The 144,179-nt window shown below is 37.9% G+C and overlaps 7 protein-coding genes, 2 non-coding genes and 1 pseudogene across 13 annotated transcripts in view; 8 read left to right on the top strand and 2 right to left on the bottom strand.

Annotated features, from left to right (window-relative positions):
• Nucleotides 1-434, top strand: part of LOC110123727 (olfactory receptor 5K3-like) — a 930-nt gene extending 496 nt beyond the window's left edge. The window contains exon 1 of the mRNA XM_020871888.2: nucleotides 1-434. This exon is cut by the window's left edge and continues 496 nt beyond it. Within this exon, the coding sequence (XP_020727547.2) occupies nucleotides 1-434 (434 nt within the window).
• A 5,387-nt stretch (nucleotides 435-5,821) lies between these two features.
• Nucleotides 5,822-6,744, top strand: LOC110123728 (olfactory receptor 5K3-like; annotated as a pseudogene).
• Nucleotides 6,745-18,435: 11,691 nt separating this feature from the next.
• On the top strand, nucleotides 18,436-19,401 carry LOC110123725 (olfactory receptor 5K1-like). Its single transcript, XM_020871887.2, has one exon. The coding sequence runs from the start codon at nucleotides 18,436-18,438 to the stop codon at nucleotides 19,399-19,401; it is 966 nt and encodes a 321-aa protein (XP_020727546.2).
• Nucleotides 19,402-25,310: 5,909 nt separating this feature from the next.
• On the top strand, nucleotides 25,311-26,279 carry LOC139031093 (olfactory receptor 5K1-like). The gene has a single exon (XM_070455211.1). It carries the CDS (start codon nucleotides 25,311-25,313, stop codon nucleotides 26,277-26,279), a length of 969 nt encoding a protein of 322 aa, XP_070311312.1.
• A 10,181-nt stretch (nucleotides 26,280-36,460) lies between these two features.
• On the top strand, nucleotides 36,461-37,387 carry LOC110144044 (olfactory receptor 5K3-like). The gene has a single exon (XM_020903862.2). It carries the CDS (start codon nucleotides 36,461-36,463, stop codon nucleotides 37,385-37,387), a length of 927 nt encoding a protein of 308 aa, XP_020759521.2.
• A 45,565-nt stretch (nucleotides 37,388-82,952) lies between these two features.
• LOC110144043 (olfactory receptor 5K1) lies at nucleotides 82,953-83,944 on the top strand. Its single transcript, XM_020903861.2, has one exon. It carries the CDS (start codon nucleotides 82,976-82,978, stop codon nucleotides 83,942-83,944), a length of 969 nt encoding a protein of 322 aa, XP_020759520.2. The 5' UTR covers nucleotides 82,953-82,975.
• Nucleotides 83,945-91,792: 7,848 nt separating this feature from the next.
• Nucleotides 91,793-91,864, top strand: TRNAC-GCA (transfer RNA cysteine (anticodon GCA)). Its single transcript has one exon. It is a non-coding gene; the product is annotated as a tRNA-Cys (tRNA).
• Nucleotides 91,865-108,260: 16,396 nt separating this feature from the next.
• CLDND1 (claudin domain containing 1) lies at nucleotides 108,261-115,641 on the bottom strand. Of its 5 annotated transcripts, none has more exons than XM_020903887.2 (6): nucleotides 115,532-115,641; nucleotides 114,364-114,414; nucleotides 113,831-114,140; nucleotides 111,329-111,439; nucleotides 109,811-109,948; nucleotides 108,261-109,669 (listed from the first exon to the last, which is right to left on the bottom strand). In XM_020903887.2, exons 3-6 carry the CDS (start codon nucleotides 114,120-114,122, stop codon nucleotides 109,449-109,451), a joined length of 762 nt encoding a protein of 253 aa, XP_020759546.1. In that variant the 5' UTR covers nucleotides 114,123-114,140; nucleotides 114,364-114,414; nucleotides 115,532-115,641; the 3' UTR covers nucleotides 108,261-109,448. The 5 variants fall into 5 exon arrangements, with proteins under 5 accessions (XP_020759546.1, XP_020759545.1, XP_020759543.1 ...); XM_020903886.2 differs by having other exon boundaries at nucleotides 114,364-114,429; nucleotides 115,532-115,620; XM_020903884.2 differs by having other exon boundaries at nucleotides 114,364-114,407; nucleotides 115,532-115,550.
• Nucleotides 115,642-124,440: 8,799 nt separating this feature from the next.
• Nucleotides 124,441-126,630, top strand: GPR15 (G protein-coupled receptor 15). Its single transcript, XM_020903860.2, has one exon. The coding sequence runs from the start codon at nucleotides 124,568-124,570 to the stop codon at nucleotides 125,654-125,656; it is 1,089 nt and encodes a 362-aa protein (XP_020759519.1). The 5' UTR covers nucleotides 124,441-124,567; the 3' UTR covers nucleotides 125,657-126,630.
• Nucleotides 126,631-137,607: 10,977 nt separating this feature from the next.
• Nucleotides 137,608-137,771, bottom strand: LOC139031128 (U1 spliceosomal RNA). The gene has a single exon (XR_011483540.1). It is a non-coding gene; the product is annotated as a U1 spliceosomal RNA (small nuclear RNA).
• Nucleotides 137,772-144,179: the final 6,408 nt, after the last annotated feature.

Below are 144,179 nucleotides of genomic sequence, written 5' to 3'. Positions count from 1 at the left end.
TGACTTTCTGCAGGTCTCATCAAATCAATCACTTTTTTTGTGATGTCCTTCCATTATACAGACTCTCCTGTGTGAACCCTTATATCAACAAACTGATGATATTTATTGTTTCAGGGTCACTTTCAGTCTTCACTATTACCATAGTCATAATCTCTTACCTTTTTATCCTTTTCACAATTTTAAAAATGAAATACAAAGAGGGAAAAGGCAAAGCCCTATCTACATGTGCATCCCATTTTCTCTCTGTCTCTATTTTCTATGGTTCCCTTCTCTTCATGTACATTCGACCAGATTCAGTTAACAAAGAGAATAAAGATATTATACCCATTGCTATTTTTTATACTTCAGTGATTCCTTTATTAAACCCTTTTATTTATAGTCTAAGAAATAGGGAAGTAATTAATATTATGAAGAAAATTATGAAGATTTCATAACATTCTACAACAAATCTCATTCCATGTGAACAAAAGTGATTGTTAAGATAAACTTCTTCAAAACAGAGTTACTATAGGATTTCCCAGAACTCAGACAGCTGAAGAGGTCCCTTTTTCCTCGTCCTTACCATCTCCTGATCACTGTATTTGCTTGCAGTAGTACAGCGCATCTTTCAAACAGTGTACATCTTTCTGGAATAGAACCTGCCATATGGATCCGCTATGATTCTGGCATCACACCCAAAGGGAGAACCATTTCGAAAGACAAATGTCCCCTCAATGGATTTTAATTTCATTAAAGCTTTTTCAAAATCAAGAAATACTGAGAAAATGGAAAATGGATACCTCACAAATAACATTAAATTATTAACAGGATGGCATAACAGTCAAATAAACAAGGTCAAAAGAAAATATGGTAAAATATATTCACAAATCTTAGCTACTAGGTTTCATCAGAAGTAAACTAAATAATCATCACTGAGGTCACAATTGTGTCACGGTATATTATTTAAACTAGAAGCTGTATTTCAGAGTATAGTAAGTTACAATTTTCGACAAATTCAGCAAATGCCAGGAATTGAGGTCAATACATATAAAGGGCACCTTCATTTGGCAAATTTCTAGAATCCCAAGGCATAATCTTACAAACTTCCCCATAGCCAAGTTCTCAAATATTAGTGCCCTCTTAAGCATATGACAGAAGAAAAAACATATATCAACTTCACTTTCAATTATTTAGTTTGTTCAAAAGATTATGTTTAAGTATGAAATCTCACAGAATGTATATTGATTAATAAAAATTTTTTCTCTTTAGACTGAGTCAATTTAAACTCAAGTTCTCTGAAATACAGTATATGTACTTTGGTATACTATCAATCTGTACTTGAAGATGATGCTATTTATATTGACATCACTATGAATTTGACATCTTCATGTAGTTTCATTGATCATAATATATGACAGTGAAATTTCTGAATATATTCTTAAATAAAGTTTTTTTCTCTCTGATATTATTGCCTTTCTTGTTATTAGGAATACCACCAATCTGGACTGATTCCAGGGTAAATTACTGTATATGCATATCATTAACAAAAAGTTGGAGGTGCTTATTAGACATAAAGGAGGCAGAAAATAGTAAAAACTTAAATATCTAAACAATGATATTATTGACACTAACATGTAAATATGGAAGAAAAAATAATTTACTGAAAATGTGCTTGAAGCTACATTAGACCTTTCATATATATTACCTTTAGTTCAATTCATAAAATGTGACTTTTCATGCTTTTCATCAGTAAAAATCTCATACTTTGCAATATTAAAGAGCTTGTCCAAGTTCATCCAGTTCATCAAATTCTGCCAGAATTTGAATCAGCACTACCTATTCCCTACATGATTAGGAATTCAGAAAATGGAGATCCTTGCAGCCTAGGGTATTTAGCTCTTAAGTTGCATCAGAAGTAAAAATGCACCTTAAAAATGGGGGAAAAATGATTTTTGGAGGAAAATTAGAAATAGTTATGACTGATGTCAATGTTTATGGAAAACAGAGTGGCTCTGGGAATGAGGATGAGGGAGGTGAACCATGGGATGGAATCAAAAAGTGAACAAAACAATCAGAGAGAGCTATGGGTTAATGTGGGGAAAACAGGGAAGGTGCATCAGTTACTGAGAATTTTAAAGGCCACCCTAAAGAATCTGACTTAATCGTAGAGGCTGAAGTTCCCTTGGAGCAGAGCAATATGATTGTATATTTCAGAAACCTGATCTTGCAGCTAATCAGAAAGAGACTTAAAGCAAGAAGGATAATGTCAATAATTCATGTATTAGATGAGAAGAACTGAAACTGGAGAATAAATGAAGTGGAATGCACAGATAGAAACATTTTAATGAAAATAAATAGTAAACTGTAACTGTTGATAATAAAACAAAAGCCTATCTTCTCCCTGTGAATATCAAACATGATGTAACTGATTCCATATCACCAATACTTAATAAGGTACCTGACACATTTGGACTTCAATAAATATTTCACTGAGGTCAAGTTTTTCTGGCAGAGTTTTTAGGCCTCCTTCTGAGCCCTCCTTCAATATATTTTTATATAATTGTGAAAATTAATGTAATAGGCTTATTATTTTTATTTTTGAATGAATTAGTAAATTTTAATTGCTTAGTTTTAATTTCTAACATTATAATATGGGTAGATATAATCCATATAAACAAAGTTCTTTACAGTCATAAGATACTTTATAAGCAAAAGAAATCTACATACCCAAAATTATAAGAAGCCATGATAGTCTCTATTTTAATGATTATTTTTAGTTTTCAGGCTTGTATGCATTGATTTAGTTTCCCTTTCCTAAGGATACCAAAATTTGATCTATGAACCTCTGCATCACTCCCCAACCCTAAGCAATACTGGAACACCAGAGATCTGTTAAGAGAAGAATACGTGACTGATTGGGGGCTAATGAGACCAAAAAAAAAAAAAAAAAAGTTCCTTTCTAGAACTATCTGGGAAATATGTATCATTTATTTGAAAATATGTTCACAAAAAAGATAGTGTCTCTCCCTCGAGTCATGGTATGTGACTACCATGGTATCATAATATCTGGCACAATCTATGTGTATTTTTACTCACAGTCTTCAGGCATGTGACTTTACAGGATGGACCTGGTGGGCTTTGGCTAAGGATGGCACAACTAGATGTGTTTCTCCAGTAGTCATGTATAGATGACTATGGTTTTACCATTGGTCATGTATGGATGTAAGAGTTGGACTATAAAGAAAGCTGAGCACTGAAGAATTGATGCTTTTGAACTGTGGTGTTGGAGAAGACTCTTGAGAGTCCCTTGGACTGCAAGGAGATCCAACTAGTCCATCCTAAAGGAAATCAGTCCTGAATATTCATTGGAAGGATTGATGCTGAAGCTGAAACTCCCATACTTTGGCCATCTGATACAAACAGCTGACTCATTTGAAAAGACCCTGATGCTGGGAAAGATTGAAGGCAGGAGAAGGGGATGACATGACTGAGCAATGGAACTGAGTACCAATTCAACTATTATTCACATCTGTCTTTTTTTAACTTTTAATGTTATATTGGAGTACAGTTGATAAACATTCTTGTATTAGTTTCAGTAAAATAAAGTGATTCAGTTATACGTATCAGTACAGTTCAGTTGCTCAGTCATGTCCGACTCTGAGACCCCATGAATCACAGCACGCCAGGCCTCCCTGTCCATCACCAACTCTGGGAGCCTCCCCAAACCCATGTCCGTCGAGTCAGTGATGCCATCCAGCCATCTCATTCTCTGTTGTCCCCTTCTCCTGCTCCTAATCCTTCCCAGCATTAGGGTCTTTTCCAATGAGTCAACTCTTCGCATGAGGTAGCCAAATATTGGAGTTTCAGCTTCAGCATCAGTCCTTCCAATGAACACCCAGGACTGATCTCCTTTAGGATGGACTGGTTGGATCTCCTTGCAGTCCAAGGGACTCTCAAGAGTCTTCTCCAACACCACAGTTCAAAAACATCAATTTTTCGGCACTCAGCTTTCTTCACAGTCCAACTCTCACATCCATACATGACTACAGGAAAAACCATAGCCTTGACTAGATGGACCTTTGTTGGCAAAGTAATGTCTCTGCTTTTCAATATGCTATCTAGGTTGGTCATAAGTTTCCTTTCAAGGAGTAAGCACCTTTTAATTTCATGGCTGCAATCACCATCTACAATGATTTTGGAGTCCAAAAAAAATGAAGTCTGACACGGTTTCCACTGTTTCCCCATCTATTTGCCATGAAGTGATGGGACCAGATGCCATGATCTTAGTTTTCTGAATGTTGAGCTTTAAGCCAACTTTTTCACTCTCCTTCTTCACTTTCATCAAGAGGCTTTTTAGTTCCTCCTCATTTTCTGCCATAAGGGTGGTGTTGTCTGCACATCTGAGGTTATTGATATTTCTCCCAGCAATCTTCATTCCAGCTTGTGCTTCTTCCAGCCCAGCGTTTCTCATGATGTACTCTGCATATAAGCTAAATAAGCAGGGTGACAATATACAGCTTGATGTACTCCTTTTCCTATTTGGAACCAGTCTGTTGTTCCATGTCCAGTTCTAACTGTTGCTTCCTGGACTGCATACCGGTTTCTCAAGAGGCAGATCAGATAGTCTGGTATTCCCATCTCTTTCAGAATTTTCCACAGTTTACTGTGATCCACACAGTCAAAGGCTTTGGCATAGTCAATAAAGCAGAAATAGATGTTTTTCTGGAACTCTCTTGCTTTTTTGATGATCCAGCGGATGTTGGCAATTTGATCTCTGGTTCCTCTGCCTTTTCTAAAACCAGCTTGAACATCTGGAAGTTCACGGTTCTGCTGAAGCCTGGCTTGGAGAATTTTGAGCATTACTTTACTAGCATGAGATGAGTGCAATTGTGAGGTTGTCTGAGCATTCTTTGGCATTGTCTTTCTTTGGAATTGGAATGAAAACTGACCTTTTCCAGTCCTGTGGCCACTGCTGAGTTTTCCAAATTTGCTGACATACTGAGTGCAGCACTTTCACAGCATCATCTTTCAGGATTTGAAATAGCTCAACTGGAGTTCCATCACCTCCACTAGCTTTGTTCGTAGTGATACTTTCTAAGGCCCACTTGACTTCACATTCCAGGATGTCTGGCTCTAGGTGAGTGATCACACTATCATGATTATCTGGGTCATGAAGATCTTCTTTGTATAGTTCTTCTGTGTATTCTTGCCACTTCTTCTTAATATCTTCTGCTTCTGTTAGGTCCATGCCATTTCTGTCCTTTATTGAGCCCATCTTTGCATGAAATGTTCCCTTGGTATCTCTAATTTTCTTGCAGAGATCTCTAGTCTTTCCCATTCTATTGTTTTCCTCTATTTCTTTGCATTGATCGCTGAGGAAGGCTTTCTTATTTCTCCTTGCTATTCTTTGGAACTCTGCAATCAAATGGGTATATCTTTCCTTTTCTCCTTTGGTTTTTGCTTCTCTTCTTTTCACAGCTATTTGTATGGCCTCCTCAGACAAAATATTTGGGGACTACCAAATCAAATATAAGTGCCCTAACTATGTATACTATTCTTCATAAATTCATAAAGACAAGCTTTTTTTCACAATGAGCATCTTCCTTATAATTAAAAAAATATTCTTGGGAATTTTGAATTTCACAGACAAAATCATAAAAGCTGATATTACTCAAAAAAGAATGTAGCCTACAATTACGTGTTCTTGTATCTCAGAGTAAACACAGGAAGCCAGAGAAGAACTCCACTCCTTATAAAAAGAAAAATTTTAAGGGAAAATTATTTTCATGCTAATTTCAAATCTTGTATCTCCACAACTCCTCTGTCAGGAGAAAAGGTGGATATGACTGAGGATAACCACTCCTTGACAACAGACTTTACCCTAACAGGATTTACAAATCATACAGAGCTGAAGACCCTTATGTTTCTGGTGTTCCTTATCCTGTATCTGATTACTATGGTGGGAAATCTTGGCCTTGTGGTATTGATAGTCACAAAGCATCGTCTTCACATACCAATGTACATCCTTCTGGGTAACCTCGCTCTGATGGACTCCTTTTGTTCCAGTGCCATTACCCCAAAAATGCTACAGAACTTCTTTTCTAAAGACAGACTGATTTCCCTTTATGAATGCATGACACAATTTTATTTTCTCTGCCTTGCTGAAACTGCAGATTGCTTTCTCCTGGCAGCAATGGCCTATGATCGCTATGTGGCCATCTGCAAACCACTGCAGTACCACACCATGATGTCAAAGAAACTCTGCATTCAGATGACTGCAGGGGCATATGCAGCTGGAAACATTCATCCCACGATTCATGTAGGGTTTCTGTTTAGACTAACTTTCTGTAGGTCTCATCAAATCAATCACTTTTTCTGTGATGTCCTTCCATTATACAGCCTCTCCTGTGTGGATCCTTTTATCAATCAATTGATGGTACTCATCTTTGCAGGGTCAGTTTTAGTCTTCACTATTACCATAGTAATAATCTCTTACCTTTTCATTCTTTTCACAATTTTCAAGATGAAATCCAAAGAGGGAAAAGGCAAAGCCTTATCTACATGTGCGTCCCACTTTCTCTCTGTCTCAATATTCTATGGTTCCCTTCTTTTCATGTATGTTTGATGAAACTCAGGTAATAAAGATGATAAAAATATACCTGTTGCTACTTTTTATACTCTAGTGATTCCCTTGTTAAACCAATCTATAGTCTAAGAAATAAGGAAGTTATAAAGGTTATAAAAAATATGGAGAAGAATTTATAACATTATGAAAGAAATATTGTCAAATATGGACAACTGATTGTAATGTCATTAAACTTTTTTCAAAATCAAGGAATATTGAGAAAATGGAAATGGCAATGTCAGTTATAACACTAAATTACTAACACATGATGATTTATCAGTCAAAAAAACAAGTTTAAAAGAAGAAAATGTGGTAAATAAATTTCAAAATCTAAGCTACCAGAGGTTTCATCAGGAATGAACTAATTACCCTTGAGGTCACAATTATATGAAACTAAGTTTCAGAGTATAGTAAGTTACAATTTTCTACAAGTGCTAAGAATTGAAGTCAATACACATATGGTCACCTCCATATAATATTTCTGGCAAATTTTAGGAATCCCAAGGCAAAATTTGCAAATTCTCCCATATCCCAAGTTCTCAATTATTAAACTCTTCTTAACAAAAACCATGTGACAGAAGTAGTCTTTACATTTCATTTGATTCTCAATTTTGAGTTTGTTCAACAGGCTTTGTTTGAATATGAAATCATACAGAGTATATATTTGCTAGTCAAGAACATTTTCCTATTATTACTCAATTTTCTCTCAGTTCTCTGAAATACAGTATCTATAAATTTGTGATTTATAAATCAGTACTTGAAGATGATGCTATGTATATTGACATCACTATGGATTTGATATTTCCATACAGTTTGATTGGCTGACCATCATATATGACAATTCAATACATAAATATATTCTTAAATAAATTTTTTCTTTCTGATATTATTACTTTTCTTGCTTGTTATTAGGAAAGCCACTGACTTAGACTGATTCCAAGGTAAATTGCTGACACATGAATAGAATTAACAACAAACACCAGGTTCTGATCAAGCAAAAATGAGGCAGAAAGTCATAAAAATTTAAATATCAAAACAATAATGTAATTATTAAATTTAATAAATTTAATTTTAAATATAACAATTTAAGTTTATTAAATATATTATTAAATTTACTAATTTAAATGTAAGACTAGCTACTATAAAATCTTAGAGGAAAACACAGAAAGAAAACTCTTTGACATAAACTGCAACAAGATCTTTTTCAATCCATTACCTCCAGTAAGAGACATAAAAACAAAACTAAATGGGACCTAATTTAACTCAGAAGAAGTTGCACAGCAAATGAAACCATAAACAAAATCAAAGCACAACCCACAGAATAGAATCAGTTCAGTTCAGTTCAGTCGCTCAGTCGTGTCTGACTCTTTGCGACCCCATGAATCGCAGCACGCCAGGCCTCCCTGTCCATCACCAACTCCCGGAGTTTTCTCAAACCCATGTCCATCGAGTCGGTGATGCCATCCAACCATCTCATCCTCTGTCGCCCCCTTCTTCTCCTGCCCCCAATCCCTCCCAGCATCAGGGTCTTCTCCAATGAGTCAACTCTTCGCCTGAGGTGGCCAAAGTATTGGAGTTTCAGCTTCAGCATCAGTCCTTCCAATGAACAACCAGGACTGATCTCCTTGAGGATGGAATGGTTGGATCTCCTTGCAGTCCAAGGGACTCTCAAGAGTCTTCTCCAACACCACAGTTCAGAAACATCAATTTTTCGGCACTCAGCTTTCTTCACAGTCCAACTCTCACATCTATACATGATCACTGGAAAAACCATAGCCTTGACCAGATGGACTTTTGTTTGCAAAGTAATGTCTCTGCCTTTAAATATGCTATCTAGGTTGGTCATAACTTTCCTTCCAAGGAGTAAGCGTCTTTTAATTTCATGGCTGCAATCACCATCTGCAGTGATTTTGGAGCCCAAAATAATAAAGTCTGACACTGTTTCTACTGTCTCCCTATGGAGAATAAAATATTTGCAAATGATGAGACGGACAATGGATTAACCTCCAAAATTTACAAACACGTCATATAGCTCAATATTAAAGAAAACAAACACCCAATTAAACATTGGGCAGAAGACCTAGATAGGCATTTCTCCAAAGAAGAGATACAAACGACCAAGAGACACATGAAAAGATGATCAATATTGCTAATTATTAGAGAAATGCAAATCAAAACTACAATGAGGTATCACTACACACCAGTCAGCATGGCCATCATCCAAAAGTCTACAAACAATAAATGCTGGAGAGTGTGTTTCAAAAGGGGAACCCTCCTTCACTATTGGTGGAAATGTGAATTGGTACATTCATTATGGAAAACAGTACAGAGGTTCCTTAAAAAACTAAAAATAGAGCTATCCCACTACTGAGCATATATCCAGAGAAAAACATGAACCCCAGTGTTGACTGCAGCACTATTTACAATGGCCAAGACATGGAAACAACCTAAATGTGCACCCACAGAAGAATGGATAAACAAGATATGGAACACATATACCACAGGGATATAATTCAGCCATAAAAAAAGAATGAAATAAGGCCATTTGCAGCAACATGGATGGACCTGGAGATTATCATATTAAGTGAAGTAAGTCAGACAGAGAAAGATAAATATCATATGATATCACTTATATGAGGAATCTTTTTTTTAATGATATAAATGAATTTATTTACAAAACAGAAACTTAGAAGACAAACTTATTGTTACCAAAGGGAAAATGTTGAGGAATGGATAAATTGAGAGTTTGAGGTTGACATGTACATTCTACTATTTTAAAATAGTTAACCTACAAGGACCTACTGTACAGAACATGGGACTCTGCTCAATATTCTGTAGGAACCTAAACAGGACCCTTCATGGATCACTGCCTTATTGTGGTGAAGGGCCTTCTATAACTCAATGAAGTTATCAGCCATGCTGCACAGGGCCACCCAAGAGGGACGAGCTACAGTAGAGAGTTCTGAGAAAACATGGTACACTGGAGGAGGGCATGACAAACCACTACAGTATTCTTGGAGCAAGAACGCCATGAACAGTATAAAAAGGCAGAGATATGACATCAAAAGATGAGACCCCTGGGTTGGAATATGCTACTGAGGAAGAACAAAGGGTAATTACTAATAGCTTCGAAAAGAATGAAGTGGCTGGTCCAAAGCAGAAATGATACTTAGTTGTGGATGTGTCTGGTGGTGAAAGTAAAATCCGATGTTGTATACAACAATACAGCATAGGAACCTGGAAAGTTACATCTGTGAATCAAGGTAAAGTGGATGTGGTCAAGCAGGAAATGGCAAGAGTGAACATCAATATCTTAGGAATCATTGAACTAAAATGGACAGGAATGGGCGAATTTAATTCAGATGACTGTTATATCTACTACTGTGGGCAAGGATCCCTTAGAAGAGATGAAGCAACGATAACCCTATATGCAAAACAGAAAAAGAGACACAGATGTATAGAACAGACTTTTGGACTCTGTGGGAGAAGGCGAGGGTGGGATGTTTCAAGAGAACAGCATCGAAACATGTATATTATCTAGGGTGAAACAGATCACCAGCACAGGTTGGATGCATGAGACAAGTGCTCCGGCCTGGTGCACTGGGAAGACCCAGAGGGGTCGGGTGGAGAGGGATGTGGGAGGGGGGATCGGGATGGGGAATACATGTATATCCATGGCTGATTCATGTCAATGTATGACAAAAACCACTACAATATTGTGAAGTAATTAGCCTCCAACTAATAAAAAAAAATAAATTAAAAAAAATTAAATTAAATCATACAATAAAAAAAAAAGAAGAGATGAAGCAGCCTTCATAGTCAACAAGAGTCTGAAATGCAGTACTTGGGTGCAATCTCAGAAACAACATTATGATCTCAGTTGGTTTGCAAGGCAAACCATTCAACATTACAGTAATCCAAGTCCATGCCCCAAACACTAATGCCAAATAAGATGAAGTTGATCAGTTCTATGAAGAAACACCAGACCTTCTAGAACTAACACCAAAAAAAAACAAAAAAGATGTCCTTTTCAGCAAAGGGAATTGGAATGCAAAAGTAGGAAGTCAGGAAAAACCTGGAAAAATAGGAAAGTTTGACCTTGGAGTACAAACTCAAGCAGGGCAAAGGCTAATACAGTTTTGACAAGAGAACACACTGGTCATAGAAAACACCCTTTTACAACAATTCAAGAGATGACTCTACACATGGACATCACCAAATGTTCAATACCAAAATTAGAATGATTACATTATTGCAGTCAAAGATGGAGAAGCTCTATAGTATACAGTCAGCAAAAAATGAGACCAGGAGTTCACTGTGATTTAGATCATCAGCTCCTTATAGCAAAACTCAGACTAAAAAAAAAAAGTGAAGAAAGCCACTAGACCATCCGGGTATGACCTAAATGAAAACTCTTATGATTATACAGTGGAAGCGACAAATAGATTCAAAGGATTAGATCTGGTAGACAGAGTGCCTGAAGAACTATGGACTGAACAAACACTGAACAGGAGGCAGCGAATAAAACTATCCCAAAGAGAAATGCAAGAAGGCAAAGTGGTTGACAGAGTAGGCTTTACAAATAGCTGAGGAAAGAAGAGAAGCCAAAAGCAAGGGAGAAAGGAGCAGATACATCCAACTGAATGCAGAGTTACAGAGAATAGCAAGGAGAGATAAGAAGGCCTTCTTCAATGAACAATGCAAAGAAATAGAGGAAAACAACAGAGTGGGAAACACTAAAGATCTCTTCAAAACTGGAGATATAAAAGGGATAGATCATGCATGGATGGGCATGATAAAGGACAGAAATGGTAATCACTTAACAGAGGGAGAAGAGATTAAGAAGAGATGGCAAGAATATACAGAACTGCACAAAAAAGGTCTTCATGACCCAGATAATCACAATGGTGTGGTCTTCACCACCAAGAGACAGACATCCTGGAAAGTGAAGCAAGTGGGCCTTAGGAAGTATTACTACCAATAAAGATAGTGGATGTGATGGAATTACAGCTGAGCTATTTAAAATATAAAATACTAAAGGTGATGGTGTTAAAGTGCTGCACTTAATATGTCAGCAAATTTGGAAAATGCAGCAATGGCCACAGAACTGGAAACAGTCAGTTTTTATCCCAATTCCAAAGAAGGGCAGTGCCAAAGAATGTCCAAACTACCAGACAATTTCAATCGCTTCCCATGCTAGTAGTTAATGCTCAAAATCCTCCATGTTAGACCTCAGAAGTACTTGAATTGAAAATTTCCAGATGTACAAGCTGGGTTTAGAAAAGGCAGAGGAATCAGAGATCAAATTGCCAACATTCATTGAATCATAGAGAAAGCCAGGAAATTCCAGAAAAGCATCGACTTCTGTTTCACTAACTACACAAAAGTCTTTGACTGTGTGATCACAACAAACTGTGGAAAATTCTTAAAGAGATGGAAATACCAGACCATCTTACCTGTCTCCTGAGAAACCTGTACGCAGGTCAAAAAGCAACAGTCAGAACCTTACATGGAACCACTGACTTGTTCAAAACTGGGAAAGAAGTATGACTAGCTGTATATTGTCACCCTGTTTATTTAACTTATATGCAGAGCACATCATGAGAAATGCCAGGCTGGATGAATCACAAGCTGGATTCAAGACTGCTAAGTATCAACAACCTCAGATATGAAGATGATACCACTCTAATGGCAGAAAGTGAAGAGGAACTAAAGAGACACTTGATGAGGATGAAGGAGGAGAGTGAAAAAGCTCACTTAAAACTAAACTAAAAAAACTTAAAAACTAAGAAAAAGTTTTTTAAAAAACTTAAAAAAACTAGGATCATAGCATCTGGTCCCATCACTTCATGTCAAATAGAAGGGGGAAAAGTGGAAGCAATGACAGATTTTCTCTTCTTAGGCTCCAATATCACTATGGATGGTGATGGCAGTCATGAAATTAGAAGATGCTTGCTTCTTGGAAGGAAAGCTGTGACAAACCTAGACAGCATGTTAAAAAGCAAAGATATCACTTTGCTGACATAGGTCCATACAGTCAAAACTATGATCTTTCCAGTAGTCATGTACATGTACAGATGTAAGAGCTGGACCATAAAGAAAGCTGAACACAAAAGAATTGGTGCTTTTGAATCGTGGTGCTGGAGAAGCCTTTAGAGTCCCTTGGACAGTAAGAAGAGCAAACCAGTCAATCCCCAGGAAAATCAACCCTGAATACCCACTTCAAAGACTGATGCTGAAGCTGAGGCTCCAGTACTTTGGCCACCTGATACAATAGGCAATTCACTGTGAAAGACCCTGATGCCGGGACAGATTGAGGGCAGGAGGAGAAGGGGGTGACAGAGGATGAGATGGTTGGACAGTTCAATGGACATGAACTTGGGTGAACTCTAGGAGATGGTGAAGGACAGGGAGGTCTGGCGTGCTACAATCCATGGGGTCCCAAAGAGTTGAACACAACTTAGCACCTGAACAACAACAACAACCTAAACAGGAAAAGTATTTGAAAAAGATAAGATAAAAATATGTATAACTGAATAAATTTGCTGTAACCTGAAACTAACACAACATTATGAATCAACTATACTCCAGTAGAAAGTAAAACTAAAAAATAAAACAGCAATACATAAAAAGCAACAAAAATAAAATTGGTTATAAATTAAAACCAAAAAAAAGTCTTGTTGTTCTCCTATAGAGAAGTCATCAGAAGATGGAACATAGTTGAAATATATAAGTAAATGAGATAATCCGGGGAAAACTCCAGAATGAAAAAGAAGTTGGTCAAGTACAGAACCAAGGGGAACACAAGCATTGTAAAAACAGAGAGAAACACAACCCAGCATTTAAATTGAGATGGAACACTCAGGAAGACAGAAGCAGTGAGTTTTATCAAAGAACCAAACATGAAGATTTTCAATAATACCAAACACCACAGCATGTTTAGGCAGATAACTAGATGCTCGTCGGAGCAGCCATTTAGCATTGGTTTTGATCTTACTGAAAGAGAGGGTTCAGGGAATTAGCAGAGAAGGACCCAAACAGAACAATTTCCAGTCTATTTTCCCATCCACTATATAGCACCTGTAAGTTCTCCTATATCATGCATGCATAAACTTCTGCCAACATTATTTACTATCCACTTTCTAATTAGGTCTTGCTACTTCCAGCTTCCAGAATTTACCACTTGCTTCCAATCTGCTGCTGCTTTCCCACCTGCACTTCACGTATTATAATCCTACTTCTCCACCAAGGTTCACCTGATATGATACTTCCAGTGAAAAATCTTTCTTTTTTCCTTCAAGTCTGTATTCATTTTATTCTCCATATTTTCACACTGCATATTTGTACTTTTTTATATCACAGCTTGAGTTGTCTACTAGTTAACAACATAACTCTTCTTCTCCCCACTAGATTATGAGCTTCTTGTCAGGAGCCATTTCTAAAATCTAGGAACTCCCAATCCTGTGCTCATTCTACATATAGTCACTTCCAATACCCTGTATACTGTAAATGCTTGATTTAAGGCTAAACAGAACTGAAATTTGAAAGATCAATGCAGCTTGTATTAAGAATCTAGCTCATTTTGTCAGAAACCCAAAAGATGTAGGACATGACCAGTGAATTATGAATATTCAGCCACTACTTCTACAATCAAGACACATACAATTCATATCTGATAAGTCACATGCATTATAAAAGCATGTTATTATCACAGAAACTAGGAAAAAGGAAACTTTTTAATTTAGAAGGAGGACTAGAAAAATCCTCAAGAAAGAGATCTCATTTGAGATCAAGAATGAGTAAGACTGGGGTGATAGAGATTGAGAAGAACATATTTTAGATGAGGAAACATAAGCAGGTTAATTAATTAATGAAGCAGGTGCACAGAGGAAGAGTGAAGGACTGCACATGGCCAAGAGCCACGAGGTGAGCAGAAGAAAGCAAAGTGAAAGGCATAATACAGAGAGACCGTGCTGCATCAGGGCTGACAAAATAAGGGGAAATTATTTGTTTAAAAACAAATCAACAACCATGTCAAATACATGAGCAAGGAGGCATTATCTTTTTGTCATCAATGGATAAATATTTATTGAGGGCATCAAAGTATCACATATTATTCAAGTCTTAGGAATAAAGGGATGAACATAACAGAGATATCTCTTCCTTCTTAAGTTCATAGAGGTTGGGGGAAGAGTGATGATTACAGATATACTAACAAATATATAGCATCCTGAAGAGTAATTATTAGAATTAAGGGGGAATCCCTGGTGGCTTAGACAGTAAAAAATCTGCCTACAGATTTCAAACCCCTACAGGATTTGATCCTGGGTCTGGAAGATCCCCTGAAGAAGGGAACGGCAACCCACTCCAGTATTCTTGCCTGGAGAATTCAATGGACAGAGGAGCCTGGCAGGCCACAGCCCATGGGATTGCAGAGTCAGACTCGAGCAACTAACACTTTCACTACATTGTTTTGAAAGATAGCTCAGATGGTAAAGCATCTGCCTGCAATGCTGAAGACCTGGGTATGATCCACGGGGTGGGAAGATCCCCTGGAAAAGGAAATGGCAACCCACTCCAGTATTCTGGCCTGGAGAATTCCACAGACAGAGGAGCCTTGTGGGCTTCGTCCAGGGGGTCGCAAAGAGCTGGACACAACTGAGCAACTAACACACAGCATAATAAAGATAAATGTAGCTGCTGTAGACTTAAAAGAAAAAAAGAACAATCTCAGTAAATCATAGTGAGAATATACAATATTAAAAACATCAAAGTTTCCAAAACTGTTTTTGTGGACATGGGGCCAAATTCAACTCACAGGGGGAAGAAGTTGATACTGGCTGAATCTTCTACACCTCCAAATTCAATCTTCTTTCATAAAACATATTAATCTTATAAACATATTAATTCCTTCAGTAGGAGGTGAAACCAACTGACTCTTCTGCACATTTTACATTTTACCCAAAGGATGCAAAGAATCATAAAAGTTATGTCAGTTAAGTAAGATTCAGCAAGATGATCTCAAATTACCTTACTGACTTTAATGAAGGTCTTTTGAAGTGAAGTGTAGTGAAAGTCGCTCAGTCATGTCTGACTCTATGCAACTGCATGGACTATACAGTCCATGGAATTCTCCAGGCCAGAACCTGGAGTGGGTAGCCTTTCCCTTCTCCAGCGGATCTTCCCAACCCAGGGATCAAACCCAGGTCTCCCGCATAGCAGGCATATTCTTTACCAGATGAGCCACCAGGGAAGCCATTTACTTTGATCTAGTTTCTTCATGCAGGCTGCCACCAAGTCATGTCTGATTCTTTGGTACCCCATGGAATATAGCCCACCAGGCTCCACTGTCCATGGACTTTTCCAGGCAAAAATATTGGAGTGGGTTGCCATTTCCTCCTCCAGAGATCTTCCTGAACCATGGGTCACCTTTAATTAAAGTTAGGTGGTGTATGTCATAGTGACATAATCTCCCCATAGAAATATAGTGAAGTCATGGCAAAGAAATCCCTTTAGCATTTGATGGAACATTTAAATTTGCATTGTATGGAAAATAATTACTGACACTGGCCAATTAGTAGCCTTCCAGTAATTTATTCTTTTAATCTCAAATGCTTTAGAGGTTTATATTCTGAAATTCTAGTAGACCTAAACCATAAAGCAAACTAGGAGGTTTTACAAAACACTTCTCAGTGAAATCAAGGTAAGAGGAATATTCTAGTTCACTTTTACTTTTAATATTAAGGTCAAGTAATATTTATTTTCTGAATTATTGAGCATTTTTGTTGAAGTTAGATTTCACCTATTTAGTTATCATTCTAGCTATTCTCAAAACTGACTATGGAAACTAGGATGAGAAAATTTATTGCAATTTATGCTGACCTCTCTGGTTATATGGTAGAACTTCAAAACACACAGGTAAGGACAGAATATAATTCTATTATATCATTCAGGACTGCATGCAGAAAGTTTTTTCTATCTTAGCTGTACAATAAAGTATCATATGTTTAATATTTTAAAACAAAAATTAAAGGAAACTACCCACCGGTGTTAGGAGTTTGGAATTGAAATAAACCATTTTGACCAAAGACTTTATATAACCGAAACTCAGTCAAGATGTTCTTATAGATCACTAAATAATAACAGAACATAGCCTTTAAAAGAAAAACAAAATCTGTTCTCATAAACCATATTAAGAGTTAAAGGATTTTCTCTCTTCCTAACTGCTAGAAAACTAAAATATAAAGGCATGGCTTACTTTCATTTATTAGCATTAATATACTGTGACATACTTCAGGAAATCTTACATAAATTTCCCAGGAAGGAGTAAAATAGTAGATACACTAATTCAGGTAAAAGAGACACACATTTTTTTAAACAATGAATTTCAATAATATTCTTTGTAAACTGCTCTTCAAAATTAAATCTCAATTTTCAGACACCAAATAGTTGATTAAGGATGTTTGGTAGGATACTGAAAACAAGTTCACCCATCCCAGGTCACTGAACTGGAGGTAGGACTGGAATCAATCAGGTTCTTTTCCCATAGCTCTCCATAGCTATTACAGAAGTATAAGTCACAGGAAACCTCAAAATATCCAGTGTATGACTCAGGGAGCTCAACCCAGTATGCTGTAATAACCTAGAGGGATGCTGCAACAACCTAGTGGGAGATGGGAGGGAGGTTCAAGAGGGAGGGGACATGTGTGCACCTATGGCTGATGCATGTTGATGTACGGCAGAAATCAACACAATATTGTAAAGCAGTTATCCTCCAATTAAAAACAAATAAATGTAAAGACAAGAAATTGTGCATGCACACATGAAACAAAAACAATGCTAGATTTTACATAAGCAATTCTAGTTTGTGTTGGGTATATAAGACACTGTCGATCATTCAACATATGGAGATTGGTATACAGTCTGGGGCACTGAGTAAATTTAAGTATCATTACATAAAAATTATGCTTTATATACAGGAGGAAAGGATTTAGATATCTTGGATACTTCAAAAGAATAACGGATTTAGCGTGACACTGGGAAAAGGCACCAACGAAGTGATAATCTATGGGTATTTCTCTTCTTAGCTTTCCTAGGTAATTTTATTTAAAGAGGAACAGGCCTCTCCTTAATCCTTAGTGATTTTCATAAAAGTCCTAAGATATAAATTAAGCATATCTGTGTATACATTTTAAACATACCCTCTACTGGGAGGGCACATGAAAAATATTGCTGAATTTAAAATATATATATAATGCATACACACACACACACACACACAAACATATATATATATATATAAAATGACTAGATATTTATTTTAAGGACCTCTAATATAAAAACTGAAGTACATTATTTGGGAATACTGAGTCAAATATGAGTGTCCTACATATGTATTGGAGAAGGAAATGGCAACCCACTTCAGTATTCTTGCCTCTTCCATGGATAGAGGAACCTGGCGGGCTACAGTCTACAGTTGATGGGGTCACAAAGAGCCGGACACAACTGAGCACACATACACACACACAGATAAATATATTACTCTTCATAAATTCATAAAGACAAGCCTTTTCCATTGTAAACATTTTCCATAGAATTACCAAAATATTCTTGGGAAATCTGAGTTTCAGAGTCAAGATCATAAAAGCTGACATTTACATAGAAATGAATGTCCCATAGAGGAATGTGTCCCTGTTTCCCAGAGGAAATAGGGGCAACCTGAGGAAGAGCTCCAATCTTTATAAAAAGAGAATTTTGAAGGGTAAATTATTGACATTATAATTTCAAGTCTTCTTATTGCCCTAATTCCTATGTCAACAGAAAAGGTGGATATGACTGAAGATAACCACTCCTTGACAACAGAGTTTATCCTGACAGGATTTGCAGATCATCCAGAGCTGAAGATCCTTCTGTTCCTGGTGTTCTTTACCATCTATCTGATCACCATGGTGGGGAATCTTGGTTTGGTGGCACTGATCGTTACAGAGCATCGTCTTCACACACCAATGTACATCTTTCTGGGTAACCTCGCTCTGATGGACTCCTTTTGTTCCAGTGCCATTACCCCAAAAATGCTACAGAACTTCTTTTCTAAAGACAGACTGATTTCCCTTTATGAATGCATGGCACAATTTTATTTTCTCTGCCTTGCTGAAACTGCAGATTGCTTTCTCCTGGCAGCAATGGCCTATGATCGCTATGTGGCCATCTGCAAACCACTGCAGTACCACACCATGATGTCAAAGAAACTCTGCATTCAGATGACTGCAGGGGCATATGCAGCTGGAAACATTCATCCCACGATTCATGTAGGGTTTCTGTTTAGACTAACTTTCTGTAGGTCTCATCAAATCAATCACTTTTTCTGTGATGTCCTTCCATTATACAGACTCTCCTGTGTGGATCCTTTTATCAATCAATTGATGGTACTCATCTTTGCAGGGTCAGTTTTAGTCTTCACTATTACCATAGTAATAATCTCTTACCTTTTCATTCTTTTCACAATTTTCAAGATGAAATCCAAAGAGGGAAAAGGCAAAGCCTTATCTACATGTGCATCCCATTTTCTCTCTGTCTCAATATTCTACGGTTCCCTTCTTTTCATGTATGTTCGGCCAAATTCAGGTAACAAAGATGATAAAGATATACCTGTTGCTATTTTTTATACTCTAATAATTCCCTTGTTAAACCCATTTATTTATAGTCTAAGAAATAAGGAAGTAATAAACACTACAAAAAAAATATGGAGAAGAATTTATGACATGAGGAAACAAATATTGTCCAATATGCACAACTGATTTTAAACGTCATCAAACTTTTCAAAATGTAATGTCATTAAACTTTTTTCAAAGTCAATAATATTGAGAAAGTAGAAAATAGCCATGTCATATATAACATTAAATTACTAACACATGATGATGTATTATTTAAATACAGAAGGTAAACGAAGAGAATGTGGTAAATATATTTTAAAATCTAAGCTACAAGCTTTCATCAGGAATGAACTAAGTACCCCTGAGGTAATAAATATGTGAGACTATGTTTCAGAGTATAATAAGTCACAATTTTCAGCAAATTCTACAAATGCTAAGAATTGAAGTCAGTACATATAAGGTCACCTTCATTTAATATTTTTGGCAAATTTCAGGAATTCCAAGGTGTAACTTTGAAACTACCCATATCCTAAGTTCTCAGTTATTAACTAGCCTGTTCTTAAGAAAACTGTGTGACAGAAGTAATCTTTATATTTCATTTAATTCTGAATTTTGGGTCTGTTCAACAGGTTTTATTTGAATATGAAATCACACAGAACATATATTTGCTAATCAATTTCCTCTTTATTATTAGTCAATTTTCTCTAAGCTTTCTGAAACAAAGTATTATAAATTTGTGATTCCAAAATCTATACTTGAATATGATGCTATTTATACTGACATCACTATGGATTTGATATTTCTAAATAGCTTGGTTGATCATCATGTATGACAATCCAACACATAAATATATTCTCAAATAAAGTTTTTCTCACTAATATTATTGTCTTGCTTGTTATTTGGAATACCACCAACTTAGACCAATTCCAAGATAAATTATTATACATTCATGGTGTTAACAAAAAGCATCAGGTTCTGATAAACCAAAAATGAGGCAGAAAATAATAAAAAACTAAATATTAAAACAATAATGAAATTATTAAATGTATTAAATATAATTTTAATTAAAAAATTTAAAGTTATTAAATGCACTGATTATTAAATTATTAATTATTAAATTTAGTAATTTAAAATGTAAGACAATATACTCTATAATGTTTAGAGTATGCTACTAAATAGCATTTAAGCTCTTTGATTTGGCATTCTGACCACATCTTTTTTAGAATGCTTCCTATAATTTCTCCACCACTGTATTCTATTCCCACCAGGCATTTTGAATGTTAGATAATCTGGCCTAATCTAAACCAGAGAGTACCAGAATACTGGAGTGGATTGCTATTCCCTTCTTTAGGGGTTCTTTCCGACCAAGAGTCCAAACCCATATCCCCTGTGTCTCCTGCTTGGCAGGCCAATTCTTCACCACTGAGCCACCTTAAAGTAAGTCATTTGTACAGTCCATTTGAGCCACCTTAAAGTAAGCCTAAAAACTGTCATAAATTTGTAAGAAAATTAAAATAACAAATGTGAGCTACATGATCCTTTGCACAGTCTACATCAATGTTTCACTAAGCTCACATTGATTATGGGCAAGAGGTGAACTAACAGCAACACTCATCATTACTCCACAATTCCTTTGGGTGAGTCTTGTCCCAGGAAATCTTAAGAAGCTCTCGTTACAGGAAAGTTTCCCTACATCAGCACAGAATATTTTGAGGAAAAAAATATTTCCAAAAGCTACTTCTAGCTTTGCAAGAAAAATTGTAAAGTTATTTTTTAATTACTATCACTAAAAAAATTTAAAGATTACTTCTAGTCACTAAGGTATAAGATTGAAGACATTATGAATGTAGTTTCAAAGGAATATTCTAGAAATTGTATATTGGCTTTAAAAAGAGGTGGGAAAGGTGCTACTTTAAGACCTCTGCTCACACAACCTTTCCTCTGAGTCAGTAAACCCTGTTTCAATTCCCACTTCCTCTATGAAGCCTTTCCTGAACAAGCCAGTGGGAATTTTTTCTTCCCACCTACAACTTTACATTCAGATTGGTAATAAGGGTAAATGGTATAAAGTCATATAAATTGAAATCAAACATGGCCTTTAATATTTGCTTAGAAATGGGCATTTGCCCTACTCTTTAGGTCTCAAAGGATACAATTAATTATTCCAACTTAGTATTCTTGTAAAGTTTAGGAAATTAAATCTCTCAGGCAAAACTCTGATGTCAATGCCAAGTAAATCCCTTTAGAATTATTTAAAATATTTGAGCCATTCTCTACCAATGACATAAATATTATTGTTGATTTGTTGGTAGAAATATTCTAAACAATCAAGAGGACAGAATTTTATTTCTGGATCTACATTAAGAACCATCATCAGGCAACCAAATAGCCTTTCTTAAGCTCTTATTGGGGAAATCCAGGTGAGAATATACTTAATTTGGGGGGTAGAAATATTAACCTCCAGAAACATTTAAGTTCTTTAAGGTTTTCTCCTTACAATTTTTATTGGAAAATGTTTAAAGTTCCTTGAAATCTTTTGCCTACCCTAAAGATCCACTGAATAAGAAATGGACGAATGACTATAATTTATCTGCATCGTTTCTGAATTTAAGAGAAGCCTAAATTTACCCAAAAATAAATAAGTAAAAGCATACTTTTCTAGTAATTACAGAAAACATTAGCAACATTTTTGGAACTTCTTTTAAAAATGTGGTTTGCCATATAACTTACAACTTAACAGGAAAAATGTAACGTTAACCTCTACAAGGAAATGGTGTTTAAAATTTTGTGTGTCAGACATTCCCTATGTATTAAATAGATAATATAAGGAAGGAATATATATTTAAATCATGCTTTTAAACTGATATAATTTTAAGGAGTTTTTAGTTTATCTTTTAATTTTTAAAGAAATAAAATATCAATGTATTTTAAAATATCATTTCTGTCTGATTAATTATCATCAACTGGAGAAAATGAAGGAAGATGATGTTATGTACTTCAAGTTGGCAAGTATAAGCCATTTAATGAACTTACTCAAATTACATAGATTTATAGTTTTTGGTTTTTTAGACTTCAGGTTATCAAGAGTAAGGCATTTAATGAAAAATATTAATTCAAATTATATATATTTCAAATATTCATTTCTAATATTGTTTCTAAAGCAATCAGTCACAAATAGTCTGAATTTAAAAGTCAGTAAACAGCTTCAGGAAGCCAAAAGAAGAGATCTTCTCTCTAAAATATAGAATATATTTATGGTGAATGACTATTCAGCAAATTATCAGTGTGGAAATGTCCAGGAGAGTCAACTAATCTTCTAAGAAAGTAGACATCACAGAGCAGGCATTTAGTAAATAACAAATCTATGAACTGACTAAAACAAATGAAGGTAGATTGAAATAAAGCATTCACCAATAGATTAGAACTCTTAAGCTATACAGAAAAATATAAGGGATAATTGAAGTTTCAAGACACTGAAATTTAATAAATACGAGCATTGTAGAATCTCAGAATACTGTGAAAACATTCGATGTTAGTAGAGCTTGACACTGAAGCGTTAGTGCTTTAATAAAGGTAAGTGGTTTCAGGAATGCATTACCACAAGACATGAATATATTCCTAAATGATCTGAACTGTGTGTAAGGCTGTCGGCAAATTCTTATCATTTAAACCATGAATTTTATTATCATTGGAATGGAGCAGACACTTCCTCAACCCATCCACCGTGATTTAGCCACTACAGAATTATAAAGTGCAGAAAACATTAGTTGGATTCCCAATAATTATTATGGGGCTATCAAGATTTAAAATATATATCTAAGAGCGTGTCATTTTATTTATTTAATTAAAAAATATGCTTTCTGATTATAAAAGTAATATTTATTGTAGAGAATTTGAAATAGAAGGAAAAAACAAAAAAGATCTATAATTTCCACAGGGAAAGCTAGTGTGAAAAATTTTATGTGTTTCTGCCTGCCCTTTTCATTCATCTGTGAATATTTGGAAAACTAGAATTATTATATGCATAAAACTTTGTATTCTATTTTTCACATGATGTTTTATTATGTCTGTTTTATCATTACTTTAAATATTCTAAATAAATATTGTTTTAAAGTATCACACAATATACCATTGTATGGATTATTCACATTAACTTAATTATACTGACCAGATGCTTACAATTAGAATTCTCCACTATTATAAATAATGCTCTGGTGGGCATAATTATAAATAAATCTCTGTGTGAGGTTCTAAATATTTCTTTCTTCTAGATTCATGATTACTGGTCACAGATCTGAACATTAGTTTCCTTCAACTATAAACAAATTATTTTCCAATAATTTTACCAAGTTTATACTTTTGCCAGAAATACAGTTAGGTTCCCATTTTACTGTATTTTAAACAATATATAGTATCATTTTAAAAATATTGTTATTTTGATAGGCAAAATAATTTTGCCCTTGTAATTATTTTAAATTATGTTGTTCTGATTAGTCAAACATTTTCAGTCTGTTAAAAGTTTTATTTCTTTTGATATTTTTCTGTTTCTGTCTTTTCTCTATTTTCTAGTGATTATTCCTATTGATTGGGCTTCCCCTGTGGCTCAACTTGTAAAGAATCTGCCTGCAGTGCAAGAGACCTGGGTTCGATCCCAGGGTTGGAAAGATCTCCAGGAGAAGGGAAAGGCTACCCACTCCAGTATTCTAGCCTGGAGAATTCCATGGACTGTAGAGTCCATGAGTCGCAAAGAGTCAGACATGTCTGAGCGACTTTCACTCACTTCATATTCCCGTTGACTGATAGAAGCTTTTTATGGAATAAAACTATAGAAACGGTTTCCCATTTATTGAAACAATTTCCTAGTCTGTGTCTGACATTTGATGTTACTCGTGATGTTTTTCACAGATAGCTATATAATTGAATTTATCAATTTCTAACCCTTAGGAATGCTTCCGTTTTTTATAAAACTTATCATTTTAACTATACTTAAGTATCTATAGTTCAGAGGCATTAAGTTTATATTGTTGTGCATCTATCATCACCATCCAACTCCAGAACATTTTCATCTACCCAAACTGAAACTCTGTACCCATTAAACAATAATTCCCCATGGCTTCCCTACCCAGACAACCTTTAATTTCTCTAAGTGGCATCACACAATCTTTGTCCTTTTGTGCCTAGCTTATTTCACTTGCTGTAATGTTATCAAATTTCATCCATGTTTTAACATGAATCAGAATTTCATTCCTTTTTAAGGCTGAATAATATTCTACTTTTTGTCTATACCACATTTTGTTAACCACTCATCAAGCACGGGACAGTTGGGTTGTTTGCACCTGTGGCTATCCTGAATAAAATTCTATGAACATGAGAGTACAAAAATGGTCTTTCAAACAACAATGTTAATCCATGCAGATACAGTCACTGAAATAATATGAGAATACTGACAGCAACTGAAAGGGAAGTAAAAGTCTTTGTCACTCAGTCATGTCTAACTCTTTGGGACCCCATGGATTGTATGTAGCCTGCCAGGAGCCTCTGTCCATGAAGTTCTCCAGACAATAATACTGGAGTGGGTAGCCATTCCCTTGTCCAGGGGATCTTCCCGACCCAGGGATGGAACCCAGGTCTTCAGCATTGAGGGCTGATTCTTTACCAGCTAAGCCACCAGGGAAGCCCAATTAATACCTATTGCTGACACCTAAATTACTCACCTTTACCTAAACCACACAGAGAACATTTTGGTACTGAATCTTCCTCTCAAGACCTCAAAAGCCATCTTTGTCCATCTAATTGGACATTTTTCTTGAAAATATGCTGGGAAAATGTTAAATAACAAGCTTAAAAGGTAAGAGCTCCTGGAGATTGATACTCCCCCAGATAAAGTTATGCATCCAAAACACCTAACTTGTGAAAGCATTGTGGAAGAAGCTCCTTGCCCTTTTTGGGGAGCAAAACCCCTTGAGAGTTCAAGAATTGAATTGGGCATACTATAGAATACGACCTCATTTCTCCACAAATTTTTTTTTCCCCCCTCAACAGAGGAGTCAGGAATGGCTAAAGAAAATCATACCATAAAAAATGAGTTTATCCTCACAGGATTTACAGATCACCCAGAGATGAAGACCCTTCTGTTTGTGGTGTTTTTTACCATCTTTCTGATCACCATGGTTGGCAACCTTGGCCTGATGATACTGATTTCAAAAGAGCATCGTCTACACACACCAATGTACATCTTTCTGGGAAACCTCGCTCTTGCGGATTCTTGCTGTGCCTGTGCTGTGACTCCTAAGATGTTAAGGAACTTCTTTTCTAAAAACAGAATGATTTCCCTCTATGAATGCATGGCACAATTTTATTTTCTTTGCACTGTTGAGACTGCAGATTGCTTTCTCCTGGCAGCAATGGCCTATGATCGCTATGTGGCCATCTGCAAACCACTGCAGTACCACACCATGATGTCAAAGAAACTCTGCATTCAGATGACCACAGGGGCCTACATAGCTGGGAACCTGCATTCCATGATTCATGTAGGCCTTCTATTTAGGTTAACTTTCTGTGGAGCAAATCACATCAACCACTTTTACTGTGATATTCTTCCTTTATACAGGCTCTCCTGTGTTGACCCTTACGTCAATGAACTGGTACTATTTATCTTTTCAGGTTCAATTCAAGTCTTCACAATAGGTAGTGTCTTAATATCTTACCTCTACATTCTCTTAACCATTTTCAAAATGAAATCCAAAAAGGGAAGGGTCAAAGCTTTTTCTACCTGTGCGTCCCACTTCTTGTCACTTTCATTATTCTACGGATCCATTTTTTTCATGTACATTAGACCAAATTTGCTTGAAGAAGGGGATAAAGATATACCAGCTGCTATTTTGTTTACAGAAGTCATTCCTTTACTAAATCCTTTTATTTATAGCCTAAGAAATAAGGAAGTAATAAATGTCTTGAGAAAAATTCTGAAGAAAGAAAAATCTCAGAAAAGTTTAAAACAAATGACATCTACTATAGCTTAATTGTTTAAATGCAGAAAAAAATTCCAAGTGAAATTCAGTTCAGTTCAGTTGCTTGGTCGTGTCCGACGCTTTGTGACTCCATGAACCACAGAACGCCAGGCCTCACTGTCCATCACCAGCTCCCGGAGTTTACCCAAACTCATGTCCATTGAATTGGTGATGCCATCCAACCATGTCATCCGTTGTCATCCCCTGCTCCTCCTGCCCTCAATCTTTCCCAGCATCAGGGTCTTTTCAAATGAGTCAGCTCTTCGCATCAGGTGGCCAAAGTATTGGAGTTTCAGCCTCAACATCATTCCTTCCAATGAACACCCAGGACTGATCTCCTTCAGGATGGACTGGTTGGATCTCCTTGCAGTCCAAGGGGCTCTCAAGAGTCTTCTCCAACACCCCAGTTCAAAAGCATCAATTCTTCAGCACTCAGCTTTCTTTATAGTCCAATGCTCACATCTATACATGACCACTGGAAAAACCATAGCCTTGTCTAGATGGACCATTTTTGACCAAGTAATGTCTCTGTTTTTTAATATGCTGTCTAGGTTGGTCATAACACTCCTTCCAAGGAGTAAGCGTCTTTTAATTTCATGGCTGCAATCACCATCTGCAGTGATTTTGGAGCCCCCCAAAATAAATTCAGCCACTGTTTTCACTGTTTCCCCATCTATTTGCTGTCACGTGATGGGACCGGATGCCATGATCTTAGTTTTCTCACCGTTGAGCTTTAAGCCAACTTTTTCACTCTCCTCTTTCACTTTCATCAAGAGGCTTTTCAGTTCCTCTTCACTCTCTGCCATAAGGGCGATGTCATCTGCATATCTGAGGTTATTGATATTTCTCCTGGAATCTTGATTCCAGCTTGTGCTTCTTCCAGCCCAGCATTTCTCATGATGTACTCTGCATATAAGTCAAATAAGCAGAGTGAGAATATACAGCCTTGACACACTCCTTTTCCTATTTGGAACCAGTCTGTTGTTCCATGTCCAGTTCTAATTGTTGCTTCCTGACCTGCATACAGGTTTCTCAAGAGGCAGGTCAGGTGGTCTGGTATTTCCATCTCTTTCAGAATTTTCTACAGTTTATTGTGATCCACACAGTCGAAAGCTTTGGCATAGTCAATAAAGCAGAAATAGATGTTTTTCTGGAACTCTCTTGCTTTTTCGATGATCCATCAGATGTTGACAGTTTGATCTCTGGTTCCTCTGTCTTTTCTAAAACCAGCTTGAACAGCTTGAAGTTCACGGTTAATGTACTGCTGAAGCCTGGCTTGGAGAATTTTGAGCATTACTTTACTAGCGTGTGAGATGAGTGCAATTGTGCAGTAGTTTGAGCATTCTTCGGCATTGTCTTTCTTTGGAATTAGAATGAAAACTGACCTTTTCCAGTCCTGTGGCCACTACTGAGTTTTCCAAATTTGCTGACATATTGAGTGCAGCACTTTCATAGCATCATCTTTTAGGATTTGAAATAGCTCAACGGGAGTTCCATCACCTCCACTAGCTTTGTTTGTAGTGATATTTCCTAAGGCCCATTTGACTTCACATTCCAGGATGTCTGGCTCTAGGTGAGTGATCACACCATTGTGATTATCTGGCTCTGAAGATCTTTTTTGTTCAGTTCTTCTATGTATTCTTGCCACCTCTTCTTCATATCTTCTGCTTCTGTCAGGTCCATACCATTTTTGTCCTTTATCGAGCCCATCTTTGCATGAAATGTTCCCTTGGTATCTCTACTTTTCTTGAAGAGATCTCTAGTCTTTCCCATTCTATTGTTTTCCTCTATTTCTTTGCACTGATCACTGAGGAAGGCTTTCTTATCTCTCCTTGCTATTCTTTGGAACTCTGCATTCAAATGGGTATATCTTTACTTTTCTCCTTTGCTTTTCACTTCTCTTCTTTTCACAGCTTTTTGTGATGCCTACTCAGACAGCCATTTTGCCTGTTTGCATTTCTTTTTCCTGGGGATGGTCTTGATCCCTGTCTCCTGTACAATGACACGAACCTCCGTCCATAGTTCATCAGGCACTCTGTCTATCAGATATAGTCCCTTAAATCTGTATGTCACTTCCACTGTATAATTATAAGGGATTTGATTTATGTCATACCTGCATGGTCTAGTGGTTTTCCCCACTTTCTTCAACTTAAGTCTGAATTTGGCAATAAGTAATTCATGATCTGAGCCACAGTCAGCTGCCTGTCTTGCTTTTGCTGACTGTATAGAGCTTCTCAATCTTTGGCTGCAAAGAATATATCAATCTGATTTGAGTGTTGGCCATCTGATGATGGTCCATGTGTAGTTTTCTCTTGTGTTGTTGGAAGAGGGTGTTTGCTATGACCAATCCCTTCTCTTAGCAAATCTCTATTAGCCTTTGCCCTGCTTCATTCTGTACTCCAAGGCCAAATATGCCTGTTACTCCAGAAGTTTGGGTAAACTCTGGGAGTTGGTGATGGACAGGGAGGCCTAGCGTACTGCGATTCATGGGGTCGCAAACAGCTGGACACGACTGAGTGACTGAACTGAACTGAACCAGGTGTTTCTTGACTTCCTACTTTTGCATTCCAGTCCCCTATAATGAAAAGGACATCTTTTTTGGGTGTTAGTTCTAAAAGGTCTCGGAGGTCTTCACAGAACCGTTCAGCCTCTTCAGCGTTACTGGTCGGGGCATAGGCTTGGATTACCGTGATATTGAATGGTTTGCCTTGGAAACAAAGATCATTCTCTCATTTTTGAGATTGCATCCAAGGACTGCATTTTGGACTCTTTTGTTGACTATGATGGCTACTCCATTTCTTCTAAGGGAATCCTGCCCATAGTAGTAGATATAATGGTCATCTGAGTTAAATTCACCCATTTCAGTCCATCTTAGTTCACTGATTCCTAGAATGTCGACATTCACTCTTGCCATCTCCTGTTTAACCACTTCCAGTTTGCCTTGACTCATGGACCTAACATTCCAGGTTCCTATGCAATATTGCTCCTTATAGCATAGGAGCTTGCTTATATCACCAGTCACATCCACAACTGGGTGTTGTTTTTGCTTTGGTTCCATCCCTTCATTCTTTCTGGAGTTATTTCTCCACTGATCTCCAGTAGCATATTGGGCACCTACCGACCTCGGGAGTTCATCTTTCAGTGTCCTATCTTTTTGCCTTTTCATACTGTTCAAGTGAAAGTACACAGAGAAAATGTACAAATTTCGTGTAAAATATTAAAATATATCATAACACAATCAACTTACACAGAAATAGGTAAGCTAGGAATGTCTTAATTCAAAACAACAAAACTCAAAACCAAATTTTGAATTAATTCAAGAAATAACACAAGACTTCGCTGGTGGTCCAGTGGTTAGGACTCCACCTTCCAAGGAAGGTGTGTGGGTTCGATTCCTGGTTGGGGAACTAAGATTCCATATGCCTTGCAGCCAAACAAACAAACAGAAAACAGAATCAATATTGTAACAAATTCAATAAAGCCCTTAAAAAATGGTCCACATTAAAAAAAAATCTTAAAAAAAAAAACAAACACAGTACATTGCCAAGATCATGGATTGTTTTAACATCAAGGATTATTAGTACCCAAAAGAAAAACAGCAATTATATCACAATAAAACTGAAAGAAAAAAAAGTTTTTAAATTTTCAGAAAGAAAAAAGGAAGAATAATAACAAAATTAGCAGTTACAAATATAAAGGGTAGATCTATTAATCCTTAACAGCAAGTGTACATTAATAATTTGGCGTTTGAGTACTACAGTTAAGCTAAAAGGGTTTAAGGACATGTGAAGCTTCAACCCATGAAATCACTTACAACCATTTGTGACAAAGTTGAGGCAAGTGAGTTTTGAGGAATCACTTTTAATAGCACGGTGTAGTTAGAATAGAGGTACTTAGGAAATAAAGGTGTGATATAAAAGTGAATACTAAATTTCCAAGTTGACTTTCCTATCAAGTTGTGTAATGAAACATGGAATGTCAATTTTCAAGGGTAGTTATCTTTACAGACATTTATTTACCTCCATATATATATATATGCATAATGATGCTATCACATAAAGTTCCAGGCAAGCAATCAAACCTCATTTAGGATTTGAAGAGTGTGTTGCCAGTGAGTTAGAATAAATTTTTCTGTCCACCTTCCTGAGACCTGAGGAAGGGGTTCAACAATGGGGACACTTACTACACAATATGGAAACATGAAGAAAAATATGCTTCTTGAACTGTAGCTGGGGCTTATCTGAAACTTTTTTTCTTTTCCTGCTGTAAAACCTGAAGTTCTGGAAGGTAGGTAGAACTTCATGACCTTCGTGTGACATAATGAAAGAATTTCTTTCCAGTTATTTATTCAACATAGATCTATAGAGAACCTGCTAGGCAGAAGCCCTGCTTTAGGTGCTAGGATAATTAGTTCCCAAAATGCCAGGTTTTCCATCTTTTTAAATAACAGAACATTGCCATAACTTTAATGACTAACTTCTTCCAAGAAGGACTCTTATCAAGTAAAAGAAATTCCCCCTTCCACCTTTTCTCCTGATGCTCTGAGGTCACATCTAAATTACCAGGTCAGGTTGTAGCTATGGCCCAGCCTAGCTAGCCACCCAAGACTGACTTCACATGGAAAATCAACATGTTGAGTGTATTTCGAGAAAGTGGCAGGCATGCAAGTACAGTATACTAATTCCCTAACTCATGAATACAAAACTATAACCACCTAGTTTATATTCGTAATTTCCATAAAAATCTAATTCAGCTCATCCCATGTAAGCAAAGACTTCAAGATTGAAAATGGAGACATTTCAAGATTTCCTTTGTTGTTTCAATCTTCCTACCCATTTTAGCTCCTGCAAAATTGCTCTGAAGTCGGCATTACTTGCTGATGCAGATATGTTTTAACAGTGAAGCGACTCACTACCTGGTTTCAAATACTGGTTCATAACTGAAGCTGATGAAGCTTCAGGGAGGCAGAACAGATGCTTATAGTCCATTCACCTCTATAAATCATACTAAATATTAGAACTTTATGTCTTCAGATTACTATCATAAATCTCAGGTTACATTTTTAATCTGTCAACGGCATTTTTCACAGAACTAGAACAAGTAATTTCACAATTTGTATGGAAATACAAAAAACCTCGAATAGCCGAAGTAATCTTGAGAAAGAAGAATGGAACTGGAGGAATCAACCTGCCTGACTTCAGGCTCTACTACAAACCACAGTCATCAAGACAGTATGGTACTGGCACAAAGGCAGAAATATAGATCAATGGAACAGAATAGAAAGCCCAGAGATAAATCCACGAACCTATGGACACCTTATCTTCGAAAAAGAAGGCAAGAATATACAATGGAAAAAAGACAACCTCTTTAACAAGTGGTACTGGGAAAACTGGTCAACCACTTGTAAAAGAATGAAACTAGAACCCTTTCGAACACCATACACAAAAATAAACTCAAAATGGATTAAAGATCTAAACATAAGACCAGAAACTATAAAACTCCTAGAGGAGAACATAGGCAAAACACTCTCCGACATAAATCACAGCAGGATCCTCTATGACCCACCTCCCAGAATATTGGAAATAAAAGCAAAAATAAACAAATGGGAACTAATGAAACTTAAAAGCTTTTGCACAACAAAGGAAACTATAAGCAAGGTGAAAAGACAGCCCTCAGATTGGGAGAAAATAATAGCAAATGAAGCAACAGACAAAGGATTAATCTCAAAAATATACAAGCAACTCCTCCAGCTCAATTCTAGAAAAATAAATGACCCAATCAAAAAATGGGCCAAAGAACTAAACAGACATTTCTCCAAAGAAGACACACAGATGGCTAACAAACACATGAAAAGATGCTCAACATCACTGATTATCAGAGAAATGCAAATCAAAACCACAATGAGGTACCATTACACGCCAGTCAGGATGGCTGCTATCCAAAAGTCTACAAGCTATAAATGCTGGAGAGGGTGTGGAGAAAAGGGAACCCTCTTACACTGTTGGTGGGAATGCAAACTAGTACAGCCGCTATGGAGAACAGTGTGGAGACTTCTTAAAAAACTGGAAATAGAACTGCCATATGACCCAGCAATCCCACTTCTGGGCATACACACCGAGGAAACCAGATCTGAAAGAGACACGTGCACCCCAATGTTCATCGCAGCACTGTTTATAATAGCCAGGACATGGAAGCAACCTAGATGCCCATCAGCAGATGAATGGATGAGGAAGCTGTGGTACATACACCATGGAATATTACTCAGCCATTAAAAAGAATTCATTTGAATCAGTTCTAATGAGATGGATGAAACTGGCAGCCCATTATACAGGGTGAAGTAAGCCAGAAAGATAAAGACCAATACAGTATACTAACACATATATATGGAATTTAGAAAGATGGTAACGATAACCCTATATGCAAAACTGAAAAAGAGACACAGATGTATAGAACAGACTTTGGGACTCTGTGGGAGAAGGCGAGGGTGGGATGTTTCGAGAGAACAGCATCGAAATGTGTATATTATCTAAGGTGAAACAGATCACCAGCACAGGTTGGATGCATGAGATAAGTGCTCGGGCCTGGTGCACTGGGAAGACCCAGAGGAATCGGGTGGAGAGGGAGGTGGGAGGGGGGATTGGGATGGGGAATACATGTAAATCCATGGCTGATTCATGTCAATGTATGACAAAAACCACTACAATACTGTAAAGTAATTAGCCTCCAACTAACACAAATAAATGGAAAAAAAGAAAAAAAATAAATAAAATATGTTTTTGAAAAAAAAATAAATAATAAGCCACAGATCTAAAAAACATAAAGAAAGAAAGAAATGAACATAAGAGAGACACCTCTTCCCTCTTAAGCTCATAGAGGTTGGGGGAAGAGTGACTGATTACAGATGTACTAACAAATATACAGCATGCTGAAGAGTGATTATTAGAATTAAGGGGGAATCAGCATAACAAAGACAAACACAGCTGCTGTAAATTTAAAAGAAAAGAGAATAGTCTCAGTAATTCATATGTAGTAATAGATAATATTAATAACATCAAAGTTTCCAAAATGGGTTTTGGAGGACATGGAGCCAAAGTCAACTCACAGAGGGAAGAAGTTGATACCCTGGCTGAATTTTCTATACCTCCAAATCCAATCATCTTTCATAAACTATGTTAATCCCATAAACATATTAATTCCTCCAGTAGGAGGTGAAACCAACCTGACTCTTCTGACCATTTTACATTTTACACAAAGAATGCAAAGAATCATAAAAATTGGGTCAATTAAATAACATTCAGAAAGATGATCTCAAATTACCTTACTGGCTTTATTTTTTTTTTCATTTATTTTTATTAGTTGGAGGCTAATTACAACATTGTAGTGGTTTTTGTGCTGCGATGAACACTGGGGTGCACGTGTCTCTTTCAGATCTGGTTTCCTTGGTGTGTATGCCCAGGAGTGGGATTGCTGGGTCATATGGCAGTTCTAATTCCAGTTTTTAAAGAAATCTCCACACTGTTGTCTATAGCAGCTGTACTAGTTTGCATTCCCACCAACAGTGTATGAGGGTTCCTATCTAACTGACTTTAATGAAGGTCTTTTACTTTAAATTTTTCATTCATGCCCAGTGGCTAAACTGTGTCTGATTCTTTGCAACTCCATGGATTGCAGGCCACCAGGCTCCTCTGTCCATGGAATTTTCTAGACAAGAATACTGAAGTGGGTAGACATTTCCTCCTCCAGGGGATCTTCCAGAATCACAGGTCATCTTTAATTAAAGTTAGGTAGTGGATGTCATAGTGACCTAATCTCCCCATAGAAATACAGTGAGGTCATTGCAAGGAAATCCCTTTAGCATTTGATGGAAGATTTAAATTTGTATGGAAAATAACTATTGACACTGGCCTATTAGTAGCCTTCCAGTTGTTTATTCTTTTATCCCAAAATGCATTAGAGGTTATATTCTGAAATTCTAGTAGACCTAAACCATAAAGCAAACAACGAGGTGTTACAAAACACTTCTCAGTGAAATTAAGGTAAGAGGAATAGTCTAGTTCACTTTTACTTTTAATATTAATGTCAATTAATATTTTTTTTCTGAATCATTGAGCATTTTTTGTTGTTGCTAGATTTCAACTATTTAGTTATTCTAGCTATTCTCAAAACTGAAGACTATGGGAACTAGGATGAGAAAATTAACTGCAATTTATGCTGACCTCTGTTTATAATGTAGAACTTCAAAATATACAGGTAAGGACAGAATATAATTCTGTTATATCATTCAGGAATGCACATAGAAAGTTGTTCCTATCTTGGCTGTTTAATATTTTTAAACTAAAAAAAAAAATAAAGAAAACTTTCAGCCAGTGCCTGGAGTTTGGAATTCAAATAAACCATTTTGACCGAAGAATTTATATAATTGAAACTCAGTCAAATGTTCTTGTAGATCACTAAATAATAATAGAATATAGCCTTTAAAAGAAACACAAGATTTGTTCTCATAAATCACATTAAGATTTTAAGGATTTTCTCTCTTCCTAAGTGTTAAAAATCTAAAGTATAAAGGCATGGCTTGCTTTTATTTATTAGCTTTTACATACTGTGACATACTTCAGAAAATCTTACATAATTTTCCCAGGAAGTAGTAAAATAGTAGACACACTAATTCAGGTAAAAGATTTTTTTAAACAATGAATTTCAATACTATCCTTTGTAAACTAATCTTCATAATTAAATTTCAATTTGCAGACATCAAATAGTTCATTGAGGATGTTTGCTAGGATACTAAAAACAAGTTCACCCATCCCAGGTCACTGAACTGGACGTAGGACTGGAATCAATCATGCTTTTTTCCATAGCTCTCCACAGCTCTTATAGAAGTATAAGTCACAGGAAACCTCAAGATATCTAGCATATGACACAGAGAGCTCAACCAGTACTCTGTAACAACCTAGAGGGGTGGGACAGGGTGGGAGATGGGAGGGAGGTTCAAGAGGAAGGGGACATATGTGCACCTATGGCTGATGCATGTTGATGTACGGCAGAAACCAACACAATATTGTAAAGCAGTTATTCTGCAATTAAACATAAAGAAATTTAAACATAAGAAATTGTGCGTGCACACATGAAACAAAAGCAACGCTGGGTTTTACAAAAGAAATTCTAGTTTGTATTGGGTATACAAGACACTCTTGATCATTCAACAACTGGAGACTGGTATACAGTCTGGGACACTGAGTAAACTTCATTAAGTATCATATATAAAAATTATGCTTAACATAAAAGAGGAAAGGATTTATATATTTGGGTACCTTCAAAGAGAATAATGGATTTAGCATGACACTGGGAAAACAGATAAAAGAGGTGACAATCTATGGGTATTTCTTTTCTTAGCTTTCCAAGGTAGTTTTCTTTAAGAGGAACAGGTCTCTCCTTAACCCTTAGTTATTTTCATGCAATTCCTAAGATACAAATTTAACATATCTGAGTACACATTTTAAACACAACCTCTACTGAGAGGGTGCATGAAAAATATTGCTCAATTTCATATATACATATTAACTATATATTAATACATAAGTTAATATATGTTAATATATATATATACACACACACACATACATACATACACACATACACACACACACATATATATAAAGTGATGATATTTATTTTAAGGATCTCTAATATAAAAACTGACGTACCTTATTTGGGATTGCTGAATCAAACATGAGTGTCCTGGATGTGTACTGGAAAAAGAAATGGCAACCCACTCCAGTACTCTTGCCTGGAAAATTCCATGAACAGAGGAGACTGCTGGGCTACAGTCTACAGTGAATGGGGTCGCAAAGAGTCAGACACAACTGAGGACACATACACACACACTGATACGTATAGTATTCTTCATAAGTTCTTAAAGACAAGCCTTTTCCATTGTAAGCATCCTCCCTAGAATTATCAAAATATTCTTGGGAAATCTGAGTTTCAGAGTCAAGATCATAAAAGCTGACATTTCAGAGAAGTGAATGTCTCATACAGGTATGTGTCCCTGTTTCCCAGAGGAAATAGGGAAGAGCTCTATCCTTTATAAAAAAAAAAGAAAGAAAGAAAGAAAGAATTTTCAAGGGAAAATTATTGACATTATAATTTCAAATCTTATTTCTACAATTCCTATGTCAACAGAAAAGGTGGATATGACTGAGGATAACCAATCTTTGACAACAGAGTTTATCCTGATAGGATTTACAGATCATCCAGAGCTGAAGACCCTTCTGTTTCAGGTGTTCTTTACCATCTATCTGATCACCATGGTGGGGAATCTTGGCCTGGTGGCATTGATAGTTACAGAGCATCGTCTTCACACATCAATGTACATCTTTCTGGGTAACCTCGCGCTGATGGATTCTTGTTGTTCTTGTGCCATTACCCCAAAGATCCTGCAGAACCTCTTTTCCAAAGACAGAATGATCTCCCTCCATGAATGCATGGCACAATTTTATTTTCTCTGCCTTGCTGAAACTACAGATTGCTTTCTCCTGGCAGCAATGGCCTATGATCGCTATGTGGCCATCTGCAAACCACTGCAGTACCACACCATGATGTCAAAGAAACTCTGCATTCAGATGACCACAGGGGCCTACATAGCTGGAAACATTCATCCCATGATTGAAGTAGGACTTCTGTTTAGGCTAAATTTCTGTAAGTCTCATCAAATCAATCACTTTTTGTGTGATGTCCTTCCATTATACAGACTCTCTTGTGTAGATCCTTATATCAATGAATTGATGATATTCATCTTTGCAGGGTCAGTTTTAGTCTTCACTATTACCACAGTAATAATCTCTTACCTTTTTATTCTTTTCACAATTTTCAAGATGAAATCCAAAGAGGGAAAAGGCAAAGCCTTATCTACATGTGCATCCCACTTTCTCTCTGTCTCAATATTCTACGGTTCCCTTCTTTTCATGTATGTTAGGCCAAATTCAGTTAATGATGAAGATAAAGATATACCTGTTGCTATTTTTTATACTCTGGTGATTCCCTTGTTAAACCCATTTATTTATAGTCTAAGAAATAAGGAAGTCATAAATGCTATGAAAAAAATTATGAAGAATTTATAACATTATGAAACAAATATCATCCCTATGGACAACTGATTATAATTTCACTAAACATCCAAAATCAAGGAACAGCAAGAAAGTGGAAAAAGGTCACGACATATATTACACTGAATTACTAAAACATGATGATGTATTAGTCAAAGAAGTTCAAAAGAAGAGCATATGGTGAACATATTTCAAAATCTAAACTACTAGTTTCATTAGGAATAAACTAAATAATTACAGTTGAGGTTACAATTGTGTCATGGTGTAATCAGTTACACTAGTAACTATATTTCAAAGTATAATAACTTTACAATTTTCAACAAATTCAGCAAATGCTAAGAATCAAAAGTGAAAGTATTAGTCTCTCAGTCATGTCTAACTCTTTGTAACCCCGTGGACTGAATGAAGCCCGCCAGGTTCCTCTGCCCATGGAATTCTCCAGGTGAGAATACTGGACTGAGTAGCCATTCTCTTCTCCAGGGATCTTCCTGACCCACGGATCAAACCTGGGTCTCTCACATTGCAGGTGGATTCTTTACTGTCTGAGCCAACAGTTTGAAGCCAGTACATATAAAAGTCACCTCCATTCAATATCTTTGGCAAATTTCAGGAATCCCAAGGCATAATATTACAAACTTCCTCATATCCCAAGTTGTCAAATAATAGTCTCCTCATAAGCATCACCATGTGACAGAAGTAAACTATATATTTCATTTCTCAATTTGTTCAACAGATTTGTTTGAATATGAAATCACACAGAATACATATTCACCAGTCAAGAATATTTTCTTTAGTATACTATAGTCAAATTTCTGTCAAGTTCTCTGAAACACAGTATCTATAAATTTCTGATGAATAATTCTGTACCTGAAAATGACACTAATTATATTGACATCACTATGGATTTGAAAATTTCATATAGTTTGATTGAATGACCATCATATATGACAATTCAACACCTGAATATATTCTTAAATAGAGCTTTTTTTCTCTCTGATATTATTATCTGTTTTGTTTGTTATTAGGAATACCATCAACTTGGACTGATTCCAGGGTAAAGTACTGGTATATGCATACCATTAACAAAAAGTTGCAGGTCCTGATAAAGCAAAAATGAAGCATAAAATAGTTAAAATTTAAATACCTAAAGAATAATATTTATTAATCCTTACATGTGCAAGTATAGAAGAAAAAAGTAATTTATATTTAGAACCTGTTCTCTGCTTGGTGCTAAGTTAGACCTTTCATATATATTACCTACCAAGTTATCAGATGTGATATTTTCATGCTTTTCATCAGTAAAAAACCTCATACTTTGCAATATTAGGTGTTTGTCCAAGCTCATCAGATCTAGCTAGAATCTGAATCAATCATTACTTTTCCCCCACATGCTTGGCAGTTCCAAAAAAGGAAATTCTTGTAGCCTAAAGTATTTAGTCCTTAGTAACATCAGGGGTAACCTGTGCCTTAAAAATGGAGAAAAATGATATCTGGAGGAAAACAGGAATGATCATGACCAGGTTCAATGTTTATGGAAAAGAGTGTGGTACTGGAAGGGGAGGATGGGGAGAGACTCAGAAAGTGGACAAAATAGTTGGAGAGAGCTATTGGTGAATATAGGGGAAAAGGGGAGAAGCAGATCAAGTTACTTGAGAATCTTAAATGTCACCCTAAGAAATCTGAATTTATCTTAGACACCATCAGACACTTAAGTGTCCTTGGGGCAGAGTAATGCAATTGTACACTTCAAAACCTGATCGTGCAACTGACTAGAAAGAGACATAAAGCAAGAAGACTAACTCTGTATCAGATGAGGAAAACAGAAACTGGAGAATACTCTGAAAGTAGAGGAATGCACAGACAGGAGCAATAGTAAAGAAAAGAATAGCAAATTGTAGCTGTTGGATAATAAAATGAAGGCCTATTTTCTTCCCATGAATATCAAACATGATATAACTCATTTCGTATCACCAATACTTAACAAGGTACCTAAGACATTTGGTGATTCAATAAACTTTTCCTTCGATATATTTTAATTATGTAAGCAAATATATACTAGACTTATTTTACTTTTCACTGGATTAATAAATTTTAATTTCATGGTTATTTCTAATACTATAAATACAGATAGACATATTACATATAAACATAGTTCTTTATGATCATAAGATACTTTATGAGCAAAAAGGGAATCTAGATAACAAAATCTTTGACAGCTCAGAATTAGAGGGATATTGTATGCTGGGGTGGATGAAGCATAAGCTGGAATCAAGATTGCCAGGAGAAACATCAATAACCTCAGATATGCAGATGACACCACCCTTATGGCAGAAAATGAAGAAGAACTAAAGAGCCTCTTGATGAAAGTGAAAGAGGAGAGTGAAAAAGTTGCCTTAAAGCTCAACATTCAGAAAACTAAGATCATGGCATCCGGTCTCATCCAAGTGACCAAGTGAAGTCACTCAGTCATGTCTGACTCTTTGCAACCCCATGGACAGTAGCCTACCACGCTCCTCTATCCATGGGTTTTCCAGGCAAGAGTACGGGAGTGGGTTGCCATTTCCTTCTCCAGAGGCTCTTTCCAACCCAGGGATTGAAACTGGGTCTACCTCACTGTAGGCAGACGCTTTACCATCTGAGCCACAAGTGAAGTCCTTCCGGTCCCATCATTTCATGGCAAATAGATGGGGAAACAGTGGCTGACTTTATTTTGGGGGGCTCCAGAATCACTGCAGATGGTGATTGCAGCAATGAAATTAAAAAGACGCTTACTGACACTCCTTGGAAGGAAAGTTATGACCAACCTAGACAGCATATTAAAAAGCAGACATTACTTTGCCAACAAAGGTCTGTCTAGTAAAGGCTATGACTTTTCCAGTAGTCATGTATGGAAGTGAGAGTTGGACTATAAAGAAAGCTGAGCACTGAAAAATTGATGCTTTTGAACTGAACTGTATGTCCTATTCTCACTGTCTATATAAATGGATATTTTTAGTTTTCGGACTTGAATGTACTGATTTAGCTTCCCTTTTCTACAAGTGCAATGATTTTTGTTATGTATTTCTGCCCCACCCACCTCAACCCTTAGCAATACTGTATCCCAGAGGTCTGTTAAGGAAAGAATATGTAACTTATTTGGGGTCAATAAGACCAAAAAAAAAAAAAAAAGTGATTTTTCTATATGTTTCTGGAAAATATGTATTGTTTATTTGAAAAGACAATCATAAAAGATAGTATTTCTCCCTCTTAAAAAAAAAAAAAATAAAAAAATAAAAAAAAAAAAAAAAAAAAAAAAGATAGTATTTCTCCCTCTTGATTGGTGTCTGAACATGATAGCTGGGATAATCTACATCCATTTTGCCAAAAGGAGGGAAACCAGCCCAGAGATGAAGTCAATATACAACAGAAGACACAGCTGAGGAAGTCATGGAGAAATCAACCCAGGATCACTGGAATAAACTATTTGGCTGGTTTTATAATCCAACAGCTCAGTTCAGTTCAGTCGCTCAGTCGTGTCTGACTCTTTGTGACCCCATGAATCACAGCACGTCAGGCCTCCCCGTCCATCACCAACTCCCGGAGGCCACCCAAACCCATGTCCATCAAGTCAGTGATGCCATCCAGCCATGTCATCCTCTGTCATCCCCTTCTCCCCCTGCCCTCAATCTTTCACAGCATCAGGATCTTTTCAAATGAGTCAGCTCTTCACATGAGGTGGGCAAAGTTTTGGAGTTTCAGTTTCAACATCAGTCCTTCCAATGAACACCCAGGACTGATCTCTTTTAGGATGGACTGGTTGGATCTCCTTGCAGTCTGAGGGACTCTCAAGAGTCTTCCAACACCACAGTTCAAAAGAATCAATTTTTCAGTGCTCAGCTTTCTTCACAGTCCAACTCTCACATCCATACATGACCACTGGAAAAACCACGGCCTTGACAAGACAGACCTTTGTTGGCAAAGTAATGCCTCTGCTTTTTAATCTAGGTAGGTCATAACTTTCCTTCCAAGGAGTAAGCATCTTTTAATTTCATGGCTGCAATCACCATCTGTAGTGATTTTGGAGCACACCCCCCCCAAAAAAAATACTGACACGGTTTCACTGTTTCCCCACCTATTTGCCATGAAGTGATGGGACCAGATGCCATGATCTTAGTTTTCTGAATGCTGAGCTTTAAGCCAACTTTTTCACTCTCCTCTTTCACTTTCATCAAGAGGCTTTTTAGTTCCTCTTCACTTTCTGCCATAAGGGTGGTGTCATCTGCATATCTGAGGTTATTGGTATTTCTCCCAGCAATCTTGATTCCAGCTTGTGCTTCTTCCAGCCCAGCATTTCTCATGATGCACTCTGCATATAAGTTAAATAAACAGGGTGACAATATACAGCCTTGACATACTCCTTTCCCGATTTGGAACCAGTCTGTTGTTCCATGTCCAGTTTTAACTGATGCTTCCTGATCTGCATACAGATTTCTCAGGAGACAGGTCAGATGGTCTGGTATTCCCATCTCTTTAAGGATTGTCCACAGTTTATTGTGAGCCACACAGACAAGGTTTTGGCATAGTCAAGAAAGCAGAAATAGATGTTTTTCTGGAACTCTCTTGCTTATTCAATGATCCAGCAGATGTTGGCAATTCGATCTCCGGTTCCTCTGCCTTTTCTAAAACCAGCTTGAACATCTAAAGTTCACAATTCACGTATTGGTAAAGCCTGGCTTGGAGAATTTTGAGCATTACTTTACTAGTGTGTGAGATGAGTGCAACTGTGCAGTAGTTTGAGCATTCTTTGGCATTGCCTTTCTTTGGGATTGGAATGAAACTGACCTTTTCTAGTCCTGTAGCTAATGCTGAGTTTTCCAAATTTGCTGGCATATTGAGTGCAGCACTAACAGCACCATCTTTCAGGATTTGAAATAGCTCAACTGGAATTCTATCAACTCCACTAGCTTTGTTTGTAGTGATGCTTTCTAAGGCCCACTTGACTTCTCATTCCAGGATATCTGGCTCTAGGTGAGTGATCACATCATCGTGATTATCTGGGTCGTGAAGATCTTTTGTACAAAGCCTTTTGTACAGTTCTTCTGTGTATTCTTGCCAACTCTTCTTAACATCTTCTGCTTCTGTTAGGTCCCTACCACTTCCGTCCTTTATCGAGCCCATCTTTGCATGAAATGTTCCCTTGGTATCTCTACTTTTCTTGAAGAGATCTCTAGTCTTTCCCATTCTATTGTTTTTCTCTATTTCTTTGCACTGATTGCTGAGGAAGGCTTTCTTATCTCTCCTTGCTATTCTTTGGAATTCTGCATTCAAATGGGAATATCTTTCCTTTTCTCCTTTGCTTTTCACTCCTCTTTTCACAGCTATTTATAAGGCCTCCTCAGACAGCCATTTCCTTTGTTGCATTTCTTTTCCATGGGGATAGTCTTGATCCCTGTGTCCTGTACAGTGTCACAAACCTCTGTCCATAGTTCATCAGGCACTCTGTCTATCAGATCTAGTCCCTTAAATCCATTTCTCACTTCCACTGTATAGTCATAAGTGATTTGATTTAGGTCTATACATGGACTTCACCAGATGGTCAACAGCAAAATCAGATTGATTATATTCTTTGCAGCCAAAGATGGAGAAGCTCTATACAATCAGCAAAAACAAGACTGGGAGCTGACTGTGGCTTATATCATGAACTCCCTATTGCCAAATTCAGACTTAAATTGAAGAAAGTAGGGAAAACCACTAGACCATTCAGGTATGACCTAAATCAAATCCCTTATAATCCAACAGATTTTATTATTTAACCTTGTTTGGTCAAGACACATTATCTGTAACTGAATAAATGAGAACCAAGACATTCATGTCTCTTGCCTTGCATTTTTATAGTCTATTTTAAAACAATCCTCAAATAGTCTTTAGCTTACAAATTACTTTTCACCAGTACCCATTTGGCTACTCGTCACATCTATTGTCTTTTTACCTTCACTGCATTATTCTCACTTCATATAACTCCACTTAAAAGATATGAGGGATACAGAGGTCCCATAATTTATCCACAGAAATACTAAGGTGGAGCTCAGGAATCAAACCCAGGCTATCTAGCTCCATACCCATGTTCTTAACCACTAAGTCATACTATACACAACATAAAGAAGTAAAAGTAGCAGCAGAGGAAAACTTCCAAGAAACAACGCTGTCAAGTGGACAGAGCAGAGATTCAAGAATGATGTGGATCATTCTCGATGTGGATCAAAATGAATTCTTACAAATTTATTTTGAAAAATCTCAAACATATCAAAGTCAACAGAATGGCCACAGACGTTTAAGTCAAGATTAAATAACTATTAGCATTTTACATTTGACTTGTAAGCTATTTCCAAATACGTATGTATGTGTGTGTGTATATGTGTATGATGACATTATGAAAGTTTACCATAAAAACTTCAACATACATCTGAAAATAATAGACATTTTCATATTATATTATTCTAATCCCCAAGTAATTTAACAACATCAAGTATGAAGTTCACATTTGAACTTTTCCCCATTTTCCCAATATTGTTCTCTACAGTGATTTATTCTTCAACAAGAATTCAATTAAAGATAACTTAATTTTTTTTGATTTTTACTTTCTATACAATTTTTTAAGGTTTCACTCCACTTACATTTATGACAAGTATTGGCTATATTCCTTGAGTTATGTAATACACCCCAGTAGCCTATCTTACACCCAGCAGTTTGTGCCTCACACTCTCCCACCCCTACACTACTCCTCCTCCACCTCCCCACTGGTAACAACTCGTTTGTTCTCTGTATCTGTGAGTTTTCTTCCTCTGTCATATTCACTAGTTTTTTGTATTTTATAGAGCCCAAATATAAGTGATATCATACAGTATTTGTCTTTGTCTGACTTATTTTTCTTAGCATAATGTCCTCCAAGTCCATCCACAAGGCAGTAAATACCAAAATTTCATTCTTTTTACGGCTGAGTAGTATTCTAGTGTGTGTGAACGCACACACACACCACTTCCTCTTTATCCATTCATATGTTGATGGAAACTTAAGTTGTGTTGCTGTCAATTTCTTTCATCAATGAGTTGTAAGTTACCTAAGTACAGATATTTTTAGCTCCTTAATTAGATTTATTCCTATGTATTTTATTCTATTTGATGTGGTGGTAAATGAGATTGCTGTATTAATTTCTCTGAGAGCTCATTGTTTGTATTAATACGCAACTATGCAACAAATTTCTGTATATTAACTTTGCATCCTGTAACTTTACATAACTCATTAATGACTTGTAGTAGTTTTTCAGTGGTGTCTTTAGGATTTTCTATGTATGGTTTCATGTCATCTGCCAAAAGTGACAATTTTACTTCTTTTCTAATTTGGATCCCTTTATTTCTTTTTCATCTCTGACTGATGTAGGTAGGGCTTTCAAAAATATGTTGAATAGAAGTGGTGAGAGTGGACATCCTTGTCTCTTTCTGAATATAAGAGAAAATGCTTTCAGCTTTTCACAATTCAGTATGATTCTAACTGTGAGTTTCTCATATACAGTCTTTATTATATTGAAAAATGTTCCCTCCATAGGCCCATTTTCTGGAGAGTTTTTTTATAAGTATAAACTGAATTTCATCAAAAGATTTTTTTCTACATATATTGAGATGATTCAGTTCAGTTCAGTTGCTCAGTCGTGTCCAACTCTTTGCGACCCCATGAACCGCAACACACCAGGCCTCCCTGTCCATCACCACCTCCCAGAGTCCACCCAAACCGATGTCCATTGAATGGGTGATGCCATCCAACCATCTCATCCTCTGTCGTCCCCTTATCCTCCTGCCCTCAATCTTTCCCAGCATCAGGGTCTTTTCAAATGAGTCAGCTCTTCACATCAGGTGCCCAAACTATTAAAGTTTCAGCTTCAGCATCAATCCTTCCAATGAATATTCAGGACTGATCTCCTTTAGGATGGACTGATTGGATCTCCTTGCAGTCCAAGGGACTCTCAAGAGTCTTCTCCAGCACCACAGTTCAAAAGCATAAATTATTCAGCACTCAGCTTTCTTAATAGTCCAACTCTCACATCCATCCATGACCACTGGAGAAACGATAGCCTTGACTACGGACCTTTGTTGACAAAGTAACGTCTCTGCTTTTCAATATGCTGTCTAGGTTGGTCATAACTTTCCTTTCAAGGAGTAAGCGTCTTTTAATTTCATGGCTGCAATCACCATCTGCAGTGATTTCAGAGCCTAGAAAATAAAGTCAGCCACTGTTTCCACTGTTTCCCCCTCTATTTTCCATGAAGTGATGGGACCAGATGCCACGATCTTAGTTTTCTGAATGTTAAGCTTTAAGCCAACTTTTTCACTCTCCACTTTCACCAAGAGGCTCTTCAGTTCTTCTTCACTTTCTGCCATAAAGGTGGTGTCATCTGCATATCTGGAGTTATTGATATTTCTCCCAGCAATCTTGATTCCAGCTTGTGCTTCTTCCAGCCCAGCGTTTCTCATGAGGTACTCTGCATATAAGTTAAATAAGCAGGGTGACAATATATAGCCTTGATATACTCCTTTTCATATTTGGAACCAGTCTGTTGTTCCATGCCCAGTTCTAACTGTTGCTTCCTGACCTGCATACAGGTTTCTCAAGAGGCAGGTCAGGTAGTCTGGTATTCCCATCTCTTTCATAATTTTCCACAGTTTATTGTGATCCACAAAGTCAAAGGTTTTGGCATAGTCAATAAAGCAGAAATAGATGTTTTTCTGGAACTCTCTTGCTTTTTCAACGATCCAGCAGATGTTGGCAATTTGATCTCTGGTTCCTCTGCCTTTTCTAAAACCAGCTTGAACATCTGGAAGTTCACGGTTCACATATTGCTGAAGTCTAGCTTGGAGAATTTTAAGCATTACTTTACTAGTATGTGAGATGAGTGCAATTGTGCAGTAGTTTGAGCATTCTTTGGCATTGCCTTTCTTTGGAATTGGAATGAAAACTTACCTTTTCCAGTCCTGTAGCTACTGCTGAGTTTTCCAAATTTGCTGGCATATTGAGTGCAGCACTTTCACAGCATCATCTTTCAGGATTTGAAATAGCTCAACTGGAATTCTATCACCTCCACTAGCTTTGTTTGTAGTGATGCTTCCTACGGCCCATTTGACTTCACATTCCTTGATGTCTGGCTCTAGGGGAGTGATCACATCATCGTAATTATCTGGGTCATGAAGATCTTTTTTGTACAGTTCTTCTTAATATCAGTTGTTAATATACAGTTCTTGCCACCTCTTCTTAATATCTTCTGCTTCTGTTAGGTCCCTACCATTTCTGTCCTTTATTGAGCCCATCTTTGCATGAAATGTTCCCTTGGTATCTCTAATTTTCTTAAAGAGATCTCTAGTCTTTCCCATTCTGCTGTTTTCCTCTATTTCTTTGCATTGATCGCTGAGGAGGCTTTCTTACCTTTCCTTGCTATTCTTTGGAATTCTGCATTCAAATGGGTATATCTTTCCTTTTCTCCTTTGCTTTGATTAGATAATTTTTATTCAACAATTTGTCAGTGTTGTATATCACATTTCATTTGTGGATATTGTTTTTGCATTCCTCCCTTTGATCATGCTGTATGATCCTTTTTATGTGTTATTGGATTCAGTTTGCAAATACTCTATTCAGGATTTTTTCATCTGTGTTCATTAGTCATGCTGGCTTGTAATTTTCTTTTTTCTTGGTATCACTGTCTGGTTTCGCGATCAGGGTGATGTTGGCCTCACAGAATGAATTCTGAAGTGCTCTTTCCTCTGAAATTTTCTGAAATAGTTTCAAACCATAATTGTTAACTCTTCTCTAAATATTTGATAGAATTCACCCACAAAACCATCTTGTCCTGGATTTTTTTTGCTGGGAATTTTTAAATTACTGAATCAACTTCATTCCTGGTAATTGTTCTGTTTATATTTTTAAATTTCATCTTAGTTCAATCTTGGGAGGTTGTACCTTTTTAAGAATTTGTCCATTTCCTCTAAAATATCCCTTTAATTGGCATAGTCACCATAGTCTCATAAGATGCCATGTATTTCTATGGCATCAGTTGTAACTTCTCCTTTTCTATTTATGATTTTACTGACTTGGGCCCTCTCCATTTTTCTCCTGAAGAGTCTGGCAAAAATCCATCAATTTTGTTCATCCTTTCAATAAACCAGCTCTTAGTTTCACTGATTCACTGATCTTTCCTATTGCTTCTTTAATCTCCATTTTATGTATTTTTATTTCTACTATCTTTAGGTTATCTTCTTTTTCTAGTTCATTTAGGTATAGGGTTAGGTTGTTTAAGATATTTCCTACTTCTTGAGTAAGTTTGTATTGCTACAAACTTTCCTCCTAGAACTGCTTTTGGTGCAACCCTTAGGGTTTGGATTGTTGTTTTAGTTTCATTTCATGCAAAGATGGGCATAATAAAGGACAGAAATAATAAGGATGTAACAGAAGCAGAAGATATTAAGAAGTGGTAACAAAAATACACAGAACTATACAAAAAAGATCTTCATGATCCAGATAACCATGATGGTGTGGTCACTCACTGAGAGCCAGACATCCTGGAGTGTGAATTCAAGTGGGCCTTAAGAAGCATTACTACGAACAAAGCTAGTGGAGGTGATGGAATTTCAGCTGGGCTATTTAAAATCCTAAAAGATGATGCTCTTAAAATGCTTCACTCAATATGCAAATTTGGAAAACTCAGCAATGGCCACAGAACTATAATAGGTCAGTTTTCATTCCAATCCCAAAGAAGGGCAATGCCAAAGAATTTTCAAACTACTATACAATTGCATTCATTTCACATGCTAGCCAAGTAATGCTCAAAATCTATCAAGCTAGGCTTCAACAGTACATGAACTTCCAGTTATAGTTGGATGACTTTCTCACAGTAGGCACAAAAGTAAATTCTAAATGTATTAGAGAATTAAATGTAAGACTTGAAACTACAAAACTTCTGGAAGAAAACATGGGTGATATGTTCTTTGACATTGATCTTAATAGTATTTAATTGGATATGTCTCCTCAGGAAAGGCCACCAAAAGCAAAAATAAACAAAGGAGATTATATCAAACTAAAAAGTTTTTGCACAGTGAAGGCAATTATTAATATAGTGGAATATCCATCTACAGAATGGGAGAATATATTTGCAAACAACATATTTGATAAGTGATTAATATCCTAAATATACAAAGAATTCATATAATCAGTATCAAAAAAGAATCAAATTTTAAAAATGGGCAAAGTATCTGAACAGACATTTTTCCACAAAAATCATACACATGGCCAACATGTACATGACAAGGTGTTCAACATAGCTAATCATCAGGGAAATGCAAATCAAATCCACAATGAGATATCACTTTACATCTGTCATAGTGAAGTGAAAGTTATTCAGTCATGTCCAACTCTTTGTGACCCCATGTACTATACAGGCTATGGAAATCTCTCAGCCAGAATACTGGAGTGGGTAGCCTTTTCTTTCAGGGGATCTTCCAACCCAGGGTTGGAACCCAGGTCTCCCGCGCTGCAGGCAGATTCTTTACATCTGAGCCACAGGGAAGCCCAAGAATACTGGAGTGGGTAGCCTATTCCTTCTCTAGCAGATCTTCCTGACCCAGCAATCCAACAGGAGTCTCCTGCATTGCAGGTGGATTCTTTACCAACTGAGCTATGAGTGAAGCCCACACCTGTCATAAGTATTACACAAAAAATAACAAAAATTAGTGTTGGTGAAGATGTGGAGAAAGGGAGAGAAAGTAAATTTGTGCTGCTACTATGGAAAACTGAATGAAGATTCCTTTAAAAAATTAAAAACAGATCTACCACTGATCCAGTCATTTCATTCATCTGTGATTTATCCAAAGCATGCAAAAAAAGAAAAAAGAAATATATGTGCACCCCTATATAAGATATAAAAGCAATCTAACTGTGCATCAATAGATGAGTGTATAAAAGAAAGTGTGATAATAGACACATAATGGGGAAAAGGGAAACCTCTTATACTGTTTGTGGAAATATAGATTGATGCAACCACTTTGAAGAGCAGTAGGAAGTTTCCTTTAAAAACTAAAAATCAGGGAGGCAGAGAGGGAGGCTCAAGAGGGAGGGGATACATATATAATGATGATTCATTCACATTGCTGTGCAGCAGAAACCAGCACAAAGTGAAAAGCAATTACACTCCAGTTAAAAAATAAACAAAGGCATGAACAAGAGAGAAAATGAAGAACAGAACATGCTAAATAAGTAGCATCTTTATATACAAAGACCAAGAAAAAAGGATGAACACTTGTGATATCACAAAACAATCAGATCATTTCTGTTGGCTTCTTTTTGTAAAACTTCTTTAATAAACTAAATTTTTCAGAAAAAAAAAAAACTAAAACTACTACATGACCCAGAAATCTACTACTGGGCATATACCCTGAGAAAGCCATATTTCAAAAAAACACAGGTACTCCCAATGTACAATGCAGCACTCTTCACAGTAGCCAAGACATGGAGGCAACCTAAATGTCCACTGACAGATGAATACATAAAATAGATGTGACACATATATACAACGGAATATTACTCAGCCATAAAAAGGAACTGAATTGGGTCATTAATAGAGTTGTGGATAGACCAAGAGTCTGTCATATAGAGTTAAGTAAATCAGAAAGAGAAAAACAAATATCATATATTAATGCATGTATGTGGAATCTAGAAAAATAGTACAGATGAACCTATTTGCAGGGCAGGAATAGAGATTCAGACCTAGGGAATGGATGTGTGCATAGGTGGTGGGAGAGGGAAGGATGAACTGGGAGACTGATATCAATGCATGTGCACTGCCATGTGTAAAACAGATAACGAGTGGGAACGTACTAGGGGGATATTGCAGGGAGCTCAGCTCATTGCTCTGTTGTGACCCAGATGGATAGGATGAAGGGAGGGTAGGAAGGAGGTACTACAGGGAGGGGCCATGTGCATACATACACCTGACTCACGTCGCTGAACAGCAAAAACTAACAATACTGTATAGCAACTATACCCCACTTTTAAAAAGAATAAAATAGATAAAAATAGAAAAAAAAAGACCAACAATGAAAATTTGCCGTTTGTCACAGCACAGATGGGTCACGAGGGCATTATGATAAATGAAATGAATGAGAGAAAGAAAATACTGTATGACTTCACTTAAATATGGAATTTAAAAAATAAAATAAACATAACAGAACAGAAACAGAGTTATAAATTAAACAAATAGGTACTGACCAGAGAGGAGGGTGTTGAGGGAAGGAGAAAAACACATAAGGAAAATTAAGAGATACAAACTTTCAGTTTTAAATATTTGAGTCACAGTCAAATATACAGTGTGGTGAATATAGTCAATAAATGTGTGACATTGTTGGATGCTGATATATTATAACTAGAATTATCGTGATTTTCAATTTACATACACACAATACAGAAATATCAAATTACTATGTTGCATAATAGAAACTGAAATAGCATTGTAGGTCAATTATACTTCAAAATCACACACTCATAAAAAAAGAGATCAGATATGTGATTACCAGAGCTTGTGTGTGTGTGTGTGTGTGTGTGTGTGTGTGTGTTGGAGGGCGTGGGGGATTGTAAGAAGGCACTGAAAAAGTACAAATTTCCAGTTATAAGATAAATAAGAACTATCATGTAAAGGAGGAGGTGTCTGTGGAATTTCAAGCTAACAGGAGATGTCTAGCTATCTAGCAGTGAAAGAGATCAGTTCAGTTCAGTTCAGTCGTTCAGTGGTTGTCCAACTCTTTGCGACCCCATGGACTGCAGCATGCCAGGCTTCCCTGGCCATCATCAAATCCTGGAGTTTACTCAAATTCATGTCCATTGAGTCAGTGATACCATCCAACCACCTCATCCTCTGTCATCTCCTTCTCCTCCCTCCTTCAATCTTTCCCTGCATCAGGGTCTTTTCAAATGAGTCAGTTCTTCGCATCAGGTGGCCAAAGTATTGGAGTTTCTCTCTCAGTGAAAGAGATAGTGGAGTGCAAAGACTTGGAGCTCACCGTCCCTCACAAACACGTCAAAAATACATCTACACGTGGAACAATTCTTACAGAATACCAACTGAAATCTTGCAGATCTCTTAACAACCAATGCTGCAAGAAAGATACACAACCGGGTAGAATGAAAGAGGAAAAAAAAAAAAGGACTCAAGATGAGACCTGTACCTCTGGGGATGGAGCCGTGAAAGAGGAAAGGTTTGCTCACCCTGGGAGCCCCTAATGTCCCCTGGTGGACATTTGTGATGTGCACCAGGACAGATAGTTGGAGGGCCTGGGTTCTGCTGCAGAGGAGTATGCATGTTCCGGCTTGCTGCCAGGCAGAGCAGACAGGGACCTGCGCTGAGAGCTGCCATGTCACCACATTTCTCAGCCCAGGATTGTGCTTGCTAGTGCACACAGCTGCTTGGTGTTGATCTTGGACTTTAGCAGACAGACCCAGGGAAAGGGCTCAGTTTGACCACATGGAGTTGGCCTGAAGGTTCTGTAGTTTGGCGCAGGTTGCTTGGCATGAGCAAGACAATGTGCAGGCTCACCACAGGTGCCCCATCATCAGGACACGAAGGGTACCAGCATGGGTCCGCCATAGAAGCCCACTGTGAGCGTGCTCATGGTGGGGCACAGCTCCAGCAGCAGGGGGTTGGGGAGCATGCACATGCCGGAGTGGTACTAACATCTCAGCCATCTACTGCTGCTCACACAGCAAGGGTGGGTCTGGGGGTGGTGCAAGCAGCAGCAGCACCACTGGCACACAGACTGGGTGATGGGCAGCATTGCGGAATCACACGTTCCTGGCAGAAAGTCCCCGGGGAGGAATACTCAGTGGCTTCTTTCACAAAGGAAGCACTACAGCCTCACTCACCTCACACTGCAGCTTACAATCAGATCTGGGGTCTTCTATCCCAACAACTAGAGAGACACTCTTCTCCTTGACAGGCCTATAAAAGCCACAGAGCAGAGGATGCCCTGCTCAACACACAATGCAGGCTCTGATTACCAAAACAACATCATACTCCCTATCAAGGGGACAACTGCCAGTGCACGCTGAGAAAAGACGAGGCAGGCATCCATACAAAAAACCCTCACACCAAAAATATTACTCCAACAGTCTACACAGGGATGCTCCCACATAAAAACAGCCCATCAAGACCACAGTAAGTAAATGTTTGTCTTAAATTCCTAGAGTCAGAGAAATTTAAGTAAAAAGAAAAAGCAGAGGAAATACTCTCAATCAAAAGAAATCACCTGAAGGAACAATGAAAGAACTCTCCAGTCTACCAGACTCTAACTTCAAAAAGGAGGTAGCAAAAATGCTAAAATGATTAAGAAATATTATCAATAGAGACACAGATCACTGTAACAAGAAGCCAGAACTATAAAGGGAAACCAATCGAAATTAGACTACTCGACTGCCAAGATAAAAACTGAGTCAAAGGCAATGAATGGCAGACTAAACAATGCAGAAGAACGAGTGATCAGTAAGATAGAAAAACGGCAATCACCCAATCACAACAGTAGACAGAAAGACCAATGAAAAAAATGAAAGCAATGAATGATATCTACGGGATAATATAAAGCTTGCCAACCTACACATAATAGGTGCCCCAGAAAGACCAGAAAGAGAGAAAGGGATCAAAAATGTACTTGAGAAAATTTATGGCTGAAAAATTCCCAAACTTAAAGAAGGAAACAGATATTCAGGTACAGGAAATACAGACCATCCCAAACCAAATGAACCCAAACACACACCAAGAGTGATTATAATTAAAATTGCAAAAAGATAACGAGAGGATTCTAAAGGCAGCAAGAGAAAATCAAAGAGTCAGTTACAAGGGAGCCCCCGTGAGGCTATCAACTGATTTCTTGAAAGAAACTGCAAGCCAGAAGGGACTGGCAAAGATATGATCAAATCTGCAACCTAGGATACTCTACCCAGCAAGAAAACCATAAACAAAACAAAAAGACAACCTTAGAATGGGAGAAAATATTTGCAAACGAAGCAGCCAACAAAGAATTAACCTCAAAAATATACAAAATGCCCAGGCAGCTCTATGTCTCTCTCTCTCTCTCTCTCTCTCTCTCTCTCTCTCTGTCTATCTCTCTCTCTCTCACACACACACACACACACACACACGAACACAATCAAAAAATAGGTGGAGGACCTAAACAGATATTTCTCCAAAGAAGACAAACAGATGGCCAAAAAGCACATGAGAAAGTGCTCAACATCATTAACTACTAGAGAAATGCAAAATAAAACTACAATGAAGAATCACCCCACACCAGCCAGAATGGCCATTATCAAAAAATCTTCAAACAATAAATGCAGGAGAGGTTGTGGAGAAAGGGGAACCCTCCTACATGTCAGTGGGAATAAAAATTGGTACAGCAAAAAAAAAAAAAAAAAATTGGTACAGCCACTATGGAGAACAGTATGAATATTCCTTAAAAAAACTAAAACTAGAACTACCATACGAGCCAGCAACCCCACTCATGGGCATATACCCAGAGAAAACCAAAATTCAAAAAGACACATGCACCCCAATGTTCACTGCGACACTATTTACAATAGATAGGACATGGAAGTGACCTAAATGTCCATCAACAGAAGAATGAATAAAGAAGGTGTGGTATATATATACAATGGAATATTCAGTTCAGTTCAGTCGCTCAGTTGTGTCCGACTCTTTGCAACCCCATGAATCACAGCACGCCAGGCCTCCCTGTTCATCACCAACTCCTGGAGTTTACTCAAACTCATGTCCATTGACTCGGTGATGCCATCCAACCATCTCATCCTCTGTTGTCCCCTTCTCCTCCTGCCCCCAATCCCTCCCAGCATCAGGGTCTTTTCCAATGAATCAACTCTTTGCATGAGGTGGCCAAAGTACTGGAGTTTCAGCTTCAGCAATGGAATAATACTCAACCATAAAAAAGAATGAAATAATGTCATTTGTAGAGATTGTCACACTGAGTGAAGTAAGTCAGACATAGATAAGAGTAGCATATGATATTGCTTATATGTGGAATCTAAAAAAAAAGGGGGGGTACAAATGAACTTATTTACAAAACAGAGGCAGAGTCACAGATATAGAAAACAAACTTATGATTAGCAGAGGATAAGTGGGGAGGGCTAAATTGAGAGACCAGGATTAACATCTACACACGCCACTATGTATAAAACAAGTAACTAGTGAGGACCAGCTGGATAGCACCAAGGAACTCTATTCAGTGCTCTGTAATGGCCTATATGGGAAAAGAATCTTAAAAAAAGGAGTGACCATATGTATATGAATAACTGATTCACTCTGCTATATGCCTGAGACTACACAACGCTGTAAATCAAATATATGTCAATAAAAATTTTTAAGTGGATTAAAGACTTATGTGTAAAACCTGAAACCATAAAACTTCTAGAAGAAAACATACGCAGTACACTCTTTGACACTGGTCTTTGTAATATTTTTTTTTGTATATGTCTCCTCAAACTACATAATGTAAACAAAATCAAAGCTAAACGAAATAAAATATATCACATTAAAAAGCTTTCGCACAGCAAAGGAAACTATCAACAAAATGCAAAGGCTACCTACAGAATGGAAGAATATACCTACAAACAATATATCTGATTGGGGGTTAATGTCCAAAATATACAAGAACTCATACAACTCAACCTCAAAAAAACAAACAACCTGATTATGTTTGGGCATAAAAATGGGCAGAGTGTAGGAATAGACATTCTTCAAAAAAAGACACACAAATTACAAATAGGCACAGAAAAGATGCTCAACATCACTAATTATCAGGGAAAAGCAAATCAAAACCACAACATCATCTCACTCCCGTCAAAATGGCTCTTATCCCAAAGACAACAAATAATAAGTGTTGACAAGGATGTGGAGAAAACGTAACATCTGTGCACTGCTGATGGGAATGTAAATTGGCAAAGCCACTATGGAAAACAATGGAGATTCCTTTAAAAAGTAAAGACAGAACTACCATGTGATGCAGCAATTCCACTCCCGGATACTGATTTGAAAAAAATTAAAATGCACTCCTGTGTTGATTGCAGTATTATTTACAATAGCCAATAAATGAAGCAATGTAAGTGCCCATAAACATATAAAGATGTGGTATACATGTATAATAGAATAATGTTGTTGTTCAGTCACTAAGTCATGCCTGACTCTTTAGCAACCCCATGGACTGTAGCCCACCAGGCTTCTCTGTCCATGGGATTTCCCAGGCAAGAATACTGGAGTGGGTTGCCATTTCCCTTCTCCAGGGGATCTTCCTGACCCAGGGATCGAACCCACATCTTCTTCACTGGTAGGAAGGTTCTTTACCTTTGAACCACCAGGGAAGCCAATAGAATAATACTCAACCACAAAAAAATGAAATTTTACCATATGTGACAACATGGAAGGACTTGGAGGATATTACGCTAGGTGAAATAAGTCAGAGAAAGGCAAATACTGTATGATTTCACTAACTGTGGAATGTAAAATCTAAAATAAACAATCATAACAAAACAGTTATAGACCCAAAGAACAAACAGCTGGTTGCTACAGGGGAAACGGAATCAGGGAGGAAAAAAAATAGGTGAAGGGGATTAAGCAGAACAAACTTTCAGTTGCAAAATAACTGAGTCACAGGTATTCAATGTACACTGTGAGGAATATAGTCAACAACCAACATTTTTGTATGGTGACATATTGTAACTAGACTTAAATACATTAGGAAATGAGGTGGTGATTGTTTTGAAATGCATAGAAATACCAAATCACTATGTTGTATACCAAGAACTCACATGGTGTAGTATGTCAATTATACTTCAAAAGCAAATAAACAAGCAAATTCATAGAAAGAGTGATCAGATTTGTGGTTACCAAAAGTTAGGGATGTGGGGAGGGGGAACTGGATGAAGTCAGTCAGTCCAAAGAAACAAACATTCAGTTATAAATAAGTACTAGTGATATAATGTACAACTTGATAAATAGAATTAACACAGCTGTATGTTACATATGAAAGTTGTTAAAATTCCAAGACCTCTCATCACAAGAAAAAAATGCTTTTCTGGTTGTTTAATTTGGTATCCATATAAGACAATAAATTTAACTAAACTTATTGTGATAATCATTTCATGATGTACGTAAGTCAAATCAATATGCTGTACACCTTGAGCTCATACAGTGTGGTATGTCAATTATAGCTCAATAAAACTGCAGGAAAAAATCACTATGTACTGGCATAAAAACAGGCACATAGACCAATGGAACAGAATAGAGAGCTTGGAAATAAACCCACACATATATGGTCAACTAGTTTTTGACACAAGCAGTAAGAATGCACAATGGGGAAAAGATAAGTATAAATGGGGTTGGGAAAACTGGATATTCATATGCAAGAGAATGAAGCTGAACACTGATTTTACACTACTCACAACAAACAACTCAAAATGGATTTACGGCTTAAATATAAATTCATAAAACTCTCAGAGGAAAACATAGGCGGAAAGCCACTTGACACCGATACTAGCAAAGATTTTTTTTGGACTTGACACCCAAAGCCAAGGCAGCAAAAGCAAAAATAAACAAATGGGACCACACCAAACTAAAAATCTGCACAGCTGAGGAAACCACCAAGAAAAATGAAAATGCAACCTAAGGAATGGGACAAAATATTGACAATACATATTTCTGATAAGCAGTTAACATTCAATTATATGAAAAATTCATACAACTCAACAATAATAATTCTATTAAAAATGGGCAGAAAAACTTACCAGACAATTTCAATAAAAGGCATACCAGGTTTACAAAAAAATGCTCAGCACTACTAATCATCTAGGAAATGCCAGTCAAAACCATAATGACATATCACCTCATACCTGTTAAAATAGCTGTCATCAAGGAGACAAGCGATAACAAATATTTGGCAAGGGTGTAGAGAGAAAAGGGAACACTTGTGTACTATCAGAGGGAATGTAAATTGGTACAGCCACTATGAAAAGCAGTATGAAGGTCTTCAAAAAATGAAAAATAGAATACCATATAATCCAGTAATTTGATTTCTGGTTATATGTCAAAGAAACTGAAATTACTATCTTGAAGACAGATCTGCACCCTCAAGTTCACTGCAGCATTATTTATCTACAATAGCCAAGACACAAAACAACCTAAGCATTCATCCTGGGATGAATAAAGAAAATCCGACACACACACGGACACACACGCACAATGGAATGGTAGTAAGGTCATTACTAGCAAGAGGGCAAATAAGGGATCTTCTAGGATTGATTTTGCTAATTTTTTTGAGGATACCGAGCACCATTTCACCATATTCTGTACCCTTATCTGACAGTCCCTCCCAGAACTGAGTTTTCTTTTCATCCAGGGTTCAGAAGGAAAAACAAAAAACAAATCATATCGTCACGCACCAATAAAAAGTAAGCTGTCCAGATGGAAATAAAATCTAATTAGGCAATAAAAGTAGAGATAGTAAAAAAAAAAAAAAAAAGAAGGCAATCTTGCCATTTAAAACAATGTGGATGGACCTTGAGGGCACTATCATGCTAAATCGGAAAAAGTCAAACTTGGAGAAACAGAATAGAATGCTGGTTGTCAGGGGCTAAGGACGGGGTAAATGGTCCAAAGCTGTCAAAAGGAACAAACTTCCAGTTATGAAATGACAATATACCTATTCTGCTATAGTTAACAATTCTGTTTTACATACTTGAAATTTTCCTGAAGGAATAAATATTAAAAGTTCACAACACCAAAAACGGGTAATTATGTGAGGTAATGGAGGTAACTAAGCTTATGTCTCAATCACTTCACAGTAGATATCTGTATAAAATCACCACATTATACCGCTTACATTTATACGATGTTGTATACCAAATACATCTCAAGAAACAAGCAAAAAAAAAAAAAAAAAAAAAACACGGTACTTACCATTATGAATGCGCCTGAGATGGTTCTTCAGAGGAAAAGCTGGAGGAACAGGGAGCAACCGCCTCCAGAGATAAATTCTGGACACGCCACTTCCGTCAGAAGAAACTGGCCCTGAAGTTCTGCAGTGGACCAGGGTGTTCGCATTCCTGTGACCAACGACTTTGGCCTACCTGAAAGCCGTGTCCAGCGCTCAGACAGAAGCAGGCATGGCTGGCCCGGGGCCGTCCACCACCTGGAAGCTCGTCCCCTTGCGCATGCGCAGTCCACTGCCGCGTGCTGGCCCGGGGCGTCGCTCAACCACAGGCTTTCGGCCTGAGCACAGTCTTTAGTTCCCACACCTGGCGGGGCTCGGGGGTGACGGGCCGCCGCACCGCGACTCTGCCTTGAGCACTGGAGGAGGCTTCAGGGACGACTGGGATTTGCTTAATAGGTTGTGTGTGCCAGACCGCTTACAGTCGAGTCTGAGGGGGCACCCGGGTAGTTTTCACCCCAGGCATTTAATTTTGAGGTATATTTTTGCGTATCGATGTAGACTTATTTCCTTTTGATATTTTTAAAATTAAGACGCTCTTTATGAGGGCACCCTTGGTGGCTCAGTGGTAAAGAATCCTCCTGCCAATGCAGGAGACATGAGTTCAATCCCTGGCCTGGGAAGATCCCACAGGCCACGTTCCACAACCGCTGAGCCTGGCCTCTGATTACTGAAGCGGATGCCTAGAGCCCAGGCTCCACAGCAAGAGGAGCCACTGCGATGAAAAGCCCTCACACGCAAGCAGAAAGCAGCCCCGGTTCACCACAGCCAGAGAAGAGCCTGCCCAGCAACACAGACCCGGCACAGCTACAAATAAATAAATAAAATTATTTGTAAAAACGCTCTTTCCAACGTGATTCCACTTTCTTAAAGGAATGTGATAAATAGTTCTGGAAGAATATACATTTAAGTGATAGTGGGTTCTATTCAGTAGGCACCAAAGACTCATATGTAGTTTTTAAAATCTCAGTTTCTCTTTATACATATCTGATTTTTAGGTCTGTTTCATTTCTTCTATACATAAGGATGCATAAAAGTAATCATTTCATGATTTATAATAAAAGCATTTCATTTTGATAAATGTAAATTCATAAAGACTGGTGGATTCTGTCGTATTTTCTGTCTATACAGTTACCTTCACTTACTGTTTTTATGCCAGTGTCAAAGTGACACACCCATGTCGGTTAACTTGATTCGGCACTTGCCCTTCAGTTTGAAAACCAGATTTAGTCAATGTGATGGAGTTAGTGTGTGGTTCAGTCACTAAAAGGATCACTCTCTTTCTCCCAAATACAGAGGCCCTGAAGGAGCTGGTCACGGTCATCCCACTTCACCCTCCCGGAAAGGCTTTGATTCTGGGCCCCTTCAGAGCTGAAGCAGAATCTAGAATGGTGAGTGATGGGGTTGAGAGCCAACGTAAAGAGCCCAGGAATACGCACAAACACTTACACAAGTGAGAGTGAGACTAGGCGGGAGAACCAAGGGGAGTATAGAACCCTAGAGAGAGCTGTTCCAAGAGAGGTGTGGAGAAGATGGGGAAGTGGGCAGCAACAGATATAGACAGAGATGGGAACGGGTGAAATAGAAAAGTGCAACAGAAGATACGAAACGAGGGAAAGTGCTGGAGAAGGAATTCCAGCGTTCATGTCAGTTAGGAGAAATGGAATAACACCAAGGTTGATCTCAGTGGTGATTACATTACATGGGTATACAAAGAAGTAAAACTTCATTGGACTATTCACATAAGATTTTTATACTGTATTACATGTTGTTGTTGTTGTTTTCAGTTGCCCAGTGATGTCTGACTCTTTTCAACCCCATGGACTACAGCATGTATTTTAATTCTTAAAAATACATCAAGCTCCAGTGCTGAGCTCAGATTCTGAGGGCTGAAAGGTCCCTGTTAATTGAGGGAAGGAAGTCAAGGAGAATCCATTCATACTAATGGGGAGCAAAGTAAAACCAAAAACCAGAGGGAAAAAAGGATAGTTTTCCAGAAAGAAGTACCAAATGGCAATTCTTTTTCTTTCTTTCAACTTAAGCTTGACTGATATATTAATCATCAAGATTATAAATATAAATTACCTGATATTTATATCAATATGTTTTCCCTGATGGCTCAGCATAAAGAATCTGCCTGCAATGCAATAAATGCGGGTTTGCTCAGTGTAAAGAATCTGCCTGCAGTGCAGTAAATGCAGGTATGATCTCTGGGTGGGGAACATCCCCTGGAGAAGGAAATAGCAACCCTCGCCAGTATTCTTGCCTGGGAAATTCTATGAACAGAGGAACCTGGCGGTCTACAGTCCAAGGGGTCACAAAAGAGTTGGACACAACTTAACAACTCAACAACAACATATATCAACATAAAGGATCACATCAATCACTGATATTTTGTTGTTCTTCAGTCACTAAGTCGTGTGTGACTCTTTGCAACCCCGTGGACTGAAGCATATCAGGCTTCCCTGTCCTTCACTATCTCCCAGAGTTTGCTCAAGCTCATGTCCCTTGAGTCGGTGATGCCATCCAACCATTTCATCCTCTGTGGTCCCCTTCTCCTCGGCCCTCAATCTTTCCCAGTATCAGAGTCTTTTCCAATGAGTCAGCACTTTGCATCAGGTGACCCAAGCAGTGGAGCTTCAGTTTCAGCATCAGTCCTTCCAATGAATATTCAAGGTTCATTTCCTTTAGGACTGACTGGTTTGATCTCCTTGCTGTCCAAAGGACTTTCAAAAGTCTTCTCCGGTACCACAATTCGAAAGCATCAATTCTTTGGCACTCAGCCTTCTTTATAAACAGCATCTTTTTTTAAATTAGTTTATTTATTTTAATTGGAGGCTTCCATACTAGCATCTTTTATGACTCCTGCATAGGCAGGCCGGTTCTTTACCACACCACCTGGGAAGCCCCATTGATATTTATATTTACATAAGTAATAATTGATGTTTATATAGATCAATTATATAGATACATCCAAATATTGATATTTATATCAATGTAAATTAAATTCTGATATAGGGCTCCAAAACAACACAATTTAAAGATGCTATTTTTTTTTTTCAGCTCCAGACTAGAAAATACTGAAAGTCATTTATGCTTCATTGAAGGTGAAACTTTGTCTTGAGGTTTTGTTGCTGGTATTAAATCATATTTATAAAAGGCTTAAGCTCTCAATAAGAACAGCCATTGTTATTGTTACTGAGTGCTTTTATAGTTGGAAGTCTTCACAACATTTTACAAGAGAAGGGCAAGAAATATTTGCTGACTACTGTGGTTTGATGATGCGACGAGGCATTCAAGCCAGTAGGAATTCAAGGTCCTCACTAGAGAAGTCATTTCCATTTTAAAGCTGAAGAGTGTAGAGATCCCTTATGAAGTAAACCTCTGATGTATACTATCTGGGGACAGAGCCCTAGAGTGATTTGCCTGAGACTGGATTCTTGTTGTGTTTCATCTTTTAATGAAAGGATTGGTTATCTGACTGCTGGAGATTTTCTGGGCTCTTTGTTTCATGTACTGAAACTGTGATTCTTGAAAGATAAATTCAGCCCTCCTTGCTAATGACGTCACTGGCCCAAAGGGCTACCTCACAAACTCTTTTCTTATTCTGTCATATCTTTACTGGAAATCCCTGTTTCCTAATAGAGTCCACTGTGCATTGCCTGCAAATGAAGCAAAATTCATTTGCAGCTATGGAACTTATCCAATTCCCAGTCTCTAAGAACCAAACTTTTAATAAAGTCTCCAGTGAGGACATTAAGGTTTACTAAATATTTCACTAGATATTATCCATTCATGCAATTTTCCCCCATCTAACTAAAGGTAAAATTAACCAAATCATACAGATCCCTAAATAATTTTAGAAACTCAAAAAAAAAAAAAAAGAAGACACAAAAGCATTAAACAAGAGAGCAGTAATTATAATAAAATTACTACTCTAGTATAATAAAGTTTCCTAACATTTGCATAAAGTGCAGAAGCTTTTCTTGCTTACTCTTTATACAGGGTTTCTACATTTTTTAATTTATTTTTTTATTGAAGGATAATTGCTTTACAGAACTTCGTTGTTTTCTGTCAAACTTCAACATAAATCAGTCATAGGTATATATATATATATATATATATATATATACCCTCCCCCCTTTTTTTTTTTGAGCATATAGAATACATTCCTTTATTTTAAATATCCCATTGTTTCCCTCTATTTTTTTTCCATTTATTTTTATTAGTTGGAGGCTAATTACTTTACAATATTGTAGTGGCTTTTGCCATACAGTGACATGAATCAGCCATGGATTTACATGTATTCCCCATCTCGATCCCCCTCCCACCTCCCTCTCCACCCGATCCCTCTGGGTCTTCCAGTGCACCAGGCCCTAGCACTTGTCTCATACATCCAGCCTGGGCTGGTGATCTGTTTCACCCTAGATAATATACACATTTTGATGCTGTTCTCTCGAAACATCCCACCCTCTCCTTCTCCCACAGAGTCCAAAATTCTGTTCTGTACATCATGTCTCTTTTTCTGTTTTGCATATAGGGTTATCGTTACCATCTTTCTAAATTCCATATATATGTATTAGCATACTGTATTATCTTTCTGGCTTACTTCACTCTATATAATGGGCTCCAGTTTCATCCATCTCATTAGAACTGATTCAAATGAATTCTTTTTAACGTGAGTAATATTCCATGATGTGTATGAACCACAGCTTCCTTATCCATTCGTCTGCTGATGGGCATCTAGGTTGCTTCCATGTCCTGACTATTATAAACAGTGCTGTGATGAATATTGGGGTGCACATGTCTCTTTCAGTTCTGGTTTCCTCGGTGTGTATGCCCAGAAGTGGTATTGCTGGGTCATACAGCAGTTCTAATTCCAGTTTTTTAAGAAATCTCCACACTGTTCTCCATAGCAGCTGTACTAGTTTGCATTCCCACCAACAGTGTAAGAGGGTTCCCTTTTCTCCACACCCTCTCCAGCATTTATTGCTTGTAGACTTTTGGATAGCAGCCATCCTGACTGGCGTGTAATGGTACCTCATTGTGATTTTGATTTGCATTTCTCTGATAATGAGTGATGTTGAGCATCTTTTCATGTGTTTGTTAGCCATCTGTGTGTCTTCTTTGGAGAAATGTCTGTTTAGTTCTTTGGCCCAGTTTTTGATTGGGTCATTTATTTTTCTGGAATTGAGCTGGAGGAGTTGCTTGTGTATTTTTGAGATTAATCCTTTATCTGTTGCTTCATTTGCTATTATTTTCTCCCAATCTGAGGACTGTCTTTTCACCTTGCTTATAGTTTCCTTTGTTGTGCAAAAGCTTTTAAGTTTCATTAGGTCCCATTTGTTTATTTTTGCTTTTATTTCCAATATTCTGGGAGGTGGGTCATAGAGTATCCTGCTGTGATTCATGTTGGAGAGTGTTTTGCCTATGTTCTCCTCTAGGAGTTTTATAGTTTCTGGTCTTACATTTAGATCTTTAATCCATTTTGAGTTTATTTTTGTGTATGGTGTTAGAAAGGGTTCTAGTTTCATTCTTTTACAAGTGGTTGACCAGTTTTCCCAGCACCACTTGTTAAAGAGGTTGTCTTTTATCCATTGTATATTCTTGCCTCCTTTGTCGAAGATAAAGTGTCCATAGGTTCATGGATTTATCTCTGGGCTTTCTATTCTGTTCCATTGATCTATATTTCTGTCTTTGTGCCAGTAACATACTGTCTTGATGACTGTGGTTTTATAGTAGAGCCTGAAGTCAGGCAGGTTGATTCCTCCAGTTCCATTCTTCTTTCTCAAGATTACTTTGGCTATTCGAGGTTTTTTGTATTCCTATTCCCTGCCTTTTGAACCTCCCTCCCATCTTCCTCCCCATCCAATCCCTCTAGGTTGATATAGAAGCCCTGTTTGAGTTTCCTGAGCCATACAGCAAATTCCTGTTGACTGTCTATTTTACATACGGTAATATGTTTCCATGTTACTCTTTCGATACATCTCACCATCTCCTGCCCTCTCCCCATGTCCATAAGTCTATTCTCTATGTGGGTTTCTCCATTGTTGCCCTGTAAATAAATTCTTCAGAACCATTTTTCTAGATTCTGTATATATGTGTTAGAATACGATATTTAACTTTCTCTTTCTGACTCACTTCATTCTCTGTAATAGATTCCAGGTTCATCCACTTCTTCAGAACTGACTGAAATGCATTCCTTTTTATGGCTGAGTAATATTCCATTGTATATATGTACTACAACTTCTTTATCCATTCATCTGTCAATAGGCATCTGGGTTGCTTCCATGTTCTAGCTATTGTAAATAGTGCTGCAATGAACAATGCGGATACATGTGTCTTTTTCAACCCTGGTTTCCTCAAGGTATATGCCTAGGAGTGGGATTACTGGGTTATATGGTGGTTTTATTCCTAGTTTTTAAAGGAATCTCCATACCATCTTCCATAGTGGCTGTATCAATTTACATTCCCACCAACAAGGACAAGATTGTTCCCTTTTCCCCACACCCTCTCCAGCATTTACTGTTTGTCGACTTTTTGATGATGGCCATTTGGACCAGTGTGAAGTGATATCTCATTGTGGTTTTGATTTGCATTTCTCTAGTAATGAGCAATATTGATCATCTTTTCATGTGTTTGTTAGCCATCTGTATGTCTTCTTTGGAGAAATGTCTGTTTAGGTCTTCTTCCCACTGTTTGAATGGGTTATTTGTTTTCCTGGTATTGAGTTGTATGAGCTGCTTGTATATTTTGGAAATTAAACCTTTGTCAGTTGTTTCATTTGTTATTATTTTCTCCCATTCTGAGGGTTGTCTTTTCACCTTGCTTATAGTTTCCTTTGCTATGCAAAAGATTTTAAGTTTAATCATGTCCCACTTGCTTACTTTTGTTTTTATTTCCATTACTCTAGGAGGTGGGTCATAGAGGGTCTTGCTTTGATTTATGTCACTGGGTGTTCTGCCTCTGTTTTCCTCTAAGAGTTTTATAGTTTCTGGTCTCACATTTAGGTCTTTAATCCATTTTGAGCTTATGTTTGTGGATGATGTTAGGAAGTGTTCTAATTTCATTCTTTTATATGTAGCTGTCCAATTTTCCCAGCACCATTTATTAAAGAGGCTGTCTTTGCAGCATTGTATATTCTTGTCTCCTTTGTCAAAAATAAGGTACCCGTAGGTGCATGGGTTTATTTCTGGGCTTTCCATCTTGTTCTATTGATTTATATTTTTGTTTTTGTGCCAGCACCACACTGTCCTGATGACTGTAGCTTTTTAGTATAATCTGAAGTCAGGAAGCTTGATTCCTCCTGCTCCATTCTTCTTTCTCAAGACTGCTTTGGCTATTTGGGATCTTTTGTGTTTCCATATGAATTATGAAATTTTTTTTCTAGTTCTGTGAAAAATGCCATTGGTAGTTTGACAGGGGTTGCATTGAATCTGTAGATTACATTTGGTAGTATAGTCATTTTCACAATATTGATTCTTCCTACCTAGGAACATGGAATATCTCTCCATCTGTTTATGTCATCTTTGATTTCTTTCATTAGTGTCTTTTAATTTTCTGTATACAGTTCTTTTGTCTCCTTGGGTAAGTTTATTCCTAGATATTTAATTCTTTTTGTTGCAATGGTGAATGCAATTGATTCTTTAATTTCTCTTTTTGGTTTTTCATTGTTACTATATAGAAATACAAGTGATTTCTGTGTATTGATTTTGTATCCTGCAGCTTTGCTAAATTCACTGATTAGCTCTAGTAATTTTCTGATACTACCTTTAGGGTTTTCTATGTACAGTATCATGTCATCTGCAAACAGTGAGAACTTTACTTCTTCTTTTCCTATCTGGTTTCCTTTTATTTATTTTTCTTCTCTGATTGCTGTAGCTAGGACTTCCAGAACTGTGTTGACTAATAGTGGTGAAAGTGAACACCCTTGTTTTGTTCCCGATCTTAGGGGGAATGCTTTCAATTTCTCACCATGTTAGAATAATGTTTGCTGTGGGCTTATCATATATGGCCTTTACTATGCTGAGGTAGGTTCCTTCTATGCCCATTTTCTGAAGAGTTTTCATCATAAATGGGTGTTGAATTTTTTCAAAGGCTTTTTCTGCATCTTTTGAGACTATCATATAGTTTTTATCTTTCAATTTGTTAATATGGTGTATCACATTGATTGATCTGCATATATCAAAGAATCCTTGCACTCCTGGAATAAACCCAAATTGATCATGGTGTATGAGTTTTTTGATGTGTTGCTGAGCTCTGTTTGCTAAAATTTTGTTGAGGATTTTTGCATCTATGTTAATCAGTTATATTGGCCTCTAGTTTTCTTTTTTGGTGTTGTTTTTGTCTGGTTTTGGTATCAGGGTGATGGTGACTTCATAGAATGAGTTTGGAAGTGTTCCTTCCTCTGCAATTTTTTGGAAGAGTTTCAGAAGGATAGGCATTAGCTATTCTCTAAATGTTTGATAGAATTCTCCTGTGAAACCATCTGGCCCTGGGCTTTTGTTTTGGGGGAGATTTTTGATCACGGCTTCAATTTCAGTGCTTGTAATTGGGTTATTCATAATTTCTATTTCTTCCTCGTTCTGTCTTGGAAGATTGAACTTTTCTAAGAATCTGTCCATTTCTTCCAGGTTATCCATTTTATTGCCATATAGTTGTTCATAATAGTCTCTTATAATCCTTTATATTTCTTCATTATCTGTTGTAACCTCTCCTTTTTCATTTCTAATTTTGTTGATTTGATTCTTCTCTCTTTTTTTTCTTGATGAGTCTGGCTAAAGGTTTGTCAATTTTGTCTTATTTTCTCAAAGAACCAGCTTTTAGTTTTATTAATCTTTACTATTGTTTCTTTCATTTCTTTTTCATTTCTTTCTACTTGGATCTTTATGGTTTCTTTCCTTTGCCTAATTTTGGTTTTTTATTTTTGTTCTTCTTTTTCCAGTTGTTTTAGATGTAAAGTTAGGCTGTCTATTAGATGTTTTTCTTGTTTCTTGAGGTAAGATTGTATTACTATAAACGTCCCTCTTAGAACTGCTTTTGCTGCATCCCACAAGATTTGAATTGTCTTGTTTTCATTGTCATTTGTTTCCAGAAATTCTTTGATTTCCCTTTTGATTACTTTAGTAACCAGTTGGTTATTTAGAAACATGTTGTTTAATCTCCACCTGTTTGTGTTTCTTACAGTTTTTTTCTTGTAATTGATATCTCATCTCACAGCCTTGTGGTCAGAGAAAATTCTTGATATGATTTCAATTGTCTTAAATTTACCGAGGTTTGATTTGTGACCTAAGATGTTGTCTATCTGAAGAATGTTCCATATGCACTTGAAAAGAAGGTGTAGTCTTCTGGATTTGGCTGGAATGTCTTGAAGATATCAATGAGATCCATCTCATCTAATGTATCATTTAAGACTTGTGTTTCCCTTTAATTTTCTGTTTTGATGATCTGTCCATTGGTGTAAGTGGGATGTTAAAGTCTCCTACTATTATTGTGTTATGGTCAATTTCTCATTTTGTGTCTGTTAGTGTTTGTCTTATGAATTGAGGTGTTCCTATGCACCTATGTTGGGTTCATAGATATTTACAACTGTTGTGTCTTCCTCTTGGATTGATCCTTTGATCATGATGTGGTGTCCTTCCTTATCTCTTGTAATCCTCTTTATTTTAAGGTCTATTTTGTCTGATATGAGGATTGCTACTCCAGCTTACTTTTGCTTCCCATTTGCATGGGATATATTTTTCCATCCTCTTCCTTTCAGTCTGTATGTGTCTTGACATCTGAAGTGAGTTTCTTGTAGACAGCATATATATGGGTGTTGTTTTTATATCCATTCAGCCAGTCTGTGTCTTTTGGTTGGAGCATTTTATCCATTTACATTTAAAGTAATTGTTGATATATATGTTCCTATTGCCATTTTTTAGCTGATTGGGATTGATTTTGTGAGTCTTTTTTCTTCTCTTGTATTTCTTGACTATATAAGTCCATTTAACATTTGTTGTAAAGCTGGTTTGGTGGTACTGAATTCTCTTAACTTTGCTTGCCTGAAAAGCTTTTGATTTCTTCATCAATTTTGAATGAGGTCCTTGCCGGGTACACTGATCTTGTTTGTAGATTTTTCCCTTTCAGTACTTTTAATATATCCTGCCATTCCCTTCTGGCCTGCAGAGTTTCTGCTGAAAGATCAACTGTTAAGCATATAGGGTTTCTCTTGTTTGTTACTCGTTGCTTCTCCGTTGCTGCTTTTAATATTTTTCTTTGTGTTAAGTCTTTGTTAGTTTGATTAGTATGTGTCTTGGTGTGTTTCTCCTTGGGTTTATCCTGGATGGGACTCTTTGTGCCTCTTGGACTTGATTGACTATTTCTATTTCAATGTTGGGGAAATTTTCAACTTATAAACTCTTCAAAAATTTTCTCATACCCTTTCTTTTTCTCTTCTTCTTCTGGGACCCCTATTATTCAAATGTTGGTGCATTTGATATTGTCCCAGAGGTCTCTAAGACTATCCTCAGTTATTTTCATTCTTTTTACTTTATTCTGCTCTTCTGAAGTTATTTCCCCCATTTTATCTTCAGTTCAGTGATTCGTTCCTCTGCTTCAGATATTCTGCTATTAATTCCCTCTAGAGTATTTTCGATTTTGGTAATTGTGTTGTTTGTCTCTACATGTTTATTCTTTAATTCTTCTAGGTCTTTGTTAATTGATTCTTGCATTTTCCCCATTTTGCTGTCAAGGTTTTTGATCATCTTTACTATCATTATTCTGAATTATTTTTCACGTAATTTGCCTATTTCCTCTGCATTTATCTGGACTTCTGTGTTTCTAATTTGTTCCTTCATTTGTGCAGTATTTCTCTGCCTTTTCATCATTATTTTTTTTTATTTATTGTGTTTGAGGTCTCCTTCTCCCAGGCTTCAAAGTTGAATTCTTTCCTCCTTTTGGCTTCTTCCCTCTAAGCTTGGTCCAGTGGTTTGTGTAAGCTTTGTATAGGGTGAGATTTGTGCTGAGTTTCTGTTTGCTGGTTGGTTTGTTTTTCCTCTGATGGGCAAGGCTGAGTGCGGTGGTACTCCTGTCTGCTGATGACTGGGTTTGTACTTTTGTTTTGTTTGTTGCTTAGATGAGGCGTCCTGCACAGGGTGCTGCTGGTGGCTGGGTGATGCCAGGTCTTGTATTACAGTGGTTTCCTTTGTGTGAGTTCTCACTATTTGATACCCCTAGGGTTAGTTCTCTGGTAGTCTAGGGTCTTGGATTCAGTGCTCCCACTCCAAAGGCTCAGGGCTTGATCTTGAGTTTTGCGTGGGTCTATGTATTCTTTTCTGCTGGGCAGGTACTCCTGTTCACGCTCAGCTGGTGTTCTGCATGCACTTCTGTGTCTGAATGTGTATTCCTGATGTATCCATGGAGAAAGGTATTCCACGTCCACCTACTCCTCCACCATCTTGTTCTCCATGTTTCTATTTTGAAAGAACTCTTCACTGGTTTGATCAAGCCCTCTTACATATTCATGAGACAAAATTCCCAAATTTTTCTATGGAACCAGCTCAAGTGTTATGGTACACTTTTGACCACCTATTTGCTGCAAGTAACAACCTTCTCTATACTTCTCAGGACCCACTCAATAAATACTCCATTTGGCAAAGAGTACTATCTCAGTATATACAGTCAGTTTTAGAAAAAGTAAATTTTAAATATTAACCAAGATATGGAAAATAATTTGATAAATTGATATCAAGTTTATGGCCCACTTGTGCAGAGCCTGAAGCATGTGAGCTAAGATCATGGGATACAGTCCTGAGGAACTGTAGAAGGAAATGACATAAGAGATGTTACAGGGAAGAACTCATGGGACTTGATGGCAACTTGATGACAAGCTGAATATGGGCAGTGAGAGAAATCTGTATACAGGTCAGGAAGCAACAGTTAGAACTGGACGTGAAACTACAGACTGGTACCAAATCGGCAAAGGAGTACATCAAGGCTGTTTATTGTCACCCTGGTTATTTAACTTATATGCAGAGTACATCATGCAAAACACTGGGCTGGATGAAGCACAAGCTGGAATCAAGATTTCTAGGAGAAATATCAATAATCTCAGATATACAGATGACACCACCCTTATGGAAGAAAGCAAAGAAGAACTAAAGAGCCTCTTGATGAAAGTGAAAGAGGAGAGTGAAAAGGTTGGCTTAAAACTCAACATTCAGAAAACTAAGATCATGGCATCTGGTCCCATCACTTCATGGCAAATAGATGGGGAAACAATGGAAACAGTGAGAGACTTTACTTTTTGGGCCTCCAAAATCACTGCAGATGGAGACTGAAGCCATGAAATTAAAAGACGTTTGCTCCTTGGAAGGAAAGTTATGACCAACCTAGACAGCATATAAAAAAGCAGAGACAAAAAATAAATAAATGAATAAAAAGCAGAGACATTACTTTGCCAACAAAAGCCGGTCTAGTCAAAGCTATTGTTTTTCTAGTAGTTATGTATGGATGTGAGAGTTGGACTATAAAGAAAGCTGAGCACTAAACAACTGATGCTTTTGAACTGGGGTGTTAGAGAAGACTCTTGAGAGTCCCTTGGACAGCAAGGAGATCCAACCAATCCATCCTAAAGGAAATCAGTCCTGAATGTTCACTGGAAGGACTGATGCTGAAGCTGAAACTCCAATACTTTGGCCACCTGATGCGAAGAGCTGACTCATTTGAAAAGACCCTGATGCTAGGAAAGATTGAAGGTAGGAAGAGAAGGGGACAAAAGAAGATGAGATAGTTGATGGCATCACCAACTCAATGGACAGGAGTTTGAGTAAGTTCCGGGAGTTGGTGATGGACAGGGAGGCCTGGTGTGCTGCGGTCCATGGGGTTGCAAAGAGTCATCCATGACTAAGAAACTGAACTGAATTGAACTGAACTGAACTGAACTGAGGAGAATAGCAGTGACCAATTAGCAGTGACTTAGATAATCCTAAAGGTTTAAACCTGGGGGTGTAGGATGTCTTCCTGTTGCTCTTAGGATACCGTTGAGAGTCTTGACCCTGGACCACAAGGGACTATGATATCTGACTCCTGATTCCCATTCTAGCTTCACTTACTATCACTATTCCTCTAATTTACTGTGCTACAAATGCTCTAGCTGCTCAGTTTTTGGAACCCACTAGGCTACTTCCCAACTCAAAGCTTCTAAATGCTGTCTATGAAATAAATGTCATTTGTCTCATTTTCTCCCCAATTATCTGGTTAATTCATATACTCTCAGAGCTTCAGCTTGTGTGCTGTTTTCTCAGGGCATTTTTTTCCTGCTCCCATCCACAGATGAGGGTAAAAATGTTGTTATATTCACTGATAACTTTCTGTATTTGCTTAATGTGTCTCTATACTACTGGATGATTAAGCTCCATGAGGCTCAGGACCATGTTTAACGTGCTCACTGCCCATTCAAAGGACTAGCACAGTGGCATTAATAGATGACACTGCTGGTAAAGGCATGAAAGGATATTTGGGTGAACAAATGGAATCTACATCCCACAATATTGTTTTCCTCTCTTCTTCCTCTGTTGTCTGGTTAACTCATACACTTCTAGGCTTCAGCATATATGATGTTTTTTTCAGGTATGTTTTTCCTGACTAATCATGCTATGAAAGCCTAGGGGAGTTAAGAGGAAAAATTCCTTCCTGGTACAAGGTAATTCTCCTTTCAAGTGTGTCTAGTTTGACTGGATGATTAGAGATTATGGAAATATCCCACAGACATCAGTTAGGTGACTAGGACTTCAAATGGATATCTGGGAGCCAATTGCATCATCTGGCTCCCAGTCAAATGTCATTAATTTCTAATAAGGTGAAATGTTTAGAGATGGAACTTCAAAAATTGCTTATGATGAAATGGAAAAAAAACAGTTTTAAGAATGAGAGAAAGTTTAATCTTTCAAATGTTTTAGAGGTCAAGGAGAACAGAAGTCCAAGAAAGGTCTTTGGACTTGAGGGAACAGGTCATTGGGGAATGTGGTTGTTACAAAATAATAGAAATGAAAAATCTAGGTTGCAGACAATTAAAGAGAGTTAATGAAAAAAGCAAGTGTAGATGCTTTTTAAGGAGTTTGGTGCTAAAAATTGAGAGAAATGGGAAAGGAATTAAGAATTGACAGTGAGGTCAACTGGAGGTTTTCCAAAATAAGACAAAAGAAAAAACAAAACAAAACACTTTTTATAGTGAAAAAACCTGAAGTCACTTTGGGCCACTAGTTTTATTTTAGAAATACTATCTCATTGGCTTATAGTATGTTATCCTCTGTTCCTTTCCCTCTTCTATCTCTGCTTCATTTCTTTTTCCCTCCCTTTTCTCCTAACCTTAGTCGTGGACTGGCCAATAGGTAAGCACAAAGCAGATGGTTATTGAGTACATGAACTGTGTATAATCCAAATTATAATGTGCTTTAAGTACAAAGAAACACACCACAATTTGAAGACTTTGTATGAAAAAGTAATATAAAATATCTATTAATAATTTTGTTTTGATTACATATTAAAATGATATTTTATATCTATCTAGTTAGATATGTATTATTAAATTTAAATTCATAGATTTCTTTTTGCTATCTTGAATGTAGTTGCCAAAAAACTCTCTGCTACATATGTAACTCTTGTTATATTTCTATTGGACAGCATTTCTCTAGGCGTTCTTAGCTGTATCCTCTCTCTAGGCTTCAGAAACCACCTCTAGACAATTGACTCATAAATATACATCTTCACATAAATGTATATTCAGACTTCTCTGAAGCTCAAATCCTTGTATTCAATTACCAATCAAACCACAAGTCTCAAAGGCACCTTATTCTAAGAATGTGTGAAATAAAACTTATCTCTTTTTCTCTTTCCCCAAATCAGATCCTTTTCCAGGGTTTTTGGCCTCAGTGAGTCATTATCACTCTGTCACATAAGCCAGAATTTTAGATCCTTCGTCTTTGACCCCTACATTCAATCTATCACTAAATCTTGCTCACTTTATATTCTAAAGAAGTCTCCAATTTCTTCACTCCACTCATCACTACTGCCTGATCCATGCTACCATAATCTCTTTCTTGGGCAATTTCAATAGTTTGTCCATATCCAATCTTGCCAGCTTCAAATCTAGTTTTCAGGCTTCATCAAGAATTGTTACAAAATCTAAATTGATCATATAGCTTTCTTTATTTAAAAAAAAAAACACTTCCCATGGATTCTTATTGATATTAGAATAAAGACCCAGCTTCTTAATCCTGTCTTTAATACTGCCCACATTATCTATACCCTGCCCCCTTCTCCACCCTTCCTTAAACCATTTTCTCCAGAACTCTCCCCACCTCACTGAATTTCTTTAGAACCTTGAAATTGTCATGTTTCCTCCAGAAATAGGGCCTTTGTATGTCATTCCCACAGCCTACCCATTCCATCCTTCTCTGGTAAACTCTGGTTAACCTCCAAATTTCAGTTCAGTCATCACTTTTTCAGGAAATCTTTCTGTTATCTCCCCTCACTCCCATACCCACCTCAAGTAATAATGACAGTGGTGGTGGTAGTGACAGCATTTAGTATTATTTAGTATTTATTAAACACATATGCATTAGGCTCCCTTCTGGTGTTTCACACATAATTCACTAAGTCTTCTAATGAACCTTTTTTAGTCTCCATTGAGGAAATTGACACATGGAGAGGTTAAGGAAGTTTTCCACAACCAACTGTAAAGTGGCATAGCCAAGATTCACAATTAGGTCTTGTTTTCAGAACCCAAGGGATTAACGACTACATTATATTGTCTTTTCAGACTAGGCTAAACCCCTGTGTTGTAAGTCTTATATCTCCAATAACCTTGCCCTTCATAATAGTGGAGTTGTCATTTTAAAATCATTTGTGTGAATATTTGGCTAATGTCTCCTGCAACTTCCTCCCAGCTCTATAAGGGAAGCGGAATCAGATACCACGTCTGCTTTTGTTTACTGCTTAACTTCAGTGCCTAGTATTAGGGCTGACATAAAGTAGACATGCAATATATGTGAATAAAATGATACAAAATAAATGTATGTATATATGAAAAAAGAAAGGAAGATAGGAGAAGTAAAGAGGAAAGGAGGGAGAAAGAAAAAGAAAGCAAGTTCCATCTTTCTTTCCAATTGTGGGTTTCTCCATGGAGCACATCTCAGCCTACCACTCTCTTTTTCTTTATGTTTTAGGAAGTCTTCTGACTGTGATGAGAACAAATTCAGGGATCCTGTCTTGTATACTGAATGACTTTAGAATTCCTCCTGAGTAATTACTTGATTATGGGTAGCTGAGTCATTCAATATTCATTTCAGTCAGAGGCTGTCAAAATCGGACCAAGCACTGAATAATCCACCTATAACATAGTTGTGAAAGCCAAGTTCTCAAAACACCCTACACTCCAGCCAGACTGGGGACTGCTTTCCATTCCTCTAACACTTCATAAGCTTTCATATCTCTTGACACTTGGCTTAGCATTCCTTTTCCAACCTTTTCTGCTGAGAAAATGTCCACATATCTTTCAAGAAAGTAAAGAAAGTGAAAGTGAAGTCGCTCAGACTCTTTGCAACCCCATGGTCTGTAGCCTACCAGGGTCCTCCGTCCATGGGATTCTCCAGGCAAGAATATCTTTCAAGGCCAGATCAAGTGTCCTCTCCTGGATAATTTACAATAAGACACCCTAGTTGTTTTTTGATGTGTGTCTATATGTGTGTGTAAGTATATTTCTAATCAAGATGTTGGGCCTAATTGGGGGATAGTTTAATATGATTCCTCTGTTAAAGATATGGCTCTGTTCATGTGGTTTAGATTGGAAGCTTCCCTCAAGGGTTGGGAATTCTTAGTGGCAATCTCAAGTGAAAGAGCTAAGTCCTCAGACAAAACAACAGAAGGGGAGCTCCTGCCCACTCTCCTGTCTCTCACATTCTTAGAAATAGCTCTCATGGAGCTGAGCCATGCCTAAGCTTCCAGGCAACTGGGAAGAAACAGCATCTGCCCATGAGAGGTAGGCTTGGAGATTGGTAAGGAGGCCTTGCCATAGGGAACCAAAAGGACAAGATGACTGGCTCACCTGTATAAACCAGATTATCAAGATCAGCAGCATTCAGACAATTTGAACGCCCTGGTGTGTCACAGTCAGTCACGAGATGCATCACAATTATTCTGTTTCTAATAATAAGCTTCATGGCAAATAGATGGGGAAACAATAGAAACAGTGAGAGACTTTATTTTCTTGGGCTCCAAAATCACTGCAGATGGTGACTGCAGCCATGAAATTAAAAGATCCTTGCTCCTTGGAAGAAAAGCTATGATAAACTGAGACAGCATATTAAAAAGCAGAGACATTACTTTGTCAACAAAGGTCCATCTAGTCAAGACTATGGTTTTTTCCGGTAGTCATGTATGGATGTGAGAGTTGTACTATAAAGAAAGCTGAGCAGTAAAGAATTGATGCTTTTGAACTGTGGTGTTGGAGAAGACTCTTGAGAGTCCCTTGGACTGCAAGGAGATCCAGCCAGTCCCTCCTACAGGAAGCCAATCCTGAATATTCATTGGAAGGACTGATGCTGAAGCTGAAACTCCTATACTTTGGCCACCAGATGCCAAGAACTGACTCATTGGAAAAGACCCTGATTCTGGGAAAGATTGAAGGTGGGAGGAGAAGGGGTCAACAGAGGATGAGATGGTTGGATGGCATCACCGACTCAATGGACAGGCATTTGAGTAAGCTCCGGGAGTTGGTGATGGACAGGGAAGCCTGGCGTGCTGCAGTCCATGGGGTCACAAAGAGTCAGACACGACTGAGTGACTGAACTGAACTGAACTGAACTGAATAATAAGCTATCATACTTTAATATGGTTTTATACATATATACACATACACATGAACTAAAATGGATTCCATATTATCTCAGTAATACCGTCCTCATTCCTTTACAATATAGTACCTTGAGTGGAAGAAAGACAGAGAAATTATAGCTAGCCAGTGGGCAATTATTCAGTACCTGACAAAGCCTATAGGCATATATCACTCAGTCAACATCATCTGCCAACTTGCTTTCTCAGTGGGGAAAAAGGTTTGAGAATTACTCCTTTTGTTGCATATTGCTACATTTTGTTTCCTGGAGTATGTCTAAGTCTGATGGGACAGAGCGATTGAGAGGGCAATGCCTTTTTGTGGTCACCACCGTCTTGGCAGCAACGGTGATTACTTCCTCGGGAATGAGAATCTGGGAATTCTCATGAGAATTCATGAGCATCTCAGGAGAATTCAGATAGGTGAGAATCTGGGAAAAGGTTTGGAGGATGAATTTTGCCCCTCCCACATGGGAACTGGCACTCTACTGCCAAACTAGAATGTTATTCTATTATGAAAAAGACAGATTTCTTCCAGAAAGCTTTTTTAACACCCCCAGACAAATTAATTTGCTCCCATCTGTTCTCCCATAGTTCCAAACATATTATTATACTATAGATTCTATCACCTTGCATTCTAAATATTTGTTTACATCACTGCCTCCCTAGTACATTGAGAAGTTACTGTAAACAACGATTGAATCTTACACAGCTTTGAATCATTATTGCATATTAGCACTGTGCTTAGCATTGTAATAAGCATTGTTAGCTCTTTGCTTTCTTTTATTTCTTGGCTGTGTCACACAGATCTTATTTCCTGACCAGGGCCAGACTGGGGACCTCAGCAGTGAAAGCTCAGAATCTTAAACTCTGGACCACCAGGGAATTCCCCAACTGTCAACTCTTGAACAAGGGGCCAAACATGACCAGAAAACAAGCCAATATTCATCACATTAAATTTGGGGTCCTTTTTTGTTGTCTTGGATTTTCTTTTCTTTCTTTTTTTTTTTGATAACAATCTTAAAGACATCTTTAGTTCACAGCTTTAATCTTAACATGATACCGAGGGGCAGCCAAACAATTGTTTGTTAATTTATGCCACGTCAACATGGAAAATACCACACGCAGAATAAAACAATGAATCACACACAGAATTGTTTTTCTGAAACTCAGCTTCGATAGAGTCAGTCCCTTGACAAATTTATTCAGGTCCTACTAAATAGCATTCAAGCTCTTTGATTTGGCATTCTGACCACATCTTTTTTAGGATGCTTCCTGTAATTTCTCCACCACTGTATTCTATTCCCACTAGGCATTTTGAATGTTAGATAATCTGGCCTAATCTAAACCAGAGAGTACCAGAATACTGGAGTGGATTGCTATTCCCTTCTTTAGGGGTTCTTTCTGACCCAGAGTCCGAACCCATATCCCCTGTGTCTCCTGCTTGGCAGGCCAATTCTTCACCACTGAGCCACCTTAAAGTAAATCATTTGTACAGTCCATTTGAGCCACCTTAAAGTAAGCCTAAAAACTGTCATAAATTTGTAAGAAAATTAAAATAACAATGTGAGCTACATGATCCTTTGCACGGTCTACATCAATGTTTCACTAAGCTCACATTGATTATGGGCAAGAGGTGAACTAACAGCAACACTCATCATTACTCCACAATTCCTTTGGGTGAGTCTTGTCCCAGGAAATCTTAAGAAGCTCTCGTTACAGGAAAGTTTCCCTACATCAGCACAGAATATTTTGAGGAAAAAAATATTTCCAAAAGCTACTTCTAGCTTTGCAAGAAAAATTGTAACGTTATTTTTTAATTACTATCACTAAAAAAATTTAAAGATTACTTCTAGTCACTAAGGTATAAGATTGAAGACATTATGAATATAGTTTCAAAGGAATACTCTAGAAATTGTATATTGGCTTTAAAAAGAGGTGGGAAAGGTGCTACTTTAAGACCTCTGCTCACACAACCTTTCCTCTGAGTCAGTAAACCCTGTTTCAATTCCCACTTCCTCTATGAAGTCTTTCCTGAATAAGCCAGTGGGAATTTTTTCTTCCCACCTACAACTTTACATTCAGATTGGTAATAAGGGTAAATGGTATAAAGTCATATAAATTGAAATCAAACATGGCCTTTAATATTTGCTTAGAAATGGGCATTTGCCCTACTCTTTAGGTCTCAAAGGATACAATTAATTATTCCAACTTAGTATTCTTGTAAAGTTTAGGAAATTAAATCTCTCAGGCAAAACTCTGATGTCAATGCCAAGTAAATCCCTTTAGAATTCTTTAAAATATTTGAGCCATTCTCTACAATGACATAAATATTATTGTTGATTTGTTGGTAGAAATATTCTAAACAATCAAGAGGATAGAATTTTATTTCTGGATCTACATTAAGAACTATCATCAGGCAACCAAATAGCCTTTCTTAAGCTCTTATTGGGGAAATCCAGGTGAGAATATACTTAATTTGGGGGGTAGAAATATTAACCTCCAGAAACATTTATTAAAGTTCTTTAAGGTTTTCTCCTTACAATTTTTATTTGAAAATGTTTAAAGTTCCTTGAAATCTTTTGCCTACCCTAAAGGTCCACTGTATAAGAAATGGACGAATGACTATAATTTATCTGCATCATTTCTGAATTTAAGAGAAGCCTAAATTTACCCGAAAATAAATAAGCAAAAGCATACTTTTCTAGTAATTACAGAAAACATTAGCAACATTTTTGGAACTTCTTTTAAAAATGTGGTTTGCCATATAACTTACAACTTAACAGAAAAAATGTAACGTTAACCTCTACAAGGAAATGGTGTTTAAAATTTTTGTGTCAGACATTTCCTATGTATTAAATAGATAATATGAGGAAGGAATATATATTTAAATCATGCTTTTAAACTCCTGATATAATTTTAAGGAGCTTTTTAGTTTATTTTTTAATTTTTAGAGAAATAAAATATCAATGTATTTTAAAATATCATTTCTGTCTGATTAATTATCATCAACTGGGAAAAATGAAGGAAGACGATGTTATGTACTTCAAGTTGGCAAGTACAAGCCATTTAATGAACTTATTCAAATTACATAGATTTAAAGTTTTTGGTTTTTTAGATTTCAGGTTATCAAGAGTAAGGCATTTAATGAAAAATATTAATTCGAATTATATATATTTCAAATATTCATTTCTAATATTGTTTCTAAAGGAATCAGTCACAAATAGTCTGAATTTAAAAGTCAATAAACAGCTTCAGGAAGCCAAAAGAAGAGATCTTCTCTCTCTTTTTTTTTTTTTTCCATTTATTTTTATTAGTTGGAGGCTAATTACTTTACATCATTGCAGTGGTTTTTGTCATACATTGAAATGAATCAGCCATGGATTTACATGTATTCCCCATCCCGGTCCCCCCTCCCACCTCCCTCTCCACCTGATCCCTCTGGGTCTGCCCAGTGCACCAGGCCCGAGCACTTGTCTCATACACCCAACCTGGGCTGGTGATCTGTTTCACCCTAGATAATATACATGTTTCGATGCTGTTCTCTTGAAACATCCCACCCTCGCCTTCTCCCAGAATCCACAAGTCTGTTCTATACATCTGAGTCTCTTTTTCTGTTTTGCATATAGGGTTATCGTTACCATCTTTCTAAATTCCATATATATGTGTTAGTATACGGTAATGGTCTTTATCTATCTTCTCTCTAAAATAAAGAATATATTTATGGTGAATGACTATCAGCAAATTATCAATGTGGAAATATCCAGGAGAGTCAACTAATATTCTAAGAAAGTAGACATCACAGAGCAGGCATTTAGTAAATAACAAATCTATGAACTGACTAAAACAAATGAAGGTAGATTGAAATAAAGCATTCACCAATAGATTAGAACTCTTAGGCTATACAGAAAAATAAAAGGGATAGATAATTGAAGTTTCAAGACACTGAAATTTAATAAATACGAGCATTGTAGAATCTCAGAATACTGTGAAAACATTCGATGTTAGTAGAGCTTGACACTGAAGCGTTAGTGCTAATAAAGGTAGTGGTTTCAGGAATGCATTACCACAAGACATGAATATATTCCTAAATGATCTGAAATGTGTGTAAGACTGTCGGCAAATTCTTATCATTTAAACCATGAATTTTATTATCATTGGAATGGAGCAGACACTTCCTCAACCCATCCACTGTGATTTAGCCACTACAGAATTATTAAGTGCAGAAAACATTAGTTGGATTCCCAATAATTACTATGGGGCTAGTTTTAAAACATAGATCTAAGAGCGTGTCATTTTATTTATTTAATTAAAAATATGCTTTCTGATTATAAAAGTAATATTTATTGTAGAGAATTTGAAATAGAAGGAAAAAACAAAAAAGATCTATAATTTCCACTGCACAGGGAAAGCTAGTGTGAAAATTTTTATGTTTCTGCCTGCCCTTTTCATTCATCTGTGAGTATTTATTTGGAAAACTAGAATTATTATATGCATAAAACTTTGTATTCTATTTTTCACATGATGTTTTATTATGTCTGTTTTATCATTACTTTAAATATTCTAAATAAATATTCTTTTAAAGTATCACACAATATACCATTGTATGAATTATTCACATTAACTTAATTATACTGACCAAATGTTTACAATTAGAATTCTTCACTATTATAAATAATGCTCTGGTGGGCATAATTATAAATAAATCTCTGTGTGAGGCTCTAAATATTTCTTTCTTCTAGATTCATGATTACTGGTCACAGATCTGAACATTAGTTTCCTTCAACTATAAACAAATTATTTTCCAATAATTTTACCAGTTTATACTTTTGCCAGAAATACAGGTAGGTTCCCATTTTACTGTATTTTAAACAATACTATATATATAGTATCATTTTAAAAATATTGTTATTTTGATAGGCAAAATAATTTTGCCCTTGTAATTATTTCAAATTATGTTTTTCTGATTAGTCAGACATTTTCAGTTTGTTAAAAATTTTATTTCTTTTGATATTTTTCTGTTTCTGTCTTTTCTCTATTTTCCTAGTGATTATTCCTATTGATTGGGCTTCCCCTGTGGCTCAACTTGTAAAGAATCTGCCTGCAGTGCAGGAGACCTGGGTTCGATCCCTGGTTGGAAAGATCTCCTGCAGAAGGGAAAGGCTACCCACTCCAGTATTCTAGCCTGGAGAATTCCATGGACTGTAGAGTCCATGAGTCGCAAAGAGTCAGACATGTCTGAGCGACTTTCACTCACTTCATATTCCCGTTGACTGATAGAAGCTTTTTATGGAATAAAACTATAGAAACGGTTTCCCATTTATTGAAACAATTTCCTAGTCTGTGTCTGACATTTGATGTTACTCATGATGTTTTTCACAGATAGCTATATAATTGAATTTATCAATTTCTAACCCTTAGGAATGCTTCAGTTTTTTTGATAGCACTTAAATTTCTTTGCATTTTAATATGCACATGGACACAGGAGCAACGTTATACTGTATGCCTAAATGATATTGTAAATACCATAAAGACCAGGAAAATAGTTTTTAAAAACATTTTATAATAGAAAATATATATATAACATAAAACTTATCATTTTAACTATATTTAAGTATCTATAGTTCAGAGGCATTAAGTTTATATTATTGTGCATCTATCATCACCATCCAACTCCAGAACATTTTCATCTACCCCAAACTGAAACTCTGTACCCATTAAACAATAATTCCCCATGGCTTCCCCACCCAGACAACCTTTAATTTCTCTAAGTGGCATCACACAATCTTTGTCCTTTTGTGCCTAGCTTATTTCACTTGCTGTAATGTTATCAAATTTCATCCATGTTTTAACATGAATCAAAATTTCATTCCTTTTTAAGGCTGAATAATATTCTACTTTTTGTCTATACCACATTTTGTTAACCATACATCAAGCAGGGGACAGTTGGGTTGTTTGCACCTGTGGCTATCCTGAATAAAATTCTATGAACATGAGAGTACAAAAATGGTCTTTCAAACAACAATGTTAATCCATGCAGATACAGTCACTGAAATAATATGAGAATACTGACAGCAACTGAAAGGGAAGTAAAAGTCTTTGTCACTCAGTCATGTCTAACTCTTTGGGACCCCATGGATTGTATGTAGCCTGCCAGGATCCTCTGTCCATGAAGTTCTCCAGACAATAATACTGGAGTGGGTAGCCATTCCCTTGTCCAGGGGATCTTCCCGACCCAGGGATGGAACCCAGGTCTTCAGCATTGAGGGCTGATTCTTTACCAGCTAAGCCACCAGGGAAGCCCAATTAATACCTATTGCTGACACCTAAATTACTCACCTTTACCTAAACCACACAGAGAACATTTTTGTACTGAATCTTCCTCTCAAGACCTCAAAAGCCATCTTTGTCCATCTAATTGGACGTTTTTCTTGAAAATATGCTGGGAAAATGTTAAATAACAAGCTTAAAAGGTAAGAGCTCCTGGAGATTGATACTCCCCCAGATAAAGTTATGCATCCAAAACCACCTAACTTATGAAAGCATTGTGGAAGAAGCTCCTTTCTCTTTTGGGGGAGCAAAACCCCTTGAGAGTTCAAGAGTTGAATTGGGCATACTATAGATTACTACCTCATTTCTCCACAACTTTTTTTTTCCCCCTTCAACAGAGGAGTCAGGAATGGCTAAAGAAAATCATACCATAAAAAATGAGTTTATCCTCACAGGATTTACAGATCACCCAGAGATGAAGACCCTTCTGTTTGTGGTGTTTTTTACCATCTTTCTGATCACCATGGTTGGCAACCTTGGCCTGATGATACTGATTTCAAAAGAGCATCGTCTACACACACCAATGTACATCTTTCTGGGAAACCTCGCTCTTGCAGATTCTTGCTGTGCCTGTGCTGTGACTCCTAAGATGTTAAGGAACTTCTTTTCTAAAAACAGGATGATTTCCCTCTATGAATGCATGGCACAATTTTATTTTCTTTGCACTGTTGAGACTGCAGATTGCTTTCTCCTGGCAGCAATGGCCTATGATCGCTATGTGGCCATCTGCAAACCACTGCAGTACCACACCATGATGTCAAAGAAACTCTGCATTCAGATGACCACAGGGGCCTACATAGCTGGGAACCTGCATTCCATGATTCATGTAGGCCTTCTATTGAGGTTAACTTTCTGTGGATCAAATCACATCAACCACTTTTACTGTGATATTCTTCCTTTATACAGGCTCTCCTGTGTTGACCCTTACGTCAATGAACTGGTACTATTTATCTTTTCAGGTTCAATTCAAGTCTTCACAATAGGTAGTGTCTTAATATCTTATCTCTACATTCTCTTAACCATTTTCAAAATGAAATCCAAAAAGGGGAGGGTCAAAGCTTTTTCTACCTGTGCGTCCCACTTCTTGTCAGTTTCATTATTCTACGGATCTCTTTTTTTCATGTACATTAGACCAAATTTGCTTGAAGAAGGGGATAAAGATATACCAGCTGCTATTTTGTTTACAGAAGTCGTTCCTTTACTAAATCCTTTTATTTATAGCCTAAGAAATAAGGAAGTAATAACTGTCTTGAGAAAAATTCTGAAGAAAGAAAAATCTCAGAAAAGTTCAAAACAAATGACGTCTACTATAGCTTAATTGTTCAAATGCAGAAAAAAATTCCAAGTGAAGTTCAGTTCAGTTCAGTTGCTTGGTCATGTCTGACGCTTTGTGACCCCATGAACCACAGCACGCCAGGCCTCACTGTCCATCACCAGCTCCTGGAGTTTACCCAAACTCATGTCCATTGAACTGGTGATGCCATCCAACCATGTCATCTGTTGTCATCCCCTTCTCCTTTTGCCCTCAATCTTTTCCAGCATCAGGGTCTTTTCAAATGAGTCAGCTCTTCGCATCAGGTGGCCAAAGTATTGGAGTTTCAGCCTCAACATCATTCCTTCCAATGAACACCCAGGACTGATCTCCTTCAGGATGGACTGGTTGGATCTCCTTGCAGTCCAAGGGGCTCTCAAGAGTCTTCTCCAACACCCCAGTTTAATTCCCCCAGTTCAATTCTTCGGCACTCAGCTTTCTTTCTACTCCAGTGCTCACACCTATACATGACCACTGGAAAAACCATAGCCTTGTCTAGATGGACCATTTTTGACAAAGTAATGTCTCTGTTTTTTAATATGCTGTCTAGGTTGGTCATAACACTCCTTCCAAGGAGTAAGCGTCTTTTAATTTCATGGCTGCAGTCACCATCTGCAGTGATTTTGGAGCCCCCCAAAATAAATTCAGCCACTGTTTCCACTGTTTCCCCATCTATTTGCTGTCAAGTGATGGGGCTGGATGCCATGATCTTAGTTTTCTCAATGTTGAGCTTTAAGCCAACTTTTTCACTCTCTTCTTTCACTTTCATCAAGAGGCTCTTTAATTCTTCTTCACTTTCTGCCATAAAGGTCGTGTCATCTGCGTATCTGAGGTTATGGATATTTCTCCTGGCAATCTTGATTCCAGTTTGTGCTTCTTCCAGCCCAGCGTTTCTCATGATGTACACTGCATATAAGTCAAATAAGCAGGGTGAGAATATACAGCCTTGACATACTCCTTTTCCTATTTGGAACCAGTTTGTTGTTCCATGTCCAGTTCTAACTGTTGCTTCCTGACCTGCATACAGGTTTCTCAAGAGGCAGGTCAAGTGGTCTGGTATTTCTATCTCTTTCAGAATTTTCTACAGTTTATTGTGATCCACACAGTCGAAAGCTTTGGCATAGTCAATAAAGCAGAAATAGATGTTTTTCTGGAACTCTCTTGCTTTTTCGATGATCCATCAGATGTTGACAGTTTGATCTCTGGTTCCTCTGCCTTTTCTAAAACCAGCTTGAACAGCTTGAAATTCATGGTTCATGTACTGCTGAAGCCTGGCTTGGAGAATTTTGAGCATTACTTTACTAGCATGTGAGATGAGTGCAATTGTGCAGTAGTTTGAGCATTCTTTGGCATTGCCTTTCTTTGGGATTGGAATGAAAACTGACCTTTTCCAGTCCTGTGGCCACTACTGAGTTTTCCAAATTTGCTGACATATTGAGTGCAGCACTTTCACAGCATCATCTTTTAGGATTTGAAATAGCTCAACTGGAATTCCATCACCTCCACTAGCTTTGTTCGTAGTGATGTTTCCTAAGGCCCATTTGACTTCACACTTCCAGGATGTCTGGCTCTAGGTGAGTGATCACACCATTGTGATTATCTGGGTCTGAAGATCTTTTTTGTACAGTTCTTCTGTGTATTCTTGCCACCTCTTCTTAATATCTTCTGCTTCTGTTAGGTCCATACCATTTTTATCCTTATCGAGCCCATCTTTGCATGAAATGTTCCCTTGGTATCTCTACTTTTCTTGAAGAGATCTCTAGTCTTTCCCATTCTGTTGTTTTCCTCTATTTCTTTGCACTGATCACTGAGGAAGGCTTTCTTATCTCTCCTTGCTATTCTTTGGAACTCTGCATTCAAATGGGTATATCTTTACTTTTCTCCTTTGCTTTTCACTTCTCTTCTTTTCAGATTTTTGTAACGCCTCCTCAGACAGCCATTTTGCCTTTTTGCATTTCTTTTTCTTGGGGATGGTCTTTATCCCTGTCTCCTGTACAATGACATGAACCTCCGTCCATAGTTCTTCAGGCACTCTATCAGATATAGTCCCTTAAATCTGTTTCTCACTTCCACTGTATAATTATAAGGGATTTGATTTAGGTCATACCTGCATGGTCTTGTGGTTTTCCCCACTTTCTTCAATTTAAGTCTGAGTTTGGCAATAAGGAATTCATGATCTGAGCCACAGTCAGCTGCTGGTCTTCCTTTTGCTGACTGTATAGAGCTTCTCCATCTTTGGCTGCAAAGAATATATCAATCTGATTTCAGTGTTGGCCATCTGATGATGGTCCGTGTGTAGAGTTTTCTCTTGTGTTGTTGGAAGAGGGTGTTTGCTATGATCAGTGCGTTCTCTTAGCAAATCTCTATTAGCCTTTGCCCTGCTTCATTCTGTACTCCAAGGCCAAATTTGCCTGTTACTCCAGGAGTTTGGGTAAACTCCGGAGTTGGTGATGGACAGGGAGGCCTGGTGTACTGCGATTCATGGGGTCACAAAGAGCTGGACACGACTGAGCGACTGAACTGAACTGAACCAGGTGTTTCTTGACTTCCTACTTTTGTATTCGAGTCCTCTATAATGAAAAGGACATCTTTTTTGGGTGTTAGTTCTAAAAGGTCTCAGAGGTCTTCACAGAACCGTTCAGCTTCTTCAGCGTTACTGGTCGGGCATAGGCTTGGATTACCGTGATATTGAATGGTTTGCCTTGGAAACAAAGAGAGATCATTCTGTTGTTTTTGAGATTGCATCCAAGGACTGCATTTCAGACTCTTTTGTTGACTATGATGGCTACTCCATTTCTTCTAAGGGATTCCTGCCCACAGTAGTAGATATAATGGTCATCTGAGTTAAATTCATTCATTCCAGTCCATCTTAGTTCGCTGATTCCTAGAATGTCGACAATCACTCTTGCCATCTCCTGTTTGACCACTTCCAGTTTGCCTTGATTCATGGACCTAACATTCCAGGTTCTAATGCAATATTGCTCTTTACAGCATCAGACCTTGCTTATATCACCAGTCACATCCACAACTGGGTGTTGTTTTTTCTCTGGTTCCATCCCTTCATTCTTTCTGGAGTTATTTCTCCACTGATCTCCAGTAGCATATTGGGCACTACCGACCTCGGGAGTTCATCTTTCAGTGTCCTATCTTTTTGCCTTTTCATACTGTTCAAGTGAAAGTACACAGAGAAAATGTACAAATTTCATGTAATATATTAAAATATAACACAATCAACTTACACAGAAATAGGTAAGGTAGGAATGTCTTAATTCAAAACAACAAAACTCAAAACCAAATTTTGAATTAATTCAAGAAATAACACAAGACTTCACTGGTAGTCCAGTAGTTAGGACTTCACCTTCCAAGGAAGGTGTGTGGGTTTGATTCCTGGTTGGGGAACTAAGATTCCATATGCCTTGCAGCCAAACAAACAAACAGAAAACAGAATCAATATTGTAACAAATTCAATAAAGCCCTTAAAAAATGGTCCACATAAAAAAAAAAAAATCTTAAAAAAAACACCAAAACAAAACACAGTACATTGCCAAGATCATGGATTGTTTCAGCATCAGGGATTATCAGCACCCAAAAGAAAAACAGCAATTATATCACAATAAAACTGGAAAAAAAGTTCTTAAATTGTCAGAAAGAAAAAAGGAAGAATAAAAACAAAATTAGCAGTTACAAATATAAAGGGTAGCTCTATTAATCCTTAATAGCAAGTGTACATTAATAATTTGGCATTTAAGCACTCCAGTTAAGCTAAAAGGGCTTAAGGACATATGAAGCTTTAACCCATGAAATCACTTACAACCATTTGTGATAAAGTTGAGGCAACTGATTTGAGGAATCACTTTTAATAGCATGGTGTAGTTAGAATAGAGGTACTTAGGAAATAAAGGTGTGATATAAAAGTGAATACTAAATTTCCAAGTTGACTTTCCTATCAAGTTGTGTAATGAAACATGGAATGTCAATTTTTAAGGGTAGTTATCTTTACAGACATTTCTTTACCTCCATATATATATGCATAATGATGCTATCACATAAAGTTCCAGGCAAGCAATCAAACCTCATTTAGGATTTGAAGAGTGTGTTGCCAGGGGGTTAGAATAAATTTTTCTGTCCACCTTCCTGAGACCTGAGGAAGGAGTTCAACAATGGGGACACTTACTACACAATATGGAAACATGAAGAAAAGTATGCTTCTTGAACTGTAACTAGGGCTTACATGAAACTTTTTTTCTTTTCCTGCTGTAAAACCTGAAGTTCTGGAAGGTAGGTAGAACTTCATGACCTTCATGTGACATAATGAAAGAATTTCTTTCCAGTTATTTATTCAACATAGATCTATAGAGAACCTGCTAGGCAGAAGCCCTGCTTTAGGTGCTAGGATAATTAGTTCCCAAAATGCCAGGTTTTCCATCTTTTTAAATAACAGAACATTGTCATAACTTTAATGACTAACTTCTTCCAAGAAGGACTCTAATCAAGTAAAAGAAATTCCCCCTTCCACCTTTTCTCCTGATGCTCTGAGGTCACATCTAAATTACCAGGTCAGGTTGTAGCTATGGCCCAGCCTAGCTAGCCACCCAAGACTGACTTCACATGGAAAATCAACATGTTGAGTGTATTTAGAGAAAGTGGCAGGCATGCAAGTACAGTATACTAATTCCCTAACTCATGAATACAAAACTATAACCACTTAGTTTATATTCGTAATTTCCATAAAAATCTAATTCAGCTCATCCCATGTAAGCAAAGACTTCAAGATTGAAAATGGAGACATTTCAAGATTTCCTTTGTTGTTTCAATCTTCCTACCCATTTTAGCTCCTGCAAAATTGCTCTGAAGTCCGCATTACTTGCTGATGCAGATATGTTTTATCAGTGAAGCGACTCACTACCTGGTTTCAAATACTGGTTCATGACTGAAGCTGATGAAGCTTCAGGGAGGCAGAACAGATGCTTATAGTCCATTCACCTCTATAAATCATACTAAATGTTAGAACTTTATGTCTTCAGATTAATATCATAAATCTCAGGTTACATTTTTAATCTCTCAAAATGGGACTATATTTGGACTATGTGTAAGGGAGAAAAAAATGTGTTTTATTAGGCAATTGTTCCTGCACCAGAGAAAATAAAAGACCTCATGGAAACCTTAAATGTTCCTGAGTCTTATGTCTTTCAGAAATTTAAAATTGACATTGTAAATTATTTCTATTAATTTGAAGTTTTCATTAATTTTTTACTAAAATACAGTTTTAACTAAATAAAGTTACGACTATCTCATTTTTTTTTCCAAAGAGGGTAAACTTGTTAATGGGATTAGGTTCATTCATTACTTGAAAAAATGTTTAGGAACTTCCCTGGTGGTCCAGTGGTTAAGACACTGCACTGCCACCACTGGGATTGCAGGTTTGATCCCTGGTTGGGGAACTAGGATCCCTTCTGTACATGGCATGATCAAAACAAAAATGTTTAAGGTATCGGTAGTATACACTGGGTATTTGAGGTAGGAGAGGAAGTATGTTGATACAAAAACAACATAAATATACAATATAGCATAGCATATTAACTATATTCAAAAATATTTCATGTGTAAATACTTAATAGGTACAGTCTTAACTTAGTTTAATCTCCTTTAGCTCACAAGTACAAAGGTTATATTTTGCTACAAACATTTACATTGTACTTGTTTCAGCAAAAATTCACTCATATTCTATGGATCCTGTAGTAATAGAGAAATAATTTGCTAAACTTCAGAAAATTAAACTATAAAGATAATTTTTAAATGTATGTAACATAACTATACTTAAAGGTAAAATAAAAATTTTAAGAAATTAAAGAAATTTAAAATATATGTAACAATCTTCTTTATGACTCTATAATGACAAGATAATATGTTTTAAAATATTTCTTACAGAACTACTTAGTGGTTAACTCTTCAAATCCTTAAAAACCAAATATCTCTTGGACATTAAAAGGATAATAAAGGAATATTATGAATAATTCTATGTCCATAAATTTGATAACCTAGATGAAATGGACCATTTCCTTGAGAGATACAATCTGTCAAAACTCATACAAAAAGAAATAGACTATCTGAATGAGTTTAGATTTATTACAGAAGTTGAATCAATAATTAATTAACCTTCCAAAACAAAAAGCACCAGGCCCAGAGAGGTTCAACTAATAAGTTCTACAAAACATTTAAGGAAAAAATCATACCAATTTCCTATCATTTCTTTCCAAACATTGTGGCTGAGGGAATGCTTTCTAACTCATTCTATTAAGCCAATATCACTCTAAAACCAAAACCAGACAAAGACAATACAAGAAAACTATAGATTAATACGTCTCATAAACATAGATGAAAATTTTTCAGCAAAATATTAGCAAAGTGAATCTAACAATATATTAAAAGTTATACACCATAACCAAGTGGAATTTATTTCAGGTATGCAAGACTGGTTCAATATTTTAAAAAGCAATTAATGTAGTCTATTACATTAGCTGGTTAAAGAAGAAAAATTACATAATCACCTTAATAGATGCATAAAGAATATTTGATAAAATTCAACATCCACACATGATAGAAATTCTAGTAAACTGAAAATGGGGAAAGATGTCCTCAACTGAGTAAATAATATCTACATAAAACCTACAGTTAACATCAAACTTAATGGTGAGAAACTTGAAACTTTCCCACTTAGATCAGAAGCAGAGTAAGCAAAAGCACTGTAGCTTTTCAACATTGTACTGGAATGCTAGCTAATGCAATGAAACAGGAAAAGAAAATACAAAAGGATCTTGAAAAATTTGAATTACAATGGCAGAAATTTTTAAAAGTCAATTTGTGTTAAAAGATAAAGCTAATCTAATATTTTAGAAAGTAGAAAAAAAGGATTGAAGATTAAAAGAAAAAAGACAAGGAGTTTATATAATAGGAGTTGTCATCATCTTATCATATAATAGGAAAAAATAAATGCTACTTGGGAAATATTTACATAGTAATAAATACAAAAAGAATTCACAGGATGATTGTGAAGTGAAATCATGAGACAAAAGAAAACAACGATTAAACCCGAGAGGAGTGACATAAACCCGAGAGGAGTGACATAGAGCTACAGAGAAGTGTTCAATTTAAATATTTAATGTTCCTATTGGCCATTTTGATGTTCTCTTTGGAAAAAAATACTTATTTAGTTTTTCAGGCTATTTTAAAATCAGATTGTTTTTTGTTTTATGAGTTTTTCATATACTTTAGATATTAACCCTTTACTGGATATATGGTTTGCAAAAATGTTCTCTCACTGTGTAGGTTGTCTTTTCATTTTGCTAATTGTTTCTCTTGTGTGCTGAAGCTTTTAAAGAGACACTCAACATCACTGATCATCAGGGAAATGCAAATAAAAACCACAGCCCTGGTATTACCTCACATCTGTTAGAGTCTTATTATCAAGAACACAAAAGACAACAGGTGCTGGCATGCATGGTATTGAAAAGCAACTCTTTTACATTGGTGGTGGAAATGTAAACTGGTCCAGCCACTGTGGAAAACCCATGGAAGTTCCTCAAAAGACTAAAAATAGACTTCCTAATCCAGCAATTCCACTTCTGGGTATATATCCAAAGGGAATGAAAATAAGACTTTAATGAAATACCTACACTACCATGTAATGATTATTACAGCTTTATTCATAATAGCCAACATATGGAGACAATCAAGTGCTCATCAATGAATGAATGAGTAAAGAGAGATGTGTTACATACACACAATGGATTATTTGACCCTAAGCAAAATATTGTCATTTGCAACAGTATGGATGGAACTTGAACACACTGGGCTTCCTTGGTAGCTCAGATGGTAAAGCGTCTGCCTGCAATGCGGGAGACCCAGGTTCGATCCCTGGGTTGGGAAGATCCCCTGGAGAAGGAAATGGCAACCCACTCCAGTACTCTTGCCTAGAAAATCCCACGGACAGAGGAGCCTCGTAGGCTACAGTCCACGGGGTTGCAAACAGTCGGACACAGCTGAGCAACTTCACTTAACACATTACACTGAGATAAGTCAGACAAAGAAAGAGAAATACTCTATGTTATCACTTATACACAGAATCCAAAAAAGTCAATCCTGTAAAAAACAGAGCAAAATGATGGTTACCAGGGGATTAGGATGGGGAAGGCACAGTGGCAGTGCTTAAGGCTACAAACTTGTAACAATTAGGGATCTCATGCGCATAGAGACCTATGCACCATATAATGAATATAGACAATAACATTGTACTATAATTATGGAATGTGATCAATAGCAATCACATCACAATATATAAATATTGAAGTACACACTGTTATACAAAGTTACATGTCAAATTTATTCAATAAAAATGTTTAAATAATTAAACTTCTGGAAAATAATTTTGTGTCAAAAAGTAAGAAAAAAGGCCTTATTAACTAAAGGAGAAGTTTTTTTTAATAAGAGAAAAGTGATATCATAATATATTATATGGCATAGATATTAGCAACAAATATATATTCAAATGAATAAAAATAATGACTACCGATTTAACCAAAGTGGTGATTTAACTGTACTGAGAGGGTAAGGAGAGTGAAAGAGTGTTCTCTGAGGAGGGCTGTGGTATAGTGAGACAGCTATTATCTTCCTCTACAGAAACATCTAGAACTAAGAAACTATAAAAAGCAGTATAAGCATATCACTTAGAAATACAAAAATGAGTCTAGAAAAAATTTAGGAGAGTTGAAACTGGTTGAGGGTTGGGAAGCGCAAAATTGGGGTGAAGGTATAGATGCTATTTTATTATTATAAGGCATTTAAAATTATCTTATTTTTGAAATGCTGCAAATTATTTTGATAAAAATAAAAGAATTTTAAAACATTGGTAACATTATTTTAAACGAGTCTTTTGCTCCTTTCCACTTCCAATGTTTATGGTAGAAAATTAAATTAGCATTTTTGAAGAAGGGTATGTTCCAAACATTTGAAATTCCAAGCTTTTTTCAGTCTCTGTGTCCCTCAGAAATTTGCAGCGACATGGATGGAACTAGAGGAAGAGAAGTAAGTCAAAGAAAGACAAATGCTATGTGGTATCACTTAACACGTAGAATCTAAAATATGACACAAATGAACTCATTTATGAAACAAAAGCAGATTCACAGATATAGAGCACAGTCTTAGCTGCCAAAGGAGAAGGGGTGTGGAGGAGGCATGGATTGGGGGTTTGGGGTTAGGAATGTAAATAATATTATATACAGAATGGATAAACAGGGCCCCACTGTATAGCACAGAAATTGTATTCAATATCCTGTGATAAAGCATTATGGAAAAGAGGAGTAAAAGAATGTATGGATTGTATAATAGAATCACTACACTGTACAGAAGAAATGAACACAACACTGTAAATTAGCTTTACTTCAATAAAATAAATTTTTAAAAAAATTAACAGAAACTCCTTGGGAAAAGTATATTATTACAAAAAGTGGCAAGAGAATATGCATCATAAATGCCAAGAGAGGACCTAGAGGAAAGGTACATATTAAATGCTGCATATAAAGCATGAAAGAATTCTTGGCCAAAGGTAAAAAATGACTCTTTAGGCATCTAATAAGGGTAAGACTTTGAAAACGGCCAGGGCAGGCCTAGACAAGAAGCAGAGCTGGCCTGATGCAGCCACAGATTCTGAAATACTTGCAACTTTGGGGTATGCTGGGCTCCTGTGGGGATAAAACTTCTTTACCATCTCACCATGACTTACATTCCAGTCACTTATTATTGCATGGCCCCAAAACTTGATGACTTAAAACAACAACAATCACTATATTATATCTCCCATGGTTCGGGGTTGACTGTACTCACCCAGGCAAGTTCTTGTTCAGTATTTTTCATGCGGTTGCAGTCAAACAGTGGCTGGGGCTGCAGTCATCTCAGAAGCTCCTTCAGTTGTATGACTGGCCGTTGATGATAGCTGTCAGATGGGATCTAAGCCAACATGTGGCCTCTCCTTGTGATCAGCGTTAAGGGTTGAATTTCTGGCCATAGGATCCTTACAGGCATAATCAAGTGAAGATGAGGTCATTAGGATGAGCCCTAAACCTAGATGACCAGAGTCCTTTATAAAAAGGGGACACAGATATGCAGAGGGGGGACAGCACAGAGGCACAGGGAGAATGCCTTACGAAGATGGGGAATTGGAATGATGCACCCAAGTCAAGGAACAGCAAACTGTGCTAACAAACCACCAGAAGACAGAAGTCAGTGAATGATTCTTTTCATAGGTTGCAGAGGGAGTGTGGCCCTGCCAACACTTAATTTCAAACTTCTAGCCTCCAGATCTGTGAGATGACACAATTCTGCTGTTTTAAGCCACCTTTCTGTGGTACTTTGTTATGGCAGTGCTAGAAAACAAGACACTTGGGTTTCCTGACAGCATGGCTACTGGGTTCCAAGAATATACCAAGAGAGCAGGGAAGGAGGGCATGACATTTTGAAGGCCCAGCTTTGGAAGTCACATAAGAGCAATCTTTGAGACAGTCACTACATTTTACTCATTTAAGGAGAGGGGACAGAGTGTCAATGCCACTCTATAAGATGTGCTTGTGGAATGAGATATACGGTGTTGGCCTTCACAATGTATACAGTTTACAAGAGCTTCCCTCACAGCTCAGTTGGTAAAGAATCTGCCTGCAATGCAGGAGACCCGGGTTTGACTCCTGGGTTGGGAAGACCCCCTGGAAAAGGAAATGGCAACCCACTCCAGTATTCTTGCCTGGAGAATCCCATGGACAGAGAAGCCTGGCAGGCTATAGTCCATGGGGTCACAAAGAGTCAGACACAACTTAGCAATTAAACCACCACCACCACCACAAGATTTGAGGAAGAGTTGAGAAGGATATCAACAGCTAGTTTGAAGGGAAAACATTAAGAACTGCTTAGTCACTTATTCTTTGTAAAATATGTTCTTCTCCGGATAAAGAGGACTGTTGTGAAACAAAAAAACAAAGCAGTCAACACCAAAGGAATTCAGCTTCTCAGATATGGAGTTTCTCAGATGTTCCCATGCTCCCAATAAGCCAAAATACTACAAGAGAGGTACAGTTATCATCACCCTGTGACAAGTAAGAAAATGAAGCAAGCCCAGGATGGCTGAGTCACCTGTTCAGGGTCCCATAGTAGAGTCTGTGTCCTGAATCCCAGGATAACTGCAAAACCCGCATCTCACCTATCATGTAAGAAGTCACATGAAAGACCTGAGCAAAGATCATCCTGAGGGCTACACTGAGTGGTTCAACCCATGCAGTGTAGAGCAGCATGGTACTTTTTATTTACTCTCCAAGATTTAAAAATCAGGAGAATATTTATGAAAGCAAAATTTAACTTTGAGAAACTGGGAGATCTGGCAATAATTAGTTCTTCTTATGCCACCTACCTGGTCTCTTTGAACATTTGAACACGTAACTTAGACATTACAAAATACTGCTTTTCATCAGACTTCATTATTTCAATTTTTTAGGAAAAACATTCACCAACTTGCTACTATAAACTATAAAAAATATTGATTTGAACAATTTCTCACTGTCTCAGTTCACCTTTTATAGTGAAAATGTTAAAAAGGAAAAAAATGAACAAAAATGCCCAGAAGGGGTAATTTATTAGGTAATATATAGTTATACATAGTGTGTTTTTTTTAAAAAAAGCAAAATAACCAACAATAAACAAGCTAAATACATCAATTCCATTTTTAAAAGGAAAATCTTACACAGTAGATGACTGCTGAGCTGTAAGTCCTTTTTTTAAAAAAGTGTTTTATTGGGCAGGATTTTAGGCATGAACTTGATAGAAATATGATGGAACAATAGTCAACACAATTCATTTTAAGCAAGTATATGTTATCCTTTTATTAAATATGAGCATATTGTTTCACTTAAATTATTTTCATGCTTTTTTAATAACTTTATGTTTTGTTTTTGCTGGTGAATCTGTATCAATCCCAAGGAACTAAAGGAACAAAACTAGTTAGTCCTGTTTAATGGATTAACAAGAAAGTAAATTCTATTTTACAAAGGAAGGAAAGAATGTTTATGTTTATGTGGGGAAGAGTGTATTATCAAATTAATATGCTTATTTTGGAGATATGAGTCATTGTATGCTGATATGACTTACAGATATATTTTGAAAGATTTTTCTTTAGAAGATAAGGATAGAAGAATACATGTGTCATATAGAAAGTCTGAGATAAAAATCCGAACATTTTTATTAAGGAAAAAAATTACTGGGAGTTTTTTAAACTATGATTTCACGGAGAGATATGCATCTGTGTGAAACTAGTTCTTCACAAAACCAGAGATGGAAAATGAAAGGTAACACACCCTGTGACACTGATGGGCATGCTAGGGCATCTAAGCACAGGTGCTTACATCATCTACAAAGGGGGAAGCTGGATCTATATTTAGCAAGTTTGCAATAAATCTGGAGATTATTATAATAAATCTATAATAAACCCATAACAAATAGACTGAAAGAGTTGCTTGAGGTTATCACAGTTAGGGATGACAGGACAAATTGGTTTATCCATCTCTGGATAAAGATTAGCTATATAGAGATTATCTCTATGAGTAGGCAAAGAAATGTAATTTGAGGGGCTCTAAACAATTCTCCTAGTCAAAATATTTCTTCATCTCCATAGCAACGACATATTCCACCATTAGAATGTTGAGACACACATGGTGAATAGATTTTATCTTTCCTGACAAGTGAGCAAGTAAGAGCATGACTGAATGATTAGGGATGCTGTTCAGGGATTCAGAAATGAAATGTGCTATCCTCCCCTAGTTTAGAGGCAGCCCATGTTCCACATGACTTCCATGAAAGTAGGGGCGCACCCTGCATCCCCAGGGCCTACTGCAATGCCTGGCACCAGCTGAGGTGCTCAAACACTATATGAAGAAAAGCAGGAAGGAAGGGAGAAAGACAAGATGCAAAAAATTAGGATTACGGTCTTGAAAGTCCAGGTGTTAAAATGGAAATAACTTCTTTGGAAAGCGTGACTCGTTTTCTCAGTAGCGTAAAATCAATTCAATCTATTTTACAAGCTATTCAGCAGGAAAGAGCCCAGAGCGGAGGAATGAGGCACAATTCTAGGAAGTGGTTCCTCTCACACACCAAGGCAAGCCCGTGCCCTAAGTATGATTCCTGGAAGACGGGGGCAGCCTGGGGCTGCCAGGCTGCACAGAAGAGTCAGTGCTGGATGTGGCAGGGAGCAGGGCCCTGGAAGCAGCTATCTTAGTTCTGTGCTGGCTGAACACACGGTGTGACTCCCCAAAGAGTGCGTCACCTGAGTACTCTCTTAAGAATCTCACGTTGCCACAGGAAACAACATAAGGCTGAAATTCATCACAAGAGGTCTTGCAGGGCCAAGTTATGAGCACCAAGGAGATGACGTTTTTTGCATAATTTCCTCAGCAACCTGAGGGCTGTTACCTTCTCCACTGTCTCCTCTTCATCCCTTCCCGTAAAGCATGTCATCTCTCTTCCTGTCATCATCAGGAAACCAGGTACTGAGTTTAACATTCTCTTAGTGTCAGAAATTATACAGAGAGACACACAGTGAAGAGAAATACACAGACACAAGCTCTGCTCCTCACAAATTTATCTAATGAAAGACTAAAACGGAGAAGGAAATGGCAACTCCCTCCAGTACTCTTGCCTGGAGAATCCCATGGACAGAGGAGCCTGGCGGGCTACAGACCTTGGGGTCGCAAGACTCAGACACGACTTTGCGACTAAGCCAGCTAGGACATTAAAAAAGGAAAGAAAACGGTATAGGTTCTTTACAGTATATAAATTGAATAATATTAAATAAAATTAACTAACACACATGAGTTCTGTGCTGAGTTGTTTCAGTCGTGTCCAACTCTGTGCAACCCCAAGGACTGTAGCCTGCCAGGCTTCCCGATTCATGGAATTCTCCAGACAAGAATACTGGAGTGGGTTTCCACGCCCTCCTCCAGGGGAATCATCCCAATCCAGGCATCGAACTCCATGCCTCTTACGTCTTCTGCATTGACAGGCGGGGTATTTACCACTATTGCCACCTGGGAAGCCCATAATTAACTCATATTAATTGGCTAATGTAATTGACTAATATTAAACTAAATAGGACTTCATTCTTCATAGTACTTTTCCCTCTCAATTTTTTCTTCTATTTAACTAAACATATTTAAATATGCAGCCCCTACTTAGAGGAAGCTAATTTTTGAAATAGATTTATTACTTTCTTCCTGAGGAAATACACACTAAGAAAATAAGTCTTATTCGAGGACTGATGAGAGGAAACGAATCTCAAAATTTAATAATTATGTGTCCTTCTATGTACTCACATCTGAAAAAATGGGTATTGTGGTTAACCAGACTCACAAAGTTAGTTCATATATTTCAAGAAAAATAAGACATTTATTTATTGATTCATGCATCATTCAATAAATATTTGTTAAGCGTTTTATTATATACTAGACACTGTGCCAAGCACCATATACTATGAATTAAGTCAAACAAGACTTCTGCTGTCTTAGGTTTTAGGTAATCCAAAGAAGGAAAATGTTAAAACAAAATTATTACTGTTTAATAATGCTTAACAGGATTTAAATGTAATGTATTCTATGACTTCAGTCTTGTTTTATCAGAAGCTCCATGTTCCATACTGAGATGTTAGACCCCTCAGCAGGAGCTGCAAGGGATAGTCTAAAAACAGATCTTGTAGCATTTAGTTCATCAGTCCCCTCAAAGATCTGTAAGTGCCTTGGGGAGTCATCAGAGTTTGGAGAAATAGGAAACAGACGTCTCTGGGGAGCTAAGCTGAAGGCTCTGGGCTTTCCCGCGTCCCACCCGCTGTGGTGGGGAGGGGCTTGCCTCTCCCTCACTGCTCAGTCACTTGAGAAGGGACACGTGTCCTCTGGAGCTTGAGGAACCTATGGAAGAATATCTGATTCACCCTTGAAAAGTTAAAAGCTGTAAGGGCTTGGCTAGCTGAGGCTGAGGCAGCGAAGCAGCGAGAAGTCAGGTTGAGTCGGGAGAGACCTGCATTTCCACTGTCCAGGTATCCATTAGCCGTTCCCGTCACCTGAGGACTGAATGTCTTCCCCACAGAAGGAGCTGACCTGTGGCCCCAATAAAAGAGAACTCCTAAACAACCCGGAAGCGCCAGGGCCCCAGCACAGAGGAGCCAGCCTGCCAGGAAGCCAGCCTCTGAAGGGAGAGCGGTGAACAGAGCTGGAGGAAAGACACGGACTTCTCACGCCAAAGGAACCGCACCAGAAAAGTCTGTGGAGGGCGGGTGTCTGAGAAACTCCCCACAGCGGCCTTTAAAAGAGAAAGAGCAGCGGTGTGCTCCATAGCCCCGAGGTCAGAGGACGCCCGAGGCAGCCGCACAAAGCTGTACTTGTTCCTAGTCTACCCTTCCCACGGTTGACCACAGAGGAGTGACCGTCTGAGGAGGACAGGTGACTGAGGGCGGAGAGAAGAGGCCGGTCAAGCCTCCTCGCGGCCGGAGGCAAAGCTACACCAGGAGCGCGCGGAGTTCCAACTCGGAACGGCGCTTTAGTTTTCATAGCTCACTGACTAGCCTGGGATGTGATCATCAGACTGGACCGAACTGCTTTGGGTTGCTGTCAAAAAGAACTACTTCATTAATTATTTGTATGTGCTCAGGGGCTCCGTCGTGTCCGACTCTTTGCGGCCCCATGGACTGCAGCACGCCAGGCTCCTCTGTCCGTTGGATTCTCCAGGCAAGAAAACTGGAGTGGGTTGCCATTTCCTACTCCAAGGGATCTTCCTGACCGAGGGATCGAACCCATGACTCTTGCGCCACTAGTATCATCTGGTAACCCAAAAACCTACCCTAGACTTTATTGACATGTGGGAAGAATGGATCAGTGGAGCTTAAACAGAGCAATGATAAATAGAGTCACTGTCAAACTTGGACTTTACTGCCTCCCACGGTGAAGAAATTCAGAGCGCTGTGATAACATAAGAGGGAAGATTAGCCCATGATAGATGGTCAGGAAAAACTTCGCTGAAGAAATAAATATTAAGTAAATTTTGATTAGAAAAACAAATAGGAGTTCTTCTAACCAAGGCAACAAAAAATGTTAAACATTTTCTTGTACAGCACTTCCCATGAAATGTGCAAAAATCACAAAAGCCTAAGTGATTAAGTTGACAAAAAAACTGCACCCTCTTCTTCTGTTAGCTCAGGGGGGGAAATCTCAAAGTTATCTTGAAGGATTCCTTACAGAGCTTTCTCTCCAAAGTATTGAGCTTGAGCTCTTGTCTATCAGTTCAATTTCTTGCATAGATAACCTAATTTCATGTATACACTGTAAAGTAGGCTTTTCTAATAATTTCAAGGGTGATCCAATCAAAACCTTCCCTCTTGCTTTCTGAGCGACTGCTCTTTGCAAGGCTATATGGGAGATGTTGGGAGATGCAAAGATTAAGTAGGCAATAAGATCAGGAGGGAAGATACTATGTATAGTAATCAATGTTAAACAAGGTAGAAAGTGACAAAAGCCACAGAAGGGGGCTACTCGGAGTGATATAAATGTTCAAAAGAATAATACATTTGAGGTTACTTTATTCTATTTGGCAAATAAATGGTCATGATTTTTGAAACGATGTAACTTCAGCAAGATTTTAATAAGTGGAGAATATTACAAGAAGCACAGATCTAAGAAAGTGCAAATTGGGTACAGTTAACAGTGAGTCTGATTAAAGTAAAAGAATGGAACAGAAAATGTTTCAAAGATGGAGCTAGCCAATGCGAGAGTTTGGAGGTGAGACCAAAACTAGACACCACCAGATTGCTTCTAGAATCATTGCTTCATAAGCAATGAGGAGTCACTTAATGTTTTTAATAAAAGGTTGATGTGATCAAGTCTATGCTTTTGCAAATCAGACTAGCAGAATGTGTAAAATGGATTACAGGAGAGAGAGCTGGCAGGAAGGCTACTGTTACCATCCAGCAGCCTGAACCAGGGCAGGCCAGCAGGCTTCCAGTGAGACAGACGTTAAGTAGAATCAAAAAGGTTGGTTAAGGCAAGGGAACAGGAACAATCAAAGATGATGTCACCACCGAAAGTCCAGCAAGGAAATGGGAACTGGAGAAATGATGAGAAGAAAGATGAGCTCCAATCTGGATATATTAAGTTTTAGATAGCATGAAAATATTCAAATGGAGCTACTTTGAAGATAGTTAGAAATTTAGACCTAAGGCACAGGATAGAAGGCAAGACTGAGAATCTGAAATCATCTGCTGGTTAATTATGTTGCTGTTGTTCAGTCACTTAGTTGTGTCCGACTCTGTGAGCCCATGGACTGCAGCACACCAGGCTTCCCTGTCCTTCATGATCTCCTGGAATTTACTCAAACTGATGTCCATCAAGTCGATGATGCCATCCAACCATCTCATCCTCTGTCATCCCCTTCTCCTCTTGCCCTCAATCTTTCCCAGCATCAGGGTTTTTCCAATGAGTCAGCTCTTCACATCAGGTGGCCAAAGTATTAGAGCTTCTGTTTCAACATCAGTCCTTCCAATGAATATTAAGAATTGATTTCCTTTAGGATTGACTGGTTTGATCTCTTTGCAGTCCAAGGGATTCTCAAGTCTTCTCCAACACCACAGTTCAAAAGCATCAATTTTTTGGTGCTCAACCTGCTTTATGGTCCAACTCTCACACCCGTACATGACTACTGGAAAAACCATAGCTCTGAGTATACAGACCTTTGTTGACAAAGTGTTGTCTCTGGTTTTTAATAAGATGTCTCTGGTTTTGTCTAGGTTTATAATAGCTTCCCTTCCAAGGAGCAAGCGTCTTTTGGTTTCGTGGTTGCAGTCACCATACATAGTTAATTATGGTTACCACTTACTGAAAGTTTCCGATGTGCTAGACACCATGCTAAGTGCTTTACATGTGTTATCTTACTTAAGCCTCACAACAAACATGAAAAATGGACATTATTATCCCACTGAGACCTAAGAAGTGTTATAATTTTCCCAAAGTTTCTCAAGCAGTAAAAAAGAAGAACTAGGGTTTTGAGCAAATGTCTAAATCCAAAGCATGTGCTTTAGATGTGAAAGTCATGAGTTAACTAGAGAGTAGCTCTGCTCGGGGCTTCCCTGGTGGTTCAGAAGTAAAGAATCTGCCTGCAATGCAGGAGACTCGGGTTTCCTCCCTGGGTCTTGAAGATCTCCTGGAAAAGGAAACGGCATCCCATTCTAGTATTCTTGCCTGGGAAATCCCAGGGACAGAGGAGTCTGGTGGGCTACAGTACATGGGGTCTCAAGAGTCCAACACAACTTAGCAACTAAACAACAAGCTCTGCTTATTTATCTAGAAGGCTGTCTAGTTCTTGGGGTGGGGAATTCCTACCCACCTTCTGCGGTGGAAGGAGAGACCACAGCACCTTCTACTCAAAGACTCAAGGCCTTTCCCTCTCCTTCCTGCTTCCAGTCATCTTCTTACTGCAAATGGGAAGGGAGGGGGACCCTTGCCATCAAGGTTGGTTTATAGTTATGATAATAAAATTGGATTCTGCTGCCCCTAAGCTGGTCCTGGAAGAAGTATTAATCCCAAGTGTTTGAACCCATTCTGGTTATTTTTTAGATAATTTCCTATCATTCATATCTTTGAATGCACCTTTAAGTCTTGAGCAAGAAAAATGCCACTCTGCAACTTATTGTAATTGTTCATGAATAACATCCATGACTGGCCCTATGGTGTGTGGCCCTGAAATCCACTGGCACCCTCAGTACTTAAAATGAACTGTCCAAACCAAACTGTATTGTATGTGGTAGCAGTTCATTTCAGGAGCCCGAGGACAAGCCGCAGGAACCCAAGTTCCTCCTGTTCTCTCAAAGGACCTGGATCCACTTTTAACGAGATAAAGTCAGCCTTTTTTGAGGCAGCTAATCTTAAACCACCAACTGATGTTTAGCAAAATCATTGAAAGACCAAAAAAAAAAAAAAAACCCGCAGTGGTGCAGACTTATTTGGGAAAAAGCATAAAAACACAACTTCTAGAAATTCTTCCATTTTGAGATGCAAGAATGGTTGAAGAGCCTATCTAGAATGAAGTGCTATGTTTTGACATGAACCGTAACTGGAAACCAGACCTGCCCTGATAACGTAGCCCCGGCCCTCATCCCTGCTGGCATGCAGCCACAGGACAAGCCAGGACAGCTCCAGCTCCTGCCCAGACGGGAGCCTGACCGCACAGGCGGAGCAGAGGCTGCCTCCGCCCCGAGGGCCGCCTTGTTTCCAAACAAAACCTCATCGTTTCTGAGCTCTTACGCTTTGGGAGCTATGTACCTACTTATTAATATTTAACCTGCACAACAGTCTATTCTCCTCTTTCATCCTCAAGCATTTCTGGCTTGTGTAGAGGTTAATGTCAGTCACTCGTACCTCTGTACTTTCTGGTTCTAATCAAAAGAGAAGGAATGTAGTGAACTGATAAGCAGACAAGGATCAAAGTATTCACTTTCTCTTTGGAGGCCTAAACACCTGGGCTTCGCAGGTAGCTCAGCTGGTAAAGAATCCACCTGCAATGCGGGAGACACCAGTTTGATTCTTGGGTCCAGAAGATCCCCTGGAGAAGGGTTAGGCTACCCACACCAGTATTCATGGACTTCCCTGGTGGCTCAGAAGATAAGGAATCTACCTGCAATGCGGGAGACCTCAGTTCGATCCCTGGGGTGGAAGATCCCCTGGAGGAGGACATGGCAACCCACTCCAGTATTCTTGCCTGGAGCATCCCCACGGACAGAGGAGCCTGGCCGGCTATAGTCCATGGGATCGCAAAGTGTTGGACTCGACTGAGCGACTTAGCATAGGGCAACACAATCACCCTACACTACTACTACTGGGGGTGGGAGTGGGGTGTGGGGGTAGGGTGGAGGGTTGGAGGTGGGGGTGCTGAAAGTACTGACCTAAAGAAACTAATTCAGAATGAAGCCAAAAGAAATGAGGCTACCTGTTACCTCCAGCCAAATCTGAACCTCAGGACCTGGACTAGAGGTCCTGGAGGTCTGAACTGGAGTGTCTTGGGCCAGCAGGCAAACCCTTCGTACATCCTTAGGCAGCAGTGGTAGATGGATTGGGGCCCATCTCAAAGAACCCGGTTATCAGCAGAAGAGAGTGCCTGAAAGCACAGGAAAGAAATAGCTTCTAGAAGGCAGGCACCATGCCAGGTCTGTTTACTCTACAGAGCCCACTGTCTCCTTTTAACAATCTGCTGAGAAGAGAATCTTATAACTTGTTTTTAAATATGGCTTTCAAACAGTTTTCAAACATAGCTACTCACTGGAATCACTTGGTAAGGTTCAAAAAAAGTCATAGTGACCTGGCCACATCCCAGATCAACTGAATCAGAACCTCTAGAGAACAAATCTCTATTTTCTAAAGTTCTCCAAGCAATTCCAATATGCAGCCTAGGCTGAGAACCACTCCCTGGGGCGGCCAGGTCATTATTGGCAAACCCATCCACTCAATGCAGCCAGTCGTAAGCACTTTTGAGTGACTTATTTATGCTGAGAAATTTACATAATCCTCATTACAACTCTAGGAGGTAGGTATGATAATCATAGCATGTCACAGATGGGACAAGTGGGACTTGGAAAGGCTAAGTGACAGACCTGGGATGACAAATTGAGTATGTTGAATCCTGAGCTGGATACGATTCCCTGACAGCTCAGAAGTAAAGAATCCACCTGCAAGGCAGGAGATCTGGGTTCGAACCCTGGGTTGGGAAGATCCCTGAGAGAAAGAAATGTCAACCCACTCTAGTATTCTTGCCTGAGGAATCCCAGGGACAGAGGAGCTGGGAGGGCTACAGCCCACAGGGCCACAACCGTCAGGCTTAGTGCCCAAGCCACCAGCACCCCTAAGCTGGATATTTAAACATCATATACTTTGTTGCTATTTGTGGATGCCATGCTTCCAGCAATCACTCCAATCAGAGAATACATTTTTTGTTTTTCTCTTGTAGAGAGAAGTATGCAAGTGTTGGAGAAATCGAAAGGGTTCGTTCCAATACGTTCTCCTTAAAGAGAACAAAAGTTGAAGAGGAAGAGTACAGGTTTCCAAAAACTAACATTTGTAGAGATTTGAAAAACATGTGTTATGGGACAATAAATAAACAGCCAGCAACAGAGGTCAAATGGCAATTTTTTAAAACAGAATCAGCTTAATAGTTTTGAGCAGCCGTCCTTGGTATCTTGAGACTAAGAAAACTGGATGGCATAGTTCTGCTGTGGAGATAAGAGAAAGAACTAGGAAGGTGCCATGGGAGATTATGCAAACAAGAGACTCAAAACTGCTTGTGCACATCACAATGACGATATAAGCTGAGCAGAGATAAATAAGAACAGAGGCAGAAAGACTGGGAGAGGCTGAAACACTGGAGAAGTGAGATAAAAGTTCACATCTGAGACACTGAGTTTGAGGATGGAAGGTGATACATCACCCCAAAACTCAAATATTTTAAAAGGTGGAGACAAAAGAGAATTCTCTCTCCTTAGTTCGTATTTTTAAAATGCTGCAGATAGAAAATAATATAAATTGGATCTTACAAGTTTGCTGAAAGTGTGCAAATGTTAACATGTCAATGTTTTAATTTTGCTAACAGAAACTTTAACACGGAAGAAGATTTGAATGACTCTTCTTGAAGAGAGCAAATAATCATTCTAATTCTTTATGCAATTTAGAATTTTCACATAATTTGAACCAAGGGAAAAAAGAAAAGCTCATTACAAAAGTGTGTTGAAATACCTGATGAGCAAAAGAAAAAGAATTCCTATACATAAATGTGTTTTCTTATTTCTCTTTTCAAAGCATGAATCATCACTCCTTTACGAGAAGAGGGCTGAAAGGAGGACAAGAGACTACACCTATGTGTGCCAGGACAGAGGTGGGCGTAGTTTGTGAAATCATAAGTTTCATCTTCAGAACTGTACCCATTACCTACTCCTTTAGCTGTTGGGAAATTTTCCAAGTGTTGCAGCTGGCAAAATCAGCTTAAGACAACAGGTTGCTTTCATTTCTGGTCAAAGCTTGTTGTTCCGTCACTCAATTGTCCGACTCTTCATGACCCCATGGACTGTAGCCTGCCAAGCTCCCCTGTTCAAGGAATTTTCCAGGCAAGAATACTGGAGTGGGTTGCCATTTCCTTCTCCAGGGGATCTTCCCGACCCAGGGACTGAACCCGTGTCTGTTACACTGGCAGGCAGATTCTTGACCACTGAGCCACCAGGCAAGCCCCTTCATGAGGGTTAAACTTTAAAATGCCCTCACATTATTTTACAGTAATTGAGAATGATTGGATCTATATCACATGTTTCAACAGTGCTAGTCTGCAATTTAGCACCATCTCTGGGATAAAGAAAAACCAACTCTCTATTTATTTGTCGTACGGTCATCTCCTTCTCACTGGGGTCACCAATCAGTTCACCTGTGACTTACCTCCATCCATCCTCCCGAGCAACCCCCAGCCACCCCACCCCCACCACACACACACACAACTAATACTTAGGTCTGGTAAAACTTGAATACATTGCAGTTAAATTCTCGAGACCTTAATGCATCATGACCTAGACAGTAGGCACACAATGTTAATTGAACAAATAACTTCTGCCCTTTTTATTGCATCAACTTTTAACTGTGTTTCTGTCTATCCTTAAGAAATTTTCTAAAATGAGTTTTTGCTGAAAAGGATATAGACGACATTTATTCATATCATGAAATGAGGTTAGGAACCATAAAATTAAGATGTTAAAACATGTTTCTTGATTCTTAAGTTGCCATAAAACTCACATTCTGAAAAATCTGAGAATTATTTTAGTTGGGGGTTGCTTTCAAAGATTAGGTGAGAAGAGATTAATAGCACATTCTTTGTCACTGATTTTGTGCATTAATCAAAAATGGTTAAATATCAGTTAAATTCACATGGTTCCACCTGATTAGAATCATTAGATAGCTGCTGCTGCTGCTAAGTCACTTCGGTCGTGTCCGACTCTCTGCGACCCCATAGACGGCAGCCCACCAGGCTCCTCTGTCCCTGGGATTCTCCAGGCAAGAACACTGGAGTGGGTTGCCATTTACTTCTCCAAGGCATGCATTCATGCTAAGTCGATTCAGTCATGTCCAACTCTGTGCGACCCTATGGACAGCAGCCCTCAGGCTCCTCTATCCACAGGATTCTCCAGGCAAGAATACTGGAGTGGGTTGCCATTTCCTTCTCATTAGATAGCTGAAAACCTGTAATATTTATACATCAAGTGAAACAATCCAAGCCTTTGTATTTCAAAAGAAAAAAGCCTTCAAAGGAGAGAATGGCCTTAGCTACTCTGAAATACACTAAAACTACAACACATATTCAGCACCAGGGTTTATTAAGGAAGGAATCTATTGGTGAGACTCAGGAGTTGGGTTCTGACTGAGCTTCCTCAGTGCATGTGAAAGATGAGGTGTTACAGCTGCGGTTACATAACTCTGGGGTAACAAGAAGCAAAGATGTTGTTTAAAATAAATAACTTCCAAATCCAAAAATGCCATGTTGGTCATTAATTTAAAAACCCCATTCCCCAAAGAGTTTTGTGCTTGTTCACCTAGCTTTTGTACCTTCCACAAAAGGTGCTGAAAGGCAGTGAAACTTCAAGAGTTAGGAAGAGGCAGAAAACTCAGTAACCAGCCATTTCACAGGCAATAATCGGCTGAAGAGTAATATTGGCTTTAAGTCAGACGCTGACTTAATTATTTAATATAGAACATAAGCATCCACAGCCATTAAATGACTTTACAAAAACTAGCCATGTTGGGACTCCCCTGGTGTCCAGTGGTAAAGACTTCAAGCAGCCAATCCTCGGGTAAGGGGTTCGATCCCTAGCAGGGGAACTAAGATCCCACGTGCCATGTGGCACTGCCAAAAGATAAAAAACAAGCCCCGTTAGCAATGACACATGACACTATCATAATACATGGTATGCATCATAATACATAATACTTTGAAAACATGTCTTAAAACTGAAACATAAAAAATAGTCTCTTTCTAGTGGAGGCATCCCACATTTTCTAGAAGATAAAAAAACAAACCCAAGCAGTAGACATAAAGACAGGCCTTCAGAGCAACAATGCAACTCAGAGCAACAATGCAACTCCTTCAGAAAATCACAGTAATCCTCATTCAGAATCCTATAGTGCTTTGTTATCCTAAGGTACTGAAATTTAATCAACTCAGACACTATACACAATTCTGAGTCTCTTCTCATTTTTTATTTTTTAAAAAAGACAAATTTAGGATTTTGTAAGAAATTACTGTTACATTTTTTTTTAATCTGTCAAGTACTACAGTAATGGAATAAATAAATAAGATTTTTTTAAGTTCAATGTTTATAGACATATTTATAAAAAAATGACTGAATTAGAAGACATTAAATAATGCTGACAACACACCAGGAGGGCATTAGGCAAGGAAAGGCACATCATTCCACCACAAGAGATAAAGACCATAATTGGAAGTCAATGACCAGTCAAAGCTTTAGGTCTTGTGGTAGTTTTCCTAGCTCTGGAGGGTCATTACGGTGGAACCTTCTTTATGGTACTTAGCTGAAATAAACAGCAATTGGAAAATTTTACTCGGTGACCTCAATGTATTATTTAAAAGAAAGCACTCTTGTAATAAGTCTGGTGTGTGAGGAGGGAAGGAACAAAAATCCAAAAAGGTTAGCTGATACTGGAAATCCTATTGACATATTAAAGATTTTTTTTAAAAAAGGTAAAATAAGGTTAATCGTCTTGACTGGCTGAACTGGAATTTTTGTAGTTAACAAAGTTAAAATTCCACGTAAACACTCCCTTTCTTTTAAACTGACAGGGTAGAGATAAAAAACTGCAGTATTTCACTTCAGATGAAACCATATGCCAATATTTAGGGAAAAGAATCTTAGATGATTTCCTTATTTTAGATAGCCTAAGTCCTTGAAGACAGCACTAATATCTCTGGCTGACTGGCTGGCTAAAGTAGCAAGGTGAATGTAAGTTTTGACAATGATAAGAAGTTTCCCAAAGAAACTATAAGTTCCAGTTAAACAGACAGTTACATTACTGAAAAGTCTAAGACATCAGTAGAACTTGCTATGGGTCAACCTCCTCCTACCAATTTTCCTCACAAATTTGTGCCAAGACTCTACCCGATTTCTTCTGTCTGGACTCTGAACCTAGTTAGTTTGACTAAAAGATGGAATCACCCGGTTCCATTTAAATTTTAGTTGTGTTGAGAAACAACTGTCTGCATGAATAAATAAAATGGGTTTTCAGGATAAAATGGTATATCCACACACACAAAAAAAGTTAAATTAAAAACAATTCAGGGGGAGATAAGGGACAATATTAATATAAAAAAAATAAAAATGGCAACTATAAAGCAGGCAGCTTCCCACTCATGCCACACGATACGCCTTCATCAAGGTGTACTCCTTCCGGTTGGTGTGAGCGGCCCAGATGAAGAGAGCGGAAGCCATGAACTGCAAGGGAGCTGAGACGCAAGCCAGGCAGAAGGACCATCCGAATTCCCCAGACACATTCTCGGGTGGCTCCAGCTTCTGGTGGAGGAGTTCAATCCCGGCAACGTAACAGCTCACTGAGCCCAGGGTACACAGACCTTGGAGGAAAATTGAGGGGGAAAAAAACAACACAGCTAGATAAGAGCGCGATAAGCGCTTCCCAGGCAGCACAACGAGGCAGTGACATGTGACCCCTAAGGCAGCAAGGAGGTAGAACTACGTTTGAAGAAGAGACCCACCTGCAAGGAGATGGAGAACGCCTGTGGCGATGGTGGGGTACAAGCTTCGGCAGATACAAGCACAGAGTCCAATCAAAGCCCCAAAGCACATCAAACCTAGACTAACAAAAGGTAAAAGGAACTGGCAACGCCAAAGATCTGATTTCAAAAGAGAGAGAGAGAGAGAGAAATGAAATGTTACCATGATTTCAGTTTTCTCACAATGGCAATTTCTTTCATATTCTATTAGAACTTTTCTCAAAAACTGAGAATGGGGTGCTTTAATATTGAGGCTTTTTTCCTAAAGCACATTGTTCAAAACAGTGCTAACTTTCTTCTGACAAAAGCAAAAAGACACTAATAGTAAACTGTTACTGAGGGCTTCCTATGTATCAGGCACTGTTCTATACATGCTTTGTGTATTAAACCTCCCAACATCCCTATGAAGAAGGTACTATTACCTCCATTTTATAAATGAAGAAACTGAAAGAAGATAATTTGTACAAGGTAACACAGTAAGTGGAAGAACCAGACTGGAAGCAAAACCTTCTGGTTCTACATACATATTTAAGTCCTTATAGGATCTCAAGGCAGGAATAACAAGTAAATGAACAGTGATTATAAAAGACCTGTTAGAAGAATATACACAAAGCACAAAACAGATCATCTGGTATACACCAGGCACTCAATAAATGGCAGTTGTAATTATCATACAGTCCCTCAACAACATGGGGAAAAAGCTGATGACTTTACAAAGAACCCCATTACCTTTTCAAACTATTTTAATTATTATCAATGTAGGAACATCAACTCTGAACCAAATTTTACCTTTTAGGGCTAGTTTTACTTTCTGGGACTACATCAACGTCTTTTTTTTCTAACTTCCCTTCAAACTCTGTTAGTAATAAACTTCCTATGCATTGACAGTGCAAATTGAATATGTGCCATTTATTCAACATCCCCTCTCATGAAACGGGCATTCTTTCCAGCAGGTTCCAGTAACTCTAATAGCCTAGAGACTAGGTCCAAATCTGAAGATAGTACTTCCCAGGCAGCCTGACCATCAAGGAACAGAATGCTCTTAATAAGCACTTTGGTTTTTGACATCTACACTTTTGTTACCACCACCTAAGACTAGATCAATACTTTTGGGAGGCCTGATACTTAAGTTGACTCATGTAAAGCTTGCAGTCAACTTTTTTCACATATCCCTATTTGAACACAGAAAAATGAAGCATTTAACTTAAATATAGAAATTTATTATTTATTACTATTAAATTTCCTCTTTAAATAGGCCTATTAATAACATCTTTTGGTGAATATAGATTCTGTCACCCAATGTATTAGCTGCTCAACTTCATATCTGCAATTTGGTTAAGTACGTATCTAACTTCTAAAATATATTATCAACAGGACAGAGTTTGTTGGGATAACATTAAAGATCTTAAGTTGACACAATGTACGTCATCTTGTTCCAAAAACAGAGTTCAACAAAAGACATATAAAGTTATTTTCCTTTTTTCCCAACAAAGTACTCACAGGTCCGAAGCAGATCAATCCCACTGTTGTGGTTTCCAGGCTCAACAAATTTCTCCATGAACTGCTCATTTAGGGTGAAACTCATGCATTTTGTGACCATATCAAATGACTCTGCAATAAGAAAAACAACGATTGCTTGTTGCTTTTTTGCTTGTTTTAATTTTAAACATTTAACAAAAGTCTCTTTCAGTAATTATTCTCCGAAATAAAAGGCGATATGGAAAAATGTTCTCAGGAGAGCAGCCTCTCTGACCCTGAGTGGCACAAAGGATGGACCAAGGCCCAAGAGATCAAGGGTTCTAGCAGCAGGTGTATGACATGGGTACAGGAAGGCAAAAAAAAAAAGGAGTAAAATGAATGAGAATAGATAGTGAGACGACTACAAAGGAGGAGGGGACAAAGACTAAAATAAATAGTAACTTTGATCTTCTCCCCCAAACCTATTCCATCAGTCTTGTTCCCCATCTCAGGTAAACGACAATTCTATCCTTCTCATTCCTCAGACCAGAAACTTTACAGATTCATTCTTGCCCATAAGCGTTTCATCAGGAAATCCTGCAGGCTCTACCTTCAACATATATCTAGGATATCTAGGATCAGGCACTGCTCAATACTACCACCCTGATCCGAGGCGTAACCATCTTTCACCTGAACTGGTTCAACAGCCTCCTAAGTCTCCTGGCTACTGTCTTGCCCAGGTACCTGCCTGTTTTCAACACATCTGCCTAGGTGACCAGATTATCTTTCCTCTGCACAAAGCCCCACAATGGCTCCATCATACTCAAGAGTAAACTCCGAAGTCCTCATCACACCTAGAGAATCCTGCATGATTTCCCCTACCCCCACTCCCAGAATACATCTCTGACCGCCTACCCAACTCTCCCCTCGCCCCCTCCCTTCCAGCCTAGGGAATTCCTTGCTGGTTCTTGAGTATTTCAGGCATGCTCCCACCACAGGGCCCTTACAGTTGTTCCATCCATCCTAAATGAGTGTCCCTGTTTCCACAATTACCCACAGGGTCAACTCCTTCACCTTTATCAAGTCTTTACTCAAGTGGTGTTTTCCTGCTGTAGCCTATCCTGCCTTTACTATTGAAGAACATAACTTATATGCCCACCAACATCCCCTTCCCTATGTACTTTCAGATCCCCTTTATTTTGCTCTATTTTTCATAGCACATCACCTTCTACTATATAATTATTTATTCTGTTTATACTGTTATACCTGTTTATTGCCAGTCAGCCCTTACTAGAATGTTAGCTCCCCAGGACTAGGGATTTTTGTTTTTTTCCCTAACGTACTCCTAGCTCCTAGGCCCTGAACATGAAAGTGTGCAATAAATAAATAGTTGTTGACTGAATAATAAATGATTGTTAAAATTCAAGTATCAAGTGCTCCTATGCTCTCATATGCTCTCAACTGAACATTTTAAATAAAATTCAACCAACTTTCACCTCTTTCCAATCACTTTCTTTTTTGTATAAAATCACACTATCATCCTTCTGATACATAGTATTTCAAGCCTATTGTGCTGTGATTTGAATACAGTACCCCCCACCAAGAGGCCAACAGAACTAGTCATAAATATAAACAAATTTATAAAGCTGTTCCCTGCAAAGAACTCTAAAGTTTCCATCTTAACAACAGGAAATTAGAATTTTTCAATGTTAAGAATGCTTACAAAATAAACCTGAGAGGTAGTTTCTTAATTTTTTTTTATTCTCATAATGCATATTTTTAACCCCAAAACTCCATCAAAATGGTTGTAAAACGGTCTTAAACAAGCAGATTTAAACACAGAGTTGGCCAAATTAGATCGTCAAGATTTAGAGGGCAAATGATAATATCTACTAAAACACAACTACATATAAATGACTATTAGTTCATATGTATTGACTTGATTTTGTATACTAGTACTTTTAACAATTACCAAGTATTTAAAATCTTCCAAAGTACTTTTCTAATTATTTTGTCACAACATGTGTGAGATTAATACAACTATTTCAATGTGTGGCTAAATAAGTACAAAGATTTAAAATGGTTTTCTCCAAGATAAGGACAGTTACTCATCCAACCAATATTAATGAGTACAATGGTAATTAACGGAAACTGAGGAGAGAAGATGATAGGGAAAAAGAAATACATAAGATTTAATTATTTGGGAAGAGAAAGAACCCACAAACTTTCTTGTACATAACTGGCCATCACCGTATCACTTTCTCTATTATTGAGCAGCCACTGCAGAAGACGCAAGAGATGTGAGCTCAATTCCTGAGTGGAGAAGATGCTCTAGAGTAGTAAATGGGAACCCACTCCAGTATTCTTGCCCAGAAAACACTATGGAGAGAGGAGCGTGGCAGGCTCCAGTCCACGGAGTCACAAAGAGTCGCCCACGATGGAGTGTGCATGCACACAAACACACACACACATGCAAACACACACACACACACACACACACACACACACACACAAAGGAGACAAACGTTACAATAAGAGAAATACCTGTCCTTTCTGGTGGGCTATACCAATATGTGTTTTGGGGTATAGTGATACACCGTCTCCACAATCCCACTGTGCCATTATATCGGAAAAGTGCATCACTGTAAGTCTTTTCATCTGCCTCATCACTAGCAAAGTCATTCCAGATGCTTTTGTTCAAATCGCTGGAATTTTCTTGAACTGGACTTCGATACTCATACCAGAAGTCTGTGCCAATTGAGGCTGCCATGTAGATGGTAGAAATGAGGCTAAGTACACAAGCAATGACAAACGCTGTAGCAAAACGGTTATCCATTCTGGCATTCAGACTGCTCTGTTTAGAAGTTGAAAAAGAAGAAAAGTTAGACTTCAAGGACAAGTACAGATTTTGAAAGGAATTATGTCAAAATCACCCTTTACCCTATTCCCCATCCCACGGCTCTTTAAAGTAATGTATAATCATTAATGAATTATTTTTAAAAAGAAGCAAGCATGTTTTAAATTAAATTCAAAACAAAACTCATTATCATGAAAGTACTTATTGAATGCTCACATACCCAGGATGCTACGGAGACAGAAGTCTTGTTCTCTAGTCTATCACCTGCACACTAAAACAGACAACACTGAAATGGACATACACATTACAGATACAAACAGTAGACATGCCCAGAGTCAGCAATGTACCTTGCATACATTTTTAATGACAGACTGCAGAGCATTAAGTGTTCTGGGTCTGAGTGTGAAAAAGGCATTGGAAAAGGAAGCAGAGGAAATCGGCTCCTCCCAGTTTCCTCTGAACAGGGAAACCTTTTAAAACAAGGTAAAGAAAGAGTAAGGAGCTATTTAGAAGACAGCTGAAAATGTTTGTTAGCCCAGAGAGAAAGGTTGTTCCAGGCGCACGGAGGAGTAGAGAATAATAATATGCAGTAATGCTAGATACCAATCTGCTCCTAATCCATTAAAGCTAAGCCAAGCTCCCTTCCGCTGTCAAAGTCTTCACTCTTCCTACCTACTCGCCCCGTTCCTTATACTTTTGAACCTCCTCATCTGGAAACTAAGATTCCCTCCTCAGCCGGAAGGAAAAACTCTGAATTAGGCAAATATTAACACTCCAAAGGCGTGGACTGGGCTGAATGGCAATAGTAAATGGCCGCAGTACAATGACTCAAGGCGGATCAAGCTGAGTCAAATACTGCAAATATATACCATGAACCGCGCCAAACACCTTAAAAAGGAGCTCGAAAACAAGCTCGCAAACTGGGGTTGCTGAGTTTGGAAAATGGCAAGTGACTCAGGAGAGATCAGAGCAATCACAATCGTTAACGATAACTCCAGAAGTTGGGTTTGTATTTTTACTCTTTTTAATTCTTTTTCATCCTGACGCTCTCAAATGACCTTAAAAGGTCCCGAGCACCGGGAGCGGCGGTTCGCCCAGGCCGGACGCCTGGAGCTGTCACCTCGCGAGTCGCACCCTGGGGCTAGGGGTGGTCGAGACGAACGGGCTCTGGGGCGGGGCAGCCCTGAGCGGTCCCTGGCCAGGGGCCCCAAATACCCGAGAAGGCCCCTCCCCGGAACAATCAGCCGAGGGAAAAGCCGGCGATAGCCCCCCGCTCAGGACCCAGACGGTCCGGGCCGCGCCCAGGGAGGGGGCCCCCTCTTCAAACTGCTGGAAACCTCGAACGGCTACGCGACCCCCGCCCAGCGACGTCGGCCCCGCTCACTCACCGCCCATCCTCCTGCTCCGCCAGCTTCGCCCTCAAGCTCAAACCACAGCACCCTACTCTCCCCGCGCCTCCTCTGACGCACTTCCCTGCAGAGCCCGCCCCCTCCATAACTCCCGCGCCTCCGCCTCCGCCTCCACCCCAGGCCGGGCCCGGCCCCGGAGCCGAGGGGACTTGTGGGAGTTGTAGGAGGGACAGAGGAAAAGCCGCGGGGCGCGGCAGACGGCATTCCCGGCGCCGGGCGCGGCGCATTGTGGGAGATGTAGTTCGGCTTCCGAGGAGCGCGGAAGGGAGGTCTGAGCTGATTGTTTCTTGTAGTTTACTACGAAGGTCCACCGAGTAAGGCGAGGTGTTTCGGGTCACTACAAGTCATTAATTATGACTAATGTGATTCAGATTTTCCAGTTGTGCTTTCCCTACCACCACCCTACTTGTGAAACAACGATGCGATTATCCTTTTAAAATAGTAACCCAATAATTTAAAAACTCCTACAGCCTCACTCCCATTGCAGCAGATAGTCTTTCTGGTTTTATGGCTTAAGTTTAGACTAAGAAGGATGTAACCTGACAGAGTCCCTTGGACTGCAAGGAGATTCAACCAGTCAATCCTAAAGGAAATCAATCCTGAATATTCATTGGAAGGACTGATGCTGAGCTGAATCTCCAATACTTTGGCCACCTGATGGGAATAACTGACTCGTTTACAAAGCCCCTGTTGCTGGGAAAGATTGAAGGCAGGAGGAAAAGGGGAAGACAGAGGATGAGATGGTTGGATAGCATCACCATCTCAATGGACATGAGTTTGAATAAACTCTGTGAGTTGGTGATGGACAGGGAGGCCTGGAGTGCTGCAGTCCATGGGGTCGCAAAGAGTTAGACATGACTGAGCGACTGAACTGAACTGAACCTGACAGAAAGCATCCAAATAGAATGTAATGACATTCTTCAGGTTTCATATAATTTTTGGCTGCTTTCTCCTAAAGGCAAATGATATTTTCTCTTTGTTGTAGTAAAGCTTCCTTTTTAAATAAATTGGTTAAACTATTAATACCAAGCATCTCAGATATGTCAAAAGTGAATACTTTTTTAATGTAGTATGAAAAAGACTGAATTTTGGAGAACATTGCATTAAACAGGTAAGGTCATGAGTGACCTCAGAGATTGCAGGTGGCTGTACAGCAAGGGGCGGCAGAGGATGAGATGGTTGGATGGCATCATCTGCTCAGTGGACATGAATCTGAGCAAACTGGGGGAGATAGTGAAAAACAGGGAAGCCTGGTGCTGAAGTCCACTGGGTCGCAAAGAGTTGGACACGACTTAAGCGGCTGAACAACAAGAAGCAGGGCACAGAGGCAACGAAAGGATTCTAAGGCTTCAAGTCCTGCATAGAAATCCACAAACAAGAAACAGTGACATCTCTTTAGTGACCCATGTGGACCCAAGAATGTGCTCTGAGAACAGCAAATGTCGGATTTCTCAACAGATATCTACAGAGACCAGGCTTGCCAGGTGGCTCAGTGGTAAAGAATCTGCATGCAATGCAGGAAATGTAGGTTCAATCCCTGGGTCGGGAACATCCCCTAGAGAAGGAAATGGCAACCCACTCCAGTATTCATACCTGGGAAACCCCATGGACAGAGGAGCCTAGCAATCTACAGCCCATGGGGTCTCAAAAGAGTCAGAGTCAACCTATGGACTAAACAACCACCACCTACAGAGACAGCCAACTCAAGGACCAGCAGGACTCTCGAACACTTCCTCATCCCCCAAATCCCTTTGAATTTGGCCACAGCACAGGAAAAAAGTGGGAGCCCCAATCTGATACTAAATTTCTACTACCCTGATAGACTGGAGGTGTATCATTTGTTTTTCTATTTTTAGCCATATTTCTTTTGCCAGAATTGGTGAACTGGTATTCACATCCAGTATATAATTAAAATAAGGTAACAGCCAAATATAATATTCAAAATTACCAGATTTTCATGTAGGATATCTGATCAAAGGAGAAGTTTGTTAGAGGCACCAACTAGAGAAAATGATGGAGGTGCCCAGGCAAATTGTTAATGCATAATGAAACTCCTCAATGCATTTGTTCACCAGGAAATGTTTTCACCCATTGGCTTCATTAGAAATTCCCTACCTTCTCTCTCCAGTGAAGTGGAACTATCTCTCTAGAGAAGTTACATGGTAAATAAAACCAGGCCTAAGAGAAGTTTGAAAAAAGAAGAAGAAGACACCGCCTCAGTTCACAAACAAGGAAACTGAGCCCAGGGAATAACTGACTTCAAGCTTGAATGTTGGTGTGAGCTGACTAGCTTTGTGACATTAGAGAATTTACTTAACCTCTTTAAGTCTCAGTTTAATTTTATCTAAATTATGATGTTGACAATAGCACCTATTCCATGTGATCATTGTGAGAATTAAATGAGAAAATACATATAAAATACCCAGTCTAGAGCCTGGGGCATACTAGACAATTGCTAAACTATTAGTATTTGCAACTATTTGTTCAACACCTATAATCTTTGAATGGGGGCAATATAAACGCGTCTTTAAAGCTCTCAACTCCCCTGGAGGCTGGAAGTAAGCCGTTTATGTTGGTCCCTGCTCACTTCAGGAAGTTTAGGAACCTCGGTGGTGGTTGTTGTTTGTTGTTTAGTTGCTCGGTCGTGTCTGACTCTTCGACCCCATGGACTGTAGCCCACCGGCTCCTTTGTCCATGGGATTTCCCAGGCAAGAATACTGGAGTGAGTTGCCATTTCCAACCTCTGGACCAACTGCCAAATGGCTAGGAAGGACTTGCCAGGACCAGGTTTGGGGCATCCTCGCTCAGCTTCACTCAGGAGATTACCAGGCTGGGCTCATGGCATATGAAAGTCCTCATGATTCAGCAGATGGGTGTGTCTGGAGAGACCTTCAAAGGAGGATGACGCTTTCAGCTATGAAATCTGCAGAATGCCTAGAAAACACGACACATTTCAGTCAGCACTTTAGCATGGACCTGGGAGTGCCTGCACGTTTGAGGTTGTGACCTTCCTGCCCACTGAGCCCAGAGGACTTGACCCGCTCCATCACACCCAGTACCACCAAGCGCACGGCCATGTTTCTGGTCTATCTTTACATCTTGGGGTTTCTGTCTTCTATCTGTGCTAGCTGCTCATGTGGATAAGCAAAATAAATGCTTAATAAATTCATGCAGTTAAATTTGTCTTCATTTCATACTGCACTGTTTGGCAAACAGTAACTTCCCTGATGTATTTTCACATAAAGATGATTTAGTGCAACCAAGTACAGATTATGAAATTTAGAGTTAAAAGCAAAGTTGAGCTAGTCCTCTGGCTTAATTTGTTAAGGATGGTTCTAGTTTCAGCACGAAGGTATTGTAATTATACTCTACTTTAAATAAACCAAAAATCTAGTTATGCAGATATTATAACTTCTTTTTATTATGTGCTTACAAAAACAACTCTTTATGTGAGAATTCCCTCCAATACAAAACTCCCTAATATACTTAAATATTACTTTTAATTGTACCTTTTTAAGGAATTAAAAATTATATTAAGCAAAATATATATTCCTTATATTTTTCTCATCTAGTTTTGTCCTGATTGTTTTCATTATGAACTTTGGAGTGCAGAAAGAAGGAAAATAAAAAAATATCAAGTTCTAGGTTCTAATCAATAATGATCCTCAAAAAGATGTATCAGTCTTTGAATTTCTTTGTACCAATTCACTACAGAACAATGCAAAGTTAATCAAGGACAAGGCAAATAAAAAGTGTGCCAAAATAGCTCTTTCCTTTTAATAATTCCTGTCCGATGTTACACAGAGAAGAAAAACAAACTATAGTTGTTCAGATCTCTATGTTTCTGAAGGACAGAGAATGGATCATATGTAAACGAGAAGTTTAATTTGTCCTTTATTTTAAAATCATCAGTGTGAATCTTTGGTAGATAACCTCTTTCTGGGTCCCAGTGTCCTCATTAGTTAAATGGTTGCGCTAGATGATCACTAATATCACTTAAAGCTGTACAGTTTTATGAATTATAATTCTGCTAGAAGAAAGTGTAGCTCTGAAGTATGGTTGCTATAGGTCCACAGCATTGCAGTTTCATTGGGAAATACATGTATCCTATACCTCCAGCTGAAGTAAAATATAAGAAGACAGAGTGGGAAATGTAGATGGACAAAGAAAAAGGATGAAAGCTGCATGCCTGCTGATTAGAAAAGATACAGCAATTCAGACCTTTGCTGTTTCAACAAAATCAGTAATCATGGAAAATGGAAGCTGTCAGAGAAGTTTGTGAAAAGTACTTATTCATCGCAGATGATTCAAAACTCAAGCTAATTCAGTCCAGTTCTGCAAACACTTATTGACCACCAATTGCATGCCAGACAATATGCTGGGTACCAGAGACAAAAATACAATTTTTGCTGTACGTAGCCTAAACCCAGATTAAATCAACAGTTATGAAGAAGCCTGAAGTGTAGGTGCCTAGAATACTACGGTCACTGCTGTTTAGGTAAATATGAGATACCAAGAGAGAAAAAAATCCAACAAATGAAGTTGGGGATAATAGCAAATAGGTGCCACTTAATTTGGCATGATATAGTACATTATATTGCACTAACTCTCCTGTCAGAATAAAAAATAAATAACTCAGTATAAACAGAGCTCTTAAACTGGACTGTTTAAATGGTTATACATGTTATGATACTCAAATAAGAAATGGACAAACAAGTGTTTCTAACAGATGAATAAACAATCACTCTATCTGATAAGATTTATGAAAAACAAATAGTTTGCTTCATGATCTTTGTCATTTACCCTGGGACAAATCAGTACAGCATATATGAAGAGATTTCTTTCTGCTGGGCCATCTGCTACGTAATGTAATGAATCCTAACTAATATGGGGGTCAGAATGCTTGATAGAGAAGAAACAGAAGTAATATATCGCAGTGCCAGTTGGGGTGGCTATATTCACACAAAACCTCCAATCAGAGGCTGTGAATCACAGCTATGGCTGAATGATGATAGTAGAGCCACTCGGGCAGATGCTTCATGGACAAAAGCTTATTTTCTCCCCATTTTTAACATTCAAGCCAGTTCTGAACATATCTCAGGAATTAGGACACAGAGTAAGGGAGGGTTTAGAGGTCTAAATTAATTCCTAAAAATTTCTGAGATCCAGGCCAGAAGATTTCTAAGAAGTTCGAACTTCTTAGGTGATTTTTAAACTTTTTAAAAAAATTAGCCAAAAAAATAACAAACATAATGTATAAAGATGGTTAAGATGTGTGAATTACAACAGTGGCCCTAAACTTTAGTGTGTTTAAGAATCATGGAATGTTTATTAAAGCCCTAGACTCCACTCTTAAAGACTCTGATTCAATAGCTCTGGGACCAGGTTCAGAAAGCCACAGTTTAGTAGGTATCCCAGGGGACTCTGATGTAGATAATGTGGTCTAGCATCCACAAATTCAAAACAATGACTTTAAGGGGTCAAAAAAATGACTACAGTTGAGTAATTACTATAAGCTTGAGGCCAGTGGAATGATATCAGATGGTCTCTGCATTTAAGTTGCTCATGACCAGCTCAGGAGGTCAGACACCAAAACAACTTACCATGTGAAATGAGGTAATAAGTAGTTTACAAGTAGGACTGTGAAAGGTCTTAGACCATACAAAGGTGTAGGCAATCATCTCTGTTATCCAAAAGGATGAGGGAGGGGGTATATCTTTTCTGGAAAAATAATTCTTAAGAGGTGACATGTGTGCTGTAATTCAGTTACTGACATTTATAGCTTACTCTTTTTTGTTTTGTTTTGTTTTTTTTCTGGTCATCACCTGTTCATACTGCCTTTTCATATGCTTATGGTGTCCAGTGTTGTTTTTGAGTTTTGGTCTATTTGGTTTCTTCATGTTTATTTCAAAGGGCATTCAAGGTTAAAAATGATCGTCACTGAGGACTTATTTAGAACTATGACCTCTCCTACTCTATCTAGTCAGCTTTTATTGTGGGTTCTGTCTTATAACAGCTTTATACTCTTTGAGTTATTAAAAGGCCAGAACTATGCTGTTTGGTCTTCCCTGGTAGCTCAGCGGGAAAGAATTTGCCTGTCCTGCTGGAGCTGCAGGAGACTCGGTTAGATCTCTGTGGGTCTGGAAGATCTCCTGGATGAGGGCATGGCCACTCAATCCAGTATTTTTGTCTGGAGAATCCCATGGACAGAGGAACCAGAAAGCAGGGTCCTTAGGGTCACAGCTGGACATGACTGAAGCAACTTAGCATGCACGCTCACAGTATGCAATTTGTTCCCTTTTTTGGCTCAAAACAATTTTCTAACTCAGGTTCCAAAATACTGCTGATCTGTGATGGGCATTCTCACACTGCAGCATTCTACCACTAATTACCATAATCCAAAGTGACTGTATGATAAAGCAAATCATTTTGCCTACAGCTGCTTCAAAGTTTACTGAGGAAGTCAGACTTATTTGAGATAATTGACATCAGCAGGCCAACAACTTTGGAATGCTGAAAGAAAATTTTAGGCCTGAAGAATAAATGTACAGCCAGATGTGATCCTCTGGAGTATGAGCCTAAACTCTTTTCCATTGTTACAATAATTGTATGCGGAATTCCTGAGATATATCTAAAATTTGTTTAATATTTTACGCCTACAATCAACATTGTCTCTTTAAATAGCAGAACTTCTGGCTGAAGAATGTGAAATTCTAATAGTACAATTAAGGTACATTTACAAGTAAACTTTAAAATATCTATATATATATAATTGCTTCTTTAATGCAAACACACACACACACATTGTGTTTAAATACTTGAATCTTTTACGTTTACTTCATCAGTCCTTTTCAAGTAAACATTGTCCTACTTCAAACTGACAGGCTGAGTTATTCTATTAAATATTTAAGGCTTGCCCAGTGGGAAAGATTTCTATCCCAGAAATGTCAAAAAGTTAATTAGCAGATTTCCTCTGCAGCCTATACTTAGGGAAGGATATGGCCTCCCACACTCCCCCAGGACAAGGCAGAGCAGCCTAGGACACAAAAGAAGACAGACTGAGGCCCGTAAATCAACTCCCTGGTGACTTTTTGGAGCTGCCCCAGATCAGGGGAGCCCTCCCCCTTCCCTGACCCAGACTGCAGGCCTGAGACAGAATAGAACATGGCAATCGAACATGGCAGGAGGGAACCCAGCAGGCAGGATCGTTCTTTACAGCATGTTAATTAATTATGGAAGGAACACAAATTCAGTGGAAAGGACTTCGAATGTTTAGCTATTATATTTTCTTCTATGCAATGGTAATATCAACCCAAAACTGTAATTTTGAGGGTGACATGAGATGGAGGGACAGTGAGAAGGACACAAGAGTGGGAGGGAGCCTTGAGCTACTTCAGCCAGTAAAGAATTGAAATAGGAGTCGGCTTCAGAATTTGTCGTGTTTCACTATGGTCTTTCTAAACAAAGGGGAACAGATGAGAGAAAAATATGATAGAATCCTTCTGCTACTAGGCTGACCCTCAAGTGTTTTGAATGAACCTCAAATCTTCCTTCTGTAGTGCTTTCCTTTTATACTGGCCACTGCATCGTAGTGTCAACTAACATATGGTTGTCCATTGCCAAGTCAGTCATCCCAAAAGGGAAGTTCACTGATGTGTGGAGGCACTTATCGAAAAGTCAGAGTTCAGAAGCTAAAAAAAATCAGTCCTATCAAATTGAAGTGTAAAAAGGAGTACACAAGAGGGAATGTAGAGACTGGTGGAGGATAGTTATTTGAGGGTTCATAAGGAGAATTCCTTCAAGGATATTATTCAAGGATATTAATGCTAACAAAAGGAAACCGTGTTGGTCGAATTACAGTAACAGAAAACAATGGAAAAATAGCAGTTTGTGGCTTTTAAATCTGTGTTTGTAAGCTGCATAAATAACAACAGTGCCTGCAATTAAACCCCAATGAATTCATCCTTGCTAAATTATACTGGATCAAAGTAACATTTCTAAAACACCTACTAGGTGCAAGGTACTATGCTAATTGCAGTGAAAAACACTTTAAGTAATAATACAAACACAAGACATGGTCCCAGCATTTGGGTATTTTTAAAAACTTACTGAACAAGACAGAATCTATTATGCATGAACTGAAAGAGCCAAATAAATTAAAAGAAACTAGCTGGAATCATAATGTTTGCCATAGATGCAGACTGGTATTATCTGGGAAAATTTCAGTTTACTCTCCATGCAATGGAAGGCTATTGAAAAGTCTTCATATTCCACCAACGATACAATTGAAAAGAGTACCTTGAGCATCACCACCTTAAAATTCTAAAAGTAAAACAAAATCTCGTCTGTGAAACAGAAGGCTAGATCAAAAGGATTCTCAATGTTAGAAAAGCAAAGATGTCTTTAAATTAAAGTAGGTAGGAGAAAAAAAGTTAATTCGTCTCCTAACTGCTGGATTTAAAGAAATAAATTGAATACCTTGAAGAAAAAAGCCAAAGAGCACCTCAGTTTTCTGTGTGTGTGTGTGTGTGTGTGTGTGTGTGTGTGTGGGGTGTATTAGTTGTTCAGTCGTGCCTGGCTCTTTGCAGACCCCATGGACTGTAGCCCTCCAGGCGCCTCCGCCCATGGAATTCTCCAGGCAAGAGAATTCCTGGAGTGGTTGCCACGCCCTCCTCCAGGAGATCTTCCTAACCCAGGCATTGAACCTGAGTCTCCTGCATTGCAGGCAGATTCTTCACCATCTGAGCCACCTCCTGGGCAAATGCAAATAAAGCAAACCATAACCACAACCACCCAGCACCTATCAGGGTGGTGTTCCTTGTGGGCCCTCTCAGAGGGTTGGTAGAAACTATGTTTTTTAATCTCTGTTTTTATGCTTGTCCCAAGATCTTTTAAGGAAGGGGGTGGGGCAGGGGGAAGAGGCAGACACTATATAAAAGAAGCTGCCTTGAGAATTTTTCTAAAATACATAACAGAAATTTCCTAGGTTAGGAAACTTACCAGATTTGGCAGCTGATGGACCCAGTGATGGACCCAGAAGCAACCCCAGTTTACTTGGAATATTTTTTTGTTACAAGTCACAATCCTGATATTGAAGAGACCCACTCCCATGTTCCTTATACATCAGTCTTCCTTCCGGTCTTCTACACAGCTGTGTTCCTGATTGGAGTGTCCGGGAACCTCATTCTCATGAGCGCACTGCATTTCAAACGGGGCAGCCGAAGACTGATTGACATCTTTATCATCAACCTGGCTGCCTCCGACTTCATCTTCGTCATCACCTTGCCTCTCTGGGTGGATAAAGAAGCATCTCTGGGGCTGTGGAGGACAGGCTCTTTCCTGTGCAAAGGAAGCTCCTACGTGATCTCAGTCAACATGCACTGCAATGTCTTCTTGCTCACCTGCATGAGCGTGGACCGCTACCTGGCCATTGTGTGTCCCGCTGTATCCAGGAAAGTCAGGCGGAGAGACTGTGCCTACGCCGTCTGTGCCAGCGTCTGGTTTGTCTCCTGCCTCCTGGGGTTGCCTACCCTTCTGTCCCGGGAGCTTACCCTGATTGAGGGTAAACCATACTGTGCAGAGGAGAGGGCCACTCCCAGCAAACTGACGTGGGCCCTGGTGGCCTTAATTTTGACCTTTTTTGCCCCTTTGGTGAGCATTGTGACCTGCTATTGTTGCATCACAAGGAAGCTGTGTGTCCATTACCAGCATTCGGGAAAGCACAACAAAAAGCTGAGAAAGTCCATAAAGATCATCTTTATCGTTGTGGCAGCCTTTGTCCTCTCCTGGCTGCCCTTCAACACTTTCAAGCTCCTAGCTATTGTCTCTGGGTTGCAGGAAGAGCTCTACCTGTCCTCAGCCTTTCTGCAGCGGGGGATGGAGGTGTGCGGGCCGCTGGCATTTGCAAACAGCTGCGTCAACCCCTTCATCTACTATGTCTTTGATGGTTATATCCGCCGGGCCATTGTGCGCTGCCTGTGCCCTTGCCTGAAGAACTATGACTTTGGGAGCAGCACCGAGACATCAGACCTCACGAAGGCTCTCTCCAACTTCATACATGCAGAAGATTTTGCCAGAAAGAGGAAGAGGTCTGTGTCACTCTGAAAAGGACAGTGACATTTCGAGCTCTGTGGATGGGGTTGAAGGGTTCATTTGTGCCCACGATAAAGAAAGAAGAAAAATATTGCTAACAGTATTCATATTGCTTATGAATACAAGGAAGTGTTAATTTTTAAAGAGATATCTAGAAAGTCACGGTGTTCATGGATATAATTAGGTTACATGCTATTTTCTGTTTGTTTGAGCTGAATAGCTTTATTTGACCCTTGTCAGTCAAGTTCACTGGGCAAAATACAACTTTTATACATCTTGAACTCTGAGATAAGGCTCCTGCTTGGACCAGTTCCTTTCTTCGTGGGTGTTAATGCACATTCCAGCCTTTTCCTCTCTCAGGAAACTTGATCCACACCACCCATCATACTGGGCTCCAGAGTGGACTGCATGTAAAGGATTCCGCCCAGTTGTAACTGGTGAGAAATATGGTGACAATGCAGATTTAAAAAAACTGTAATATGCCTGTGCTCAGTACTTACTTGTTCCTGAATAATGAAGGTTCTGGCCTTAATCTTTGACACTTAATTTGGTGATTCCATACCACCTTCCAACATTGTCTTTCACCCTATACCATTCACAGTGACTTTGGGCTGGTGAAACCTCATGGGGAAAAAATCATTTTGTATTGTGTTTATGATTTAGTACTTACTTTACCACTTGGTCTTCAAGAATATTTTGACATAGAATAAGCTTTGACTTCTGTTTTCCTTATAAGATATATTGGTCAAAATGTATCTCATTATAATGGTGTAATAACTACTTTTCAATGAGGTTTCACTGTGCTCTTGTTTTCTTTTTAGCCTTTATAAATTAGGATATGACTTTGTTTTAATTACATGTTTTTAATTACCCAGTTATCTAGTCATCAAATAAAAATGTTACTACTACTATAATTGGAGGTCATCTAATGCTTAGCTCATGCAGATTATCATTTTGTATTTTAAATAAAATGTAAATGCTGCACATTCCCTAGAGCATCATTTGCTTGGTGTTTGTAATTTCACAATTTGATCCAATAATATAGGAAGATAGGATGCTCAGTATTCAGGTAAAGGGGAAAATCTGTAACAAAAATGTTACTGATCTTTTACATGCAGTTTTTTGAAACTCAGAGACCTTGCAGAACTTCTTCAATGATAAATATTTACTGAGCCAATTCATACCTATATTCCTTTTAAAAATTTGAAGTGAAAATATAATTAGCAGCAACCACAAAAGACTGCAGCAGCAAGCCTACTATTGAAAATACCTTTCGATTCAAGATAAAGTAGGTTTTTTACCTCTACTGTTGACACAAATGAACTACTATTTTAGTTTTAAATGTTAGGTTTGAAAACCAGAGAAAGCTTCAAATCTTTTCAGAGACTACATAATTCAGGATCATCCTCTGTACCTTAATATTAAGAGAAATCTCAAATATTGGGCATCTTCTTATAGTCTGTTTAGAAGTTCTGGGTTTTATAAATTGGTTAATTTATTAATTTCTCTTAAATTTTTATTAAATAAAAATATAATCTCATTATAAAAGTGTTCATCTATGCTGTATTAATTGCTATTAACATATCAATTAACACTGATACCCTAACAGTGTTTTAACAAATTATCATAGATATAGAAATAAAAAGACTGTAAATCATAAGAAATAAATTTTCTTGGAAAGCTTCAAAAGTGAATTCAACATAATTAAATAGATTTCCAAGCGTTAAGTAAAAACAAAATACAAGATATTTACTTTTCAAAAACAAATCAACAAAAGCACTACAATTAATCAGTGCTTTTGAGAAATGCTACCTTTAGAAAACAGCCCACTAAGCTGCAGTATTTGCTAGGAAATGAGAAAACCTGGGTTACTTGGCTTAACTTCACCTTTAATGTTGGGACATTGAACAAATCATTTTAATCTTTCATATCTAAATGTCATTGGTAATATCCATGTCCATAGCATCCTTAAGTTTATTTTAAGACTAACAAATACAAGTGAAAAGTTTCCTTAAATAATAAAAAGTTATGTAAAATGATGGTTTCTATCATTAATTATTGCATGTTACATAAAAATTTCCAAACTAGATTATGAAATGACTCTTAATCATTTTTATTTAACAAATATTAGAGTCTATCTTACTTCTGTATCATCCCTTTTATTTTTCCATTTTAACACTGAAGAAAATATACTGTCGCACTTTTAAATACTTTAAGTGGATATGCTGTGTGCCTTGTAAAAATCTTAGCATATTTTATATTCATAAGGTACCAGCGATGGAAGGAATATAGGCATAATTTTACAGATAGCATAACTCTGATAGAAAAAATTATAAATGTAATTAGTTGGTATATCACTATGAAAAGTTGCCAGTAAAGCTCGCCATTAAAGCCTCTGAATAAGAAGTTGTCTGATAACTTATAATTAATTTAAAAATTAAAGCATACACAGTCACAAACACACATTTAGTCCATTTGGGTCATGTAGAAAGATAAAAACTAACCTGACATTCCTGGGAGTCCCACAGTTCGTCCTCTCTAACAAGCCAAAATCACCTCAGAGTGAGCACAACACTCAGTAAGGACAGTCTTAAAGGAAGCTATGTGCGTGACTGAAAGGAGACATAAGTTACTAGGGGTCACAGTTAATTTTTAAATAGACACAGAAATACACAGTATGATGGGAAGCTGAGTAAAAGAAATCTTCCTCTGATTCATCTTGACTCCTCAAATCATTTTCTATTCCCCCAAGAGATATCAGAAGTGAGAAATGACTTATCGAATGCACATGCCACGGAGAAAAGTGAGGCTCAGTTTTCCTGCACAGCTCATTCACAAAAGTCAAGCAATAGTAAAAGAATTACAAGTTTGTTTCTCAAAGAGCCCCTGATGGAGCCTGCTATCAAGATGATGCCTCCACCGTGACAGAGAGCAATGCCATCCAGAGGAAAAGGAGAAGGATAATCCTACCTACTGGAATATTTGTAAATGGTACTGGATTCAATTGCTTTCCACAGAGCTTGTAGGTTGGACTATCCCTTGCAAATGCCTGTTCTTATTTTCCGTTCTTTTCTTTGAGTCAACATTCTTTGCTTTTATCGATGCTGTGAGTAAGCAGTTACTACTAGACTTTACATGTCAGCAGACAGAAAAAACTACTCCACTTTGACTTTTCCTTGCAGATGAGTGCCTCTTGTCTCTTATTTTTGTCGGTTTCTTAACAGCTACATTTGCAAAATGTATCCGATAAGTGGAAATTTCATCCTCAGATTGATTAAACTTCAACATTAAAACTTTAAATATCTGATGTGTCAAACTATTAGCAAAGTGAAAGTTCTTATGACAAGTTGAAACACCATAGTATATGAACTCACCTAAAATGTTCATTTATTAATCTAAAAGTGGAAGGAGATATTCTGTTACTTGACAAGCATTATTAACCTAAAAAGTTCTTGGTTGATGTATGTGAGTATCAAATTTCTAAGATCCAATGGCAGTATAAAATTACAGTGGAAACTTTTCTGAGTTGGACATATGTAATTAAGTTGAATGGTCATTGTTTTAGGCAAGTAGCCCATTTGAAGGATTTATATGATACAATGTTCATATTATTTTTGCAATGCTCTGCAGACCAAGTAAAGATATCATCACAGGCAGATTCTTTACCAGCTGAGCCACAAGAGAAGCCCAAGAATACTGGAGTGGGTAGCCTATCCTTTCTCCAGTGGATCTTCCTGACCCAGGAATCGAACCAGGGTCTCCTTCATTGCAGGAGGATTCTTTACCAACTAAGCTATCAGCGAAACCCTAAGATATCATCAACCTGACATTATTCAGTGATTTTTTTTCCTTTTCTAATTAAGAGGATTTAATAATTCGCTAGTTTACTATTCACTCCCATATTAACAAGAGTTAGGCTTCCTCTATGAGTACTTCATGTTTGTCAATATTGATGGAAAATTTAGCATTTTTATCTGCTAGCCTCTATCAACAGAGTCGGACATGACTGATGCGACTTAGCATGCATGCATGCACTGGAGAAGGAAATGGCAACCCACTCCAGTGTTCTTGCCTGGAGAATCCCAGGGACGGGGGAGCCTGGTGGGCTGCCGTCTATGGGGTCGTACAGAGTCGGACACGACTGAAGTGACTTAGCAGCAGCAGCAGCAGCCTCTATCAATTATGATTAGAAAGATTTTATTTCCTTATTACTATTAGTTTAAATGAAATAGAAAAGGAACTTTTTGCTAGAATACTTTATATTTGTAGAAGCTATAGATATTCTTGTGATGTTCTTAGATCAAATAAAATTTTTTATAAATAATTGTGTAAGTAAAGACTATTTTTAATTTTTTTAAAAAAGTTTCTGTGGCAGAGTCTTTAGCAGACACCTCTGCTTTTTTCCCATATAGACAGTGTGTAAGAACTGTCTGTTGTGAAATGTTCACAAATTCTTAAATCTGAAAATTCCAATATAGCACATAAAATGCTCCATACAAATTTTGTAAAGTTTAACCTCTTCAGAGATACTGTATGATGTGTAGAGAATAAAGCAAAATTGAGATCTCAATTCTAAGTGTTTAGCCTGACCTGCTAATTAAGTCATTACTCATCCCATCATAGGTCAGTGGTTTACATTTATACTTTTATGCCTAGAGCAGTGGAGTTTCTTGGAAAATAGTCAATCTCAAACATCAAACTGTGAGTGCAAAGTGTCTGTTGTACACAATGCATTATGACAGCCAAAAATTTGTTATTCTAACTGATGGGCTTCTTATAATTTTGCAGGCGTACTGCAGTCATCCACTCACAAAACCTCTCTCTCTCCCCCCCTCCCCTTAACCCCACATCTCCATCTCTCTCTGTCTGTCTCACACACACATGCAAACACACAAACACATGATGTACAAATACAGCTGATAAATACCCACTGACTTTTGTTGCTAATATTCAGTCTAAAGTACTTGATAGAATGCAAGAGAAGGAAAAATAAGGCAAAGAAAAAATACAGTAAATATAAAATACAAAAGAAAATGTCATATGTAAAAATAAACATATCAACTAATACAATACAATAACACAATATTATATTATAATAACACAATTTGTATTGTAATAATACAATAAAAACATAAATGGATTAAAATTTCCTACTAAAATTGAACCAGTAACTCATTCTCACAGTCATCTAATATATATGTGGCACTACTAGACTCTGTAGAATGTGAAGAGATAGAGGTAAAATTTATTTCCTCATGGAGTTTACAAGCCTCTAGCTATTTTTTAAATCAAAGAATAAACTATTGCCACCCAACAGGAACTTGATATATGCAGAGAAAATGACAAGTCAAATCACTTTATTCAATCTTTCCCAATGTTTAGGGGAAAACCCGTATTTGTCAACACACAAGTTTCTTCATGTAACTGCCATTTATATATGTTTATTTCCTAAATATTATCCATATTTTCCTTAAAGAAATGTATATCCCCATCACTGGCATCCCCCAATGAAGATACTTTTATTGATCTTAAGGATTTTTAGGTATAAAAGATTGTTTTAAACATAAGAACACCTCTGGTTTAAATTTATTTTCAAACAAATTTAAAAGGATGTGTAAAGTAGATAAATCTACTCTAACCTTGCCCAAAGACTGTGATTTAATGAGATGCCCTCTCCCTTACCCTCTGTTTAGACCAAAAACAAAACCGACAACTCAGGTGGAGAAGTGGTAAATGAGAAACGAAACTTCCCCCGTGGTTTCATGTTTAAAGCAAAAAAAAAAAAAAAACAAAAAAAAACAGGTTTAGAGGAGCTGAAGGTAGATGGAAATGGCAACTCTATTTCTAGTTAAAAAGATGTTCATGCAATGCAGATCTGACTTGTATGCATTAATAAAAAATGGTTTTAAATTAGTAAAGAATTGAAAAATTAAGTCAGTGCAGAATTGCATAACTTACACAAACTTTAGGATTTTAAATTACAATAGTTTCACTTACATAACTCAAAATACTGCCAGTAAACTTATGAAAATACTTAGCATGCTAACCAAAGATGATCAAATTAAAATAAAAAATCTAATTTTACCTATTAAGTTAGCAAATATTTAAACATTAAATACTGAGGCTTACCAGAATTAGAGGTGTGGGGTGTGGGCAAGACTTCTTGGATTATTGATTGAGTATAACTTGATTAAGCTTTCTACAGGATATTTATAAAATCTATGAAAAGAAATTCCACTTCTAGGATTTTACCACGCAACGTAATTATGGCAACATGCAAAGATATACACTCATGCATTTTTATTGCAGCACTGTTTGCAAAATAGACTTGTACATATTAAGAGCTTGATAAATAATAGCTGAGAAATAACTCCATCTTAGATTACAGGTGAAGAAAACAGAATTCAAAGAAATCAAGTTTCACATCATTCTTAATAAACTGAATAAAAAATGAAACCTGATTTCAGTCAAACTGAAACCTATGCAATTCCAAAGCTCATGCTTTTTCCATGATGCCATATTTTTTTCCTCTGATCCCCTTACTCTTTAATAGACTCTGTTAACAACCTTCACTTGTTTATTATTTTTTCCAATGCAAATCTCTCAAATCACCAAACCCTTTGCCTGTTCTTGACTAACATTGCCTGAGGGAGAAGGAAGTCCATTTTACTGAAAAAAAATTTTTTTTCAAAAGAAAAACATTTTCTTGTAACATGTTTCCCATGATCTCTTAATTATGACCTTTCAGAAACAGCATCTTCCATCCAACAGTCACTAAAAATTCTTATCTAGAAAAACAGATACATGCTGCATGTAAGAAATGGACAATTATCTATTTTACTCCCCCTCTCACCCAACCCCACACCAAAGGATAGTAGCATTATGACAGAGGCTTTCACAGGAAAACACTTATTTAAATAGTGAATACCTACTAAGTAAGAATCATAGTCTCATTTTCTTCATCCCTCAAAAGTTTCTAGTCCCAGATTTCTGAGAATATACCCAGAGCAAGAAGAAAAAGTAAATCTAATGCCAAAGCTCATGTTATAGACAGTGTGGGCAATAGCAGCCTAAACTGGTCCAGAAATTGAAGTTTCACCGTCTTTCTTATTAGTGCTATTCATTGCGCCCAGAAGCTGCCCTGATCCGTGTGCAGAAGACTTTCAGTAGCTCCTGTCTTTCAGGAAATTTGTCTACACTTTTCAGAAGGCGCATTTGTATAAATGGCTTCCGATCTCAGTAGGGACTCTCCAATGTAGTTCTGAGAAACATGGAAGTTTCTCAGATTAGGAACATTATTGTTGTTGTTCAGTCGCTAAGTCATGTCTGACTCTGCAACCCCATGAACTGTAGCACGCCAGTCTTCTTGGTCCTTCACTATCTCCCAGAATTTGTTCAAACTCATGTCCGTTGAATAGGTGATGTCATCCAACCATCTCATCTTCTGTCACCCCCTTCTCCTCCTGCCCTCAATCTTTCCCAGCATCAGGATCTTTTCCAATGAGTCAGCTCTTCACAACAGGAGGCCGAAGAATTAGAGTTTTAGCCTCAGCATCAATCCTTTCAATGAATATTCAGGGCTGGTTTCCTTTAGGATTGACTGGTTTGATCTCTTTGTCCAAGGGACTCTCAAGAGTTTTCTCCAGCACCACAATTCGAAAGCATCAATTCTTCAGTGCTCAGCCTTCTTGTAAACATTGTAAACTTATAAACATTATAAACTACCCCAAACATAAGGTAAAAATTTGATTTAAATTTATGTTAAATTAGAAATAATATTTACCATGCAGCATTTTTAGTAAGGGGAATTAAGAATGTTACAAAGTAAAATGATAATAAGGTTAATAATTACTGGCCCACAATTAAGGAAAAGGAAAATATAATTTTTAAGCATAAGAGAGCATGGTACTCAAGTATTAAACCTGCTATTTATTTTTAACAGCAAAGAATAATTACTTCAGCTTGCTTTATTTAGGGAATATATTAAAATGTTAATAATGGGTTTTTTTATATAGTAGAACCAAGGACAGATTCACTTTTAATTTTAATTTAATTTTCTTTACATTTTATGAATATTCTACATTTCCTATAATGAATATGTATTTTCTTTTTTAAACTTTAATATAAAAGATGCTGGAATAAAATGTCACATGTGGCATAAAATACACATTAATATTTCAATACAACTTTGCATCTTCCTCTAAAGTCAAAAATAGGGATTTTTTAAATGTCATGTTCAATTTTAAATTCCATATACATAACTTTGGGATGATTTAACTTTGGACAAATTCTTACCAAATTAAAGCTCAGCCAAGTCATATTTGTTCTCATATCAAATGCAGCAAGTAATTATTTGGGTCAAAGATTCCAATTTCCTTTTCTAAATTGACTTGCCCATTAAGTTAAATGTCAGCCTAGTTTGAGTATGTAGGTGCAGTTTTTACATTATTTTTTAAGTATTTTAACTTTTCGATTAAGTGTAAATTAGAACTGGTTCAATAGAATGATAGTTGACTATAGGTCTTACCAATTAATTTCAAATGCTCTCTTTCAGAACATTTGCAAATAATATGATATTTTTGGAAATAGTGCAGATATTTCCAAGTGAAAACTTTCTGAAATACAAGTAATGAACTTTTTATTTGAGCAGTCATACAAGAATGAATGGTGACTTTTAGCATTTTTCTACTTCACTTGGATTTACCTACAAAGTATTGTAGCATCGTTGATGTCTGAATATTGTTTACTAAGCTATCAAGGAAGGAGAACCACTGGCCTAACATCAATTTTCCATTGTAACAATATAGCTCTGTTACCAAGAAAAATGCACAGGGAACTTGACGCATAATGAACATCTACAACTCTCATTTGGTACCAACGATCTATAAAGTGCTTCACATGAATTTACGCACTTAATTTAATCCGGTCCACCTTCCTCCCTTCCCCTTTTCTCATAGCAGTCAGACCCTCCATCTCAGTCCAGAGGTCTCCCCCTACCTTCTCTAGCTCCATCTCCAATAAATCTCTTGCCTATTCTTGTCTTGAGGTCTGCTTCTCTGCAAACTAGAGCTAACATAGAAAGAAAAAAATTTCTTTTTCCTGAAAGAATAAAATTTTCTGAAGGTTCAAGAATTCTTTGGGGAAGTGCTTTCCTTTCCAACATGTCAAAATAGAGCATGCTATACAATGAAATAACAAGCATTTTATGCATTTTCATACTTCATATATAAAATCATATATAAAGCAGAGAATTATAAAAGTGTGCCTCTGAGAAGTATCTTGATTATATGGCTTAAGGAAAGTCTTCAATGACACCTTAAGTAATAGGTAATAATTCTTGGTACTATAATGATAAGTAATATTGTAGCTATTATTGGAGTTTTCTTGTACCTTTCTCCCACTTCCCTGGAAAATTCAAATGAAGAATGCCTTAAAATAATGGCATAACTACAAAAATGTAGTGTAATATAGTTGGAAACATAAGGGCTTTAAAATCAGAAAATTTGAGTTAGTTAGAAACCATAACAGACCACTAGTAACATCAGTATGAACTTGGACAAGCTATTGACATTCTCTGCCTCAAGTTTTTACCTGTTAAATGAGGTTCCATGGAGTTGCTGAGATAAGTCACACAAATAATGTCTACTTTGTTTTTATATTATTTATTGATCCTACATGCATGAACATAAAAACATATATTTTAACAAATTTTAATTTTAGTAATTTAATGGTGAGGACTTAAAATGTATCAAGTTGTTGAAGTATATATACACTTCATGTAACATTGTATATGAGTCATAATATATATATATATATATATATATATATATATATATATATACCTAAACAGGCAGACCCAAAAAACCAGTGTCCTCATTCACAGCTAATAAGTTTATTTTAGCTCTTGGGTAACAAATTTTATCAACTACACTTGAGAACTATTTTTATTTAAAGCATTATAATGCATTTATTATTTAGTTCTTGCTAGTGCTATAACAGAAAATATTTTTAAAGCAAGAAGAGGATCAGACATAGATGTCTTTCCTTAGAAGTCTCTGTAAGTAAGGTTTTTCAGCTGGGTTAATTAACACAGTTTTGCATGTATATCTATAACTCTATCAGAAATTATATATAAAGAGGGAAGGAGGAACTTAAGGATTTACGAAGCCACGGTTTTGCTCCGAAGATAGAAGAAAGTGCTAGCTACAGGCAAGAAGTTCTCTCTTTGAAAGTCAAAGCCTTTATTGGCTTTGACATTTTTGATGAGTTAAAGTGCAGAAAAACCTACAAATATAGATCTGCAAATGTTTAAAATGCTTCATCAAAGATCAAAATATCACAAACATTTTATTTATGTCTCTGTGTAGAGAAAATAAGAAATATATTATTCTTTCCGCCTGCCTATAATTGTGGTGCTTACAACATTGCCCTCTGGGAAAAACAACTGTTTTGGAGCAGGGGGTGTGGTTGGCAGAGAGAGTGGGAGATAGGAGACAGCATCATAATTGTTGCTGATTTTCCATTTATTTTAGGGACAAGTTCCTCCTCTGTGGTTTTTTATATCTAAGATGACTAGCCAGCTGAGAACGTACGGTGATGGGGAGGCTTCTCAGGGAGAGTTAGAACAGACAGGTGAAGCCTAGGAGAAAAATTCACCTTCTCCAACTGCACGTCAGCTCCACCCTGTGAGGACACTGACCCAGGGGGAGAGGAGAATGACCTCAGAGTCACTACCCCCTCCATATCCTCCACTGTTGGATAAGTCCGCCATGATTGGCTTACTTCAGCCACTGAACCACCTTCACGTGAATGCATGACTTCCATCTTCAATTTTTCTTTAACCATTTCTGTTTTTGTGCCTCTCCATTTTCCATTAACATAAAAACAGCACTAACTTTTTAAACTGAATCAAAGATGCTTTAAATTCTATGATGGCTTTACAATTTGAAAAAGTTTCACACACATGATTTCATATAATCCCATAATAACGTTTTTTTTTTTTTCTCCTACCCTATGTTGCCACTCCGCTTTCCCACTCCCCACTGGTAACCACTGCTTTGTTCTTTCTATGGGTGAGTCTGCTTCTTTTGTGTTATTCACTAGTTTGTTATATTTTTTAGATCCATATATGCGATATATTATATTCTTTTTTCTCTGTCTGACATATTTCTCTAAGTGTAATGCCCTCCATGTCCATCCACATTGCTGCAAATGGAAAAATTTCATTTTTTTCTATGGCTGAATAGTATTCTACCACGTGTATGTGTGTATTCAATTGTATGTATGTGTATGCTGCTGCTAAGTCACTTCAGTCGTGTCCAACTCTGTGCAACCCCATAGACCGCATACATTTGAATCTTCTTTAATCCATTGATCTGTTGATGGACATTTAGGTTGCTTCCATATCTTGGCAATTTTAAACAATCCTGTTAAGAACATTGGGTTGCATGATCTTTTCGAATTAGTGTTTCTGTGTTTTTCAGATATGTACCCAGGAGTGGAATTGCTGGGTCATATGGTAGTGCTATTTTTAGTTTTTTGAGAAACCTCCATTATGGTTTCCATAGTGGCTACACCAATTTACATTCCCCCCAACAGTGTACAAGTGTTTCCTTTTCTCTACATCTTTTTTTTTTTTCCCTTCCATGCTTTTTTTTTTTTTAATTTTTATTAGTTGGAGGCTAATTACTTTACATCATTACAGTAGTATTTGTTATACATTGATATGAATTAGCCATGGATTTACATGTACTCCCCATCCTAGTTTTCTCTACATCTTGACAACGTTTCACATTTGTCTTCTTTTTGTTAATAGCCACTCTGAGAGATGTGCAGTGTCAGCTGATTGTGATTTTGATTTGCACTTCCCTGATGATTAGCAATCTTTTCAAGTGCCTGTTGGCCATCTGCATTTCCTCTTTGGAAAAGTATACGTCCACTTCTTTGGCCCATTTTTTTCCACTCAGGGGAATGCGTGAATGCAGTCCCCCTCTACCCCAAGTTATGCAGCCGAGCTCCCCACGTTTGGAGAAATCAGAGGGGTCAGCACATCAAGAGTGCAATGGGTAAGTCTCACCTGGGGCAAACCATCTTCGTGATCATGGTATCTCTCCTGCCAGGCAAGTATCCCATTTTTCAACTGTTTTTTTTTTTCTTTTTGTATGAGCTATTTATATATGATTAATATGTATTGGTCATATCATTTGCAAAGATTTTCTTCCATATCCCCTCCTATTAAGTAGATTGTCTTTTTGTTTTGTTTAATGGTCTCCTTTGCTGTGCAAAAACTTTGACTCTTAATTAGGTCCTATTTGTTTATTTTGCTTTTATTTCCTTTGCTTTAGGAGAAGGATCCAAAAAAACATATTGCTGTGATTTATGTCAAAGACATAAATCTGCCTATGTTTTCCTCAAGGAGTCTTAACATGTTTAAAAAAAATGAGTTTTTAATATGGTAAATGATTGTTTTTCCCCCTCGCTTTACTATAAAACACAGAGTGAGACACGATGAGAAAATCCTCATGGCCTTTAGAAATAATGTATTTGAAATTTTCAATGTCAAAATCTAGTTAAATTCAGATCCAAATTCAGTTCGACTTATTGTGCCAAATTTCAAATGGAAATGTGGTTCTCTGCATTTTAAAATGTATAACAACTGTTTATAATATTCTGTTTAATACAGACACATCACTGTGCATGAGAGAGTCAAAGGCTTATTGATGCAATATTTACAGAATACAACACAAACTTTTCTGTCAAAGGACTTGTAAAGTCATCTACCTCAACCCACTCATTTTTCAAATGAAGAAACTAAGTGTAGAGTCTTGTTCAGAAGCAAAAGTCCTCTGTGTTTTTTAAAAAAATCATTAAGCTGGTACACATGGGTACTATTATAAATGTTGTTAAGATAGTGATACATTTCTGTTGCTGGCGGTAAGTAGCCACCCCTGAGTACTCACCTTTCACAGCTTCTGTCATCTTTCCCAGGAGCTCCTGGGCCCTTCAACATCAACCAACTAAAGAGTTAACCCTTTGTAAGCAGGAGGCCCTTGGGAGACAGGCTCCTCCTGAAGTGGCGCCCATGCAGATGCAGGCTGTTTAAACAACTGTGAGCATCCCCCCTGCCTGCAGTCAATGACCGAAACTTAAAATTCCCAGCTGCATCGGACACCTGCCAACTGAGCCAGCATCCATTCAGATGCTTTACCCCGACCCTCAGGCAGTCATTCGCTCCTTCCCACCCAGCTCCTGTGTTTGGATAACAGTTGAACCCACTCTCAGGCCCATAGAAAAGCCTTACTAGACTTCAGCTCCCCAGTTCCTTCCACACCTTGGCCACAGTCACCGCAGGGGAGCATGTGACCAGCAGACTGGGCTATTCAGAGTGCCGGGTCAGCACTGCTGTCTCCCCAGCTGGGCTGTGTGAAAACGTAGAACCACCTTATCAACAGCAAGGGGGCCAGTCAGAATAAAATTAATGTGGTTAACAGTTAAGAGAGAAGACAGAAAAACAAAGCAACCAACACAAAACAAAATTTTAAACGGAGTTTTCACTGGCATGGCTGAGCTCCTAGATCAATGAACCTTAGGTCCTCCTTACATCTGGACTTTTCAGCCACCCAAACTTCAAGCCGTTTGCTGTTTTCTCTTGTTTAAACCCGTTTGTGTTGAGTTTTATTTCAAACCTCAAAGGTCCTCCAGCAGTTTTGTGAGAATTCTCCAGTACAGCACTTTAGTTAAATATATCACAGAGTTACAAAACAGAATTTCCCAAAATGTGTTCCAAAGAACATGAACTGTAAGAGAAGTTAATAGTTATTAGGGTTCTGGAGAGAAACAGCTCAATAAAGTCTAGTAAAATAGACCTGAATCATCTCACAAAGAAGATTTGTGGTGTACTCAAAATATAACTTCTATTTTTTATTCTTATCTAATCTTTTTCTAATGTATTCATTACAGTAATTGTCCCCTGTCTGAAGACCTTGGGAGATTTATTGACTTTTCTACATATTTTGAGGGGAAGACTTTTAAATCTCAAATCACAACATTAATTCAGAAAACAAAATAACTTTATTCTTTTCTTCTCACCATTCACCTAATAACCAGTTCTTTGGGGGAAGCTGGGGTGGGGTAAGTTGCCAGATTTAATAGATAAAAATATGAGATGCCTAGTAATATTTGAAATTCAGATGAATGGCATATATTTTTTTAATATAAACATGTCCCAAATATTGCATGGGATATACTTATATTTATAATAAAAAGTGTTCATTGTATACCTGAAATTCGAATTTAACTGCAGATCTTGATTTTTTTTCAGGAATGGTAAGTAGAAGCAAGGAGTAAAGGTGAGGGGAGTTATCGTTCTTACTTTGCTGAATGGCTATATGTTCTTTGGGCGTGGGGGATGGTGAAGGTGACTCATATGGGCCAACATCTGGGTTCTTTAAACTTTCTTCATAGGGGAACCTCTCCAGCATCAATACTCAAGACTTGAGTGATACTCCTCATTCCCTCAGTATGTCCATGTCCCCTAGTCCATCAGGTGGGAGTTATAGATTTGTCCACACCAGATATAGATCTGGGGTTATGGCCCTACACAGACTGGCCTCCAAAGTGCAAAGCACTTGGAACAGTGCCTGACACAGAACATGTGCTCATAAACATCAGCTGTTATTAACAGTAGTAGTATCACCATTAGTAGCGGGTTAAGCAGTAGTACTAGGGTTGCCTAGGTGACAATTTAAAAATGGCAAACTGAGCTTTGATTACATTGAAACGTGTCATTTTGCAAATCCATGTGTTTCTGATTTTACTGGTCTGAAAAAGTAAATGTTTCCATTCATTTCAATATGGCTAAGTGAATCAAAATGCCTGTAGAGTCCTTAAATAATACTATCATTTTCGTATCCTCTTGTATTGAGTTGACCAAAACATTCATCTTGGTCTTTCCATAACGTCTTACAAAAAACTGAAATCCAACTTTTTGGCCAACCCAATATTTTAGCCATGTAAAACCTTTTTTGAAATGTAGACATTTTCACATAGTTAGAAGATATATAATTAGGAATTAGTTTGTATCTTTTATTTTTAAAGAAAGTGAGTTAAAGCGTTAGTCATTCAGTCATGTCCAACTCTTTGTGACCCCATGGACTGTAGCCCACCAGGCTCTTCTGGCCATGAGTTTCTCCAGGCAAGAATACGGGAGTGGGTAACCATTCCTTTCTCCAGGGGAATGTTCTCCACCCAGGGATCAAACCCACGTCTCCCACATAGCAGGCAGATACTTTACCATCTGAGTCACCAGGAAAGCCCCATTCTCCTTCAAAGAAAGGAGGGTGCTTAATCCAAAAGAAACAAATATTATTAGCAACTTTGGATAAGAATATAATAATTACAAAACACAACATTGTCTATCTTCTAACCAAATTTCCAGAAAAGTGCATTTTTGTTTTGTGATTTTTCAACTTTTCTAGCTCTACCTGAAGCCACAATCTTATGACTTGGAGTACAAGACAAGCACCCCACTGTCATTCATTTTTAAGCAACGTCTCATTTGCACATGCAATTCAGAAAGGGCAGAAAGAAAAACAGCAAGCCCCACCAGCATGTGCCTCAAGATCACTAATTTTAAACACACAGTTGTATCCTAACTTGCTGTAAGCAGCACACCAAGGAAAGGTGGGCTCGAGATGAGCTGGTGAAAAGTCCCCATCAGAATGTTTGGGTCTGAGTAGTTCAGCAATCTTGAGAAGCAATTCCATTCAATTTCAACAGACTATATTGTCATGGTATGAGTTGTGTCCACCTCAAAAAAGATGTGTTGAAGTCTTATCCCCCAGTCCCTTAGAATGTGACCTTATTTGAAGACAAGGTCTTTATAATCAAATTAAAATAGGGTAACTGGGTGGGCTTTATTCCAGTATGACCGATGTCAGTATAAAAGGGGGAAATTTGGACACAGACTCAGAGGGCTTCCCCAGTGGCACAGAGGAAAGGACCTGCCTGCAATGCAGAAGATGCAGGAGATGCAGGTTTGAGTGCTGGTTCAGGAAGATCCCCTGGAGGAGGGCATGGCAACCCGCTCCAGTCTTCTTGCCTAAAGAATCCCATGCACAGAGGAACCTGGTGGGCTATGGTCCATGAGGACACAGAGTCGGACACAACTGAAGTGATGAGCATGCAGATGGAATATGATGTGAAGTGACACAGGGAGAAAATGGTCATCTACAAGCCAAGGAATGCCAGAAGCCAGGAGAGAAACCCCCAAACAGACACTTTCTGGTCTGGACCATGGCCCTGCTGACTCCCTTGCTTTCAAACTTCAGGTCTCCACATCTATGAGACCATAAATTTCTGTTTCTCTAAGCCACCCAGCTTGCAGTACTTTGTCATGCTAGCCCTAGGAAACCAATACAGTGTATGAAAGTATGTCCTTCCAAACATCCAAATTACTAAAAGTAGCTGTTCTATACTTTTTTCTGCCAACTTTTAATATAGCTCATCAAATCTCAGGTTCTGCCCTTTGAGGTCAGTAGAAATTTATACACAAAAGAACCCCACAAAATGATGATACCATGGAGATAAAATGACAAGAATGCCATTTCAGTATTTCCAATTTTTATTCAAATGGTTAAGAAAGCATCTCTTTTACTGAAGGGGGTCACAAGCATATTCTGCCTCTGAGATTTCTAGATTAAAAAAAAATACTCTTCACTCTTTATTTATTTGGGGGCAGGTAGGGTATTACTTCCCCAACCAGGGATCAAACCTGTGCCCCATGCAGTGGAAGCATAGAGCCGTAACCACTGGACCACCAGGGAAGTCCCCAGACTGCCATATTTAAAAGTAAAATATTCGTGTTAGAGACCAGGTATATTACATTAAGAATAAATTTTAATTATAATGAATAATCCTGGGATCCAAGGATTGATAGCAGTTCTTGAATATTCATTGGCTCCACTCAGAGGAACATTTCCAATAACTAACAGGTCGGAGCTTAATTCCAGCTCAGCCTTGCACACACGGCCTCTGAGTTCCCCTGGAGCCCTCATTTACTGGGCGTGCCTAAAGCAAAGCAAGGAGGAAGTGAACAGCTTTCTTAAGCTCCCTGCCTCATCCATAACCCTGACTATTTGCTGAAAACATCCACACTATTGGAAAAATTGGCAAGAAGTCTTGTTGGCTGGATCGTGGTAGGATTCCTGGAAAAGCACAGTCCTCAAAGCATACCTCAGAAAATTCTCCCGGGAGTTAAAAACAGTTTCCCTGTTTTGTAATTTTCTCTTCTCCCTATTTGTTCTGCAAAACTCCCCACGGAGGCCTTTGTCTCTCAGACCTCTAATCTGAATAACATCACCTGTTAAGACCAAAGTCTCTGGACAGAGAAATCAGACCAGGGAAAACAGGGCTGCAGGTTTCTAAGGCTGGGATAACCACAAGCTGTGGCGGGGCTTTGCAGGAGCCCCTTCCGCCTTGGCTGCAGAAACCTCAGATTCTTAAGTGCCAAAGGAGGAAGTGGTACTACATGGCTTCAGACAACTCTGACAACTTGAAAACCATTTGGCTTTCTTTTCTTTTGTTTGTTTGTTTGAATCTTTGTAGACATATAGTTGACTTGGCTTCCTTGGTGGCTTAGACTGTAGAGTCAGTCTGCAATGCAGGAGGCCTGGGTTCGAGCTTTGGGTTGGGAAGAGCCTCTGGAGAAAGGAATGGCTCCCCAGTCCAGGATTTTTCCTGGAGAATCCCATGGACAGAGGAGCCTGGCGGGCTATAGCCCATGAGGTTGTGAAGAGTCGGACACGACTGAGCGACTAAGCACAGACACACACATAGTTGACTTACAATGTTGTATTAGTTTCTGCTAAGGGAATCAGTTATACACAGACATACATGAATCTTTTTAAGATTCTTTTCCTATATAGGTCATTACAGACTGCTGGGTGGAGTTCCTTGTGCCGTACAACAGATAACATATGATATCACTTACATGGATATCTAAAAATGGAATCCAAAAAGTGGAATCTAAAAAAATGATACAAATGAACGTATTTACAAAATAGAAATAGAGTCACTGATGTAAAAATCAAACGTACGGTTACCAGAGGGCAAAAGGGGGAAGGAATAAACTGGGAAGTTGGGATTGACATATACACATTACTATATATAAAATAGATAACTAGTAAGGTCAGACAAATGTCCTATGACTTTGATTCTAAACTCACCAGGGAGCAGGGCGTGGGTGCTACAATGATGCAATGACCTCACACCTTAGGCTATTTTTAAGACGGAAAAGAAGAACCCTGACTGAAAAGATGGTGATGTTACCAAAGGAAAGTTAGAGGGGTTTGCGGTAGATTCTCAAGTAAAGTGCTACAGTATTAAATGATCCTACCTGGAAATAGAGAAGTAAGACTTCCGGCTGCAGCAGACCAAGCCATTCCCAGGGAGTGGGTCCCACTGGGCCAGCAGGGATCATCACACGTTGGCGAGCCACCAGTGAACTCTCTCTCTCTCTCTGTCTCTCCCTGTCTTT

This window comes from Odocoileus virginianus, chromosome 25 (genome assembly GCF_023699985.2).
Source record: "Odocoileus virginianus isolate 20LAN1187 ecotype Illinois chromosome 25, Ovbor_1.2, whole genome shotgun sequence".
In the NCBI taxonomy this organism is placed as follows: Eukaryota; Metazoa; Chordata; class Mammalia; order Artiodactyla; family Cervidae; genus Odocoileus; species Odocoileus virginianus.
The sequence above is the reverse complement of the archived record's forward strand: the minus strand, read 5'-3'. Positions and strand labels throughout refer to the sequence as shown.

What these genes read in the sequence shown, in the direction of transcription:
- CLDND1 (XM_020903884.2), bottom strand. An exon ending in GATTGATCTGCTTCGGACCT is followed by an intron (nt 109,949 to 111,328) that starts GTGAGTACTTTG and finishes TTTTGAAATCAG; the next exon opens with ATCTTTGGCGTTGCCAGTTC. An exon ending in CGTTCTCCATCTCCTTGCAG is followed by an intron (nt 109,670 to 109,810) that starts GTGGGTCTCTTC and finishes TTTTCCTCCAAG; the next exon opens with GTCTGTGTACCCTGGGCTCA.
- LOC110144044 (XM_020903862.2), top strand. Translation starts at nt 36,461, where the DNA reads ATGACTGAGGATAACCAATCTTTGACAACAGAGTTTATCCTGATAGGA.
- GPR15 (XM_020903860.2), top strand. Translation starts at nt 124,568, where the DNA reads ATGGACCCAGTGATGGACCCAGAAGCAACCCCAGTTTACTTGGAATAT.
- LOC110123725 (XM_020871887.2), top strand. Translation starts at nt 18,436, where the DNA reads ATGACTGAAGATAACCACTCCTTGACAACAGAGTTTATCCTGACAGGA.
- LOC110144043 (XM_020903861.2), top strand. Translation starts at nt 82,976, where the DNA reads ATGGCTAAAGAAAATCATACCATAAAAAATGAGTTTATCCTCACAGGA.
- LOC139031093 (XM_070455211.1), top strand. Translation starts at nt 25,311, where the DNA reads ATGGCTAAAGAAAATCATACCATAAAAAATGAGTTTATCCTCACAGGA.